Raw genomic sequence first — 144,179 nt, forward strand, 5'->3', positions numbered from 1 at the left:
TTTTATAGCTAGAGGAAACTTAGATAGTATCTAGCTTAAGCCTCTTTTTATACACCTGAGGAAACTGAGTTCCACAGTTTAATTTGCCAAGATCACACAGGAGGTTTAAGTGTATGCTGAGAGAGAATCTATAGGGCTAAATATTTGTGGAAAAGCTGCCTCTTAGCTTATACATTCAGTATTCTTTAGGATGTTTTTTATGTACTTCATAAAAAAAAGTCCTCATCCACTTTACTCTACTCAGAATTTTATTTCTGCTTGCACACTATTCAGTGGAACTAGACCCTGGGGAAACATTGCTATTATTCCTGGTTGAACTACTTTTTTTCTTCATACTCATGGCTTCCTACAATAACTTATTCACGTGACTAATTTGAGAAAGTTGCCACCCTCATGGTTGAGCTGAATAAGAGAGGTGTCCTGAAGAGACCACAGAGTGCTTTAGCAGCTGTTTTTTGATAGAACAACACAGACCTTACATGTTGCCACTGGGATAGTTAGTACTCTACGTGCCTGGAAAAAATTCCTTGAGATCATAAAAGCATTTGACAATAGATTTCAGAATTCTGTAACCATTTTCTATCACAGAGGCATTGTAAGTGATGAGAGAGAGCGATTGGGGGAGTAGCACTTCAACTTCATATCAAGGTAAATTGTTTCTGTACTTTTAGTGTATCAGGATCAAAATTAACACACAGAGGCGAACTTTAATTTGGTTGGGCTTTCTTCAGAGAGTACTCTTCGAAGAGAGTTTTCTTAATAGGAGAGAAATGCTTCTGGCTCTATTTCTATTTTTAAAATCTGTTGTTTTCCTCAAGTTCCACTTTGCAACAAACTTAGGAGAAAGAACATTATACTATCAATGGAGACTTGACTTGGTCATTATTTCACAGTGTGAGTTTGAGAAAGTTATTTAAGTTCTCTGGTCTTTCTTTTCTCAAATATAAAATTAAGGATTGATTTAGACCAGTGATTTTTGTCTATAACAGAATCCCTGGAAGTTGAAGGTAGATCATGTGTAATGTGGAAAATCATGTTCCACATTATAATTTTATTTTTGGAAAGCAAAAACAAAGCTATCTGCAGTTTTTACCCTATAATCAGTGAAAATAAAGTTCTTTATCAGTGGGTACATGAAGAGATAGACAGTTTTCCATATATCAGTGTTCTTAAGACACATCTCCCTAGAAAGATAGACATGGGTTACAGGGGTAGGGGAATAGGAATTTTTAAAAAATCAAATTAGATATCGAGGAAAAAAAACCAAGAAACACTGATATAGGTTATTGTTAAAGTTATCCCCGTTCTTTAATTCTAAGAAAATCACAGAAATCACAGAAATCACCTTCTAGTGTGCTATACCAAAGTTAAATTCATCCTAATGTTCCTTTTCTGTAAAAATCATAAAACTTGGGTTCTACTTTTGGTTCCTGAATGATCAATAAACAAAAGGCAAATAGTGTTATCTTTTCTCCAATGGAGCAAAAAAGGGTTACAAATTCAGCTCAAAACATGTCAAATGATGTAGAAGAGTGCCCGGTAAGAAGGTGAACTGCACAATATTTAGAATGGGAAATGAAAAAGGAAAGTTTATATTGTACTTATCATGCGAGAATATAAAAATCCTCTTTCACAGATTAAAACAAAAATATCTGAAAAAACGCTGAGAGTACAGAAGGATCTGAACAGTCTGAATTGCCCACAGACAGGAATGTTAAAAAATAAGTTGTTAGGCCTTTTAAAAAATATTCAATAATTTATTCAACCAATCTTCTATTAATTCTGTGTTACACTATGGTAAGAAGAAAAAAAAGGCCTGTATAAATTGCTTTTGGGAATTTGTTCAGTCTTTTTTTTTTTTTAATTACCTTTACTCTTTTTATTTTTTTAATTAATTAATTAATTATTTTTTTGGCTGTGTTAGGTCTTTGTTGCTGCGCACAAGCTTTCTCTAGCTGTGGTGAGCGGGGGCTACTCTTCGTTGCGGTGCTCAGGCTTCTCATTGCAGTGGCTTCTCTTGTTGCAGAGCACGGGCTCCAGGCGCACGGGCTTCAGTAGTTGCAGCACGCAGGCCTCAGTAGTTGCAGCACACGAGCTCAGTAGTTGCGGCACGTGGGATCTAGGGCACGCGGGCTCTAGGGCACGCGGGCTTAGTTGCCCCATGATGGCATGTGCGATCTTCCCGGACCAGGGATGGAACACATGTCCCCTGCATTCGCAGGCAAATTCTTAACCACTGTGCCACCAGGGAAGTCCCCAGTCTTTTTTTCAGGGCCCCAAATGGTCAATTATTTTTAATGTTCCATGGATGTTTCAATAATATGGATATTTTCTGTTGTGTACAAAGTTAATCATCTAGGGAATTCCCTGGCTGTCCAGTGGTTAGGACTCAACGCTTTCACTGCAGGGGCCTGGGTTCAATCCCTGGTTGGGGAACTAAGATCCCCGCAAGCCACTTGTGGCAACAAAAAAAAAAGAAAGAAAAGACAGAAAGAAAAAGAAAAGAAAACACACACAAATAAAGTTAATCATCTATGTCTGTCTACCTATCAATCCATCTATCATCCTCCAAGAAACCACATTACTTTTGGTCCTCATGCTCCTTAGTCTCCTCTGGTCTGTGGCCTGTGACAGCTCTCAGACTTTCCTTGTTTTTGATGACCTTGACAGTTTTAAAGAGTACTGGTATTTTGTATAATGTTCCTCAGTTTGGATTTGTCTGATGTTTTTCTAATAGAGTGGGGTTATGGGTCTTGGGGAGGAAGATCCCAGAGATGAAGTGCCATTTTCACCACTTCATATCCAGGGTACCTGCTATCAACATGATTGTCATTGATGATGTTAACCTTAGCCACCAGACCAACTAAGTATTTCACAGTCTTCTCCACTCTACTCTTTGGAAGCAAGTCCCCACGTGAAGCCCACACTCAGGTGTGGTGATAGAGGTTGTGGTGGTGAATTAAGCTCCACTTCCTTGATGGGGGAGTAGCTTTGTAAGTTATATACAATTCCTCTGTATAGAAGACTCTTCTCCCTCATTTCTGTATTTATTCAATCATTTATTTATGGATATTTACTTGGATACTTTGGGCTATATCCAGTACTATATCATTTAATTTGTTGTTCAGATCGTTGCTGCTTTGGCCATTGGGGAAATCTGCCCCTTTGACATAGCACCATCATTTGTGTTTTGCTTTAGCAATTTCTTACTTTCTTGTACTCTGACAAAGTGCCAGCCTCATCTTGTATATTCCCTACCCCAGTCCTAGAGCAGCCATTTCTCCAAGGAGCTCTGGTTCCTTTCATTATGATACATGATGGAGAAACCAAGATGTGGGTGCTGGGCGTGCTCATAGCTTTTGAGGTGTCATTTCTTCTAGGCCCTCTCAGTGGATAGGATATATGTGTATGTATTCTAGCACGTGCATACACACAAATCTGTAATTATTTCTGCCTGTCATCTCTATTACATTAAGCTAAACTTGAGTTTGTACTGATGTCTCTGACTCTATTTCTTTCTTTCTTTCTTTCTTTCTTCTTTCTTCCTTCCTTCCTTCCTTCCTTCCTTCCTTTCTTTCTTTCTTTCGTGTTGGGTCTTCGTTTCTGTGCGAGGGCTTTCTCCAGTTGCGGCAAGACGCACAGGCTCAGTAATTGTGGCTCACGGGCCTAGTTGCTCCGCGGCATGTGGGATCTTCCCAGACCAGGGCTCGAACCCGTGTCCCCTGCATTGGCAGGCAGATTCTCAACCACTGCGCCACCAGGGAAGACCCTCTTTTATTTTAATGTTTGCTTTCCAATAGTAGTAGTCATGTTCTTTTCAATCTCTCTCCCTTTCCTGAGCACTTACCCCAAGAAGCCCCAGATGGTAGTTAATATAATTACTCATGTGTTTAACAGGTGTTACCACCTTTTTGTTTTTGCAACATGCAGGTTTTAATTTATTTTTTAATTGAGGTATAATTGACATATAACATTATATTCATTTTTTTAATAGATCTTTATTGGAGTATAATTGCTTCACAATACTGTGTTAGTTTCTGTTGCACAAGAAAGCGAATCAGCCATATGCTCTAGAAAGAACTGATTTCATTTTCCCGGGAAACTTGAAATGTTACAGAAGAGAGAGATGACAACCAAATCCCCCAGTAAAAGGAAGGGTGGCACAGCTCATTGCCCTTCCCAGCAAACACTGAGAGAAAGAGGCAATGGGGACAGCAAACTAGTTGAAGTTCTACTTCTCAGTTATCCTTCCTCTTTCCTGGCAGAGCTCACTCTCCAGACTGGGGGCTTCCTCTTTACTTTAACGTGAGTCCGCATCATAAGGGGCATGTTTCAGGTTTCTCACTTTAAGGGCTCCTGGAAAATTGAAGTATCAGTTATATCTTTCTGATTCTAATTATGTTTCTTATATACTTAATTATATACTCAAGAGTTCCTCTTTTTTTCTCATTAGAAGCTAGTTTTCATTTCTTGGAAATCTTAAAATTTTACTGAAGTGTCTGAGCAGAAGAAGGGAGAACAAAATATATCTTGAACAGAGGGAACTTCACCATGAAACCCCAAACAGAGTTGGGGAAGTTGTTTTATTCTGGGATAAATGTTTCCTGACACTGTGAATTCAAGAGTATCTCAGCGAGGAGTATGGCATATAGCAAGTAGTCTGGAAAGTCATGAGTCTTGAAGACTTTTTCAAGTGCCTAAGCTACTGAATCCTGCTTCAAACACTATGATAGAGCCTTTTGCAAAGTTAATAAATATCCCTAATTTCTCAGGAAAACGGCTTGCGAAATCAGAGTCCTTCTGAGACAGGCTGGGACCTGGGACCTTTTGCTGCAGTGCTGCAGTGCTTGCACATGGACGCACCTCTCCTCCAGCAATAAAATACAAAGAAACTATATGGGACTGCATGCAGCCCAGCTGGGGCAAATTCTGGATCCAAAAGATACAAAGAGACCAAAAAACCCAACTACCACTTTTGAAGAGCCTGGAGCAAAAACAGGTTTGGGAGCAAAAGCCAGGTACTGTGCATACCCTCTGCACACAACACCACTTAAGGGGTGAGCAAAACACCTAAGCCACCCCTCTGGCCCGACTCCTGGACACACCCCTACCCTCACCGTGTATAAGGAACAAGCTTGCCCCCACTCAGGGAGCCAGCAAGCAAGGGAAACTGTTACTTGTTTTCACTCCCCCCCGGTGCAGCAGGGGCCCCAGTAAAGCCTTGCCTGAATTTCTTGTCTGGCCTCTGGTCAATTTTTGTTGATTGGGGTAGGCCAAGAACCCTGGCCTGTAACACTTCCTACTTTCATATTTCATCTCTTTCTATTCCTGGCTATACTGCCTGCTCTCCAGTCATACTGGTTTCAGCATTATTCCATGAGCACTTCTATACTTTCTTACTATGCTTGGAATGCTTTCCCCCCTTCCCTCATCAAAGTTCTGCACATTTATCATTTTCACTTAGATGTCATCTCTGACATGAAAATACTGCCTAATCTTGCCAGATAGAATAAATTACCCATAGTGTATGTGCTTGTCTACCCTATTAGCTAACATCTAATTCATCTGTGTATCTTTAAAGCCTATTGCCGAAAAGGCATTCAATAAATGTTTGTTGAACTAATTAACAAAAAATGAATATATCTACATAAAGTTGCTTCAGCGCTGCTTGGTGGACACCAGAGCTTGCCCCTAGGTAAATATTGAAAGTATTTAAAGGGAAAGATACACTGAAGTGGGAGCCAAGTCACCTAGCTTCTCTGATCCTAGCTCAACCAATATCTACATAGCCTTAGAAAAGTCGCTTCAACTTTCTGGGCCTATTTCTTTACACAATTAGAAGATTCCGCTGGATCAGTTATTCTCAGTCTGGCATGAGATCATAGCCTAAAATATTTTGGGTCAGACAAATCTTTGTGATCCTCTGATAAGAAGATTGCTAGTCCTATGAAATTCTACCTGTATGATTTCTGGAAAGCTTCTTATAGCTCAGTTACAACTTTTAAGTTTATTTCATCCACTGCCTTATATTCTATTACTTCCATTTATGTTTTACGTTATTTCTATGACATTTCTTCTATTCATACATGTAAATATGGTCCAGAAACTTAGCATCACATACTTTAATATTCCTATCTTTCCCATACATAGATAGCTTTAAAAAATCCTCTATTAGTTCAGTCTAAAATTTGTGCACTTAACTGAATTAACCAGCAGTTTATTCTGAGGACATCTCTTGTAGCTAAAAAAAAAAAAAAATACACTAGCACTTTTCAAAATGAAAACTCCACTTTACCTTTAGGGCTTGTGATGAGAAAAGTATATAATGCTGAATAAAATTTAAAAACCTGACCCACTAGTAGACCTAGAAGACAAGGAAAAACACGCTGAGTTTTTTCTTGGTAGATCCCCTAGGCTGAATTAGTCATTTGCTAGACATTCCTATAGTACTTTGTACATACCTTTTTAAAGGTACTTATCACATTCTGTAGAATGTATTTAGGTTTCTGCTTCTCCTACTACACTGGGAGTACATCAAAGAAAGGAAATGTATATTATTCATCCTTTTTTAAAAATTAATTTTTATTGGAGTGTAGTTGCTTTACAATGCTGTGTTAGTTTCTGCTGTACAGCAAAGTGAATCAGTTATACGTATACATATATCCACTCTTTTTCAGATTTCCTTCCCATTTAGGTGACCACAGAACATTGAGTAGAGTTCCCTGTGCTATACAGTAGGTTCTCATTAATTATCTATGTTATATATAGTAGTGTTATATTATTCATCCTTGGATCCTCAGCCTCTTTTGATTTAGAACTTAGCAGATACCTGATCAATGTTTGTTTGATGGACAAATAAGAAAGGTAGAATGTGAATTGAGCCTTGACTTGAGGGTTTCAGAAGGCAGAGAAGCAATAAAGAGTTTCACTCAGGGGAGTGATGTGATCAGAACTGCATATGGAGGATTACTCTGATTTAATTTTATTATATTAGAGACCATGGTTTTTTATTTTGAAACAATAGTTTGCAGGAGCTGGCTCATACCAGCTTGCAAGAGCCAACTGGTGGATCTTGAGGAATTTTGTAAGCCATTTGTTAAACACAGTTGTTATTTAAAATTAGGTTATATAAGGTTAAAATTAAAGATATTAAAAATAAAAGTAATACTCAAAACCCATCACTTCCAAATTATTTTATTATTGATATTTTATTATCACCTATGCTCTTGAGATTGTCTCTTGTATCTATATTATAGAAATACTAGTGTAATGATATACTATTGTGCTTCTCTTCCCAATTCTGCAATCAATGGTATAATGTTGGTAGCTTAAAATCAGCCACTGTGCAAATATTTACACTTTGAAAATGGGCAAGCACTACCAATCAAGGCTCCACCTCCCCCCCCCCACACACACCCCACCTTTGGAGAGTTGGTTGTTAGTCATTTACTAGCACACCATTGTTTAGAAGGCAAACTTGACCAAGGGGTAATGAAAAGTTTGGAAAATAGAGTTGAAGAAATCTGCAGACAGTAGGGAAAAAAAAGACATGAGAAGTGGAAGAGAAAAGATGAGAGAATTAGAATTATTTGGAGATTCTGATGTACAGATAACAGAAATGTGAGAAAGTAAGAACAGAGAAGACATGCGGATGGAGTGGAGCAGAGTATGTGTGTGTGGAGGGGAGAGATCTAATGAGTAATGCAAGGAAAAGAAAAAAAAGTTAAGTGAGAAATTTTCCAGAACTAAAGGGCAAGAATTTCTAAATTGAAAGGGCCCTTGAGAGTTTAACACAATGAATGAAAAGATGTATATCAAGGTATATCATTGGACATTTTCAGAACACCAAAGATAGAAGATAATCAAAGCTTCCAGAAATAAAATACAGTAATACACAAAGGACTATGGGTCATGTACAAAAGTAAGAATTTCATTAGACTTCTCAACAATAACTGTTGAGATAACTGGAAGCTAGAAGACAATTCATAGTTGTAAGGAAAAATGAATTCCAACCTAGAATTATATACCCAGACAAATTACCACTTCAATCAAGTGAGGAGGTCAAATAAAGATATTTTCAGACATGCAAGATCTCAAAATAAATTACCTCCTTTACACTCCTTCTCAGGAAGCTAGCAGAAGATGTGCTGCACCAAAACGAGGGAGAAAAACAAGACATGGGATCCAGTACACAGGGGACTCAGACAAAAAGGTAAGGAAAATTCCCAGGATGATGATGAAGGGAAAGCCCAGAACAACAGCTGTGCAATTGGCTTAGTGAGCAACAGTTAAGATTGGAATGGGGGGAAGATTACCGAGAAAAAACAAAATAGACGTATTTTACCTGATGAATGAATGGGGATTTACAGTTTGGGGAAAAATGAGTGAGATACGGCATGTAGAATGCTTAACAAAGAACTGAGACAGTGATTAACTCCAGGGACTAGACAGGAGATACAATCATAGTATATTACTCAGACCCACTGTGAGAAGTATTTTCAGTGCATAATAACGTAAATTAAAAATTGATTTAACCCACGGTGTGGAGAGGATGAGTGGGTGTGGAGAAAAGGGGACAGAGTTGGTGAGAGACCGGTAAAAGGATACCACATTGAACGGGAAACAGACTGCCCCCTCCATAAACAGAGGACATTTCCCTCAGAAACTGCTCAAGTCTTGGACCCCCTCAGTCTGAGAAAGGACATACAAACGGGGCCAGAAGGGAAAAATGGAGGGCTTGGTTGGAGCGGTTCTTTGGAGCAAGGCTGCGGGATTGTGGACCCCCTCTTCCCCCGAGGAAGGGACAGGGGTGCAACCCTCGACCCCGAACTCGGGGGCGGCCTTCGGGCCGAGTGGCCGGGAAACCCGGAGCCCCGGTGCCTGCCCCGCGCCGGCTGCGACCCGGGCCGCCTCCCGCGGGGAATCCGTGGCCTGGGAGGACAACGGCCTGCGGGCGGCAGGGGAGGGCTGGCGAGTTGGGCCCGGGCTGCGGCGCCGAGTAGCCGCAGGGACCGGACGGGAGCGGAGGGCGGCGCCCTGTCGGCGGGGCTGCGGCCGCGCTATCGACGGCCGGCAGGAACCCCCCGAGGGCCACCGCGGCCGGGCGGGGAGGCGCCCGCTCCGCTCCGCCTCGCTTCCAGCGCCCGCCTCCGTCGCCGCGCCCGCCGGGCCCTCCATCCCTGACTCTGATCCTTGTCCCCTGACCCCGGCCCTCGGCCCCCCACCCAGACCTATTTCGCCCGCTGACCCGGATCCTCGTCCCCCGGGCCAGGCCCTGGGCCTCCGACCCTGACCCTCTCCTGCGACCCCAGCCCTCGCCCCCGCCCGATTCTCGCTCACAGACACCGACCGCCGCCCGGAGCGCAGTCCGCAGCCCTCGAGGGGTCTGGGGTGAGCCCGGGCGGGGCCAGAGGAGGCTGACAGCTCAGCCCGCATCCCGGTCCGGGTCCCGATGGTGGTCCCTTGGCCCTGGCCAGCCTAGTTACCGCAGCGGAGGTGCTGGAGACTAAGTGAACGAAGAGAGGGGCCCCGATCGAATTTCCAAGCTGGGCGGGGTGGGTGACCCCGGGAACCAAGAGCGAGTAGAGGGAGTGGACGGTAGAGTGGCGTTTTGGTTACACCGTGGTTAAATCTGAGCAACACACGGGTCATGCGTTTATTTAGAAATCTGGCGGTAAACCAGTAGACAGAGCTGAAAAAGTTGCACGTGGTTGCACAGGCGCGTTAGAATAGGAGAGAGGGGACGTGTGGGGTAGGGGAAGGCTGTTTTCCTTTACATGTTTTAGAGTACTATTTGACTTTTAAAACTAGTTAGTTCAAAAAAAGAAAAAAGATAAAGAACCATTGGTGACCTTTAGTAAGCCTAGATTTCCCAGCAGACTCCCCCACTTACTAGCTGTGTGAACTTGGGCAAGTCACTTCACCTTCTGGAACCTTGGTTTGCTCATCTGTGAAATGAAGCTTCACCCACCCACAGAGTTTCAATAAGGATTAGTGTGACAGGTAGGCAAAAATGCTTTGTCAGATTCTGTGATGGGCACAAGCTAGTTGTTCAATGAACCTTATGAATGAAGTTATTTTAGAATGAATAAAGGGGTTTGTAGCCAAAAGCAGCCTCTCTGCCACAATACCTGTGTGCGGAAGGGCTGGAGTGGATGTGATCCAATTTGAATGTGGGTTTTTGAGCAGACCAAGGCTGTAAAGGAGAGAGCAATAATAGAGCTGCTTGTGTGAACAACTAGAGGTCTTTTTACATGTTAATTTGTACCTGGACAGCTCCCAGGTTGTGGAGGCTTGGGGTGAGAAGGGGAGAAAAGGGAGCTGGATTTTCGAAAAGCGACAGAATATGCCCTCTTTATTATGAGTACCTTATTAGCAAACAGATAACTTAAGGAGTGAAATTACTCACCTTACAAAAAGTATTCCTCACATGAAAAACGGAGCCTAAGTCCCTTAAGGCAGAATCTTCTCTGGTGTTTAAAAACAACAATGTGTAAAGTAAAAGTTGAGGTATTTCAAGCAATTGCTGTGAAGTCAATCAGAAGTTAAGATAAAGCACGTTTTTGTTTTAATATCCCAAATAACCCGAAAAAGATGATACAGTTGGAATTTGAACCAGAGTTTGATTCTGAAGCCTCTTCTTTCATTTTTCTTTTCTCTCTATTGAAATGTTTTATTTAAATAAAAGTGACAAAAATAATACACCTTTGTTATATTGCTCAACAATATAAGGTAGAAAGTCCCCATTCATCACTTCTCAGAGGTAACCAATGTGTGAATGGTTTGGTGGGCAATCCTCCTAATTTTTATTTTGCTCCTAACATGCACATACACACATTTAAAATGGATTATACAATAACTGGTGTTCTGCAACTTGCCTTTTTTTTATTTATTTATTTATTTATTTATTTATTTATGGCTGTGTTGGGTCTTCGTTTCTGTGCGAGGGCTTTCTCTAGTTGCGGCAAGCGGGGGCCACTCTTCATCACGGTGCGCGGGCTTCCCACTGCCGTGGCCTCTCTTGTTGCAGAGCACAGGCTCCAGATGCGCAGGCTCAGTAGTTGTGGCTCACGGGCCCAGTTGCTCCGCGGCATGTGGGATCCTCCCAGACCAGGGCTCGAACCTGTGTCCCCCGCATTGACAGGCAGATTCTCAACCACTGCGCCACCAGGGAAGCCCTGCAACTTGCCTTTTTTATTTTTATTTTTTATTTATTTATTTTTTAAAATAAATAAATTATTTATTTATTTATTTTTGGCTGCATTGGGTCTTCATCGCTGTGCTCAGGCTTTCTCTAGCGGTGCACAGGCTTCTCATTGCAGTGGCTTCTCTTGTTGCAGAGCACGGGCTCTAGGTGCGCGGGCTTCAGTAGTTGTGGCACGCGGGCTCAGTAGTTGTGGCTCGCGAGCTCTAGAGCACAGGCATAGTAGTTATGGTGCACGGGCTTAGTTGCTCCGCGGTATGTGGGATCTTCCCGGACCAGGGCTCGAACCCATGTCCCCTGCATTGGCAGGCAGATTCTTAACCACTGCACCACCAGGGAAGCCCAACTTGCCTTTTTTAGATTTAACAACGTGCCATAGGCCTATTTCCATCTCATTACATAACATCCTCCTCATTCTCTTTCATTGTTGCATAGTATGCCATTGTATGGACGTATTCTAATTCATTTAACTACTTCCCTGATAGACAATGTAGGATCTTTCCAATGTTTTGCTATTACAAACATTGCTTCAGTGACCCTGCTTATATGTATATGTTCGTGCGTTTTCGTTAGTGTTTCTGTAGGATAGATTTGTAGATGTCAGAATGGCTGGGCCTTAAGCATGCATGTTTAAAATGTTGGTAGATACTGCCAAAATGTACTCAAAGTAAAGCTGGTTGTCTTGACGGTTATGCCCCACTGCCCCTTGAGCAAAGTAGCAAATGCATTTTGAAATAGCTGGCTTCCTTGGGTAGTGTCAGGTGTGTGAACCCATGGGGGAGGGCTACTCATGGAGAAGGAAAAAGAGAAAGATTGTGACCAAGTCTTTGACGCAGAAAGCGCCTTTCTTTGGGTGCTTTGTGTGTACCCAAGCCAATGGTAGTCCCTGAAACGTAGCAAGGGAACTTGAGGTTTGTGGCTCTCTTGTGGTTCATAAATCCTCACTATTGAGAAGAATATGACCTTTGAATTTCTAGCAGTATGTGACTTTTCTGATAAAATAAATAAATAAAAGATTGTTAAAAGTGACCCTATAATAATCTATTGCTGTAAATCCAGAATTTCAAATCTGTTTAAAGCAAGGTACATTCACAGTGTAAGTGGATCCTGGCTTGCCACAGGAGGGTGACTTTAAGGGAAACCAAACGGCTCTGAAGAGAACATTCGTCCCTGTGCCTCCTAATAAAGGTTCAAAGCTCAAAGGGTCAATTGCCAAAGGCTCTGAAGAACATCTCAAGTGTATCATTTGGTAAAAAATACGAAAACGCAATACTCTCACTCTTTGACAGGTGACAGCAACTGTATGAACCAAGAATGGTATTTTAGTTAGGTTGAGGGTTGTAAATTACAGAGACAATCTCTTTAAGGCAACTCAAGCAATTGGGCATTATCGTAGTGACAGAGAGAGCGAGAAGGGGCCCAGAATTTCAAGAGTGCTGGATTCAAAACAGTTCAAATGGGACTTCAATTGCTGGAGTCTGTGGATCCTCATTCCAGGGTGCTCTTATTAATGTGATTCAGTGACTCTTTCTTAGGTACTGTGTTCCTTCCCCCATCCCCTTTTATTCTGTATACCTTTTCTGTATTTCATAGTTTCTACTTAATGCAGTTTCTGCTTCCTTACAACTTTGCCTTGCCAGGCTCCTCAAGCTCCTATCTTTAATTCTTGGATTCTCTTTTGTTTTAACTCACATGTTCCCATCACATAATTCTCTTTTTACTTCTTAATTCAGAATCCAGAGAGGGAGAGTTAAGTTAGTTCAGTTCATCTTTTCATGCCAGGGTACATTATAGGTTTTTGGCCAGCCAATGGATGGGTTGTTCTTGAGTCAGGAGCTTACTTGTGGTCTGAGCAGTAGTGGCAAATTGCCCAGGGTCAGGTGGTAAGAAAAAAGGAGCTGTGGGTAGATCAGTTTCCTGCAGGAAGGGTTTTGGGCATATTAAACTCTGCGAGTGACTCTTAGATAGTATGTGTTAGTACAGTTGTTTCTTTTCAGTGAATGTTTATTGAGTACCTAATGTTTTCCAGTGCTAGGTTTTAGGGACTTCAAAGATAAATAAAATATTTGTTCTCTTTGTCATGGAAGTCACAGTATTATAAAGGGTAGACGTAGATTAAAGAAAAAAAAGTTACAGCACAAACTAAGTAGTAAACTACACAAATATTCATTCATTTATTCAACAAAGAGGTAATGAGCACTTACTACGCGCCTAACCCTGGAGATTGAACAGCAAAAACTGTCAGCTCCATGGAGCTTCTGTTTCAGTGTAAGCTTGAGGAGACACAAATAATAAACACTACTGTAATATGTTGGATGGTGATCAGTGATATGGAGGGAAAAAAAGCAAGAAGGTAGAATTAAGGATTGTTGAGGATAGGAGCTGCAATTTTAAATATGAAAAGTTTCCCCAAGAGAGTGATATTTGAGAAAGATCTGAAGGAGGTGAAAGAATGAGCCAAGAATTTATCTGCATAAGAGAATTCCAGGCAGTGAGAATAGCCAGTGCAAAGGCCCTGCATTGCCCTGTGGAGGGATATCAAGGAAGCTAATGTATCTGCAGTAGAGGAAACTAGAGCGGGTGAGAAATAAGGTCAGAAAGGTAAGGGAGGGGCAGGGCACCAGATCGTAGGAAGTTTCTAGGCTTGTGAAAGAGTTTTAGTTTTTACTCTGAGTCAAGAAGCCACTGCAGAGCTTTGAGCAGAGGAGTGATGTGGTCCAACTTATATTCTAACAAAATAACGTTGGCTGTTCTTAAGAATAGACTCCTGTTAAGAACAGACTCAAGAGGGCCAGGAAGAAAGCAGGGAGACAAGAGTCGGAGACTTTAGCAATAATCCAGGTGAGGGATAATGGCGGTGTATGCTAGGATGATTGCAGTAGTAATGCTGGGGAGAGGTCATATTCTGGCTATATTTTGTAGAACAGAGAGGATTGCTGACGAATTAGATGTGGAGTCAGGGACAACTCCAAGGTTTGTGGTCTGAGAAACTAGAAGAATGGAATTGCCATTAACCAAGATGGAGAAGTTTACAGCAAGAGCAGATACTGTGGGAGAACATCAGTAGCTTGCTTTTGAATGTACTAATTTTGAAATGCCTGTAAGATGTGCAAGTGGAGATACTGAGTAGGCAGTTGGGTATACTGGCATGAGTCTGGAGTTCAGGGGACAGTTATGAACTGGTGTTAGAAATATGGAAGTCACATAGATCTATGCTGTCCAATGTGACAGCCACTAGCTACATGTGGCAATTTAAATTTAAATTAAATGATATTAAAAATTCAGTTTCTCAGTTGCTCTAGCCACATTTCACGTACTCAACAGCCACATGAGGCTTGAGGTTCTTGTATTGGACCGTGCAGATGTGGAACATTCCCATGATCACTGGAGTTCTATTGGACAGCACTGAAAGATGACATCTGATGTTATGGACCCGGATAAATTTCTTGTTTTATGGACCTAGAGAATTAGTGAGAACGGAGAAAAAGAGATTCAAAGACTGAACCCTTTAGTAGAATTCCCTGCGGTCTAGTGGTGAGGACTTGGCACTTTCACTGCTGGAGCCTGGGTTCAATCCCTGGTCAAGGAACTAAGATCCCGCAAGCCTCACGGTGCAGCCAAAAACAAAACAAAACAAAACAGGAAGACTGAGCCCTTTATATAAATGTATATACATAAGTACACAAATTGGTGGTGATGATAGGATGGTGGGGCATTAAGGGCAGGCTTCCTTTTTTTTTTTTCATGAACTAAATTTGCCAAGTGGATAAGGGGACAAAGACATCCCAGGCACAGGGAATAGTGGGTGTTAATAGAAGTATAAAACAGCACAGTATAGTTGGGGAACTATAAGAGAGCTGGCAGTTTTGGAGCAAGGCCATATTATTTTAGTATAGTTAAAAAACCACACATACACACAACACAACTCCAAAACTCTTCTTGGCTTAAACAGTTTGGGACTGAGCATGTGATGCTGAAGCTAATCAGTCCAGGTCTAATTGGAGGGCAGAAGGAGAAGGGGAAAAAGAATTTTCCTTGTCATTTGTAAACTGTGAAGGGGAATGGATGTAAGAATTAAATTTAGAGAAATGGATACTACCTTGCAATAGATACTACCTGTTTCTTTCAGCGATAAAAATTAAATGTGATATTAATTTTCCATCTTTGGAAGATTTGTTCCATAAAGACCTGAAAGTTACTTAGCAGGGACTGGGGTTTCTATCTGGATTGGGGGCAAACTGAAAAAAATTTGATGTAACTAATCAGCTATGGTTTTGATGAAATGTATTCATACACAAACAATCGCCAGGCCCCATCCTGGAAGCCAATCATTTCCGAACATGTTTTTTCAAGATGTTAGTTTGTTTTAATAGTAGGTTGTTATCCTCAGACTACCATATTCTTGGTTTTCTTTTTGTTTTTGTTTTTTTCGAGTTTGCAAAAAGCAATAACTTAAGCCACAGGGAAAAAAACCCACAAAAATGCTTTTCACAAATTAAAAGAAACTCTTTCCATTTACATGTGTTTTGAACTAGAAGAACCTAAAATTTTTAAAAAGGATTTCACTAGAATAAAAAAAAAAACTTTGAAAAGTAGAATCTATTAGACTCTCACGTTGTCATTCTAGGCTCCTGCAGTTAAAGACCATGTCATTATTTCCATTATACTTACCTCCTAATTTTCAGGGCTTATTAGCCCGGCTGTAAAAACTTGCTCCGGTTGAAATTTGGCAAGCTGACAAGGCTGCGTGCCAGAAGTAATTTACTATCCAGTGTGGTTCACAAAGTAAAAGAAGCTATATATGATAGAAAAAGAAATGAAAAGTTCCTGGTTCCAAATATTTTAATGTGTGTAATGTGTGTCACCTCAAACTTATCAGCTTTGTTGTTAGTAACGTGAGGTAACATGAAAGGTTTGAAAGGTACAGATGCTTTGCATTCACATCAGACTGAGGGATATGATGTTCTTAGGCATCAAAGACCAGACTCTTGTCTATCACTTCTGCTCTGACTTTGAAGTCTACCAGGGTTCTCTGTGCGGGAGAAGCAGGCAGGGGACTTTGAACAAGGTAGGGGGATGGGATTCCAGGTGTCTCTCCTCTCATTATCACTGAAAGTAGGTACTTCTCTTTACCTAATAATAATAACAATAATAATAATGAAAAAAAGAGAGGAACTTTTCTTTTTCTGCTGTTGTTGCTTTTTTTTTTTTTTTTTTGGCTGCACCACACAGCTTCTGGGATCTTAGTTTCCCAACCAGGGGTTGAACCCAGGCCCCAGCAGTGAAAGTGCCAAGTCCTAACCACTGGACTGCCAAGGAATTCCCTTTTCTGCTGGTTTTCTTTTCTTTTTTTTAAAATTTATTAATTTATTTATTTTTGGCTGCGTTGGGTCTTCGTTGCTGTGCGCCGGCTTTTCTATAGTTGCGGTGAGTGGGGGCTGTTCTTCGTTGCGGTGTGCAGGCTTCTCATTGCGGTGGCTTCTCTTGTTGTGGAGCATGGGCTCTAGGCGCGCAGGCTTCAGTAGTTGTGGTGCGCAGGCTCAGTAGTTGTGATGCACGGGCTTAGTTGCTCCGCGGCATGTGGGATCTTCCCGGACCAGGGCTCGAACCCGTGTCCCCTGTATTGGCAGGCGGATTCTTAGCCACTGCACCACCAGGGAAGCCCTTTTCTGCTGTTTTTAACCACTGAGCTGTTGGTGAACTTAATCTTCAGAGGTGACAATGAATACTCTAGGGAAGAGTTCAAGTTTACTTTGAAATTAACACTTAAATAATTTGAAGGCCATAATAGAAATTTTAACTTGATTTGCAAACATCTGGCTATTGTTCATCTGCCAGACTCCTTAAAAGATTGTCTTGGGACCCTAACTGAGACCCCTCTTTACTATTTTCCAAACTGTCTCGCGAGCGTTGCAATGGGGCCAAGTGTTTCTCTAACGTGGGGTGAGCAGGGTACATCTTTGTGGGATTAATCTTACTTGACAAGCTGGGAAAAAACCCACAATAATTTATATTCCAACAAATACTAATCTATTGTGGGCTAGAATGCAAAATTCAAATGAACTCTTTCAGAGAGGCAGAAGGCTTTGGTCTTTTGTGTTTCAGTATTTTGACCCTGCCACACTCCTAAAAATAATAGTTGAAGCTCTTGAGGAGAACAATATCCTCAAAGAGAGAGCTGGTCATTAATTTTTTCTTTTAAAGTATAATTTTCATAAAATGCACGAATCTTTTTTTAAATAATTTTTATAACTTAAAAATAATTAATTAATTAATTTTATTTTTGGCTGTGTTGGGTCCTTGTTGCTGCGGACGGGCTTTCTTTTAGTTGCGGCGAGCGGGGGCTACTCTTCGTTGCGGTGTGTGGGCTTCTCATTGCGGTGGCTTCTCTTGATGTGGAGCATGGGCTCTAGGTGCGCGGGCTTCAGTAGCTGTGGCACGTGGGCTTCAGTAGTTGTGGCTTGCAGGCTCTAGAGTGCAGGCTCAGTAGTTGTGACGCACGGGCTTAGCTGCTCCACAGCATGTGGGATCTTCCCGGACCAGGGCTCGAACCTGTATCCCCTGCATTGGCAGGCGGATTCTTAACCGCTGTACCACCAGGGAAGCCCCAAGTGCATGAATCTTAAGTGTATACCTCAATGGATGGATTTTTATATTCGTATACATTCATATAATGGCCACCTAGATCAGATATAGAAATTTCCAGCACCCAGAAGGCTCCCTTGTGCCCCCTACCAGTCCGTACCTGCTTACTAATCTGACATCTATGGTGAATTTTAAAGGTCAAATAAAGGACTAAAGATATGTCAAGCTTTCTGAGGTACACCTTAGAACTCCAGACTCAAGAGCACTTTTTCTCAGGCCCTTGGGTTCCTTACTTAGAAGGTGTGCTCAGCTAAGGATTCTGAGACCCAGTGGCCATTATGCAAACACAGTTTCTTCTGCTGTATTGGTCTTTCTCTATTAGGTGCTTTTTACCTCTTCAAGAGCTTCTTCTTGTGTTGATATTTTAAAATGTTTGTGATAGGAGTAGAAGAGTTAATATATAAGAAACTTAGAACAGTGCACATAGGAGCTGGGCACATAGTACGTCCTAAATAAGTGATAGCTATTATTATGAGATACAGAAGAGACACAAGAAGGCTTTGCCATTATCGTTATGATAATTCCTAGAGCAAGATAAACATAGACGCTAAATTTGAAAATAAGGGAGGAAAGTGTTTATAGTTGGGTTGACTTGATGTAGTTATCCATCAAATTTGCCTTGAAAGGAAAGATTACAATCTCTCAGAGCTTGCTGACTCCTTTGGACCTAAAGAACATTTAGTACATTTTCTTATTCTGTCATGATTTTACTAATTGAGCGCTTATTATATTTTAGGCATTGTTCTAAGCACCCAGGTATCAAAGTAGACAAAACAAACAAAAATCCCCTGCCCACATGGACCTTACTTTCTAGTGGCATTCCTGCTCTTACTGTTAACACAGGCCCCTGAAGACTTTCCTATTACAAAGAAATTCCATCTTTGTTTTACATCCACTTCCCTCTTGTCTTAGAGCTGAGGGAATCAAGAATCAAGCCAACCTTAGTCTAAATTCTGAGAACAGTGGAAAGGAAAGGCTCAAGGGTCAAGGGTGGAACTCTTGCTAAGCATATATTCCTCTTTAATAAATCACACGGAGGATCAAGGTGCTAATGCCAATGTTGAAGTAAACAGGTCTAGCAAGAACTCCCGCTTGGGTTTTTTAAATCATCTCAGAACTTAAAAAGAACTGAGCCATGTAGTTAATATTTTAGGTTTAGTAATTACACCAGCAATGTCGCTTTCAAGCTCGGTTGTCTGATGGTTCTCTTAGAAATGCTAAGTTGCTTGGGCAAAGGTTTAAGGAGGGTCTATATCTTATTGATTCTTCTTTGGGTAACTCCCAAACTTTTCAATACCAAGATTCCCTCTTCTAAAAAAAATACAGTTTCTGATACCCACCCAGGGCCATATTTTGAAAGATTGCGTCTACAAAGCCAGTATAGTTTTTTAAGTAATAAAAATGTCTCCCCATTTAAAAATTAACCAGCCGTCTAATTGGCACATGGAAAACCAGTATCACACTGGTTTACTAAATCTAGTTTAAAGCATAGTGTTTGGGACAGCCTGATCCATTTTAGCACCCCCTACAATTTTCATTACGCCTCATTGAAATGTTTACTATGATTTTACGATATCCTCTATCCTTTCCCTTTGGCTTGTTTGTATTTTTTTAAAAATATTTATTTATTTATTTAGTTGCGCTGGGTTTTTGTTGCAGCAGGCAGCCTCCTTAGTTGTGGTATGCAAATTCTTAGTTGCGGCACGCATGTGGGATCTAGTTCCCTGACCAGGGATGGAACCTAGGTCCCCTGCATTGGGAGCGCAGCGTCTTAACCACTGTGCCACCAGGGAGGTCCTGGTTTGGTTGTACTTTGGTTCTTGGTGTTGGAAAGCAGAAATAAAAGTAGACAATATCTTGCAGAAAATGCATTTCACGCCCCTTTCAGGTAACCCCTCTAGACCCGAGGTGATTTTCGCGATCCCAGATCCCGCGCACTGAGCCCCGCCCCCATCCTAGCCCCACCCCTCGACTCCCGTCCTCTCGAGTCCTCCATCGAAGGGGGGCGGTGCTCGCTGCAAACCCACAGTCAGCCGCCAGGGGGAGACAGCGGCGGCAAGAGCCAGAGGTCCCTGTCCAACGGCCAGGCGGCGGAAGCGGAAAAGGCGGGACCTGGGGCGCACGTTACGTCAGCACGTGCGAGCGTCAAGGCCGGGTCCCCGGAATAGAGAGTGGGCGCTTCCTGGGCGTGTTGGCTGTGAGGAGGTCGCTGTCGGGTTGTGGAGTTCGACCTCATGGCGGAGATAATTCAGGAACGCATAGAGGATCGACTCCCGGAATTGCAACAGCTGGAGCGCATTGGACTGTTCAGTCGTGCGGAGATTAAGTGAGAGAGCGGAGGAAGAGGAAGGGCTGGGGCGGGTAGAGGGGAGGCTGGGGCGTGTGTGTGGCGGGGGGGCAGGGATAGGGGGCACTTGGGTTGTGTTTATTTTTTCTAATGTTGTAGAAGCCCATTTCCAGATTCTGATGATGCCCAGAATTAATTTCTCATTCATTGCAAGGTGATCAGTCCATTTACCCCTCGAACATACTGACAGCTCTTCGTGGAGGAGGTTTTGAGGCTATAAAGGGGATAAAACCAGGATACCCGCCCGTCAGGAGCTAGCTGCCCTGACACAGTATGGTGGGGGAGACAGACAAGTGAAACATTTTGATCGCAGTGCAGCGTACTGTAAGTTGATTGTAGTAGAGTACTGCCCTAGAGATGTGAACAGAGAGCCGTGGGAGCCCGGGAGGAGTAGATAATTCTAACAAGACTTGAAGATGGGGATCATTTAATTCGATTTTATATTTTACCCCAGGGCTTAGCCAACAACTAGTATATAGTTGTTACTCATTAATTTGTATAATAGTTTTTAATGGTTTACTGTGACTATTTCTTCATTTTACAATGACTGCGAATGTAGTACTGTGGCTATGGGAACCTTAAAGTAAACATTTGTTTATGAAACGCAACATATTGTGGACTCTTTAATAAGAGTGGACTCTGTATTTAGTTCATTCCTTAGCTAAATACAGTGAGTCTTCTCCCATAAGCCCTTTGCAGTAGTGATATAGGTAGAGACAATCTAGGTGTTTTTTTTTTTTTAAATCTACCTGTTGAAAATTCAGAAATAAGAGGAATTTAGGAAAGAAATTTGATTATTATTAAAACCCAAGTGACTTGAATTTGGAGGAAAAGAGATCTCTACTAATACCACATATAAATAATGTAAAGTACTACTTAACATTATTTACTTTGCTGGTGGGAATGTCCGTGGTCCTGGCAATCAATTGAGGTGATTTTCATGAAAGTTTTAAGGTACATCTTCATGCCCTTAAGACCACAGAAGTCCTGAAACTAGTATATTGTAAATCAACTATACTTTCATAATAATAATAAAAAAGAACACAGAGGTAATTATGTAAGAGAATATGGGGACTTCCCTGGTGGTGCAGTGGTTAAGAATCCGCCTGCCAATTCAGGGGATACGGGTTCGAGCCCTGGTCCCGGAAGATCGCACATGCTGTGGAGCAACTAAGCTCGTGCGCCACAACTACTGAGCCTGCGCTCTAGAGTCTGTGAGCCACAACTACTGAAGCCCGCGTGCCTAGAGCCCATGCTCCACAACAAGAGAAGCCACTGCAGTGAGAAGCCCCCGCACAGCAAGGAAGAGTAGACCCCACTCGCCACAACCAGAGAAAGCCCACAGGCAGCAACAAAGACCCAGTGCAGCCAAAAATAAAAATAAATAAATTTATTTAAAAAAAAAGGAATATGTACTTGCTTGTGAAGGATAATTATTTGGGAATTATATATTTTGGCAAATAGATGTTTCAAATATATTAAAAATAAACTTTAAAAATTCCAAAGTTATTTATTTAACTTCTTGTTTCAAGTGTTACATTTTAAATGGCTTTCTCCTTAGGGCTATCATTAAAAAGGCTTCAGATCTAGAATACAGAATACAGCGAAGAACTCTTTTTAAGGAAGACTTTATCAATTATGTTCAAGTAAGTGAATAATTTTATTACCTTTTAATGCCCTCACAAATTTAAAATCAGTTATAGAATAGTGAGCTTGATGTCAGTTTTCTACAAAATTCTGGAACTGATGATTAGACAGGTAATTTTTGAACAGGAATAGAGGTAATTTGGTAATAGTGTTGCTCCACTAAGGCTTTGGTCCTTGGCAAACTGAACATTGTTTTCTTCTATAGGGTTAGTAGATCAGAGTCTGCCAAAGACCCAGTGTATCAGGATTTCAGCAAGAGGTTTGATCAATTATGTCTTGTGGGGAAACATAAAGGAAAGTGAGTTTGATGATAGCACATGGTTAGGAAGTTAACGCTTATGTGCCTGAGGTCTGTCGATTTAGAGAGAGGTGAGGTATGCTGCAAGATTCTTCAGTCCTGTAAATGAATGGAAGATTTGAGTGAAGATAAAATATACATGCTTGGGACTTCCCTGGTCGTCCAGTGGTTAAGAATCCGCCTACCAATGCAGGGGACACAGGTTCAATCCCTGGTCTGGGAAGATCCCACATGCCGCGGGGCAACTAAGCCCGTGTGCCACAACTACTGAGCCTGCACTCTAGAGCTTGCATGCCGCAACTAGAGAAAGCCCGCGCACAAGCAACGAAGACCCAACGCAGCACCCCCTGAAAAAAAAAAATTTACACACACACACACACACACACACACATGCTAGATCAGTTTTCAGTGGGGGAGAATAATGTGTTGGATGATAAAATCAGGATTCAGAAAGAATCCAATAATTAGATGTTATAAATCTTATACTTTGGGACTTCCCTGGTGGCGCAGTGGTTAAGAGTCCGCCTGCCAATGCAGGGGACACGGGTTCGAGCCCTGCTCCGGGAAGATCCCACATGCCGCGGAGCAACTAAGCCCGTGCTCCACAACTACTGAGCCTGCTCTCTAGAGCCCGTGTGCCACAACTACTGAAACCTGCGCACCTAGAGCCCGTGCTCCACAACAAGAGAAGCCACCGCAATGACAAGCCCACGCACCGCAACATAGAGTAGCCCCCGCTCTCTGCAACTAGAGAAAGCCCGCGTGCAGCAATGAAGACCCAACGCAGCCAATAAATAAATAAAATTAAAAACCAAATCAAATAAATCTTATACTTTAACACAAATAAACATTATAAAAGGTTCTAAGTTTAGCTTTTAAAAAAACCTACTGAATGAAAAATATATGAGACCTGGCTAAGAATCTTGTATTTGAAGGAGGTCCTAAGGCTCAGTAGATTGCTATATCAAAATAGATCAAGAAGTATATCATGTCAAAGCATATAATCTAAGTGATTACATGAACAGAAGTAGAGTGTTGGGTAAGTTAGCTGAGCAGAGGAGGTTGCAAACAGTAGGCACTCAGAAGACGTTAGTTTGAAAAAAAGTATTTTGCACTTGTCAGACTATGTCTGGAGCATTGTCAGCTCAGGATGACATTTTAAGAAGGACTTTGAGAGGTTGGTTAGAAGGCAGCCAGGACGTAAACCTTGTTCTGGGAGGAATCATTGAAGGAAATGGAGATGTTTAACCTTAGGGAGACTTAAGAAGTGGCAAATAATTTCACTCTTAATATATTTGAAGAGCTATGTGTGGATTAGGTTGATTTGTTTAGTTTTAGAGCACAAATTGAAATAAGTAGATATAAAAACTCACATACACGCCTCTCTTACATGTATACCCCCTCTGCCTGCACACAACCATATATACTTGCTATGAGACATAAGTGGCATTTTATATTGAGGTTCTGATTATCCACATTGAAAAAATAAAATTAGATCCCTTCCTCATGCAAAAATAAATTCCTATGGAATTGAGTAGCTAAATGTGGTGGGAAAACTAAATCTACAAAAAATTAAGAATGACTTCAGGTAGGGAGAAGTTTCTTTTTTTTCTAAATTGAAGTATAGTTGAATTACAATGTTGTGTTAGTTTCTGGTTGACAGCAAAGTGATTCAGCTATCCATATGTATACATATTTTTCATATTCTTTTCTATTATGGGCTATTTCAGGATACTGAATATAGTTCCCTGTGCTGTACAGTAGGATCTTGTTGTTTACCTATTTTATATATAGTAGTTTGTATCTGCTAATCCCAAACTCCTAATTTATCCCTCCCCCATCCTGTTTCCCTTTTGGTAACCTGAGTTTGTTTTCTATGTCTGTGGCTCTGTTTCTGTTTCATTAGTAAGTTCATTTGTGTCATATTTTAGATTCCACGTATAAGTGATATCATATGGTATTTGTCTTTCTCTTTCTGACTTACTTCACTTACTATGATAATCTCTAGGTCCATCCATGTTGCTGCAAATGGCATTATTTTATTCTTTTTTATGGCTGAGTAGTATTCCATTATGTATATATAGCACATCTTCTTTATCCATTCATCTGTTGATGGACATTTAGGTTGCTTCCATGTCTTGGTAAATAGTAAATAGTGCTACTAGGAACACTGGGGTGCATGTATCTTTTCGAATTATAGTTTTCTCTGGATGTATGCCCAGGAGTGAGATTGCTGGATCATATGGCAACTCTGTTTTTAGTTTTTTAAGGAAACTCTATACTGTTTTCCATAGTGGCTGTACCAGTTTACATTCTGGTAGGGAAAAGTTTCTTAAAATGAAGAAGACTGTGAAAGCACAAACCATGAAAGAGAAGATTGATTTGACTATGTTAAAGGTAAAAATTTCTGTGCAAAAAAGACATCATAAATAATGTAAAAAGATAAGCCACAAAATGAGAGAAAATATTTGAACATATATAGTTAGAATCTAGAATATGTAAAAAACTACAAATCAAGAAGAAATGACAAACAAGTGGAAAGAAAATGAAAACAACTGGAGAAATAGGTTCATGCAGTTCACAAAGGGGAAACATCAGTCATTGGTAAACTTTTGAAAAGATGTTAGCCTCGTTAGTAATCAGGTAAGTATCGATTAAAACCAGGGTGCAGTACTACTTTATACCCATCATATTAATAAACGTTTTAAAGACTGACAGTATCAGCATATGATTTGTCCCATCACTTTCAAGAGCAATTTGGCAATATCCCATGAAGTTGAAGATGCGTGTACTGTGTGACCCAGCAATTTCATTCATTCAGTCATACAGTATATATTGAGTACCTGTTATGTACATGGCACTGATGGGGTACAACAATAAATTAAGCAGACAGAAATCATGGCCTTGAGGAGCTTACATGTTAGTGGTAAAGTTCCTGGATATATCCACAGGAAGATGTGTGCAAGAATATTAATTACAGCTTTTTGTAATAGAAAAATTGGAAACAAATACGCATCCCAGGAGGAAGGATAGGTAAATTGCACGTTCGTATAATGAAATGCTATACAGCACTTAAAATGAATGGACTTAAATTCCACATGACAGCAGGGATATATCTGAAGTCATAATGTTCAGTAAAAATATGGAGTGATGGGTTCAGTATGATACCATTTGTATAAAGTTTAAAAGCATTCAAGACAGCATTATAATAAAGCTTGAAGTCATGCTTGTGAAAGATAAACAACTGAGTCAAGATCATCATTTCCTCTGGAGAGGGAGAAGAGTGGAATCAGACATGGGGGGCTTTGCCTTTATTTGAAATGTCTTATTTCTAAAAACGTTCTGAAGCAAATATAGTAAAATGTAGGCTTTGACGTAGCTGTGTGGTAGCTGCATGTGTGTTCTGTATGCTTCAAATATTTCGTAAGACAGTTTTAAAAGGAAGCATGCGGTCTTGTAAGGTTCTGTGCCTTCTGTCTCTAGTAGTCTTCAAGCTTAGAGAGGAATTATATAGTAGTGGTTTTTGGAGAGTCTTAGAGGTTCTCAGTGGTCCTTTGGAGGCGAGGGTAGGGAGAGCCAATTAGGTGCCCTGTTTCAGCTAGTACAACCCTGTTTATCTGCTTTATTTGCTTGTGTGTCAGCTAAAATTTTTGAATGGTTAGTTTCCTAAAAGTTTGAACACGTTGTTGTAGACTAGGAAGTTAGATTGATATTGTAAATCTTAGAAGTCTTAGAGTTTTAGTAACATGCTTTCTTTGTATCTAACATGTTTAGATGCATGCTAATGTATGTATTTTTGAGTTTTGCAGATGCAAGGTGAATTTTTAGTGAATGCTAGACATTTGCTGTAAATTAGGTTTCTTGATAGCAAATTATTTTGTTTTATGTTCTTGATTTTTATTTACTTTATGATTTTGACTAAATCTCCTCTATATAAAAGGTTATACTTTTTCTTGTTTTCTCTTTTTTTGTATGTTTTTCTTTCATAGTATGAAATCAATCTTTTGGAACTGATCCAACGAAGACGAGTTGTAAGTAGATGATTTTCTGGAAGTTGGAAAAAAATATAGAATTAAATAGTGTGACTGCAAAGCTAGAACTTGGGTTTGGGAAGTAGTTGGCATTGATAATTGTGTGGTGGTGTGCTCATAATGATAGTTGTAATTATTTGCTTTCTCTACCAGTACTGTTTAAAGATCAACTGGGAATGCTGCTTTGGATTAATGGGATTAAACTGAGGCTTTTTTTTTTTTAATGTACCTTTTTAGCGTATTGGGTATTCATTTAAGAAGGATGAGATTGAAAATTCTATTGTACACCGGGTACAAGGTGTCTTCCGACGTGCGTCAGCCAAGTGGAAAGTAAGTGTTCAGAGTGCCCTTAGCTGTAAGGGTTGTGAAGGTGTGTATTATACGTATTATGAATATGGATATTCAAATGTGTGGTTGTGGATTCTTATCTTGGGTATCTCAATACTTATTCTAATGATAACATCATGACTTGAAACCACTTATCAAACCGTTAAGAAAATTGATCGCATTACCTTAGAGTTAGTCTGTGAGGATGATGCTGAAAACAGTGGATTTGATTCATATTTAAGGATCAGAAACTTGTCTGGGATTTGGATTTGTCTCTAAATAAAGTACCCCGAGCTGGGGTACTTGGAGGTGGAAGATAAGGTTAGAGTAGGCGCAGCACCTCAGTAACTTTGTTTTCTTCAAGTTTGGTTCTGGGACCAGGATATATTATATGGGAAGTACTTTGGATTCTTGGGAATGACAAATTTTAGTTTGCTGCCTCTGATTGAGACCATTTCAGAAGTGCATTGAACAAATTGGATAGATGACAAATTTTGTCTTAGATCATAGTAGGTGGGAGTTGGGGGACGGAACAGGTTGTCATGGTTAAGAGATCTAAGGCTTGGGTAAGGAACAGCCTAATAGGCTGAGGGATGTGGCACATTGGATTTTCTGAAACCTGCCTCTGTTGCAAACAAAATTACTGAATGCAAAGGTGTATTGTATATAAAATTCAAATTCAGGCAACTTACTCCATTGCTTTTCTTGCAGGATGATGTTCAACTTTGGCTGTCTTATGTAGTCTTTTGTAAGAAGTGGGTGAGTATTGGGCAGCCCTATCTTGGTCCCTCTTTCCCGCTTTTGGTTAGTCTGCATTTTAAACCTCATTCTTGACTACTGAACTCCATGTTTTCTCCAAAGGTGTGTAAGGTTAACAAATGGGAAAAGAACCCAAGAAGGCTGAACCTCAGTGTAACAACATTTGCATATGTGAATGACTATATAAATGGCTTCCATATCAGCTGAAAAGAAAAGGGTCTTTATGCATATATGTTCAGTAAAGTTGAAAACATTTTTTAGATATTTAAAACGTTTATGTTAAGTGGTTTAGGTAGAAGAGAACCCTGAGTGAATCTGTATTTGTTTATATGTCCTTAGCAATAGCAGATGTCGCCTCATTGGGGTTCACAGTTGGTGAGGGTACAGTGCAGATCACTTAGAGTTTAATAGCAATGACTTTGCTGTGCAGGAAGTAGAATTTTTCTTCTTTTACAGGCTACCAAAGTTCAACTTAGCAAGGTATTCTCTGCCATGTTGGCCATTCATTCGAACAAGCCAGGTATGGTGAAATCCTTGTCAGTTCCTTTTCTACCTTTTTTGTAGACTCAAGCCATTTTGGAATTTATTTTGCTTGATAAACCTAAGAGAATTATTTTGAGAACTTGAGCATATGAACTTGGCCTCGGCAGTTTTTATTCCTGAATAGCTGCCTCTTAGTTCATCCCTGCTACTGTGAACTAGTTACTGTGCCAGGTATTGTATCTGTGAGCAAGAAGGACTGAGTTTCTTTCTAGCTGATGGTGAAAGAAACTCTTCAGTTCTTTGAGGGGAATTCTGTTTGGAGGCAGTCAAATCTGAGGATTTCAGAAACATAAAGGGGAAAATATTAATACAGATTTTACAAGAGCGATTAGCACAGAGTAGGTACTCAAGTTTTGTAAGAGAAAGACTTCTCTTGTGAACACTGTGTAAGCAGTACGATATTTTATAGTGAAGGTGCCTCAGTGTCTGTTCTGGAGTATTCGGTTTACAGCACACAAGACTCAAAATCGGCTACATTTGGCACCGGTTGATTCCGAAGGATACAACAAGACAACGTTATTACTGTCAGCCATTCGGAGGCTTGTCTTTGGTGGGAGGGCATGAGAGCACGGGAGTGGGCAGAGGAGCCACACTGGCGTAGAGAACCCCTGGATGGGTGCAGCTTCCAGGTATTATATCTGCGAACTCTGCTCAGTTTCAGGAGTCACATGCTCAAGAAAACCCAGAGCAGTGGCTCTCTACCATTCATAGCCCTCCTCGTCCAGACACAGTTACAAACCGTGGGTCATTTTTACCAAAAGCACTCTTGCCTGGTAATAGGTGATCTTTTTTTTTTTTTAAACATCTTATTGGAGTATAATTGTTTTATAATGGTGTGTTAGTTTCTGCTGTATAACAAAGTGAATCAGTTATACATATACATATATCTCCATATCTCCTCCCTCTTGCGTCTCCCTCCCACCCTCCCTATCCCACCCCTCTAGGTGGTCACAAAACACCGATCTCCCTGATCTCCCTGTGCTATGCGGCTGCTTCCCACTAGCTAGCTATTTTACATTTAGTAGTGTATTATGTGTCCATGCCACTCTCTCACTTTGTCCCAGCTTACCCTTCTCCCTCCCCGTGTCCTCAGGTCCATTCTCTGTGTCTGGTAATCGCTGATCTTTATGAAGTTTCTAGGGAGATAGCTAGAATGTTACCTCAAGGTTAATTTCTTATGTAGAAGGACAAAGGTTTTTTGTTTGTTTGTTTGAAGACTTTATTCCCAGTAGGTACAATAAAAAATTTACTTTAATAATTGAGTCATTTGAAAAAAACGATCAACTACTTTAAATACAGAGAAAAGAACAAAATAATTTATTTCACTGACTCTAAGATGTACAATTTTTTCCAGCGTTTTAAGACATTAAAAATTTGTATGTAAAAAAAAAAAAAAAAAATTTGTATGTGAGTTAATGATGATGTTGACCTTAGATCTGATGGAATAGAGTAACGGGCACATAAGTATGCACAGATGTTAACATTTACAGATTTGGTTTAGAACACTCCAAATTTTAGATAAAGCAACAATACTTTACAGATAACCATTAGAAATTCCCTATCTCCATCCTCTTCCTCTTTTGGTAAGATTTTAAAAAAAAGATCTTTGGGTATCAAAATTGGAGCATTGGTCTTTTCATACCTGACTTGATTACTTTATTGAAATGAAGTCTGATGTTTTTCACTTACAGCCTTGTGGATTATGGCGGCCAAATGGGAAATGGAAGATCGCTTGTCTTCAGAAAGTGCAAGACAACTATTTCTTCGGGCTCTGCGCTTTCATCCAGAGTGCCCAAAACTTTATCAAGAGGTGAGTGTGTGTGAACATAAGATGAGAGAGTCATGTCTTAGTTTGGTCCTCTGGAGACGTATATACTTTATTAAGTTAAAAAGGCTTCGATTTATGGAGACTAGGAATAAGTAGGGGAGCTGCTGGGGAAAGGGGGTCACAAGGGTATTTCTTGGCCAGTAGTAGGTGTTGACTTTGCTCATCTTCCAGGTGTTTAGTGAGAGATTGGAACTCCTACCTGTCCATTACCATGGGGAGGGATAGGGAACTGGACCCTACCTTTCTTTACTTGAGGGTCAGGGTTCAGCCATCTTTATATCTTTGTATGTATGTATGTATGTATTCATTCATTCATTTATTCCTCTCCCCTTCTCCTGCTCTCCCCTCCCATCCCCTTCCTGCTTCTTTTGGCTTCCCTTGCTGTTTTTCCCACTTTCTTCTCATTCTCTTCATCTAGTTTTCTTGAGATAGATATTTCCTTCCCCTCCTGGTGGACTTACTCCCTCTTAGAGGGGTGCACTAGAACAATGAATGATAGCCAGACTTAATTTTTTAAAAAACCAGCAAATGCTAGAAAAGGCATATTATCACATATAATAATATGCAATATTACATATGCAATATTACATATGCAATAATTTATTATTACATGGTACATATTATATATTAAATATTATTACATATTACATAATAATTTTACATCATGTAATATTGTACATATTATTTATATTAATATGTAATATTATGTATGTGATATGTAATAATATATAATGTGTACTATGTAATAATATGTAATATTACACATGTAATATTACATATTATGTAATATTACATACCATGTAATATTACACAGTCCATATGTAATATTACAGACTACATATGTAATATTACATATTATGTAATATTACATATGTAATATTACATATCATGTAATATTACATATTACATATACAATATGTAATAATATGTAATACGAATAATGACATATTATTCAATAACATATTATTGAAACTGCACCCTTTTCTGAGGTGTTTGTCAGAATAAGGGAGAAACTACTGTTGAGCTGTCAAAGGAAAATTAAGCCCTATGTGATGAGGGGGACCCTCATTAAGACCCCTATGTGTGATGGGTCTTAAAGCTAATAGGTTTTGTAGCTGTCTCAACTGTATTTTGGTTTTGTAGTAATTTAACGTTTTATATTATAGTCTTGTGTCCTTTCTCTTCATATTCTGTTAGACAGTTCTTTGTGGCCTTTATTATTTTTACTGAGAAACTATTATAAGAATCAGTCGTCCCTGCTATTAGAGTGCTATTGTATGGTGTTATTGTTTATGTTTTTTGGAGGCTTTCACAATTGCCTAGACTTGTATTTTCCAAAATGGAAATAGAGTTTTTGCTTATTCTTATCAAAAGTAAATAGAATTTATTTATTATAAATGGTTCAGAGAAAGCAGTTTTATGAAAAAAGTAACAGAAAAAGTACTCATAATTTTACCTCCCATACTTTTATGCATATTACAGATATTTAAAACAGGCTTTATTCTGAAAAGTGGGATTCTACTACACATTTTTGTGTTCTATATTTTTACCTAATACATCACGAATATAGTCCCATGTTAGTATATATTAATTTATATTAGTGGTATTCGAACTTTTTGGTCTTAGGACCCCTTTACAATCTTAAATTACCGAAATCCCCAAGGATCTTTTATTATATGGGTTATCTGTTAATTTTTATTTGAAAACTAAATATTTAATTGAAATTTAATTTAATTGAAAATTAAAACCAAGAAATCTAAAAATATTCACTTAAAAATAATAAACCCTGGGGCTTCCCTGGTGGTGCAGTGGTTGAGAATCTGCCTGCCAATGCAGGGGACACGGGTTCGAGCCCTGGTCTGGGAAGATCCCACATGCCGCGGAGCAACTAGGCCCGTGGGCCACAATTACTGAGCCTGCGCGTCTGGAGCCTGTGCTCTGCAACAAGAGAGGCCACGATAGTGAGAGGCCCACGCACTGTGATGAAGAGTGGCCCCCACTTGCCTCAATTAGAGAAAGCCCTCGCATGGAAATGAAGACCCAACACAGCCATAAATAAAATAAATAAAATAAAATAAAAAATAAAAATAAAAATAAAAATAAACCCATTACATGTCAATATAGGTTACTTATTTTTAAATGAAGAAAACTCTTCTAAAACAAAGTTTAAAGAGAAGAATGGCCTTATTTTACATATTTGCTAATCTCCTGAATATCTGACTGAATAGAAGACAGCTATATTCTCGTCTCTACTTTTGCATTCAGTGTGGGTGATAGCACCCATCATATAGCCTCTGAAAAACCTTAAACTCTTGACAGAATAAGAGTGAAAAAGGCAAATAACATGTTATATTATTATGAAAATAGTTTTAACCTTGTAGACCTCCTGAAAGGGTTTTGGGAATCTCCAGGTATCTCCAAGTCACATTTTGAGATATACATTATCTGTTCTGATAGTTGCATTTGTTAAAAAAAATAAAGATTGTTTTTTATTTTATACTCTAAAAGTAATATGTACTTTGTAGAAAATCTTGGGGAAAAAAGTCAGAAAAGCACAGAAAAGGAAAAAGTATGACTGAGGACAAATACTATTAACATTTCTTCATAGGCTTTTTTCCTGTGCACATTTTTCACATAATGGTAATTGTGTTATATGCAAAATTTTATAGCCAGCTTTAAAAACAAAGTAGAATATCTCTAGAATTGTGGTGCACCATTACTAAATTATTGTAACTATTTTATGGCTGCATCACCAGTCTGCTTCTTTTATAATATGTTTCACTTTCCCTACTTTTAGACACTTAGATTGTCTGCATTATTTGCTCTTATACCCTTGTGTATGAAACTTCTAGGTATTTAGGATTATTTCCCTATCGATTTCTGGAAGCAGAATTTTTGGGTTAATGAGTATAAACATTGTTTTAAAACTTGTCATTTTAATATGTCTTGTAACATAGAATTCAAAGTATTAAAAATTCTGGACAAATCCAACTTTGTATTATGTGTTAACCATATGTTTGTATAGAAACATTCGGGAGAGGGAATTCCCTGGTCGTCACAGTGGGGGCCCGGCTTCGATCCCTGGTCGGGGAACTAAGATCCTGCAAGACGTGTGGCGTGGCCAAAAAAAAAAAAAAAAAAAAAAAAAAATCCATGCCTTGTCAATGTCAGCTAGTTTCATAACAAGATAGATTATAACACTCCCTCCACACTTCCCCAGATCTGATATTTATGAGTAAAAAGAGGCAGGTTATATATTTCTAATTAAAAATTTATCTCCAAAGGTTTTCAGTTCATTATTTCCCTTCTGTGTTAGTATTTTAGGATGGAGCTGATGCATGCTGAGAAATTGAGGAAGGAAAAGCAAGAGTTTGAAAAAGCCAAGATGGATGTGGTAAGATCCTAATGTATTGTCACTTGTTAACAAGATATAGTGTTTTGAACCTGCTTAGGAGTAACAGAAAATCTTTAGGAGCACTGTTCGTGACTTGCCGATCTGCCCGTGGCTGGCGGGTTCCATTCCAGTGCCACAGCAGTTCCAGCACCACGCAACTGACTGCCTCGTGGCTCTTGGTTTCAGGTCTTGGAGACAAAGTGGGAATAAAGAAGAAAATCTTTAGAATGTATTTTTCTTTCCAACTTAATATTTTGAAACTTTTAAATGTCTTGCATTGATTTAATTAAAATGGGCTTAGTAATGAAAATGGAATTTTGTGCTTTAAAAATAGACATTTGGACTAATTGGAGTGGTCCTTGAAATTATTACTGATGGAATGGCCAAATACTGTTCTTTATGATCTCATTAAATGATATGTTAATGGGTCGAAGGAGCTCAAGAAAGGTTGTGAAACGTGTGATTCCTAGCCTCTTTCTTTTCCATTTTATGTAATTTTTTACGTGACAGAGTAAGTTTAAAGAAACAAGTTTGAGAATGTTAGAGCTGAAAAAGGAACTTCACTGTCACCTGTTATTGTGATTACCAGCTCTGAACTTTTTTATCCAAATAAAATCTTACACAGAAGGGTAAACATGGCATGTAAAACCTGACCTATTCTGGTCTAGGTAGAGAGTGAGGCCTTAAGCCGTGTAATCTTGCTACAACTCCAGGAGCCTGAGAATACAGTTGGAAGATCAGTGATCTTATTCAAGCTGTACATTTTACAAGTGAGGGAACTGGCCCAGAGAAGAGATGTGATTTGCCAGAGGTCATGTGGCACAGGTAGTCTAGGATTGTTAATTTTCCTTCTAGCGCTATTTCTGCTTACTGGCATTACCTTTTCAGATGTTTAATATCATACTCTTTAGGGGAATCTCGAGTATGCTGAAGAAATCCTTATGGGCGAGTTGGCAAGGATCATCTATAAAAATTCTGTAAACATAATTAAAAGTAGGTATCCTTTGAAAATTTATTTATGGTGGGAAAGTGAAACATTCAATTTATAATGAGGAACCTTTAGCCTATTTTGAAAATTTCTGTTAGAATGTGTATAAAACTCTGATTGTAGGAAATAGTGTCCTGATTCTTTCAGAAAAGGCTTATTTCCCCTTAGATTATAACTGAACATTTCAGTAAGTTTTTGAGTACTTAAATCATGTGGGGAGTTGAAAAGAATAAATGATTTAGTACATTCTTTTGTGTCCTAAAGATGCTTAGAATAAAGTCCTTAATGAATACTCAAATATTAATAATGACTTTGCTTGTATCGTGGGACCATGGGTGATTTTTTTGTTTTATCTTACTTCCCACTTTATAAAAAAACCAAAACTAACTCCAGTACTTTAAGAAAGTGCTTCTTTAGAGTCTTACTCCCCTCCCCCGCTTTTTAAATTTTAGGTGCAGAATTTCATGTGTCACTGCTTTCAATTGCACAGCTATTCGACTTTGCCAAAGATCTGCAAAGAGAAATTTATGATGAGTAAGTAAAATAGTGGAAAAGTGAATATGTCTGTTTTGATCTTGTGGTAAGGGTTTGAAGTTGGATATTTAGAAGGGGGGAAAGAAGATACCATACAAAATCCTTGGAAGAAAGCTGTTTTAGGACTATTGTATAGTATTTTATGTATACATACAAAATGTATTTTTGGAGAAGTTGTTTGACTCACTGGCTTCCCTTGGGAAATAGTTTGCCTTTGTTCAATAAGAAATATGTTCTATAGCTTATATAAAAATCTATATTCCTGCTTTCCTGGCATGTCTTTTGTCCTTAAGATGAGAGTTGTACTCATGAATGTTTATAGTTGAGTGCTGCAGGTAATCAGACATTATTCTTTTTTTAAATATATTTATTTAATTTATTTATTTTTAACTGCATTGGGTCTTCGTTGCTGCATGCGGGCTTTCTCTAGTTGTGGCGAGCAGGGGCTACTCTTCATTGCGGTGCACGGGCTTCTCATTGCAGTGGCTTCTCTTGTTGCAGAGCACGGGCTCTAGGCGCGTGGGCTTCAGTAATTGTGGCACGTGGGCTCAGTAGTTGTGGCCTGTGGGCTCTAGAGCACAGGCTCAGTAGTTGTGGTGCACGGGCTTAGTTGCTCCGTGGCATGTGGGATCTTCCCAGACCAGGGCTCGAACCCGTGTCCCCTGCATTGGGAGGCGGATTCTTAACCACTGCGCCACCAGGGAAGCCCCAGACATTATTCTTTTAATGTCTGGTTATATGGTTGAAGAAATATTTGCAGCCTACCTTGTGGGTACTTCACCCTTAATAGGACTCTTACTTTCATAGGAGATAAGAGAGAACTTGGATCAGTTTGCTCTGTGGATACCTTTAGGGTTTTGGTACATGATTAGGCTCCTTCTATTAGAGAAAATCAGGAGTCTAGATATGGTAAGGTTTTCTTGGGCTCGAGAACCAGGTATCTTGTCACACATACCTGCTGGTTTGACTTTGAGAGCTAACCTACAAGTTAACATTTGTGAATGATGTCTGAAACAATCTGAAACTAACAAGTGTGTGACAGCTCTGATCTATTGACAACATTTACATAGTGAGGGTGAAGACATCTGGGGAGCCTGTTGGGAAATGACTCTTTTGGTGCTGGAATTGTTAAAGGGGTGTACTGGGTACATTTTGAGAGCATTGGGACTGTCTCTCTGTTTGATGTTCTGAGTCAGTCTTGTCTCTCTGTTTGATGTTCTGAGTTAGTCTTATGTCCTAGGTTGATGTCAGTATTTTTCAGCCTTCAGGCTCTGCATACAGACGACCCCCTCACTTGGGATTATGTGGCCCGGCGAGAATTAGAGACCGAGTCACAGCCAGGAGAAGAGCCGCCCACAGCGAAACAAACCAAAGCGGCAGAGGTGGGCCGCCGGGAGGAGAGGTGCTGCGCTGTGTATGAAGAGGCGGTGAAGACGCTGCGTACAGGTGAGCTTCTCCAGGCCCTGTGTGCTGAGGAGTAACGGTGTTCCTGCACAGGAACCTGAAGCTCCGTTCCCATGGCCAGAATCCATTTCTGGAACCTCTCTGTGGTAGTTTACAGTGTGCCTGGCTTTCCAACTTGTTCTTTCTCTTTTATGACCTTCCTCGATAGCTGTGGCATTTGTTCATTTATTTGGGGAAATAAATGATACTTAGGATGTGATCATTCAGAAGGTTGTTTCATTATCATTACTTAATTATCTTCTGTTATAGATTTACTTTATAATTTTGTAATATTGGAAAATAAAGGTAAAGGGTGCATGACATGGATAAGGCTTTTAATTTTTGTATTTATGTCACTACTCAGTTGTTGGCCCTCAGTATTTGAGATGTTTGATAGGCTGTAATCAGAATAACTTATATTTTTCACCAGACTAGTTTAAACTCTTCCTCAGAGGAGTTTTCCCTTCAAAGAAAAGATGTACGATGACTGTTAAACTAAAAGAATTGCTGGTCTGATCAACATAATCTCTCTGATTTTTCCAGAGGCCATGTGCAAGTGTTACATCAACTTTTGCATGGAAAGGTTTGCTAAGAAGACAAGCAGTCGGCTCCTCAGAGAGAAGGTATTGACTTTGTTACGTGGTTACAGTGGCTGACTAGAAAGTGTCTTCTGAAAGAAGAACATAGGCACAGGTTTTTGGGGTCTGAGACAGCTTCCAAGAACTTGTTGCATAACCACTCTTTGTCCTGTGAGTGACCTGTCATTCTGAAGGTCTGAGTCTGCTTTGCCCTAGTTCTGGCCACCAGGTAAGGAGGTCCTCTCTTACTGGGCTGTGCTTGGTGCCACTGCCTAGATCATTTAATCATAAGTGAAACCACCTCTGTCCGTTCTTTAAATTCTCAGAAAGGTGTAAAACTGCTTTCGTTCCTGTCAGAGGCCAAAGACCCCTGCTGGGAGTTTTGTGATGAACTGAGAGATATTTTTCTGATTTCAGAGGCTGGAAAGAACCATGGTTGCATTCAGGAAGGCACATGATCTCAAACTTCTACCAGAATTCCAGTACAAGCAGTGGGTAAGGACCTGGACACATTCAGTGTCAATTACATGTACTTAATTCTGGTTGGTTCAGGCTGGTGTCATGTGTTTTAATATATATAGTTTTATGACTAAGCACATTTGAAAGATTGGCATGGTAGATGCAGAGAGTGTTTATTATTTGGCTGTCAGTATTTAGTGTGTGCCAGAAATGAAATCTGTACCAGTAGAGGGAGGAATATTGCAATATATAGTGGAAAGCACTCAGAACAGAGTCACAACTGGGTGTATTTTGTTTGTCCATCCATTCATGTTTTCCTGAACCTATGCTTGTCTCAGATTAACCGTTGGTACAATAAAGACAAATTAGATGTGTTCAGTGTTTTAGAAGCTGACATTCTAGTAAGAGGCATATTAACCCATCCTTATACTCTGAAGTGGGTAAGGATTATTACATAGAGACCAGAATAATGTAGTGTGGGAATACACAGGTCTAGACTGGGTTTTGCGACTTAATAGGTAGGTGATGGGCAAACCACTTAACCCTTCTGAGTTGGTTTACTTGATTTTAGAATAATGATAGTGATCCTTGTTTTTGCCACCTCACAAAGTTGTTGAGAGCATGCCATGAGATGGTGAATGTGTTAATGTATTTAAATACTTTCTTAGTGGAAAAAAAAGGACAAAAATCTTTATATTTATTGAATGCCTTTTATTTGTATAACTCTTAACCTCTTTTGATTTATATAATTTACACAATTTTTATGTAATTGCAATTAATTTCTTGCTATTTTGTATTGTGTGGTACTGTTTTTACATTAACATTTTTTCTATGCTTTTTACATAGATCGACATAAACTATTGATATATATATTAGTAGCGTATTGTATTGTACCACGACTGGGTACCCTTCTTCCATTATGGAATCTATCTGTGAAAAATCCCAGGCCTGGATGAGTTCAGCCGCTCTGTTGGAGCTACTGAATGCTGCTGGCAGGACAGTCCGTCCCACCCTGTAAATTCAGCTGGGCGTGGCTTGGAGTGCCTTGGCAGTCCTGCTGTCTTTCCATTATTAGTTTCTTTTGGCATTCTGAACTTGGATTTCCTTTCGGATCCAAGCTTTCTAGCATCTTCAGCTTCTTGCACATGCTGGTGGGAGAGTCTTCTCTTTTCCTGGGGATCTCTGCTTTCACCTAACGCCTGTTCTTCCTTAAGTCTTAGCATAGATGGGGCTTCCTTTCTGGGAGTCCTTTCTCATCACTGTCAAAGACTCTGTTGGGTGCTTCTGCTTTGTACTCTGTAGTATATGATTCTTTTTCTGTGATGGTACGTATCAGACTCTCTGCTACTAAATTGGAGGCGCTGTGGGCAGTAGGGAACGCACCTGACCTCCTCATTATTGAATCTAGACTGTATAGCGTGCAGTTAACATGCTTGCTGAATGAATGGATTATATACTGCCATTTACTTGCTTTTTCACAATTTTGTAGAATTGGATTGGTTTTAGGTTTTTCTTTCCCTGTTACAGTACTGTGGACGGAAGCATTTTTAAACAGATATTTCCTCCTGTTCATTTATTTGTTGGGTCATATTTGTTAAAGTAAAATTCCCAAGTTTGTGGCATGAACAGTCTCATGACTCTTTTCAGAAAAATAGGTACCCATTATTTAGTTTATAGTGTGCCCAACTCTGTTTGAATGAATAAACTTGTTTCTTTACCATCCCACAAATACTGGTGGTGGATGTGGGTTTTATTATAGTGAACTATTTTATTAAAAATATAACTTTCAACCTAAATTATTTAGGCCCTCTGCTTTTCACCTATGTTTTTTTGATAGCCCTTGGGGATAGGAGCAGGGAATGGAGGAGAAATTCCAAGTTTTTTACTTTGTGCCTGTTTGGCCGCCATGGTGAAAGGTTTAGTAGAAAGGCTGTTGTATCTATTGCCTCGCATGAGGTCTTTATTTGTCCCCATTTCTGTAGATAATGTAGCTCTCAGTAGATACTTTTCCAATGACCCTTTGTCTTATCCAGAGCGAGTTGTTGCTGCGCCATGACTTCCTTACGGAAGCTCTGGAGGTGGCAGGAGCCGGGATGGAATTGTTCCCAGGCTCCGTGATGATGTGGCAGGTGAAACTGCAGGTGCTGATTGCCTCAAAGAGCCCTGACGTAGCCATGCTTTTTGAAGAAGCCTTTGAGCACCTGAAACCCCAGGTCTGTGAGTTGTGTCTTTTGTATTTCATTCTGTTTGGGAAACCTTTTAAGACTGCAGCCAAAGCTCATTTGGAGTAGACTTGTCTAAGGAAAGCTGGCCCCAGAGTGCATTTGTGGTGATGGTTCAGGGATCATGGGTGGAAGAATTACTTCCATTTACCAGCCTATTTCTAATTCATTATTTGAAAGTCGACTAAATTATGTAAACTTTTCTATTCCTGTTTATGTATCTTATAAGTGAGAAATACTAATAGAATATTATTTCTAAACTTTAAAGTTTAAAAGACTAAACCTTAAAGCTTTGCAGTGAATTTTTTATACTAGTAGGAAAAAGATATTCCAGGAGTTAAAATAGGGGGAAAAATATCATAGTTATTTTACCGCTCATTTGTATGTGCTGCTGGGACATGAGCAAAGGCTAGATAGTTCAGCCTAGATTAGTTAGCACTTGTGTTGTGGTCCTACACAGCAGAGACGTGACCTGGGTAGCTTGGGTCTGACTAGTTTTGGGTTGTTAAGTGCTTAACTTACTGATAATTGATGATAATAACTTTAGGCAGTATTCCCCAAAAGGGGGGAAGTAGAATTAACAGGAGAGTATTGCTTTGGGCAACTGGGTCCGAAGGCTGTCTGTGTTCTGGTGTACCATTCCTGCCAAGCACTGAGAGTTCTGTACAGTGGGGCAGACTGGGAATGACTCTGTATTGCATATATTGATTATCTCAGGAGGAACCTGTCTTTATAATGACTAGTTTTCACAGCATAGTGCTAAGATGTCATTTTCTAACTTTTTTTTTTTTTTTAACTTGTGAGCAGATTTGTCTGCCATTGTGGATTTCTTGGGCAGAGTGGAGTGAAGGTGCCAAAAGCCAAGAAGACACTGAAGCAATCTTTAAGGTACAGGCCCCCTGTTGTAAGTCTTGTGTGTGGGGAATGAGCAGATAGCCCTGCTAGTTGGCTAGCTTTCAAAGGGTTATTTCTAAAGCAGGTGCTCCTTTTAAAGCACTGTTCATTGCATGGCCTGGGATGGTTTTGGGAAAATTTGTTTTGATATGTAGACATTTCCTCATGTAGCTTGTTTCTCTTTTCTTTTAAATTTTAGAAAGCTGTCTTAGCTGTCACGGGTGGCGACTCAGTCACTCTGAAGGATAAGTACCTGGATTGGGCTTATCGAAGTGGTGGCTACAAAAAGGCCAGAGCTGTGTTTAAAAGGTACTCGCAGACATGCATGGCTGTTATGAGTCTCTCAACCCCATTCTCAGCCCCTCGTACCCAGATTATATGAATCACAAATAGATGGAGGAATAAATCCAAGAGCTGTTTAGTTCATGCCCATTGTGGAAAGTTTAAAAAAAAGAGAGAGAAGTAACTAATAATTCATTGTAATCCTATCATCAAGAGAAAAACCGTCTTAGTGTATCATTTTAAAATTTGTTTTTCACATGTCTGAGATTATGCTATAATCGCACGTGGTGTACCACTTTTATTGATGAACATTAGACTGGCCTTTTTCCTACGAGTTACAATTCTTCTTAAATAACATTTATTAAAAACAGCTATATGATATACCACCCTGTGGACGTGCCATGATTTATTTGGCCACAGTAACTGCTTTGAGGAACCTTTGTGCACAAATTTTATTTGTCCATATTGGAAATTATTTTCTTAGAATATATTCTTAGAAATGGAGTTCTTGGTCTCCTTCAAAAAGACCCTGAGATGAAGGAGAGGGAACTTAAAACCCTGAGAGTGAGAAAGAAGAGAACAGGAAGAGAACTGGGTAGGTGTTTGGTGGTGGTGAAGAGTAAAGGCACTGGAGATTGAAAATGGTGAGTGACTGGTGGCCAGGTCCAGTCGCCATGCTGAACTGCAGCCAGGACTTTATCCAACTACGTGTGGCGGAGGCACTGGCGCAGGTGTTTATATTCATGCCATGTAAGAGGCTTTCTTCACTGTGGAAGATAACGGTTCCCCCTATTCCTTTTTAGTTTACAGGAAAGCCGTCCATTTTCAGTTGATTTTTTCAGGAAGATGATCCAGTTTGAAAAGGAGCAAGTAAGTGTCCTGTCTATGCATTTTTTGTCTGGGAAAATGGATTAGTGCTAACTAATCTATGGCAGCATTTTGTTATTTAAAAAGCTCTCGTTATAATACAGTATAATTTTTGGTCCCTTCCTCCAACCCCTTTTTCATAGATGTGGTTTTAGGAATGGTGATCAAGCAAAGCATAAAAGGTACATGTCTGGAAACTAGACAACTCAGATGTCACCTCTTACAGGAAGTCCTCCCTGCCAGGCTGTGTGAGATGCTGCTTTTCTGCCTCCAGTGCCCTGTTTGTCTCTTGTTTTGGGTTGTGAGGTAGAGAGTAGGCACTTGTAACTGTTTCTGGTGTTTTTAACTGAACTTGTAAATGAGAAAAAATACAGGAAAGTGTCAGTTAAAAAAAATTATACATGAAAGTCCAAATACATCTGTAATCCCCTTGCAATAACACAACCGATCATATTTATTTTTATTTTTGTTGTTTTCTTTAATCCTTATTTACATACATATGCACAGTTTTGTGATGTTTTATTTCTGACTACGTGACATGTGGAGGTTCTCACTTTTTTTTCCTTAACATCATTTTGTAAACACATTCCTGTGTTTTTACCTGGCATCATTTTTAATGGTTGTTGTATTATTCTTAAACCTGTAGTTTTCTTAACCATTCTATTACGTTTAGGTTGTTTCTAGATTTTTGATATTGAAAACAGCGCTGCAAGCATTTTGCTTATGTAGTTTTTTTTTTTCCTTCTCTTTTGAGGACTGGAGATACTGGCTTTTTTTTTATATATAAGTTTATTTATTTATTAATTATTTATTTTGGCTTCATTGGGTCTTCGTTGCTGTGCGCGGGCTTTCTCTAGTTGCAGTGAGCGGGGGCTACTCTTCATTGCGGTGTGTGGGCTTCTCATTGCGGTGGCTTCTCTTGTTGCAGAGCACGGGCTCTAGGCACGTGGGCTTCAGTAATTGTGGCACGCGAGCTCATTAGTTGTGACTCACGGGCTCTAGAGCGCAGGCTCAGTAGTTGTGGCGCACGGGCTTAGTTGCTCTGTGGCATGTGGGATCTTCCGGGACCAGGGCTCCAACCCGTCTCCCCTGCACTGGCAGGTGGATTCTTAAACACTAGACCACCAGAGAAGTCCCTATACTGGCTTTTTAAATGGTTCTGTACATATTGCCAGATAGTTCTCTAAAAGTTATACTTATTTATAGTGATAATCACCATATATATATCTATATATCAGTATATGTGTTTCCTCCATACCTTCTCCAAGTGTTCAGTTTCGCCTTCTCTCTTTTATTTTGGTATTTTGATTGGTGTTTATTTTTTTATTATTTTACTTTTTTTATTTGCCACACTGTGTGGCATGCAGAACTTCCCCGACCAGGGATTGAACCCATGCCCCCTGCAGTGGGAGCGTGGAGTCTTAACCACTGGACCACCAGTGAAGTCCAGGGATTGGTGTTTATTTTTATTTGAAAAATTGACAATTAAAAATTAATTGAAAAATTAACAATGAGGTTGAACTCTTATTTTCATAGGTTTGACCATTGTGTGGGTCAGTGATCTGTTCTTGTCTTACAGTATAAGACTTAGTCTAGCATAATAATTCATAGCCAGGCTTTGGATTAATAACACAATGGTTATGTGCCTTGGGCAGGTCACTTAATTCTAAGCTTCGACATCCTTATCTGTAAAGGAGGTCAGAATACCTGTTTCAGGGGTGTGAGGGTTACAAGGCCAAATGGGAGACTGGATGGAAAGGACTTTGCACAGTTCCATGCACACTATGAGCCCTTCGCAAAGTGTGATTCTGTTTTTCTTGCCTATGTAAGATGTGAGGTTAAACTGGCTTTTTATAAAAATAGTACAGTCTCAGCGAAGAGAAATTAGAATGAGGAAATAGTTATTTGACTACACAAAAAGATTTTTAAACTGAAGATGTTAATTAATCTGCTTTGAAAATGAAACAAGGAGAATACGTTTAAATGGAAGTAGAGGTGAAGAATTAACATTCATTGATTGTAAAGTTAGCACTGTCTACTCTGCTTGGTGCGTAATTCATCAGCATTTTAATTGAATCCTTGTAGTTGTCCTAAGAGATATTACTGTCCTCATTTTATGGGTGAGGAAACTTTAAGGTCTGTCTGATGGGTTCAAAAAACTTCCTGAAGTTCATATAAGTAGTATTTATATATATTTTGCCTTGATATAATAAGTTTTAAGGTGGGTATGGCTAACGTGTGCCAGAGCCCAGATATTCAAAGGAAGAAATCCCTTGCCATAGGGAATAGAACCTTCCCCATTTATTTATTTAAATCCTGCTCCTCCCTCAGGGCTTTCACATATATTTTCCTGTGGAGGTGCCCATGTTCCCCCAGGTGAGAATTAATTAGGCTTTTTCCATGCCACCAGAACAAAGTGCTTTTATCACTGGCGTTTACTTACTCTGCCATGTAGTGTCTTTGACTTTTCTCTGGATAAGTTCAGAGTCAGGCTGTGTTCATTTAAACCTATCTCTCCTCCCCTTCAAATGCCTAATAGTTGATATCGGCTTAACAATATGTGTGAAAAGAATTTGTGACATTATAAATTAGGCTTTTGAGGCAAGATTGTCTGATTATTTTTGTTAGGAATCCTGCAAGATAGCGAACTTAAGAGAATATTATGAGAGAGCTTTGAGAGAATTTGGATCTGTAGATTCTGGTAAGTAAACTTCAGTTATAGACACATGGGTCCGTTTGCATGTGTGGTCTGTAACCTATGATGGTTAGAAGAGTGGTTCTTAACTGCTTTGGGGTCATGGGCCTCTTTGCGGATATAACTTGGCATCCTTCCCCTGCCTCCTCCCTCACTCAGTGCATAAATGCTGGCAGACATAATTTTGCTTATAATTTCAAGTTCACAAGCCCAGGTATCCATGGGTCTTCTGTTAAGAACTCTGGACTAGAAGGAGATTCGTTTGGTTTGGTTTTCTTGAAAAATGTGATATTTGTAAGGAAAAGGTTAATAATGTAGGTCAGAACAAAATGGGGTGGAAATTACAGCAGAAGGGTAGTGGGATACTAATTGACGAAGATTGTAATGGGCTGTTGCCACATTGTCTGTGTCTAATTTATAGGACTTGTAAAACATACTTCTCGGTATAGGTAAGTCATGTAAAGTCTGTTTACTTGTGAACTCAAAAACTGACATGTAGAGTTGTTAAACTCAGATTTAAAACAATACATTAGCTTTTTCAAGGTTTCAGCAGACCTTCTTCTGGTGAAATGAATGAATATGGCATTTTTACTAACCCAAGCAAGTTTTATTAAGCAAGCTGACAGGGTCCTAATGAACTCATTGAGGTCTGTTTCACCTTGAAAGAGACTCAGTAAAATCCTCCCTCTACAATATTTAGTATTTTTGAGTTTATGAAATATATAGACTGTCATGATTTTTTTTTTTTTTTAAAGTGAAAGCGGGTTTCTTGAGAGATACACATTCTATAGTAGAATGTGGGCTGTGTCAGAAGGTGAGAGCACTAGACTGTCACGATCCAAGTGAAGATTTCTACTTTAAAAAAAAAAAAAGTCTTTGAAATACCATAGTGTAAAGAAGCTGAGAGAGGTATTGTTTTACATAGGGTTCTAGGAAAATAACAGCAAGAAGTTAAGTTTCTTAGAAATCTTGCATTGAATTGATATTAAATAATTAAGTTTATGTAATAAAGCCTTGTCAGTTACCTAATTGTATGTTTACAGTAATTTTTTGGGTTCCCTTTAAAGATCTTTGGATGGATTACATCAAAGAAGAATTGAACCACCCCCTTGGTAGACCTGAGCACTGCGGACAGATCTACTGGCGAGCCATGAAAATGTTGCAGGGAGAGTCAGCAGAGCTGTTTGTAGCTAAACATGCTGTGCACCAGGCCGGCCAGTTGTGAAAAGAGGAAGAACACAGCCAACTTTGTGAAATAGTATTGTAAGCCCTCTGCGTAGTTTTGTATTATGCATTCATCTGCAGTTTGCTGAGATGGCAGACGAGATGGTGTCTGATTTTGAGACATGCTTTTATTTTGTTAATGCGTTAATCTTTAATTCCAGAAAAGAGAACTGCTGTTTAGTGGCCAGAGGCCAATTGTTGAGGCCAGACCTACCGTAGGTCCTAAATGTTTTCCAAAATACATGGAAATCATATCACTGATCTTCTTTTATTACCACCGGTCAAACTTGAGTATCTCTAATCTAGACCCAGGGGTCAGTTAAAATAGAGAGGAAAGTACAGTTCTGTTTGTTTATTCTCTCTTTATTATAAAAATATATGTGATATGCATTTGTTGTAGAAAATATGGGTGGAATAGAATAATGTGGAAAAGAAAATAAAAGCATCCTGTAATTTTGTCATCTGGACTAAAATCACTAATTTGATTTCCTTTATTAGAATTGGATTTATACTGTTAGATCATTTACTCATTCATTCATTCATTGAGTGCCCGTCATAGGCAGGAAAGAAGAGAAGCTTTTTGGGATGGAGGTGAGGTTTGGAGGAACAGAGCTGGATGTCCTGAGTTGGTTGAAGCAGCAGAGAAGGATGCTGGGTATTGGGGGAAAAGTTGTCCTTTAAGAAGATTTAAGCGATTATAAAAGCGTGTTCTATCTCTGGGACCCATCTGCAAAGAAATGTTTACATTGGGGAGGCCCAGCAACAAAAGGAGGGTAGGGGTAGGGAGTAACTTAGAAAGAGAAGGGCTTCAGAGGCGAGGATGGAGGATGGCTTGGAGTAGAGAAGGGCGTTCTGGGAGCAGGGGAGACAGTTGTTTGAATTGTACATCCTGTAACTTAACATTATGATGCTGTCACTGGGAGAAGTATTCAGTGCAGTTTTACTTACTATTATGTTTCACTTAATATTATGTTATTTTTCCATGTCATTAAATAGCCTTAAAAAGATATAATGAATTCAGAACATTCCATTGTATAGATGAGGCATGACTTATTTTACTAATCCCCTATGGTTGGACCTTGTCATTTCTAATTTTTTCTTGTAAGTACTGTTGGTGAAGATTCTTGTAAATCTTTGTTAACATCCCTGGTTATTTCTTTAGGAGACTGACATCTGACAGTAGAAGTACTGTATTAAGGGATATAACTGTTTTAAAGAATATTGATAAGTATTGCCAATTTGCAATGTATGAAAATACTTTGAAGCACTGTGGGCATTATATTTCTTATTTTTACCATTTTAATAGGTGAAAAGTGATATATCCTTGTTTTAATGTGCATTTCTTTGATATCAGTGCAGTTAATGCATTTTTCCTGGCTCTCATGTCTTTTCATGTTTGACTATTTTTTGACCTTTTTTTTTTTACTAATTTATAAGAGTTTTTTATGTACTAAGAATAGTCATCTTTAGTTCATCTCTTCTTTTTTGCAAATTATTTGCCCCCAGCTTTTTTTTTGTGGTGTTTTTTGAGGTCCAGAGGTTTTGTATGTATGATTTCTATTGTTGAAAACCCTGCCTCTGGCTGAGGACAACTCAGTATTTTTTCCCCCATGCAGTTAACTAAATTTTCCACAACACTGTTTGTAGCCATTTTTGTCTCTGCTGATTTGTAATACTACCTTTATTATATATTAAATTGCTATGAATATTAGAGTCTATTTTAGGGCATCTTTATTATGAACTTTTGTACCCAAAATGGTGTTTGTGTGTCATTTGTTTTAAAATAAGAAAAATCTCCTCTTTCTCCACTCCGTTAAGTCCCAGGAAGTTCAACATTTAAATCCTTAAAGGGCTTTTTTATTTTAGGAAAGAGATACATGTTGCACATAAGAGATGAGAGTAAAGAGGGTGGTGGGTGATTCCTTGAAGCAGCAGTCCCCAGCCTCTTCGGCACCAGGGACCGGTTTTGTGGAAGACAGTTCTTCCACGGACGGGGGCGGGGGTGGTGGTTTCGGGATGATTCAAGCGCATTACATTTATTGTGCACTTTATTATTATTACATTGTAATATATAATGAAATAATTATACAACTCACCATAATGCCGAATCAGTGGGATCCCTGAGCTTGTTTTCCTACAACTAGATGGTCCCATCAGGGGGTGATGGGAGACAGTGACACGCGAAGTGTGTGGCTTCTGTCCAGTCTACTCCGTAAGATGCAGCTTGTCACTTGCCACTCACTGATAGGGTTTTGATATGAGCCTGCAAGCAACTGATTTATTATGGTCTCTGTGCAGTCAAACCTCTCTGCTGATGATAATCGTATTTGCAGCCGCTACCTAGCGCTAGCATCACCGCCTCCGCTCCACCTCAGATCATCAGGCATTAGATTCTCATGAGGAGCGCACAACCTAGATCCCTCACATGCACAGTTCACAGTAGGTTCCTATGAGAATCTAATGCCGCTGCTGATCTGACAGGAGGTGGAGCTCAGGTGGTAATGCGAGCAATGGGGAGCGGCTGTAAACACAGGTGAAGCTTCGCTCGCTGGCCCGCTGCTCACCTCCTGCTGTGTGGCCTGGTTCCTAACAGGCCACGGACTGATACTGGTCCGTGGCCCGGGGGTTGGGGACCTCTGCCTTAAAGCAAGGCTATGAAGGTGGGTCACCCTGGGGTCATCACACCCTGTACCCGGTTCTCACCATTGCAGGTAATGAAAATGCATGTAGCCAGTTGACCCAGAGCTGCACTGTTAGGGTGGCTTCCAGCCATGTGTGGGAACTTAAATGTATTGAAATTAGATAATTCAGTTTCTTGTTTACACTGGCCACATTTTCAAGTGTTCAACCAGCCGCATGGTTACCATACTGAACATCACAGATAACAGAACTTTAATTTCCACCATCAAATAAGGTTATATTGGACACTTGACCTAGATCCAGTGAGATTTGGGGAAACTAAGTCATGGGTCAGAACAGAACACACATTGATTGGTCACATTCTCTTCCTTGTAGGAAAGTCTACATAGAGAAAAAAATGTATGAACTGTTAGGCTAAATTTTTTCAAATGTGTATGTATAAACAACACTCTTTGAGGGAGATGAAGGAATAGGCTGATGTCTCAGATTGTCATAAGGTGGCCTGGTGAGCAAGGACTCCCAGCTTCCAGCTTTTCTGCTATTTAAAGGTTAACATGATTATCACACCTTGAGCAGATTTGTTATTGGAGTTCAGACAGTGGCAGGGAAGGGCAGGGAAAGCTGTCTTTAGAGTTTGGTTTATCCCCAGCCCAGGCACTGCCTAACCTCTGCTGGTCTCGTCGCCCAGGTGAGACTGTACCGGCCCAGCACAGAATGTTTACGGTTACTATGACCAATTGTCATAGCCTATAGGGTGTCTGGAACGTTTGAAGAGTTTGTTTTGATCATCCAATCTGGTTACTAATGGGTTAATTTTAAGAACTGACATTAACTCAAGGTGGGGAATCACTGGACTCCTGAGTTGTCTCATCCATTTGTGGGTGAGTTATAGTCTAATTCTAGACCGAGTTCTAGAGAAACCTGTTTAGAGAAAAGAGTGAAATGGGGTTAGAGCTACAGTTGCATGAAAAGTTTTGAGAGCTGAGTTTTATACACTGTCAGGTAGGCGCGGGTAATCAACGATTCTAACAGTTTTTGAAGCGGAAGCATGCGCAGTGTGGTGGGGTAGGGATAACACTTGGCATTCCAGACCGAGCTAGTCGTCTAGCCCTGGGATCTGCATCGTCAGGAGCTACAAAAATCAGATTCCGGGACCGGTAGGCAGGGACGGGGGCTTTCGCAGTCGGGCGCGCTCCGCCCCGTGCTCCGTCCCGCCCCTTGCCCCGGCCCCGGCTTCCTCGTGACCCCCGCGCCCCGCCCCCTGGCCGAGAGCACCCCCGGCTGATTGGCCCTCCGCGGCGTATCCTCCGGCTGGCAGCCAGGCCGGCGTGTCACGTGGCCGAGCGGCGTCCTGGGCGCCGAGCTGCGGGCCGTTGGGCATGGACTCTCGGACCGCCGGGGCCCCGGCGCTGGGGGCGGCGAAGCCGCCGCCGGGTCTGCCGCTGCTGAGCACGCGGGAGGCGCCCCCCGGCCCGGGGGTGAGCGCGGCGCGGGGCCTGGGCGCGGCTACCACCTGCGGCCCGGGGCGGGAAGTTGCGGGGCTCGCGGGGCGGGCTGGGCGGGGGCCGCGGGGAGCCGGGGAAGCGCCTCGGACCCGCCTTCTGCAGCCCCGCCGTTTGGGCGCGCGCCCGAGCTGGAAACGGCCGGGCTGTGGGGCGCGGCACCCCGAGGACGTGGGTGGGCGCGCCGGGCCGGGAGGGCTGGCTGTCGGCCGCAGGGCGCCTGTGCGTCCTTGCTAAATGGGGGGTGATGCTGCTGACCCAGAGCTGGAGCCGCTACTGGGGGGGCCTGGGCTGGGGCCAGGTGAGGGCAGCGAGGAGAGCGACTTTCCCTGAAGGGTCCGTGTGCCTTGGTGGGGATGCTCAGCTAAGCCTCAGCACCAGATGATGCCTCATGCGCTCTCGCCTTTTCTCTTCACTGAAACCAAAAGGCCGCGTTTGACGCAGGGTTTCCAGAAACTTGTTTTCATTTGCGCGCCAGACAGCTCCTGGCTTTTCAGAGACCGCTATTACAGTCATCTGCCCTTGTTTACAGTCAGCAATCCGTGTTAGAGGGTGAGCTCCTTGAGGGTAGGAACCCTCTGTTTAGTGCTGTAAACCCGGCGCCTAGCATCGTGCCTGGCACCGTAGACACACATATTAATTGGATGGAGGAATGGAATGCTTGTCTAAGCATCAAAGATATCATATCTTAACCAAAATATGAAAAATGTAGTGATAAGCTTATAAGGAAAAATACTTTGGGGTGCAGGTAGGATGAAACTAATTTTGTCAGAACAGAGCAGGAAGGTTTGTGCGCTTTCTCTGCAAGACGAGACGATGGTGGTCCTGGCAAAGGCGTGGGGATGAAGAAATGCGGGGCAAATGGCTGGGAGCTTGGGTCCCGGAGCTGGGAGAGAGAAGTATGCTGCACAGGTGGATGGAGCGTGAGGGGGAGGTGTGGATGCCACGGCGAATTTTGTGCTCCAGCAGTGGAGGCCTGTTGAGTTTTTCATCAGAGGAGTCATTAAGCGTGTAAGGCTGCGCAAGATGGGTGAGTGGGAAGGCAGTTAGGGAGCTCTTGCGGTGGAAGAGATGAGAGGTCCCACTACTGGTCGGCAGGAGTGACCAGGAGTTGTCGCTGACTACAGGAGATGGCATTGACTCATTGAATCCAGGTAGGGCTAGATCATGAACTAATTGGGGCAGGTGCCAAACGCAGTTTAGATGTAGGGGCAAAGAAGGTGGATTTCAATTCAACAGATGTTATGTTCCTGCTGTGTGCTAGGTGTTTTCATAAATGTTACCTCATTATAAATCTCCTGCAAGGTCAGAACAGTCATCCCCAATTTCCAGAGAAGGAAACCCAGGTGTGGTGGCTGAAGTGATGTGTCCAGGGTACACACTGAATGAATGGGATTGAAATCAGGTCTTCTCATGCAGGCTGTGAACATTTCTCATCCCACTTAGAAAGAGGTCTTAACAGGTGATAGGATTTCAGGAACTTTTGAGTGATGGGAGCAGAGAAGCATATGGGTGGCTATGGGAGAAGACGATTTCCCTTTAACAACTAAAGCTCTGTTGTCCCCATGTGTCAGTCAGGAGACAGAGAATTTGATAAAGGAGCTGTTAACTAGACAAAAAGTTAAGTAACTGAAAAGCTAAAAACAGGGAGGTAGCCCCTGCGGGGAAACAGCGATCAGCCCTAGGGCTGACGGAACAAAGGGGTGAGGTTGGAATGACTGAAATGTACAAGCTCAGAGGAGAGGCTTTGCAGGGAGCTGAAATTCCAACCTCTGAGGAGGGGGTACTGTCCCGGCTAGTGCTAGAGTCTCCGAGCTTGGAGGAGGGGTCCTGTGGGCCCCGAGACTGAGGCCGCTCTAGAGAGGGCTTGAGAGGAGGCTGGCTCTGCACGTGCTGGCAAACTGTACACTGGATTCAGTGGCCACTCTAGGAAGACAGGCGATCCTGCTGGCAGGGGTGGTGCTGACAGGAAGAGGAAGCAGCAAGGCCCAGTCGAACAGGGCACAGCAGAGATGTGGGTGGCAGAGTCCCTGCCCCAGCCTCACAAAGGAGGGTGTATGGAAGCGTGGGTGTGGGGCTGAAATACTGGCCGTACCCGAGATATCCAAGTCCTGGGTAATTGTTTCTTCTTCCCGCAGGCTGCCTTTGCCCCAGCTGGCCGCTCCGGTCAGGAGAGAGAGACTGAGAAGGCCACGGATCGACTAGGCAAGTAGGCAGCAGAGCCTGGGGTGGGTGTTGGGAGAGACCAAGGAGGTCTGTATTGTGAAAGCTTATCATCCGCCAGAGGCCCTTTGCCTCAGTGGCATTTAAACTACCTGAAAACATAAACTGTGCCTGCCTTCTCATGTGAAAGAAAAGAGCTGGTAATTAACGGCCTTACTTAAGGCAAAACATCTTATTGAAAGTAAATGATCAACCCTACTTCTAAAACTGGAAACAGAACAACAATTTTTAAATAAGCGCTCCGGTGGCTGAGGAACTCTGCACACTTGTTACTGCTGCCCTCTTAGTAAGTCTGCCAAAAATCTCCCGAGTGCACGACTGGGCCCCCTCTGGTCTGCCAGTTATTTTTTAAGACCTTCTTCCTTTTGTTGACTTCTTAGCCAGTGGAGCACAGAGCTTCCCTCATGATAGTCCTGCCCATGGTGAGGGCACCCATTGTGAAGAGGAAGGCTTTGCTGTGGATGACGAGGATTCTGATGGGGAACCGAGTCCCTGGGAGCTGTCAGAAGGGGTGTCCGGCTGTCCACGCAGGGAACAGGCTGCTGATCTTTTTAACGAGGACTGGGACTTGGAGTTGAAAGCAGATCAAGGGAATCCGTATGGTAGGTGTGGGGTTTTTGGGGTCCTAGGCCAGGCTTCTGAGACCCTCCTAAATGTTAACCCCTCAACAGTTTGGAAGAGGGACCCACATCCATGAGCTTAGCCTGATAGCTCTCATAGGTCTGAAATTTCTGTGACAGCTCCTGTTTCATATGGGGGGGAAAAAAGTGCCAGTTTTGCATTTTATTATATAATGTATTGGTCAGTTTTAACATTGAAACAATGTTACCATCTCCAAATATCTTAGTGGGAATCGAGCGGCTGCAGACAGAAGTGCTCTGTTCACCAGTTGCTTCCTCTGCGCTGCTAGGAACCGGTGTCTGAGAAGCAGGACTGTGGGTGGCGTCAGAGTGAAGGTGCTTGGGATTCTCCACCAAAGGAGGACTGTGTGTGTGTGTGTGTGTCTGTCTTTGTCTGTGTGTCTGTGTCTGTGTGCGCGTGCGTGCATGTGTTTAAGCAAAGACAGTGCAAGTGTCTGTCCCCTAGACATTGTTGGCTCTCTCTTTTCACTCTCCCTCCTTCCTTTAATTTGTCTTTTAAAACTGCCTGCAGATGCTGACGACATCCAGGGTTGCCTTTCTCAAGAGGTCAGACCCTGGGTATGCTGTGCCCCGCAAGGAGACATGATCTATGACCCCAGTTGGCACCATCCACCTCCACTGATACCCCATTATTCCAAGATGGTCTTTGAAACGGGACAGTTTGATGATGCCGAAGACTGAGGGCATAGCTTTTGCCTGGTGAGTGGGTGGGCCCTCTGGGTCAACGTCTCCTTTCTTTGAGGTGAGATGTCATATCTGAGGAAACATTCCCAGTGATCCCCGAGTCGGGCACACAGACTGGTGTTAAATAAGGTCCTCTGTCCCCCAGTTCTGTTGATGTTGTTGTTTTTAATGAGCTCCTCCTTGGAATGTGTGAGTGTTTATGTCTGTGTCGGGAAGGAATGGTGTTCTTTATAAATAAAAGTAGAAAAAAAAACCAGCATGCTTTTGCCTACTTTTTTAACCCCCTTTTTCATTAGATACTTATGAGCAAAGCCTCACTCCTTCATTTAAAGCCCCTCACTTACATTTTCAGGATTGATGTTGTCTGAGATGAAACTACTCTGTGAAAGAAAACGATACTTTAGTTTTTGCCTCTGTAGATCTGGCCCTATTGACCAGAGATTGGAACCCAAGAGACACTGGTGACTTTGCGGCTGACTGCTATTCCTGTTGATGGAAAATTGACCATTTACTTAGTTAACAAGGACTTTCTGTAGGCTGGAAAATGAAATGGCAAATTAATTAAACCAGCAGTTGTATAGCCCTCAGTTGGCATGAAAGGATTTTACACTCTACTTTCCATTTAACCTTTTAATCCTTATAGTTACTTACATGTCACTTAAATTTTTTTTTTAACCTCATTTGGGAGATGAGGAAAAGAAGGCTCAAAATGTTTTGACCTCTCCCAGATCACACAGCCAGGAAACGGCAGAAATGTGACCTGAACCCTCACATGACTCTGAAGTCTGTTCCCATGGTTGCCCGTGTGTGTGTGTGTGTGTGTGTGTGTGTGTGTGTGTGTGTGTGTGAGCCTGGAGGTGGGACCTGGGGGCCACACCTCGGCAGGTCTGTGACACACCAGACCATGTCACCGTTGCCTCTTGGGCAGGCTAGGGATTGCTTCTTACCTCCCTGCCTCTGTATTGAAGCTGAATCAAGAAAAAGTTTCAGACCTGAAATCCACGGCAGTTAAATGAACAATTAACCATTTAAGCTATTTTTCAGAGACCCCATAAAATGTGTGAATAAGGCAGCACCTTATGAGGGAGGGCAATAGCTTTGGCTGTGAGGAGCCCTCATGGCCAAGGTTGTCCTAGGGAGAAAAAATGGTCCCTTCCACTGTCCTTGCTGGAGAGACAGTCGTAGACCACATCCCCACACCACTCTTGCTTTACTCCTCCCAGTGCCATGGCTGATTAGACCATGAGTGTGTCTGACGTGAAAAGAGGAACTTGAGAAATTGAGCTAAGAAACACTGAGGGCTTGAGGAGCATGGCAGAGCTGCCAAATAGAAAGGTGGTGTTATGGACAGGTTACGTCGGCCCATGTGCAATTATGAGGCAGCTGAAACTGAGTAAAAGCAGAAGTCACGAGGTGGGGAGATTACACGTATGTCAGAGGGAGGGACAGAAGAAAGAATAAGGAAAGTACACACGCATGAGTATCTGAGCAAAGAAAATTTACAAGCTGCCGCTGCTGGGATCCATGGAATGGTTGTGAATTTAGACTCTCCTGCTTTTCAAAAGTTACTCTTTGCAGTTCCTCCCGGTTCTTTCCAGCAATATTCTCTTAGAGTTAAAGACATTAGAATGGCTTTCACACCCAAAAGTTGTGTGTGTCAGGAGAACAAGAAAAGGGGGGAGGGGCTAGTCAATTGTTCTGATTTAGGTATCATTCTGGTGCCCCTCCTAGGATGGATCAAACAGAGAAGGATGGAGATGGGTAACTCCCCAGGCTGTGAACACTGGTTCACAGCCTGGGGAGTTAAGTGGGGTGAAGGGGGGGTGAAGTTCAAGTAAGAAAAAGAAAGTAGGGGCGTGGAAAAATACTAATGATATAATAAGTGAAAATATAGACTATAAAACCACTCTGATTATACTGGAAACATGAAAAAATGGCATATGTAAGTGATAAGGATTAATATGGACAAATGGAAACAATTTGATTAGACGGTGGAGGTGTTGGCAGTTTGCTTTTATATTTTTGTTATTTTAATATAGATTTTGCAATGAGGTATTTAAAGACAAGTTGTTATCCTAAAACAGAGTTGCCTCCTCTGCCTAGCCTTCCCCATTCTCTCTGACAAATATCCCAACACTTGGCTCCCTCTGCTGCAATCACCGGCTTACGGGTCCACCTCCCTCCTTAGGGTGAGTGCTCTTTGAAGGCAGGACCACATCTTACTCCTCAGCACCCCTGTTTCATAGCATGGAGCCCAGCATGAAAACATTCAGTAAATACTGGCTCAAATTCAGTCTTCTTCAGTAATGGTGCAGTATTTGCCCAGGCTGTGTTTAGGGTTGACTGACAACATCCCTTTCAACAAGCTGGTGATGAAAGAACAAGGTAGGGACTTCCCTGGAGGTCCAGTGGTTATGACTTCGTGCGTCCATTGCAGGGGGCACAGTTTTGATCCCTGGTTGGGGCACTAAGATCCCGCATGCCGCACAGCATGGCCAAAAAATAAAATAATTACCTCAGAAGGAGCCCATTCATTGCTGGCTGGTGCTACTTGTTGGAAAAGTCTCTCTTGTATGGAGTTGGAGTCTACCCATTTGGTGGTCGTGGTCTGCTCTGTGGTCCTGACACTCTTTCCAATGTAGGAAATGAGCACTCTTATCCTCTCTCTGGCTTTTCCTTTTCTAGGCCGTTGTAAACATGTGTCTGGAATCAATCGGGGCCGGGGGTGGGGGGAAGGAGGTGGAAGGGGAAGGGAGAGGGGACTGTTTTGGGGATTTTTGAGGTTTTGGCAGGCGTTGCAGCGTTGAGAGAGGTTGAGCTTGTTCAGCGAGGGCTTGTGGAATAGAGGAGGGCCAAGGACAGCGCCCTGGGGAGCGTTAGCGATTACAGGGTAAACGGAAGAATCGGATCCCAAGGGCAGGCTGTGGCAGAGGAGGAGGAAAACCAGGTGAGTGTAGGCACCACTCAAGCCAAATCTAAGGAGAAGAGAGTTTTAAGGAAGAGGGAGCGACCATCTCTTCTAGAGAGAGGCAAAGTAAGATGCAGGCTGAAAAGGTATTTTGGGATGTGGGAATCAGAAAGTGCTCAGAGAATGTATTGACTTGGGGCAGGGATGGGGACAGGGCATTGCAGGCTAACACATTTTGGGGGACGCACCTGAGCCTTTGGTGCTACTGTTTCTCTTGGCTGGGGGGGCAATGGTGACATCCGGCCAACTTCTCTCAGAATGCACAAGCCAGGCTGGAAGAGGCAGCCATGGGACAGAAAAGGAGGGACCAGGGAGAGGGACAGAAGTGGGCAGAGGCTGCTGGAGAAATAGAGGCACGAAGGGACTGTTCGGAGGGACAGAAGAGAAACTCTTATTCTGGCGTTTCTTTCAGACAACATCATTTACCAGGAAAGAAACCACAGCTGACCACTTTAAAAATCTTGGGTGATGGAAAAGAGAGGAAAAACGTTATTTATCGTGTGGCTGGATGACATTTCAGATACACCCTCATTTCTCTCCTGCCCTCTCTCCGTGCAAGCAGGCTCATTGCCTTAGTGGAGGCATGTGACAGAGTCGAAACAGCCAAGAAATTTTTTTAGTTTTGGTTTTACAAAAAGGGATTTTTAAATTAAAAAAAATTTTTTTTTGGTAAAGAGGCAAGGGAGTTTGGGGCCAACAGACTATGAATCTTGTAGACATTTGGGAAGAAAGAATTTTCCCCAGGCCAAAAAAAAAAAAAAAAAAAAATTCCCTGGGCTATGAGAAGGAAGATGGAGAGAAGAGAGAGAGAGATCTGGAGACGCTAAGAGCAGATGGAATGATGAGCCCTGCTTCTTGGTGTGTCCCTGGGGAGTTAGGTCCCCAGAGACTGATAGATGTTGGTTCTTTTAGGCAGTCAGGACCATCTGGCAAAAGGTGCCCAGGCCTTGAGCATGCAGAGAACCTGATGGACCCAGAGGGGCCGTGGGACAAAGAGGACCTGTGAAGATGGATATTGGATGACGTCATGCACTGCTTGAGGAAGTGAGAACCCCAGAAGGCCCAGATGGAAGCTCGGTGTCGGAAATTGGGATGGTCAGAGAGACGACAGTTTTGCTTCTTGAACCCCCAAGATGCAGGAGATGCAGAGTTAACAGAAGCCTAGATGAGAACGACTTACTGCTGGAGGCAGGGGACCAGACCATCAGGTAGGTAGAGAATGGCATATTGAAAGTATCATCATGGGTTGATTCATATCAGAGTGCTGATAATTTTTTCTTCGTTTTTATTTTCTATCTGGATGAAAAACTTACCATTTTTGTACTGTGGCAGAACAAACAGAATTGTGCCGTTCACAGTTGGTATAAGTGGTTTTGTGTATTATTATTTTTTTAAGTTACAAATGCATTGGAAGTTTCCTGGGTACTCTTTTTTAAAAATTTTATTTATTTTTATTTTTGGCTGCGTTGGGTCTTTGTTGCTGCGCACGGGCTTTAGCTGCGGCGAGCGGGGGCTGCTCTTCGTTGCAGTGCGCAGGCTTCTCATTAAGGTGGCTTCTCTTGTTGTGGAGCACGGGCTCTAGGTGCGCAGACTTCAGTAGTTGTGGCACACGGGCTCAGTAGCTGTGGCGCACGGGCTTACTTGCTCCCCGGCATGTGGGACCTTCCCGGACCAGGGCTCGAACCCGTGTCCCCAGCGTTGGCAGGCGGATTCTTAACAACTGCGCCACCAGGGAAGTCCCAGTTTTGTGTATTTTTGATGGCTCTGGTGTGTTTCTGTCTGTTATAGCTTTCTTCCCTTTGGGAAGGTCTGGGGGAATGTACCCTTTCACCCCACCCCTAAATTAGTTTGGTGCTGTTTATAGTGGGGACAGTTTGGTCATCCTGAGACCCCAGGGCGGGGATGGTAGATGGTGCTTCCCCTGGCTTTCTCTCAGATGCCTGGGTGGCTGGGTGGGTTGACTGTGAAGGCTGCAGGGACCACTCTCTTTATACACAGAAGCAGCTGGCTGGACTCTGCAAGGCGCCAGTGCCCTGAGGAAATCGGAGACTGTCTTCCAGGGGGACGGAAGCACACTCGCTGGCTAAGTAAATATCTTGGCGCTGCACTGCCCTTGGTTTTCCGGAATTTGCATTCTTGGGCCCAGCTTTTCACAGGATGGTTGGCATATGGAGAAAGAGGAAAAAAACACAAAAAACACAAAAAACAACCCAATACTCTGGCTGTAGCCCATCTGGATTCTGCCTCCCAGTTCTCCCAGAGCAGATTCCCCACCCAAATAGCAGAATGCTGGATCTGGAGCACTCTGTGTGAGCGTGCACACGTGTGTGTGAGTGTGGCAGGCCCAGGAGAAGTTGGAGGGTGTAACAGGAGGCCAAGCAGCACGGCTGGCTCCCACTTTGTTGACTTAGCGAGTCTGGCTGCAAAGCCAAGGCCTTTGGAAAGAACGGCCCCCCAGCTTCCGGCAGTTTCTGTTGAGCTGGTTCCAGGACTGAGCTAGATCCTGCAGGTGCTGATGGGCAGGAGGAGAGTTCAGTTGGGTTCCAGGGCACCAAGGTTTGGAGAGTTCCACCAGGATTTGTGCTTGCTGCGGGCCTGGGGAAAAAAACACAGCCACAGTTTCAGAAGGAGATATTTCTCTCCGTCTTACAGGATTCTCCGGTCCTCCCCTTTGAGTCAGAGAGAGAAATTTCCCCAGGAGGCAGGCTCCCACTCTCTGACCATTGCAAGGTACAGTTGGCTTTCCTTTTTTACTTTTTCTTCCACCCACCCTCCCCTTTTCTGGTGAGGTGATTTTGATTTCAAAAGCCATTTCCTCTGACAGCTTCTCATTAGCTGTTGAACAAATGTGGCAGATATAAGTCAGAGCCATGTGTTTGGCAACTCAAGGCAGGCGCCTGAATTTCTCCTGGCTGCCGCCTGTAGCGTTATTCCATCCCTCCAGCAGGTGGCAGTAAAGACCCATCGCCGCTCTGTCTCCTGCGTGACCCACGGGGAGGGAAGAGTGAGGGGCCCTGGAGGAGATGCTGAGCTTGCTCGGGGTTACCTTCCTGTCAGTGGGCTTCCTACTGGTTGGCAAGCTCACCTGTGGGTTCATGGCAGGATCTACTCCTGATTTTATAGATGGGTTTTCTCAGAAAAAGTTACTGTGAAATTTAGGGTAAGAGTCATCATTATCCCCCTCTCCCCTACCCCAGCACCTACCCCAGAGTCTGGCATATAGTAAATGCTTAATATATGCTTGCTGTGTAGATATATTTTTTTTTAAGAGAGTAGATCTTTTTATTTTTAATTAATTTATTTATTTTATTTATCTTTGGCTTCGTTGGGTCTTTGTTGCTGCGCGCGGGCTTTCTCTAGTTGCGGCGAGCAGGGGCTACTCTTCATTGCAGTGCGCGGGCTTCTCATTGCAGTGGCTTCTCATTGCGGAGCACGGGCTCTAGGCGCACGGGCTTCGGTAGGTGTGCCACGCAGGCTCAGTAGTTGTGGCTCGCAGGCTCTAGAGTGCAGGCTCAGTAGTTGTGGCACACGGGCTTAGTTGCTCCGCAGCATGTGGGATCTTCCCAGACCAGGGCTCGAACCCGTGTCCCCTGCATTGGCAGGCGGGTTCTTAACCACTGCGCCACCAGGGAAGCCCTGCTGTGTAGATTTTATCTTTAGTTGTCAATTTATTTCTGAACACCTGCTATATACTATGTACTCAGGATGGACCTGGTTTCTGCTTTCAGGGAGCTCAGAGTCTAGGGGGAAGTTGATGGCACATAAATGGACCCTTATGTTAGCACAGGAGAACTACAAAAGCCCAGGGTATGGTGGGAACCCAGAAGAAGGGGTGGGAGGTCAAGGAGACCCCTCAAAGCAGACAGCCTAGAAGCTGAGTCCTGGAGGACTTGGCCAGGAAGTGGGATGGGTGATCGCCCAGGCAGAGGGAGCTGTGTGTGCAAAGGCCCCCAGGTGTGAGAGGTCTTGTGTGTTTGGGGACATGGTGAGGGATGGTCAGGTAAGCAAGAGTCCTTGGAAGCTATGCCAAGGGGCTTGCAGGGGTCTTAGCAGGAACGTGTCCTGGGCAGATTTTCACTTTCGGAAGAACTTTCTAGTTCCTGGTGGAGACTGGTGGGAGGAGGCTGAGACTCAAGCCAGGGAGGTCAGTCGGGGCTGTAATCTAGTAAGAGAGGATGGGGACCTAAACTAGGGTGATAGCTGTGGAGATGGAGGGGAACGAACAGATTGGGACTATTTATAGAAGTGGGGACAGATTGGCTGTAAGGGTAGAGCGAGAGACAGGAAAGAGTCTGGGATGAGCTTGAGGTCCGTCCTGGCTTGGGCAACCAGGTGGATGAAACAGTCTCTTATGAGTGAATGATCTTTAGATTCATAAGACCTTTCACAGCCAGTATTTTAAGAGGAAGGTGCTCCCTGTTCCAGATGTTCAACTTTGCTCTCAGGGTTTGGAGGACTCCCCGGGGCTGTGTAGCCCTCCACCTTGAACTTCACCTGTGAAGCTCACACGTCCAGGGCACCCTCTGTCTTTCCTATGCTTGGAGAGCAGATGCTCAGGAGATGGAACCTTCTTGCACATGGTGTGTGGGGTGGATACTCTGATTGCCTCCCTTACATCCATTGCCCTCCTCTTGATGATCACCCCTTCCTCGTGTCTCTCATGGACCATGGGGAAAGCTAACCCCACCCCTGGACGTAGGGGTGGGGTATGGGGGTCAGGTCTAAGTTGACCTGTATATCTCATCTTCTGTATGAGTCTCCTAGGTCTGCTTAACAAATAACCATGAACTTGGTGGCTTAAGACAACAGAAACTTATTTTCTCACAGTTCTGGAGTCCAGAAGTTCAAAATCAAGTTATCGGCAGGGCTGTGCCCCCACTAGAGGCTCTAGGGGAGATTCTGTTCCTTAATCCCTTCAGCTTCCGGTGGCTGCCGGAATCCTTGGCTTGTAGCTGCTCAGCCCAGGCACTGCCTCCCCTTCACAAGCCTCTCCTATTCTCTTCTGTCTCTTGTAAGGATACTTGTCATCGGATTTAGGGCCTACCTGGGTTATCCAGGATGATGTCATCACAAGATCCTTAACTTAATTGCATCTACAAAGACCATTTTTCCCAATAAGGTCACATTCACAGGTCCAGGGGTTAGGAGGGAGACATATCTTTTGGGGGGCTGCCATTCAACCCACTACAGCCTCTGTGGGTGGCAAGACAATGAAATTGGGACCATGATGACATCATTGAGCCCGTATGGACCAACTCCGGAAGCCTGCCTGCTTCAGGACTATCAGTTATGCAATTCAATAAATCCTCCTTACTGCTTTGACATGACTTTCCCCCGTCGCTTGCTGCTGAATGCCTCCCGACTGATAATATGTGCCCATTTGGAGTCCTGCATGCAGGCAGTTGGGTGTGGGGAGAGATCACAGCAATTGGAATTCTCCTCTACTGGGCTCTATTGTTGACACTCTGTGTGACCTTGGGCAGACCACAGGCTCCCTGACCATCGGTTTGAATGCATAAATGGGGCCCTTGTCCCTGCAAAAGGCTCTTCAAAATGGAAGCCACTGTGGTTTCTGTTGTTATGGCCTCTGCATTCCAAGAAAGACGTAATAGAACTGGAAAGGGGCCAAACAATGGAGTGATGAAGGGCTTTTTACCATCAGGGCAAGCTCCACAGTGAGAATTCTCCAGCCGGGAAAGATGGAGGCTGAGGAGGGGACAGAACTAAAGTCCTTTATATGATAAGGCATATCCACAAGGCGGAACAGACTTGTTCCTCAAATCCCAGAGTCCTTAGAAGTCTAGAGGGGTACTCCTGAAACTTTGAGAAGTTGTTTCAGGGCAAATGATAGGAAGCGCTCTTTTCAACGGTGGAAAGGTTGACTGGAGGCATGTGGGCAGCGCGGTGTCCTGCACACGGCATCGGGGAGACCTGGGTTCCACTCCTGGCCCCAGTGGTGTGACGGTGAGCAATCCTCTTTTCTCCCTGAGTCTCAGAGTGCTCGCTGGTAAATTGAGGGGCAATAAACCTGGCAGTAAGCCAGGAGTGAACTTCTACAGACTCACCACTGCGCTCCCCACCCCCCAGCGTTGACACCCCTGAGATCAGCTTCCTGCTTGTTACTAGTTTCTATCATGGGCTCACTGCAGAACCCCTGTGCATGCATGAGATCTTCTCTCCTCTCCCTTACTCAGAACCACTTAAGCAATTCTCTCCTACCTTTCCTACGTCATCTATTTCGCCCTCCTTACCACTATCATTTCTCCCATCTGAAAACAACCCTCCCGTAATCCCACTTTTCTCTCTAGCTCCGGCCCACTTTCTCAGCCCTACTCTGCAGCAAAACACCTTGCAAGAATTGTCTGTACTTGTCTCTTTTGCTCAATGAATCTTTACAAAATGAACACACTCATGTAACTACCATCTAGGTTTTCGAAAAAAAAGGAATATTATCAATACCTCAGAAGCCCTGTCTTCCTCCCAATCACTTACCCCTCTCTACACCCCAAAATAACAACCATCCCGACTTATAACACCATAGATGAGTTTTACCTTTTTCATCTTATTGCATAAAATACTTAAATTTATCATCTTAAACATTTCAAAGCATACAATTCAGTGGCATTTAGTACACTCACAGTGTTGTGCAACCATCCCCGTGACCTAATTTCAGAACATTTTCATCACTTCAAAAGGAAACCCCACACCTATTAGCAGTCACTCCCCATCCCCCATTCTCCTCAGCCCCTGGCAACCACGAATCTGCTTTATGTCTCTATGGACTTGCCAATTCTGGACATGTCATATAAATGGAATCACACGATATATGGCCTTTTGTGTCTGGTGTCTCTCACTTAGCAAAATGTTTTCAAGGTTCATCCATGTTGTAGCATGTGTCAGTACTTCATTCCTTCTTTACGGCTGAATAACATTCTGTTGTATTTCTACACCACATTTCTGTATCCTTTCATCAGTTGATGGCCATTTGGGTTGTTTCCACCTTTTGGCGATCATGAATAGTGCTGCTTATGAACATTCATGTACAGATTTTTGTTTGAACACCAATTTTGTCTGTTTTCAAACTTTAACATTGGGCACATGATTCATATTCTTTTTTAAAAAATTAATTAATTATTTTAAATTGAAGTATAGTTTATTTACAATGTTTCAGGTATATAGCAAAGTGATCCAGTTATATATATGTATTCTTTTTCAGATTCTTTTCCATTACAAGTTATTACAGGATACTGAATATAGTTCCCTGTGCTATACAGTAGGTCCTTGTTGTTCATCTGTTTTATATATAGTAGTGTGTATCTGTTAATCCCAAACTCCTACTTTGTCCCTTCCCCCCCTTTTCCTCTTTGGTAACCATTTGTTTGTTTTCTATGCCTGTGAGTCTATTTCTGTTTTATAAATAAGTTCATTTGTATCATTTTTTTTAGATTCCACATATAAGTGATATCATATGATATTTGTCTTTCTCTGTCTGGCTTACTTCACTTAGCTGCAAATGGCATTATTTCATTCTTTTTTTATGGCTGAGTAATATTCCGTTGTACATGTATACCACATTTTCTTTATCCATTCATCTGTCGATGGACATTTAGGTTGCTTCCATGTCTTGGCTATTGTACATAGTGCTGCTATGAATATTGGGATGCATGTATCTTTTCAAATCAGAGTTTTCGTTTTTTCCAGATAGATGCCCAGGAGTGGGTTTGCTGGATCAGATTCATCTTCTTTTTCTGTCTGACTTCGTACTTTGTGAAGATTATACTCTCTAATAAGAGATTCATCCACATTACTGCATAGCAGTAGCTCGCTCATTCACATTGCTCGATAAAATGTCATTATGTGAATATATCAATTTTATCTAAGCTATTGTTGATGGGTCATGTCCAGTTCTGGGTTATTACAAAGAATGCTGTTATGAACGTTCTTGTTCATGTCTTTTGGTGAACACAGGTAGAGATTTGCTTTCAGACATATACCTAGGAGTGGAATCACTGGATCATAGATGCTGCCAAAGGGTTTTCCAAGGTTGTTGCAATTTTCACTCCCCCAGAAATATGTGAAAGTTTTACTTGCTCCACATCTTCACTAACACGTGACATTTCCACCCGAATGTTTAATAGATATCTCAAACCCAGTAAGCCCCAAACTTAACTCTTATGTTCTCCTATAAACCTGTTCCCTCTTTAGTCGATGGCAACTTTGTCCTTCCAGTTGCTCAGGCCAGAAACCTGGGAGTCACCACGATCTTCCCTTTTTTTGATACCTGACATCCAACACATCCAAAATATGACCTCATCCTTTATCCTGCTGCCATCCTTGCTGGAGCCATCGTTTCTCACCTAGATTCCTGGAATGTCTTCCTATTTGGTGTTCCAGCTTCCATTCCACATATGAGCACAGCAGCTGCCAGGGTGATCTTTTTAAAAAAAATTGTGGTAAAATATGCATAACATAAAATTTACCATTTTAACGGGTATGGTTCAGTGGCGTTAAGTACATTCATGTTGTTGTGCTACCATCGCCACAGGGTGATCCTTGTGTGCATAAGGTAGACCATGTTAATCCTCTGCTCAAACTCCTGCAATGGACCCACACTCCGGAGGAAGAGTCCAAGGTCTTACGACAGCACGCCAGGCCTTGGCCAACCTGGTCTCCTGTTATTCCTGTGATTTCATCTCCTTCTACTTCTCCTTGGCTCTCTCTACCCCAGCCCCTTGGGCCTTCTCGTGTTCCTGGAACAAGCCTGGCATGAGTCTGCCTTAGGGCCTTTGAGTTGGCGATCACCTCTGCCTGCCCGGAATACTCTGTCCCAGAGAGTCTTACGGCTCACTCTCTTGCCTCCCCCACCCCCCCAGAGTCTTGCTCAATCAGCTTGAGGATTTTTGCCCACTATCTCTGAATTTAAATATAAGAGCTGGGACTTCCCTGGCGGTCCAGTGGTTAAGACTCGGCACTTCCAGTGCAGGGGGCACGGGTTCAATCTCTGGTCGGGGAACTAAGATCCCGCATAATGTGCGGTGCAGCCAAAAAAAAAAAAAAAAAAGAATTTATCTTTAAAAAATATATATAAGAGCTGGCTTGTGGTTAAAGAATTCTCACGGTAAAGGTTTTTTGTTTGTTTGTTTTCCTTCCCACCTGCTTCCAGTGTTTAACATGGGCAATTTTCCTTGCTCCTCTGGGGGGAAAAGGAGTTTATTTCTCGCCCACTCTTGTACTGAATATGGGGCCCAGCCTTATGGGAAGCTCTCCATTTAATTCTTCACCTTGACCGGGCTGGGGTTTGTCTCCTTGTCCACGCACTCTGTGAGGCCTTGAAAACCAGTGCTCAAGATCATGTGGGTTTGACACAGGTCCTCAGGGAGAAAGCCAGCTTCTACATTCTCTCCGGTTTCCTGCTTTCCCTTCCTCTTTGGCCTCTGACTATTCTTAACCCTTTATGCCAGCTCACTTGGTGCCTTTAAAGGACTGAAAATGTTTTGTCCAGCCTTTTGACTGTTTCAGCAGGAAGTAGTTTGGGGTGTCTAGTCGGCTCTGTGGCCAGAATCAGAAGTCCGTTCAACGTCAGCTTTAGGGAGACAGCACATTGTAGGAGAAAAGACTGGGGTTCAGGAATCCTTGGTCCTGCCTTCAAACTAGCTGTGATTTTAGACCAGTCACATCACACGGACCCCCTGGGCCTCAGCTTCTCACCTGATAAAATAAGGGCTTAGGGGCGGATGGCCTCAAAGATTCTGTGATTCCACGTTAACTGACAGACCATCTCTGTTTTGATGGAGTTCATGACTGTGAGGGGAGAAAGCTCCCAGTTCAGGTGGCCTTTCTGTGTGCTCTCAATGATCTGCCAGGCCCTGGGTCTGGTTTGGGAGAGGAGATGACAAATGTGGAATGCCAGTGGTAAGAAATATGAGATGAAGGGCAATTTATCAATTCCCCAGAGACTGGGGGAGGGGCAGGGAGGAGGGAAGAGACTGACATTGCACATGGGAAAAGGGCCACGGATGCTGGGTGGGTAGTGGAGACAAGAGTATGGACATGGTGAGTCTGTGGGTGAGGATCTGCCCTTGTGCTGGTAACTTGGGTCCCCAAAAGAAGGTCCTGAAGACAGAGGCTTAGGGCTTGGCCAACAACCCCCCTTCCCTTTTTCTCCTTCCCAATCAATACATTGTTTAGTCTGGAGAGTTTTTTGGACTTCTATTAAATGAAACCACACCGTATATATTATATTGTGATTTCCCTTATTTGTTTAACATTGTGTTTATGGGATTCACTCATGAAGTTATAGCATATTTATTTTTATGGCTATGTAGTATTCCCTTGTATGAATAGAGAATATATATATATATATTTTTTAATTTTTTAATTAAAGTATAGTTGATTTACAAAGTGTTACTTTCTGCTGTACAGCAAAGTGACTCAGTTATGCACATATATACATTCTTTTTTGTATTCTTTTCCATTATGGTTTATCCCAGGATATTGAATATTGTTCCCTGTGCTATAGAGTAGGGCCTTGTTGTTTATCCATCCTATATGTAATAGTTTGCATCTACTAACCCCAAACTCCCAGTCCCTCCCTCCCCCACCCACCTCCCCCTTGGCAACCACAAGTCTGTTCCTGAATAGAGAATATATATATTTTAACCCATTCTCATGTCCACGGGTGTTTGGGCTGTTTGCAGCTTTTGTTTTTATGAGCAGTGCTGCTGTGAACATCCTGGGGCCCATGTGGTGGAAGAGATTCTCCAGGTGCATTATGACGAGTAGAACTGCCTGTTCATAGAGTGTGTGTGTACTGGGTAATGCCAAACTATCTTCCAAATACTTGGGTCCACTACTCCTCCCAGCAGTCTGTGAGTGTTCCTAACACTCCGTAGCCTCAGAGCTCTCCTCGGTGCTGGTCTGTCCACTCAGCTGTGTCCACATCTCAGAGGCCCCTTGGTCTCACTTGGCCTCTGGCCTGAGTCCCTCTGGTTTGGTCCCCCCCTCCCGCCACCCCCAGGCTGACCTGAACTTCCTGTTTCCCAGAGAGTTGGAGCCCTGGCTCATATTGTTGGCTCAGCCTCTGGGTCCAGACATAGGGCTTCAGCCTTGTCCTGGGCCCTCTGGCTCCTGGGGGTCAAGGAGGCTAGACATCACTTTCTCTTGCCAAGCCAGGTGGCCCTGGAATTTTCCAGCATGGAGGAGGCGGTGTTGTCTCCCCATACCTCCCAGAACCAGGAGTCCTTAAAGACAGCTCTAAGGGCTTTTCTTGAGGCCTTTGGGCAGATTAGCACCAGCCCTGTCAGCGCCGGCAGGAGGACGTGACATGTGTGCTGGCCGCAGGCCAGGCCACACGGATGTCTGTGCACAGTGCCAGCTCAACCAGCCGGGGGCCTCAGGTGTGCAGTGCGTGCAGAGCCGGCCCTGCCCAGCGGGGGAGCCCCGGGAGCCCACCTCCTCCTGTTGCATTCACCTTCCTGCCAGGTGCTTCCTTTCTGACAGTGGCTGCACCAGGGATGGCGCCCTGCATCCTGGGCTCGGAGGGTTTGGGTTTTTCCTTGTTGTGGGAAGGCACGACAGTGTCATGGTTCCCAACACAGGCCAACTTGGGTTAGAATCCCGGTTCTGGGACTTCCCTGGCGGTCCCGTGATTAAGACTCTGTGCTTCCACTGCAGGGGGCGTGGGTTCGATCCTTGGTTGGGGTACTAAGATCCCATATGTCCTGCAGCGCTGCCAAAAAATATATTAAAAAAAAAAAAAAAAGAATCCCGATTCTACCTCTTACCAGCTGTACTGGTGACCTAACCTCCCTCAGCCACTGTTTCCTCATTTGTAAAATGAGGACACCATCTACATCTACAGTGTTATTAAATGAGAGAATGTGTGTAAAGCATTAGTACTCTCCCTGGCACACCCTGGACCCTGAGAGCTGTTTTGGGTAGTTATTGTGACAATATAATGGTGGAAAGAACTGGGTTTAAAGCTAGAAGGACGTGGGTTTGAATCCTGATGCTGTCACCTCTTGCTTGTGTCATTTAGCCGGTCTGAGCCTCAGTTTTCCCCATCTGCAAAATGGTATATAATAAGAATTTCTACTTCACTGAAGTCATTGAACTAAAATGTGTAAAGAGCTTGGAAGAAAGTAGTTGCTTAATAAATATCAGTGACCGTTATTATTACATGAGAGGAAGGACTTTTATTTTCAGTTAAGGGAAATAGAGACACGATAACATAGAGAGTCATTATTTCCTGTGGAACAGCCCAGACTTCAAATTTTTACGTATTTGAAAATATATTATTAAAAATACATTATAAACATTTTGGAAAAGAGAAAAGGAGAAAAATATCAAGAATTCCCCCAAGGTCCCACCACCTGAACATAAGCACTGTGACCATGTTGGTGTAAAACTCTTCTGGGATTTTTCCACACGTATTTTATGAAGCAGTTGTAATAGTAGGATATACACTTTTCTGTATTCTTTTTCCTTCACTTAAACGCTGTATCATAAACATTTCCCCATGTTGCTACATGTTATTCATAATTGTAATTTTTTATGATTGCATACCATTCTTAATTAAGACCTTTATGTGTAAACTTCTCCGGTATTTCAGGTTTTTTCCTTAAGATTCCAGAAGTCAAATTACTGGGTCACAGGGCATAAACACTCTTTATAGCTTCAGATTCATGTAGCCAAGTTGCTTTCCAAAAAGGTGGTATCAATTTGAATGCAGTCATGTCTGAAAAAGCTCATCCAACTGCATATCCATTGGTACTGGGTATTATAAATACAGTTTTCTTGAGACTGATTTATGAACTAGGTCTTGTCTTTATCGGCAGCAAGCAGTTGCCAAGCCCAAAAAAGTGAAAAGGAGTTAGTAAGCCACAGCAAACTTCATTAATGCAGAATCATGGAGTTGAAAAGTTAATACCTCTTGTCTCACCTGATTTTACCTTGTGCATTTAGACTATAAAGATGGATGGATACTATATTTTAATTTAACAGAGTTTTTTAAAGTTTATTTTCTTCTGTTCTAAGAGTAAAATGTGATTATTAAACACATTTTGGAAACGACAGAAAAAGTTGAAAGATGACTCACTCTTAGTTTCAAGGGTAACATTTTAGTACATTTCCTTATTTTCTTCTAAACATTTTTCTCTTTTCACATAACTGAATATACTCTATGAATAATTTTAATTTCTTTTTTTGCTTGTTATAATATAGACATTTATTTATATAACTGTAAACATATATAGACATCCTTTTTTAGCCTATGTATTGTATTATTTTTATTGTCTTTTTTTTTTGAAAAGGAAACACATACTCATGATTTTAAAAAATTCGAATAGGGCAGGGTGTACAATAAAAAGTCTCTTTCCCACCCTTGACCTCAGTCATCCTCTCCAGAGGAACCATTGTCATAATTTTCTTGTGTATCCAGAGAAATTCTATGCATATTCAAACATAAATGGGCTTTTCTACACAAATAATAGAGTGCCAGACATACTAGTTTGCACCTTGCTTTCTTGTCTGTTTCACTTAATGTATCTTGGAAGTCATCCCACAAAAGCACATATGATTTTGACATGGTCTTTTTAATGGCTGATAAAATATATTTCATGGATGTACCGTAATATATTATCCAGTCTGCTACTGAAGACTATTCCTTTCTTTGGTTCCTATAGACAGTGTTTCAAGCAACAGTGCTGCCCTTCATGCACGTGTCAGTAACGTCTGTAGGATAAATTTGTAGCAGTGAAATTTTGCTAGGGCAGCTGATGCATTTTAAAATGTACACCCGTTAAATTTTGATAGACACCATCAGATTGCCTTCTATAGGACTTGTACCCAATTAAACTCTACCCAATAACATATAAAAGTTCCTGTTTCGGGGCTTCCCTGGTGGCACAGTGATTAAGAATCCGCCTGCCAATGCAGGGGACACGGGTTTGAGCCCTGGTCCGGGAAGATCCCACATGCCGCGGAGCATCTAAGCTCGTGCGCCACAACTACTGAGCCTGCGCTCTAGAGCCCGCGAACAACAACTACTGAGCCTTCGTGCCGCAACTAGTGAAGTGTGCACGCCTAGAGCCTGTCTGTGCTCCGCAACAAGAGAAGCCACCGCAATGAGAGGCCCGCGCACCGCAACTAGGAGTAGCCCCCGCTCACCACAACTAGAGAAAGCCTGCACGCAGCAAGGAAGACCCAACACAGCCAAAAAAAAAAAAAAAAAAAAAAAATTCCTGTTTCCGGGCTTCCCTGGTGGCGCAGTGGTTGAGAGTCTGCCTGCCAATGCAGGGGACACGGGTTCGAGCCCTGGTCTGGGAAGATCCCACATGCCGCAGAGCAGCTGGGCCCGTAAGCCACAGTTACTGAGCCTGCGCGTCTGGAGCCTGTGCTCCGCAACAAGTGAGGCCGCGGTGGTGAGAGGCCCGTGCACCGCGATGAAGAGTGGCCCCCGCTTGCCACAACTAGAGAAAGCCCTCACACAGAAACGAGGACTCAACACAGCCATAAATAAATAAATAAAATAAAATTAAAAGAATCCGCCTGCCAATGCAGGGGACATGGAGTAGAGCAACTAAGCCCGTGAGCCACAACTACTGAGCCTGCGCTCTGGAGCCCACGAGCCACAACTACTGAAGCCCGCGTGCCACAACTACTGCAGCCCACACGCCAGAGCCTGTGCTCCGCAACAAGAGAGGCCACCGCAATGAGAAGCCTGCGCACTGCAACGAAGAGTAGCCCCCGCTCGCCGCAACTAGAGAAAGCCAGTGCGCACAGCAACAAAGACCCAACGCAGCCAAAAAATAAATAAAATAAATAAGTTAAAAAAAAAAAAAAGTTCCTGTTTCTCCATACCATCACCAGCACAGAGTGTTAACAATGTCTTTGATCTTTGACAAACTGGAAGGTAAAAATTCCACGTTTAGCATAATTTTTTTTTCATGAGAAAGGCTGAATAATCTTTTTTTTATGAATTTATTTTTTTTATTTATTTTTATTTTTGGCTGCGTTGGGTCTTTGTTGCTGCACGCGGGCTTTCTCTAGTTGTGGCGAGCAGGGGCTACTCTTTGTTGCGGTGTGCGGGCTTCTTATTGCCGTGGCTTCTCTTGTTATGGAGCACGGGCTCTAGGCTCGTGGGCTTCAGTAGTTGTGGCATGTGGGCTCAGTAGTTGTGGCTCACGGGCTCTAGAGTGCAGGCTCAGTAGTTGTGGCGCATGGGCTCAGTTGCTCCACAGTATGCACGATCCTCCCAGACTAGGGATTGAACCCGTGTCCCCTGCATTGGCAGGTGGATTCTTAACCACTGCGCCACCAGGGGAGCCCTGAATAATCTTTCAAAGCCACTTATATTTTGTTTTCTGTGAACTGACTAGACTTCGCTTTTAATTACTGAGAAATATCCCAGGGGGAGGATTTACCATAATGTATCTAACAGTTACTTTATGTTTTTTCTAAACTTTCACTGTTATAAATAATAAGCATAGTGAACATCTTTTTTGTATAAAGCGTCTTCAGCACTTTGTATTGTTTTCTTGGAGTGGATTCTTGAAAATGAAATTTGTGGGTCAAAGGGTATTGGCATTTTAGAGACAGGATTGCCAAATTGCTCTTGGAAAGGCTTATACTAGTTTACAGTCCCACCAACAATGTACACGTGTGCCCAATTCACTTTTCCATTGCCAGCATTGGCTTGTCGTATTTAAAGGATCCCCCAGGACGCAGCTTCTGCAGACTTACTTTGTGCTCTAAACCAGTGTTAGCCTAACCTTTAGAGCCAGCAGACTTTCCTTCTTTGCATCACAAACCCCAATACTTCCTGTCCAACCGAGGCTCAGCTTGTTCTGGGAGGACTCACAGTTTCGCATCAGAGACGTCAGTGTCTATTTTCCTTTCTCTGTAAAACCCCACTGCCAAGTTTGTACAAATCACTGTTAGTAGAAAAACATTCCCATTGTTCCAAGAAGAGCTCAAATGCTCCTCTCCTGGATTACCAAGCAGAATAGGTTACCTATGGCCCCGGAGATGTGGGGCAGCACAGCATGCCGGGCTCTTTTTTGGGGGGCGGTGCCATCCGATTCATTCCTGCTGGGATGTGGCAAAGTCAGTGAGCGTGACACTGGGGAAGGTGCCCTGTGTGCTGGGTTCCATCAGCGCAGGTGTTACCTGGAAGAGGAGACATTTGTTTTTATCTGCTCAATACCTCTTTCCTCTTCTGATAATAGGGGCTTCTCTTGCTCTTGCAAACTACTGTATCATGACCTAGCCCTGGCCTAGTGGAATCTCCTTTCCTCTTGGCCAGAGTGACCGACTCAGGAGCAAACACTTGACCCAAGAAAGGCCAGTCACATTCCTTCCTGGAATTTGACCTTTGGGTGCTGGGAGAACGAAGTGTGTTTGGTAAGCTGGGATGATGTAGGCTTAAGGCTGTGGTGGTCCTCTTCCCCTCCATGTGGAAAATTCTGTCTGCAATAGAAGTCTGGGAATGTGGAGCTAAGGAAAGACCCACAGAGATGAGGCAGGAAACGTGGAAAGAGACTGTCTTCATGCCGGCTATTTGAGTGCTTGTCTGAAATGGATGACTCAGCCTTTGTCATCAGAAAGATTTATATTAAAACAAAAGTGGAATACTATTTTTACCTTTCAGTCTGTCAAAGATCAAAGACATGGTTAAGACTGTGCTGATGATGGTATGGGGAAACAGGTTCTTTTATATGTGTTTGGGTAGAGTTTAATCTGGTACAAGTCCTATAGAAGACCATCTGATGGTGTCTATCAAAATTTAAAGTGTACATTTTAAAACGCATCAGCTGCCCTAGCAAAATTTCACGGCTAGGAATAGATCCTACCGATATTACTGACACATGTGCATGAAGGGCACTTACAATGCAAAAGTCTAATTCACCTGGAGAGGTCAGAGAACTTGCACCTTTGAGGTGAGTGCAGGGAGTTCTGGAAAGAGGGAGCCAAGGGTTGGTACTAGAGGAAAATACCAGGCATCAGATTCAAACATTTCAGATGTTTGAGATGATAGTCAGGAGGGGGCAAGGTAGGGATTGGTGGCTGGGAATATGAGAAGCAAGTCATTGTATATATGTGGTACATATATACAATGAATATTACTCAGCCATTAAAAAGAATGAAATAATGCCATTTGCAGCAACATGGATAACCCTGGAGATTGTCATACTAAGTGAAATAAGTCAGACAGAGAAAGACAAATATCATATGATATTGCTTTTATGCGGAATCTAAAAAAAAGATACAAATGAACTTATTTACAAAGCAGAAACAGACTCACAGACTTAGAGAACAAACTTATGGTTACCAGGAGGGAAGGGTGCGGGGGAGGGATTTATTGGGAGTTTGGGATTGACATGTACACACTGCTATATTTAAAGTAGATAACCAACAAGAACCTACTGTAAAAAAGAAAAATTAAAAATAAAAAAAACTATAGATGAGGAAAAGGCCATTAAAATAAATAAAAATGGATGCAGAAGAGTATTAGAGTCTAACTGTTTTGGACTGGGAGCAAGGATGTACTCATATTTTTTAACATGATATAGATGGAGAAAAGTCTTATGTAAACTCTAATCTATACTCGTAAAACCATACTCTGAAAATCATATTCATTAATAAGTGCTGTAATTGAAGAGGGTGTTTGCCAATCAGAAGCACATAAAAAGGAGAACAGGTTGGATCATTAAAGAGATTCAAAATGCTTTACATGTAAAATAACTGATATGATTGGAGCTATTTAGAAAAGATCAAGAAAGCAATTACAACTGTTTTAAAAGTTCTTTAGTAACTGTGATGTGCAGTAGGGATGCTTGTCAATTTCTGAGGAAAAAGTGGATTAAACTAGGACCAAAGAATGAATGTGAAAAAAAAAAAAAGAAGCAAGTCAGGAAGTACAAAGTCAAAGATAAGAGAGTCGATTGCATCATCTGGGCACAAGATGATCTTGAGCTACGCTGACAGTGGACATGGTGAGGAAGAAAGCAAGAATTGCAAAGGTAAGAGTTGACAGGGGACTTCCTTGGTGGCACAGTGGTTAAGAATCCGCCTGCCAATGCAGGGGACATGGGTTTGAGCCCTGGTCCGGGAAGATCCCACATGCCGCGGAGCAACTAAGCCCGTGTGCCACAACTACTGAGCCTGCGCTCTAGAGCCCGAGAGCCACAACTACTGAGCCTGCGTGCCACAACTACTGAAGCCCGCGTGCCTAGAGCCTGTGCTTCACAACGAGAGAAGCCACCACAAGGAGAAGCCCGCGCACAGCAACGAAGAGTAGCCCCAGCTCGCCACAACTAGAGAAAGCACAGCAATGAAGACCCAACACAACCAAAAATAAATAAATAAATTTATTTAAAAAAAAAAAAAGAGTTGACAGGATTTGGTGACTGGCTGGCTAACTGTATTACAATAGTCTGCTTGTGCTGTTATAACAAAATACCACAGACTCGGTAGCTTAAACAACAGAAATGTATCTCCTCATAGCTCTGGAGGCTGGGAGTCCAAGATCAAGGTGTAGGTGGTATTAGCTTCTGATGAGGCCTCTCTCCCCAGCTTGTAGATGGTGCCTTCCTGCTCTGTGCTCACATGGCCTTTTCTTTGTTTGTGTGCACAGGGAGCACTCTGGTGTTCTTCCCCTTCTTATAAGGTCAGCAGTCCTATAGGATCAGGGCCCCACCCTCATGACCTCATCTAACCTTAATTACCTCTTTAAAGGCCCTATCTCCAAATACAGTTACATTGGGGGTTAGGGCTTCAACATACAAATTTTAGGCGGGGGAACACAGTTCACTCCATAACACTAACCGAGTAGAAATAAGATTTTGGGATAGGATGATTCACTTAATTTGTTTGGGCATATTTTTTCTGGGGCTTTAAAAAGAAATTTGTAATCATAGGTATGTGTGAATGTAAAAATTCTGGTCCTTTCACTTATCCTTTTAAACATTTCCTTGAATTGCTATGTAGTGTTCATAACTATCATTTTTAGAGGCTACGTTGCATTCCTGGTAGTACCCTAGTATTATTCCTGGTCTTAATCTTAACTAGTTTCCCTTTTCCAGCTAAACAGCTGCAAGCCCTATCCATCCTTTCTTTGCCAAGCTCATTGTAACCATTCCTTTCTCCCTATCTAATGGCCAACACCCACCATAAGGCCATGTCATTGTGTGCCATGGGCTTCCTCACTGGTCCACTGGTCATCTTGTCATTGGTTGTGTCTACTGCATTCACCCAACACAGAGGAGACAAATGAATCTTAAGGCTGTTTGTCACTCCTCTACCTTACCATTAACTGGAAGATAAAGTCCAAACTCCTTTAACTAGGCATTAGAAGTCCTCCACAATCCAATATTAAGCTAACTTGGTTACTACTCACCCACGCTGTTTCTGTGTGTTTCTTTTCTAGAGTCTGATAGACCCCTCACTGTACTTCCAACATGCCCCATCACTCCCAGGTCATTAACTTTGCTTCATTTAGATGTCCTTCTTGATCATCTAGTTTTATCCAAGTTGAGTTATCAAGACACATCTATGTGCATATTTGGCTTTCCCAGTAGACCATGACTCACTTCTATAACTTTGGCACTGGCTTATGGCCCAATCTGTAGACCCAGGTTTCTCCAGATTCACCCAAATTTCTCCAGATTCAAATCCTAGCTCTGTCATGTACAAATTTTATGACCCTGGATAAGTCACTTAACATCAAGCCTCCGTTTCCTCATCCTGTAAAATTGGGAAAATACTAGTACCCCATTCATCTGACTGTTGTGTATAACATGTATTGTACATGGTTATATGTAAAAGTCACCTCACCAGGTCCCGGGACATAAGTGCTTAATAAATCTTAGCTATTTTGATGATGATGACCACGATTAGCACTCTGGAAATATTTGTTGAATGAATTTCAGCTTCGCTCATGCACAGACAGAAAGGAGCAATGGCTTTTCTGTCTCCTTTTTGTGATCCCCAGCCTCGTCTCTAGAACCTCCTGCAACAAACGCCCGTCTTCCAGCCCTGACTCAACATAGCCCCAGAGTGAGAGGCTTTGAATGCTTGTTTCCCTCTTGGCAGCTTGAGTAGGTTTGCCCTGAAGGTCCACTAGCTTCCTTCCAGGAACCAGTTTCATGGAGTTTGATTGACGTTTCCAAACAGGACAGATATCCTGACTCACCTGGGCTGGCGCCCGCTGAGACAGTCTGCGGAAACCAGAAATGGGTTCCTTACCCACAGCCAGGACCACCACAATACCTCTTATCAGGCCTGCCCCTAATGTCAGAGGATCCCATGACAAGAAGGCAAAAGGAGGCCCACATACCATCTGTCCAAATATTTAAAAGTTGTGAATCAGGCTAACAAAGTGCTAAATGTATTCCATCCTTCTACCTTGACAAATGCACCTTCTTAATGGCAAGATCAAAAAATACATATGTGTAAATGTATATAAAAATACGTGTACAGCTATGTAATTCCTGTTACTGAAATTGGCAATGTAGTAAATATGACCGAATTTAATCATAATTGTTTCTGTCTGGATACCCTGTAGATGGGCCAGCGATGTTTGAATGAATATAATAAAAATATTTAAAAATTAAAATAGTTTTTATATGTTTCCAAAGAGTTAATTTTGAGCATTTTAGAAGAAAAGTATATTAAAATTAAAAAGTACCCATGAACCTCCCCATTTATTTAGATCTTTAATGTTTTTCAAAAGAATTTTATAATTTTCTCCATAAAGCACTTACATAGTTTTTGTTAGATTTATTCATTTCAGTTTATATTTTTGGCATGATTATCTTTTTAATAATTACTTTTTTATTTGTTACTGATTGTAGAAATTCATTGACTTTTGTATATTAATTTCTTATTCAGCCAACTTGCTGAAATCTTATTAAAACGAATAATTTCTCTATAGATTTTTGTGTTTTCCATGTAGCGATAATATATATGAATATTGAATGTTTGATTTATTGTTTTCCAATCCTTATACCTTTAGCTCTCTTCCTCCAATACAGTGCTGAATGAAAATGTTAGCCGACATTCTTTTCTTGGCCTCAAAGGGAAAACATTCAATGTTTCACATTAAATAGGATTTTTGTTGCCAATTTTCTGTAGATACTCTTTAGGGGTTGAGGAAATTCTACTAGATTTCTAAGGATTTTTAAAATATTTTTTTCATGAATGAATATTTAAATTTATCAAAAATTTTCCATTTACTGAGATGATCATATCATTTTTCTCCTTTAAATCTTTGAATTATATGAATTGGTCTTCTAACATTAAAACAATCTTGGATTCCTGCAATAAGCTGAACTTGGTCAAGATTGTTTTATACATTGCTGGAATTGTTTGCTAATTTTTTAAGAAGAGTTTTGTGTCTATGTTTGTCAGTGAAATTGTCTCATAATTTTTCTTTCGTGCACTGTTCATATCAGTTTTGGTATTAATTTTAATATAAAATAAATTGGGGAGTGTTTCTTCCTTTACTGTAATTTTAAAGAGTTAATATTGGAGTTTAAATATTGGAGTTATTTGTTCCTTGAATGATAGAAGTTACTAATAAAACCGTCTGGACCTGGCGTTTTCTTTGTGGTGAGATTTTAAACTACTGATTCAATTTCTTTCTTTCTTCTTTTTTTTTTTTTTTTCACTGTCTTTGTGGGTTTTTTTTTTTTTAAACATCTTTATTGAAGTATAATTGCTTTACAATGGTGTGTTAGTTTCTGCTTTATAACAAAGTGAATCAGTTATACATATACATATGTTCCCATATCTCTTCCCTCTTGCATCTCCCTCCCTCCCACCCTCCCTATCCCACCCCTCTAGGTGGTCACAAAGCACCGAGCTGATCTCCCTGTGCTATGCGGCTGCTTCCCACTAGCTATCTGTTTTACATTTGGTAGTGTATATATGTCCATGACACTCTCTCACCCTGTCACATCTCACCCCTCCCCCTCCCCATATCCTCAAGTCCATTCTCTAGTAGGTCTGTGTCTTTATTCTCTAATATTTATTATTTATTTATTTTAGCTGCGCCAGGTCTTAGTTGCGGCATGCGGGATCTTTTAGTTGCAGCATGCAGACTTCTTAGTTGCAGCATGCAGACTTCTTAGTTGCGGCATGCGTGCTTCTTAGTTGCAGCATGCATGCAGGATCTAGTTCCCCGACCAGGGATTGAACCCGGGCCCCCTGCATTGGGAGCACAGGATCTTACCCACTGGACCACCAGGGAAGTCCCTAATTCAATTTCTTTAATGGTTATAGGATTATTCAGATTTTAAATTTCTTCTTGAGTCAGCTTATTTTTCTAGGAATTTGTCCATATGTTTCTGTTTTCAAACTTACTGGCATAAAATTGTATATAATATTCTCCATCTTTTCAATCTATGTGGCACCTGCAGTTATATGCCATTTTTCATTCCTAATATTATGCCTTCTGTTATTTTTTTCTTGATCAATTTTGACAGAGGTTTGTTAGTGTTATTAATCTTTTAAAATAACATAATTTTGGGACTTCCCTGGTGGTCCAGTGGTTAAGACTTTGTGCTTCCAATGCAAGGGGAGCAGGTTCAATCCCTGGCTGGGGAACTAAGATCCCACATGCCACGCAACTAAGATCCCATATCCCATATGCCACACAGTGTGGCCAAGAAAAAAGGAAAAAAAAACCCCATAGTTTTGGTTTTGTTGATCCTTCTGTGTATGTTTATTTTATATTTCATTATTCTCTTCTCTTATTTATATAATTTCCTTTCTTCCAACTTTCTTTGGGTTTGTTCTACTATTAGTTTCTCTATTTTTAAAAACTTATTATGTAAAAAAAACATATAAAAGTATACATTTCCTACTAGCACAGTAATGCTTTAGGTAAACTCTATAAGTTTTAACATGTAGTAGTGTTGTTATTGTAGAATTCTAAGTATTTTTAAAATTTCCACTGATATATTATTTAACCCATGACATTAAAAAATATGCCTCTTAATTTCCAAACACGTTTATTCCCCCTAGTTTTCTGTTTGTAATTGAGTTCAAATTTAATTGTACTGTTGTCAGAAAAAGTGGTCTACAGGATATCAAACTTTTGAAATTTGTTAAGACCTGAATATAATTAAATTTCTTAAATGTTCCATGTATTTCTGAAAAAATGTATACTCTAAAATAGTTGGGGGGACTTCCCTGGTGGCGCAGTGGTTAAGAATCTGCCTGCCAATGCAGGGGACACAGGTTCGATCCCTGGTCCAGGAAGATCCCACATGCCGTGGAGAAACTAAGCCGGTGCGCCACTACTGAAGCCCGCGCACCTAGAGCCCGTGCTCTGCAACAAGAGATGCCACCTTAATGAGAAGGCCGCGCACGACAACGAAGAGTAGACCCCACTTGCTGTAATTAGAGAAAGCCCGCACACAGCAACAAAGACCCTATGCAGCCAAAAGAATAATAATAAAAATAAAATAAAATAGTTGGGTCCAGTGGTATACATAACTTTAAAAAGTTAAACACCTTATAGATAAGAAAACTTCCAAACTGTTTTCTAGAGAGTTTGTACCATTTTACATTCTGACTGGCCTTGCATGTGAGTTCCAGTAGCTCCACATCCTTGCCGACATTTGGGATACTCAGTCTTCTTAATTTTAGCCATTCTAGTGGTGTATAGTGGGATCTAATTGTGGTTTTAGTTTGAGTTTCCCTGACGACCAATGATGTTGAGCATCTTTTCATCTTTTCATGTGTTTATTTGCCATCTGTATATCTTCTTTGATGAGGTGTCTATTCAAATCTTTTGCTGTTTTCTAACTCAATTGTTTGTTTTATTGAATTATGAGTTCTTTATATATTCTGAGTTTAAGTTCTATATATTATTATGTATAATATATTCTTCATAATATATTTAATATAGTCTAGACACAGAACTTTAAAGAACTTCATCAAATGTATTTGTTGCAAATATTTTCTCCCAGTCTTACTTCCACTATAGCCATGTGACTTGTTCTCATCAATGACATGTGAGTGGAAGTGATGTGTGATGCTTGTGGGTCAACTTTTAAGAAGCAATGAAACTTTTCCACTTTTTTGTTTTCTTTCCACTTGCCATAAAGAGGCCCCAGGGGATGGTAGGGCCACAAGATGGAAGGAGCTTGGGTTCCTGTGTTACCACATGGAGAAAAGCTGCTGTCCACCAGGAACACTGAGATTAACTGCGGTGAGAAATAAATTCCTACCATATTAAGCCACTGACATTCTGGAGTTCATCTATTATAGCAACTAGTGTTTCTCTGACTAATACCTGCCTGCCTTGATTGAATTGGAGACTAAAAGTGAATTTCTAATCAGAATGATATATGTGCCTCCTCTTCAACAGATTTTTGTGTCAAGACCGTCTGAAGCTATTTCCAAAATCAGATCTTCTAGCCAGGTCAATTTATTTGTTATGGAATGATTGCTAATGTGGTTTGACGAACTACTTAAGTGAACCTTTTATTAAGTCTTTCCAGTGTTTCTTTACAATGTTAAAATAATTTTGGTGAGTTCTTCACTTGAGTTCACAAACAGGTCCACAGTGGAAAGGTTTTCAGTATTGGTTGGTTGGTTGGTTGGGTCAATGAAGTTGCTTCTGGGGCTTTAGGAGGGCTGTGTCTGATATGGCCTCCATTTAGCGAGGGCTCCATGCCAAGCACTTTGCATGGTTTCTCTTTCAGGCCTCATAACACCCTCAGGAGGTAGGAAGTATGACTCCTATTTTAAAGACAAGGAAATTGAGGCTCAGATGAAAGTAAGTCACTTGCTTAAGGCTGCACTGAGACTCGAACATGGGTGTGTCCAGCCCCAGACTTGCATTCTGTTGTCCTGGTGGGAATCAAACTGAACAGGAGGCCATAGATCCACCTCATTTTTCCCAGAACACCCTGTCCTGGGCTCCCTGCAGAGGGTCTCAGCCATCAGCCAGATTGTCCTCATGTCCAGAGCCTGGGGCTACCTCAACAACCAGTTCCTTTTTCATTTTGCACTTCAACCTGCAACAGAGCCACAGGGATGTTATAGACCCTCAGCAGGGGGAGAACCTATGTGTGCTCGGGTACATGTGCGCATGCATGTACATGTGTGCCAATGACCTGTGGAATCATAGACAGCCATTAGCCTTCTCTCTCGCTACTCTCCTTCCCCTCTGCCACCATCCCAGCTCTTCACATCCACTGGAGAATGGGTGCTTCCTACTCTGGGGGAAGCATGGCTGAGCATCCCAAGAGAAATCATAGTGTCTATCTTGCTCTGGGCATTGCCAAGGAGGTTTCTGGAAATATGACTCCTATTTTAAAGCTAAGGAAATTGAGGCTCAGATGAAGGAGATTTCTGGAAGTCACTTTTGGGACTTGTCCAAACACTATGGTTACAACTAGGTCTAAAAATAAAATCCTGTAAAGAAGAAAAGAAATGGGATTATGAGTTTTTTCTTTAGTTTCAAATTTTTCTGTGATGTGGTTTTATTTTTATAATTAAAAGTGATGAAAAATGCAATGAATTGCACAAGCTGTGTGTTGCTTCTCCATGTGAGAAACACCTGCAGGCAGCTCAGCTTTGCTCCCTGCCTGTGTTTAAGTAGTAACACTGCATTGACAAGGAGGTTTTAGAAATTCTTTTTTATTGTGGTAAAATCTATGGAACATAAAATTTACCACTGTAACATTTTTAAGTGTACAGTTCAGTGACATTAAGTAACATTCATACTGTTGTGCGACCATCACCACCATCCATTTCCAAAACTTTTTCACCATCCCAAACTGAAGCTCTGTACCCATTTATCGCTAACTCCCCATTCCCTCCTCCTTCCAGCCCTTGGTAACCTCTATTCTACTTTTGGTCCCTATGAACTTGACTATTCTAGGTACTTCATATAAGTGAAATCATATAGTATTTGTCCTTTTGTATCTGGCTTATTTCACTTAGCGTGATGTCTTCAAGGTTCATCTGTGTTACGGTGTATATTGGAATTTCCTTCTTTTTTTCAGCTAGCTTGAATAACATTCCATAGTATGTATATACCACATTTTGCTTACCCATTCATCTGTCAATGGCCATTTGGGTCGTTTCTACCTTTTGGCTATTGTGAATAATGCTGCTGTATGGGTGTATACACATGGGTGTATAAATACATGTTTGAGTCTCTACTTTGAATTCTTAGGCATGTATACCTAGAAGTGCAATTGCTGTCAAGGAGGCTTTTATTTTTTAAAATTTATTTATTTATTTATGCTTGCATTGGGTCTTCGTTGCTGCGCGAGGGCTTTTTTCTAGGCTTACATGGCATGCGGGATCTTCCCGGACCAGGGATCGAACCCATGACCGTTGTATTAGCAGGTGGATTCTTAACCACTGCGCCACCAGGGAAGCCCCTCGAGGAGGTTTTTAGAACTCATTTTTAGGACTTTCCCAGGAAAATATTTTGGATTTCCTCAGCTATGGCCACTCCTTGACCTTTGAATGTGGATTTTTAGAAATTTCTAGCAGTTTTGGGAGGCTTAAACATCGATTTAAAAATGCTTTATTAAAGCAAAGCTGAGAAGTAAGGACACGTGTCTGCCTTTCCTGGTGAAGGCTGAGAGGGGGTAAGGGCCTGCCCAGAGTCAGAGTAGTAGTCACAGGGCCAGGGTTCAAGCTCAGATCTGTCTGAGCTCAAAGCTATGCTTGGTCTATTACCATGTTCTCCTATTTGAAAGCAATTTGTTGGGCTGTCAAATTGGGGGATGCCATTTTGGATCAAAAAGGTATGATATGGAGACTAATTTTAAAATGTTCATTATATTTTCCAATCAAAAAGAAAAATAAATGATCAAGGTCTAAAATTTGGAACATAGAGAAAAGCAGAAAGAAAACAGTTACCCGTGGCTCTGCCACTGACTGTCAATTGTATCTCTCTGTACAACGTTTAATTGCATTTTCCCCACAGTTCAGCTGGGCACGGTGTTTACTTGATCACGCCAGGCCGAGAAAAGACAAGCATTTAATAACCTTAAAGAAGCTGAGCCTTTCATTTATAAAGGCTTGCGTTGTCAGGAGATGGGAGGGGGCGTGGCAGCTGCCGAGAAGCAGTGCTTGGATCTCCCTACGAGAAAGAACTTGTGAAGTTCTTTCAGCTGCGAAGAATGCGCTTAGCTGATCGCCTCCAGCTGCAGCACTTAAGCCAGCTTCGCTCTTCCCTGGCGGCTCCCAAGCCAAAGACTGAGTGTGGTGGAGACACCGGCACCCACCATTCCTGCCCGTTGGGAGACCCCTCTAATGGGCAACTTTGCTTCACTCCCCACTGGGTTGCCCAAGACTTTGCATGATCTGCACTGTGGTCTGAGATGTTCCCAGCCCTATTTTTCTTCCTCTTGCATTTCTTTTCACGGGATAGGATCTGCATGGCCCTCTGAAGGCTTTCCCTGCCCAGTCCTACCTCCTCAGCCTTTATCTTTCATAGTTATGGCCCTCCACCAAATCTTTCACTCCTAACTCCAGCTCTGCATCTAAGTCCAGCATCTGCTTCCTCCACGACCCATATCGACATAGGTGGTGACGACAAGTTCTATGCATGTTTATGAGCTTTTAGTCATTCTACATCAAAGCCAAGCATAGGATTTCTACCTCAAGTAATCTTCGACATACCACCAACTTCGGACTTCACACAACACTTGAAAGTGTAAGAATTGAGTTTACGACAGGATGACCACCATGTGCCCAGAGCCCCTGAGTCCGAGCTCAGTGGGCTGGGAGCCACGATCCTGGGAGCCTTAGATGGAACCTGAGGCAGGGCAAAGAAGGGGCCTGAGCAGGGGAGCAGGGCGGGCGAGGATTAGGGGTGGTGGTGGAGGTGGTGGTGGTGGTATATAGGGCTCTGGCCCTGGGGGCGGTGCTTCTCGGGTCGGGAGAGGGGTGGGGCTTAGGGAGGAGCCTGTGAAGGTGGAGGGGCGGGGCCTGGGTGGAGGAGGAGCCTGAGGAGGGGTTTGGGTGGAACATCTGAGCTGGAGGTGGGTCCAGGGATTGAGTTTGTCTAATAAGGAGGCGGAGCCTTTAGAGAGCAGGGCCTCAGGAATTCTAGGGCTATTGAACCTGGGTGGAAGGTTGGGAAGGTGACCCTGAAAGACAAGGGTGTGGAGTTATGGTTGGGGCACCCACGTTGGGGTGGGGAGATAAAAAAGAATTGAGTTTTCTGAGTATTTTCCTCAATTAAATCTTATGTCTTAATATTTCAAGAAGCACAAAATGGTGGAAGAGTCTGTAAGAACTCTGAGAAACCATAGAGGAAAGACTAATGAAAGACGGGAGACGAAAGAGAAAGCAACATGGAAAGCACATCCTATAGTAACAAAGATGGACAGATAACACTGAAAAAAGAAGGGGATGATTGGAAACAAGACGACTGCTTTCTAGAAGTCCTGGCGGTTAGTAATCAATAAAGTCTGATGAATGTGGAAAAACAGAACACAGTAAAAATGTGTTACAGCTGAGTGTCTTGCAGTGCAAGTGAGTGTGAATTAAGTGCTAAACACATAAAATAAATATATGAAAGTAGTTGTATCTGTTGTAACTCACGCCACTACAGGAACTTTTAAGAGTTGCTAATAAAATAATAATGCATTTTATTTATCTGACTGTTTGGAAACACGACAGACCGTTTCCAGGTGGCCATGCAGCTTGCCTCCCATGGTCAGGAAGGCCAGTCCAGAGCTGGAGTCACACCTTTCTTTTTCATGTGCCTGGTGAACAGCTCTTGCAATAAACCGTGTCTCAGGCTGATGGAAGCATGTTTGTCCTGACTGCGTGTCTGAGGTCTTGCCTGTGAAACCTGCAGCTGCCCGCTAAAAGGCAGGGGCTCTGTCCTGTTCCTGTCGTGAGTGCCCGGGGCTTGCGTCTAGGGCCTTAGGGACCACAGCCCTGGACCTTCTCCTCCCTGGTCCGTTTACTTCCCTGACACAAAAAAATCCCACTCACACTCCCTCCTCCTCCCACACCCCAATTCGCCCAAGAACTGCATCTTTGCTTAGCTTGGGGGTTCTCAACCTGGCTGCCGCATTCACTGACGCCCAGGTTGCATGCCTGACCACTGAACTCAGAACCTCTGGGGCTGGGGCCAGGTGGCAGCATTTTTAAAGCTCCCCAGGTGATAACAATGTGTGGCCAAGGTTAAGAATCACTGGCTTAGCTAAACCCGTTTCCCTGATGGAAGAAGCCAGGAAGGGTACCCTTGCTACAACTTTGCCCCAGGCCCATTCACCGGCCACATCACTGCCCTTGGGGGCAGAGCCGGGTCACCCTCATCTTGCCCTATTCTTCAGTACCTGCCATAGTTCTTCACATGGAGCAGATGCACACAGCCTTGTCCTCAATGAAATAAAATTGAATTTCTTATGGAAGACACTTAGATTTAGTCCTCCCCACATTCCCACCCAAACCCTCAAATGAGCCAGACAGATGCATGGAATGTGGGGTAAAAAACCCAGGATCAAGATCTGTCTTTGATAGCAAATGGCCATGTAACCCTAATCATGTTCCTAATCCATGAGGCTGAGAGTTTCCCCCTGAAAGTGAGTATAACTTTTGCTCACTGATGCTCTTTTATTGGGGCCCTGGCATTGAGCTAAGACTTGACATGCATCATTTCCAATCCTCTCAATCACCCCGTAGGGTGTTACCTTTTTACTTGCAGGAAAATAGACTCAACAAGCTAAACAAACTTGTTCGGGTCCCACAGCTAGTTATAGGAATCTGGATCTGTTCTTGGTGATTAAGGGTGTGGGCTTTGGAATTAGACTAGGTTCAAATCCCCGCTCCACCTCTTGCTAGCTGGCAGTCTTGGGTGGGTATTTAACTTCTCCAATCTTCAGTTTGAATTATAACCCTATGAACTCTCTGTCCTACTCCCCAGAGTCTCTTTGGGGCAGACTCCAGCTGGGTGGTAGTAGGGGGTCAGGAGAACAGTGAAGTAGAGGGCTGCTGCAGCTGCCCAGTCCCAAACTGGGGAGTGAACTTCTACCCTTTTCCAGTCTGGAGTTTTCTCCAGGCAGAGATGCCAGGGCGGAACACGTGAGGCCATTTGGATGAGCACACACACAATTGATTAGTCACACAGACTTTGATCAACCTCAGTGGCAGAAGCAACAGGTACGGGCTGGACCCACATGTTCCCTTGAGTGTGTAGTTCAAGTTAATCCTTTATCATGCGCGACTCAGATGATATCTCTCTTGACCGCAACTTATGGCACAAACTCCTCTCAATTTCCTCCCAGAACTTTCCTTAGGGTAGAGCCAGCTGGACTCTATGTAGCCCCGTCTGGGATGACTGTTTACTTTCTTCATACGTGGCTTTTCTCATTAGAACATCATGCCCGTAAGAGTGGGGGCGTGTTGCCAGGGGTACTGGATCTATGCCATTTTAGCCTGATCCTATTTGGTTACACTTCCCCTGTGTTCCAGACTCTTCTAGGCCCCTCGCTTTTGTGGTCCCCCAAAGCATAAACGGGCTGACGTTTCTCTCTCCTTATTTTCTCTGTTTCTCCACAGGTTCTTCTGGATCTTTTCCCTGACTTCACTGACTTCACTTTCTATTTCTGTTGACTGATACCCTCTTCCTCCTCCAGTATAAATTACTCCCTCTGAGCAATGCACTCACCCATCACCCACCTCACCGTTTATTGTGAGGATTAATTGAGATAACGTGTGTAAGCACCAGGCACATTGCAAATACTTATGCAAATTAGCTATAATTATGTAAATAACAGTCATCCTGTGTGGTATGAGCACTGATAGCAGGAAGTACAAAGTACACTAAAAAATGCTCAATAAACTGAGAAATGTTAAACAGTGACTGGTGACAACTACTGTGTGTCTGGGAGTCCAGCATCCCCACCTAATACCTTTACTTACTTATGCACTAAACGTTTATTGAGATCAGTGGTGGCCATTTGTCATATTCACTGCTGCCCAGTGGTTTTTTTTTTTTTTTTTTTAGTTAACTTAAAAAATTTTTTAAAACTGTGGCAAAATACATATAAAATTTACCATCTTAACCTTTTTTTTTTTTTTTTGGCCACACCACGCAGGGATCTTAGTTCCCCGACCAGGGATCAAACTGGTGCCCCTTGCAGTGGAAGCACGGAGTCTTAACCACTAGACCACCAGGGAAGTCCCCATCTTAACCATTTTTAAGTGTACAGCTCAGTGGCATTAAGTACATTCACATTGTTGTACAACCACCACCACTATCCATCCACAGAACTCTTTTCATCTTGTAGGGCCCAATGCCTTTTGAACTGTCTTTGTGTGTCTGGGGAAACTCCTCTTCTGTCTTCCAAGTGGGGAAGTCAGAACCCACATTCCCACATGCCCTGGGACTGGGATGCAGGCCTGTGACCAGGCTCCACCAATCAGACGCGTCCTTGCAGACCTTTTGCTTCAGGTGGGATCCACAGGAAGAAACAGGCTTGGGTGAAGCCGCCATGTTTGCTGGTGTGGGCGGCAGCAGAGGTGCCCAGCTTTTGGTGGTGGCAGCTGCTGTGGTGGTGGTTCCCAGGGGTAGCGAGGTCAAGTTCCTGATGCAGAAGTGAAAACAGTGCTGGCTGCGGTAGTGGTTGCAGCAGGACTGGTTCTTGTCTCTTAGAGTTTGGCACGCGCGGTAGTTTCCTTATCGGGCCATGGTTTGGGGTGTTACTTCTCGATGTTTTGTCTCAAGCCTACTCCTGAATAAATTTTCTTTTTTTGTTTAGCCAGCTGGACAGTAGAACCATGCCAGTCCCTTTCATCAGAAGGACTGCAGAGAACAGTGAAACCAGGGTTGCCCGAACCCTCTTGCTTTTGGATGCTGTTGGCAGAGCTGCCTTGATCTTGGACTTCCTTCAGATGAACTGGTCAGGCCCCAGCTTTTTCGTTGTCTCTCCTTGACTTCAGTCCAGGCAGGGATGGCTCTGGGATGCAGTAGTTCCTCGTGATTGCTGCAGTACCTGGGAGAGAAATCGTTTTCAGAAACTGGTCACTGCCGGGAAAGGGAGGCCCTGGTGGTCTGGCCCTGCCTGGGGGTTTGCTGTTGGTGATTTTTCTTCTTCATCCACAGAATGTTTTACCTGGACACGGGCTTACCACGAACTACTCCCTGTTATATTTTTCTGCTTGTTTTTCCACACTGTTTCTCTGGAAGGCAAATTCTGTTGAGAGGCATATTTGAGGATGGGAGGGACCACCTCTTTCTGTGCGGAAGTACAGAGAAAAACATCATCCGAGATTGCCCACAGTTGCCCTGTGCCCCTCGATGGTCTGATACCCTTGTGCCTCAGTTTTCCTCTCTGCAGGATTGGGCTTGGCTTCCCAGGTCCTCCACTGTGTGATTACTGAGGCCCTTCTCTGTGCCAGGATCATTCTGGAGACAAAAAGACAAGTAAGAGGTCTGGCTCTCAGGAGCTCGCAGCCCAGCAGAAGTGAGCAAACAGGTCCAGGCCACAGCCAGTAGCTACTGAGAGAGATCACTTTATCATTTAGCATTGATATTATTGTCACTTTAGCTGCATCTTGCTGGTCTCCTCTCTGAGTATTTTCTGTCACCCTCTAGGGGGGTGATTCCATGTTCTGTCCTGGTTGTCACTTGCTACCCCGGCCATCCTGGACAAGTTACAGGTCAGAGGGCATGTCACAGAGCCTGGCAATCCTCTGCCCAGCTTTTTTTTGTCCTATACTCCTGCAGATTCACGGAGGAGGAGAAGTTTCTTCTCCTTTTAGGTGGACACTGGCAGCCCTCGTCTTTCTTTTATGTTGCAGGATGACTTCTTCCAGGGATGAGTGATGGGGGGGAAATCCATTCCTGCTAGGGGAACAACTCCACTCCTTGCTTGGTGTGTTTCTGCACTGAGCACAACACGACTATACCTCCAAACCCAATGAGTCAGCCCCAGCCCCAGTGGCCTTGGTCTTGAATGACATCATGAGGGGGACATTAACAATCCAGCCCAGGTTCTTTTTACAGTCTCTTCTCTAGTTCTCAGTGAAGACTAGGCCTCAGTTTCTCATCTTCTGTGAGTGTTGCCTGCATAAAACCGTACAGCTTCCTAAGGATAAAAAATGGTTTCATTGCCCAGGACGGTCACATCCATGGCTAGTGCAAGAAGCTTTTCTCTCCTGGTCTGCAGGGTACCACTCTGCTTACACAGATTACTTTTCCCTGCATCTCATGGATTCGTTTGGTTCCCTGGCATCACGGCTGTCTCCACCATCTCCATAGCTACGGGAGTGTTTGCTTTATGTCTTCACGACTGTGAAACACAGAGTGGATTTGTCCTCAGATAAAAGGCTGTCTTCTCTAGAGGCGAATTCAACTCTGGTAAAATTGAGACTTGCTTGAAGCTTTGAAAATATAGGCTCCCTCCTACTCTCAACTTCTGCCTTTCCTATTGAAATTTCAAGGATCTTGGGACTTTTAGCCAGCATTTAATCTCAGAGTATCCTGTGTTTTCCCTCAGTTATAGGTTGAATTGTCTTCCCCAAGATTCAGATGTTGACGTCCCAACTCCAAATAAACTCAGAATGTGACTGCATTTGGAGACAGGGTCTTTAAAGAGGTGATTAGGTTAAATGAGATCATATGGGTGGGCCCTACCTCCACATGATTGTTGTCCTTATAAGAAGAGGCGATCAGGACACAGACACACACAGAAGGAAGAGTATGTGAAGACACAGGGAGAAGATCGCCATCTACAAGCCAAGGAGTGAGGCTTCAGAAGGAAGCAACCCTGCCAACACCTTGATCTTGGACTTCCAGCCTCCACAGCTGTAAGAAAACAAATTTCTGTTGCTTAAGCCACCCAGTCTGTGGTGCTTTGTTATGGCAGCCTGAGCAGACTAATACACCCTCCCCCTGAGCAGTCTTTGCAAGAAGCCACCCTTCTTTTAATACAGAGCACACACTCCTCTGCACGTGGGTCGTGAGGACTGGTTTGGAGAGTCTAGATGGGAGAACACCATGTCTGTACCATTTCTCTGTGTGCAAGGGCATCTTCATGAAGTGCGTTTCTTGCTTCAGGAGGGGCGTGGAAGGGCAGTGAGGACAGAAGGGGACACCATTCTAGCCGGCCACTCTGGCTATGGATGAGGCAGGGATATTTGTCTCTTTCATGTCTGCAAGGCAGGCCACCAAATCAGACACTTTAAAGCTACACTGTCCAGCCATATGTGGCTATCAGGCACCTGAAATGTGGTTTGTCTGAATTGGGATGTGCTGTAAGTATAAAATACATAGACTTAGTTGAAAAAAATTGCAAAAAATCTTATTAATAATTAATATTAATAATTTTTACATAGATTACATATTGAAGTATATTTTGGATAGATTGAGTTAAATATATCTATAAAGTTAATGTCACCTGTTTTCTTTTTACTTTTTAAAGTGGTTACTAGAAAATTTAAGGTTACTTAGGTGGCTTGTTTTGTATTTCTAGTGTACAATGCTGCTATTAAGAGGGCCTGGGCCCTGCCACCCATCTAGTACCCAGCTCTCCTGTGTTTTAATAAGCCATCACAACATATTTAGGGCATAGAGTAAAGATGAGACTTGGCCCCGGCCCTTGAGGGGAATCTAAGTCTCCAGCCCCTGTTGCAGGAATACCCTGGTGAATGCCCAGCTTGTCTCTCATCCTCACTGAATGACGACCTCTAAGCCCTGACCATTATACTTTTGTCCTTTTGTGTTGCCGTGATCATTAGCTACTTTCAGACCTCTGACCCCTGCCCCATGGCTGGTTAGTGCTCTTACCTCTCTCTCCCTTGGCTCAGGAATTTCAAGAATAGACTTTTTATTTTTTATTTTTTTAGTTGAAGCATAGTTGATTTACAATGTTGTGTTAATTACTGCTGTACAGCAAAGTGACTCAGTTATACATATATATACATTCTTTTTCATATTCTTTTCCCTCACAGTTTATCACAGGATATTGAATATAGTTCCCTGTGCTATACAGTAGGACCTTGTTTATCCATTCTATATATACCAGTTTGCATCTGCTAATCCCAAACTCCCCAGCCATCCCTCTCCCTCCCCCTCCCCCTTGGCAACCACCAGTCTATTCTCTATGTCCGTGATTCTGTTTCTGTTTCATAGATAGATTCATTTGTGTCATAGTTTAGATTCCACGTATAAGTGATATCATATGGTATTTGTCTTTCTCCTTCTGACTGACTTCACTTAGTATGATAATCTGTAGTTGCATCCATGTTGCTGCAAATGGCATTATTTCATTCTTTTTAATGGCTGAGTAGTTTTCCATTGTATATTTGTACCACATCTTCTTTATCCATTCATCTGTCAGTGGACATTTAGGTAGTTTCCATGTCTTGGCTATTGTGAATAGTGCTACTATGAACATAGGGGTGCGTGTATCTTTTTGAATTATAGTCTTGTCTGGATATATGCCCAGGAGTGGGATTGCTGGATCATATGGTAGTGCTATTTTTAGTTTTCTGAGGAACCTCCATACTGTTTTCCACAGTGACTGCACCAACTTACATTCCTACCAACAGTATAGGAGGCAAGAACAGACTTTTTTTTTAAAAAATTATTTTTTATTTATTTATTTTTATTTTTGGCTGTGTTGGGTCTTCGTTGCTGCTCACGGGCTTTTCTCTACTTGCAGCGAGCGGGGGCTTCTCTTGTTGCAGAGCACGGGCTCTAGGCATGCGGGCTCAGCAGTTGTGGCTCACGGGCTCCAGAGCGCAGGCTCAGAAGTTGTGGCGCACGGGCTTAGTTGCTCCGCGGCATGTGGGATCTTCCCGGACCAGGGCTCGAACCCATGTCCCCTGCACTGGCAGGCGGATTCTTAACTACTGCGCCGCCAGGGAAGTCCAAGAGCAGACTTCTGATTCCTTCTCCCCAGGCTCTCCTGAGCCCAGGGCTGCCCCACATACTCATGGCCCCCCTCACCCCGGCCACCTCCACTAGACTTCACCCAGGACTGACCCTGGGAGTCTGGACACAGGTCACCTGGTGTTCATTGAGTTCTTGTTCAGAGCACATGACATTGGCCTCAGCCCTTGGGATCAGGAGAGAAGACCAGGAAAAAAGAAGTCCCCTTCTTTGAAGAAACTGTGGCCGATTTTGAACTCATCCCACAGACAAACCAATGCAGGGTACCGCCTCCCCAACTAGACCCTGTTTGGCCACCTCCTGACCTTACATATGAAGTTCTGCCAAACTGTTGTTCAACACAGATAACAGCTTTTATGCGATACATTTCTGAGGCCCAGGGGAAATGTTGTAAATACTGGGAATGTGTGAATTGATGAAATCGAATTAATTAAGAAATATAAATCAAGAAAATGTGGAAATAACAGACAAAGGGAGGCCAGACTCTTTTGGTGGCCACTCTGGGTAGCCATGGAGATGAGGGAGGCCTGGCGTCCCTTCAGACTCCTGTCTGTGACTTTCCAACTCCCAGACACTCTGCTCTGAGGCTCTGTGTCATGCTGTCTCATCTCTAGACCCTCCTAAACATGCCTTCCTGTTCCTGCCTTTATACCTTTGCTCACACTGTTCCCCCCTCCCGGAATGCCTTGCCATCCCATGTCTGCTCGTTCAGATATACAAGTCCTCCCTTTCAGTCTAAGTTCAAATATTACTTCTCCTTGAAGCATTTCCTGATTAGTAGCCAGAAATGATATGTCCTTTTTGGGGACAGCTTGTTTCTGATCACCTAGTGTCCCTTCCCTTTGGCTTTACATCATGGTTTTTGCTTTCCACGTCTCTTCCTAGACTGGGGGGCTCCTGGGGACAGGACTGTGCTTTAGCCCTCTCTCTGTCACCTGTAGGGTCAAGCACACTGTCTGGCCCTGGTGCCTGCATTTTCATTTTAAATAGTTACCTCTGTGATAGCAATTCCTGCTCTGTTATATGTGTATGTGTCTTTCTGCCCTGATAAACTATAGGTCTCCATTGAGTGTCTACCAGGTACAAGCTACTGGGGTTGCAAATAAACCAGCCACAGTCTCAGTCCTTCAGGAGAGCTCGGACTAGAGGTACAGACAAGTAATGGCCAACATTGTTGTAAATGGGCTGGCAGATGTGCGTCTAGGGATGGGGGTGGAACAAAGGGCAGAGGTCAATTCTACTCTTCAGCAGAATTAGCTCAGAGCAGGTCTTGAAGAGTAAGGAGAGTTGTGTGAGGGTTGGATTCTTGGGGCAGGAACTGGAGATGGCCTGCAGGGTGAGGCGGACCACTCCATGTAGTTGGAGAAAAGATGGGGGCATGTATCTTATCACCTTGTATCCCAATCCTTGCTGTGGAGCAGACAGGTAGAAAAGGTTGATGGACTCGTGGTCTGACCAACTGAATGAATGAACTCAGAGCTCTCTGTAGGTGGGGAAATACACTGACTCATTTATCTCTTTGTTAATTTGAGATGAGGTCTTGGGGTTCACAATACCTTGCCTCGAATTTTCCACATATGCCTGGTCCTAGAATCACCTGGGTTGCTTGTTATACATGAAGTTCTTGGGTCCCTCTCCTAAAGATGCATGTTCAGTGGGTCCGGTGTGGGATCCAGAATCTCTGTTTCACAAGTATTCTAGGAAATCCTTACGATCGGGCAAGTTTGGGAGACTGCTACTAGTAAGAGTGACCTGGGTGCTTATTAAAAGTGTTTCCTCCTGGAACCCACCCAGACTTCACGTAGAATCTTCAGGGCAGGATCTGGTTTGTTTAGCAAGCCCCAGATGAGTCTCACTCTCACACACATTGGGGGATGCACTGCTTTAGCCCAGTGGGTCAACCCTGGCAGCTTAATAGAATCACCTGGGAGCTTTTCAAAGGTCTGGGGCAGGGCCCCCTACCTGTTCTTCTTGAAAGCTCTCAGGATAATTCTGGTAGGTACTTTGAATGTACCTACCAGGTACATTGAATGGAGAGCTGCTATGAGGACCTCTGATTATGGCCCTCTGGCACCTAGTAGGTATGTCAGCCCAGGTGGGATTCTCAGCATCCCTCACGTCACCTCTTGTGGGTCAGTGTTTCGCACATCTAACTGTGCCTTAGTCACCTGGGGGCGGAGGGTGTTTAAACTTCCGACACCCAAACCAAGTCCAATTAAATCAGAAGCCACCTGGGGGAGGAGGGGCGTGGAGAAGCTGGGCCTGGTTATTTTAAAAAGTCTTCCTAGATGTTTCTAATAGCAGGGGTGGGGCCCCTGGAGCACGTGTGGATGGTAAGCCGAGCAGTGCCGATGCATTCGGAGCTGAAGCAGTCGTAAACCTCCAGCGATGTGTGGAAGAGCGGCCTTTCTCACAGCCTCAGCCCTGAGAGTCAGGATTTAGCGCACCTGCCCAGTTCAGTAAACCTGTGTTTCTGCTTTTAAAAACGGCTGCGTGAGCCCTCCTTGCCAGAGGCTCTCCCTGGACCATCATTGCATTATTTATTCAGTATTTTCATAACTGATCCGTCAGCCCAACTGTAAAAGTGCCAAGGAGAAAACTTCGTTTCTAATGATTACGCATCCCTTTGGCTTTGTTACCATAATTTCTGGGGGAGCAACGATTACTTTGCGTCTGGCTGATCTGCCTCTGAGTGCAGCGTCCTTCCGGTTGGTTTAGAGGGGCCATCCTTCTCTGGGACCGTCGCCTACTGCGTGCTGAAGTCCGGCCTCTGCCCGGGATTTAGGACCTCAGGCGGAATGTCTGGTTGAGGAATTTGCTCATCCGTGCATTCTGTGAATCTCTGTCGAGCACCTTCTGTGTGCTGGGCCCCATGCTGGGGGCTAGAGATACGTGTGACAAGTGCCTCTTTGGAGAGATGTACAAAAGCTAAAGAACTGAGAAGTGAGCGGTTAGTTCTGGAGTGTGTGTGTGTTGGCCTGGGAAACCTTATCCAAGGAGGTGACATTTGCCCTGGGTTTTGAAGAATAAATAGGAGTCTTGCTGAAAAGGTTGCATAACCTTAGGGCAGGCGTCAACCTGGCCAGATGATTAGAATCATCAGGGGAATCCCAGGCTACACTCCAGACCGTCGAATAAGAACCTCTGGGGGTGAGACCCAGGCATCAGTAATTTTTAAAGCTCCCCAGGTGATTTCAAAATGCAGCCAAGGTTGGAAACCATGCATTAAGGGGATGGAGGTGGAGGCCACCTAGAAATTAAAAAAAAAATTAACATAGCCTTGAAGTTAACCTTCCAAAGGTGGTCAGTTCATAAACTTCTCTCCAGCCCTTCCCAAGTGTTCCAGAGAAATGAAAGGATGGGGGCTTTGGAGGCAGACAGACGATGTGCTGACTACTATAACATAGCTGGGTGGCTGACCGTTCATTTATTCATGGAGTTGATAATTCGACAGTTATTTATTGAGTGCCTGCTTTGTGCTAGGTGCTGGGAAGCCAGCAGTGAATAAGATCAAGTTCTTGCTCTTGAGAAAGTAATTTCCTAGTGGGGAAGATGGACAGACACGTTTCTAATGCAGTGTTAGGAGTACGGACAGTAAGCTAGGGGAGCCTCCACGAGGGGTACCTAGTGCAGTCTCATGGGGTTAAGGAGAGTTTTCCTTAAGGAAATGGCCTTAAGGAGATATTGGAAAGAATTGGTCAGGCAAAAGGGAGGAGGGAAGAGATGGAGGCATAGGCTGAGGAAACTGCATGTACAAGAAGCCAGAGGCAAGAGTAAATACAGTACATTCAGGGGATTTGCAAGTATTCAGTCTGGCTGGAGTATGAAATGTGACGTGGGAGAGAGCTAAGAGAGAAGCTGAAAAAACAGGCAGGGGCCAGATCATAAGAGGCCTTATTAACTGAATTTTGGAGTCTGTCCTTTATCCTGATGGCAATGGGCAGCTACTGAAGGGTTTGCCTATGAGATGTATTTATGTGTGCCGTGTGATTAGACTGCAGGAGGGTTATAGGAATCTTGTGAGAGATGACCGTGGTATGAGCTCTGGTGGTGCCAGTGAGGATGGAGAGAAGCTGAGCCAGAGGATGTTTAGATCTCTGGAGTTTTCTCTCTGGACAGCTCTCTCCTCTCTGGTCCTCTGTCCCATGAAATCTAGCTGCCTTGGTCTCCTCAACTCAGGGAGGTGGCCTGGCTCTCCTTGGGTCGCCCTCCCTGCACAGCAGCCTGAAAACTACTCAGGGATCACTGTCCTTTGTTAAAGACGTCCAGTGTCTTGAAAACTTTTATTTTTGTCAGTTTTTTGGTTGCTTCAGGCGAGAGGTATAGTATATCCAGTCTCTATCAGGCCATCTTGGCTGGAAGCAAAAGTCCTTCAGTTTTATTTTTCTGTCCAAGAATTATTTAAGAAAGAGTTTTAAAATTTCTGTACGACAGGATCCCTTTGTTTTCTGTTGTTCCCTTTTATTTACTTACTATTATTATTAATATTATTTTGTGACTGGAAAATGTTTTCTATTCTATTTCTACATTTTGAGATTTAAAAAGATAGAATCTAAGGCCTAATATCTGGTCAACTTTTGTGATTTGAATTGCAAAAAGACATCCTTGAGTTTTAGAGTATTAGATGTACTTTTATTATGTTATGTTAGTTGGGTCTTCTCAGTTCTTACCTTTTATCCACTTGATCTGTCACGGACCGAGAGAGGTCATCTAAATTTAACCACCAATTCATTTCTATATTTTTCTTTGTGTTTCCATGAGCTTTTGATTCATATTCATGATGCTTTGTTATTTGGTGTATAAATCTCTTTTGTGACCACACCCTTTATCATTTTAAAATACCCTTCTTTATTTCATTTACTTATTTGTTTTGCCCCGAATCCAACTTGTTAGATATTATGATCTTGATTTCTACTTTCTTTTTTTTGACATATGCCTAATTATCATTACTTTCTTGTCATTTTCAGTTTAACCATGGTCTCTAATTTTGATCATCATGATTCATTTTCAGATATTAAGAAGCCCGATCTGGTGGGTGGTGCCCCTTCCATCCCCTTTGCATTTCTAGCCCTATATTTTCCCTATTTCAATGAACACCCTCACATTTCTAGTCTTCAGCTAATATAGGATGATGGGGGGTGATGGTTCCTGCATTGGTTTTGGCATCTTTTAGTGAATTTTGCATGACTATATTTTGCATTGTGCCTCCCTTCCTCCCTTCCTCTCTTTCTCTCTCTTCCCTCCTTCCTTCCTTCCTTCCTACCTTTCTTTCTTTCTTTCCTTCCTTCCTTCCTTCCTTTCTTTCTTAATTGAAGTATAGTTGATGTGAAGTATTACATAAGTTTCAGGTGTACAACATAGTGATTCACAATTTTAAAGGTTATACTCCATCTATAGTTATTATAAAAATATTGGCTATGTTCCCTGTGCTGTACAATATTTCCTTGTAGCTTATTTAATTTATACATAGTACTTTTAACCTCTTAATCACCTACCCCTGTCTTGTCTCTCCCCCTTCCCTCTCCCCACTGGTAACCACTAGTTTGTTCTCTATATACGTGAGTCTGCTTCTTTTTTTATTATATTCACTAGTTTTATTTTTTAGCTTCCACATATAAGTGATATCTTACAGTATTTGTCTTTCTCTGTCTGACTTATGTCACTGAGCATAATACCCTCCAAGTCCATCCATGTTCATTCTTTTTAGAGCTGAATAGTATTCCATTGTGAATATATACCACATTTTCTTTATCCCTTTGTCTGTTGATGGACACTTAGGTTGCTTCCATAGCTTGGCAATTGTAACTAATGCTGCTATGATCATTGGATATGGTGAATTCCCTGGTGGTCCAGTGGTTAGGGCTCCATGCTTCCACTGCATGGGGCACAGTTCAACCTTTGGTCAGGGAGCTAAAATCCCACATGCTGCATGGTGCGGCCAAAACAAAAACACAACATTGGGTGCATGTATCTTTTTGAATTAGTGTTTTTGTTTTTTTCAGGTATGTACCTAGGAGTGGAATTGCTGGATCATATGGTAACTCTATTTTTAGTTTTTTGAGAAACCTCCATACTGTGTTTCACAATGGCTGCACCAATTTACATTCCCATCAACAGTATGTGAGGGTTCCCTTTTCTGCACATCCCCACCAACATTTGTTATTTGTGGTCTTTTTGATGCTAGACATTCTGACTGGTGTGAGGTGATACCTCATTGTGGTTTTAATTTGCATTTCTCTGATGATTAATGATGTTGAGCACCTTTCCATGTGCCTGTTGGCCATCTGTATGTCTTCTTTGGACATAAAATGTGTTCCTTAAAATGTGAGGATGTATGTTATCTGTCACTTTCTGCTTTTAGTCTTTAACTGAAAAATTGAGACTACAGGAAAGTTCCATCCAACTTCCTATTATAGCTGTAGAGCCAAGCGAATTGGTGCTTCCAGATCTGTCCAAGGCAGGAGGAGATGAGATACTAATAGTTAGTACTGGTCATTTGTACAGAAATAACCCAGGAATGTAGGAAAAAACAGAGTAATTTAACATAACAAGTGCCGATCACGTACCTGATGTGTGTCAGACACTGTCATGAGTGCTGTGAGGATGCACCGATGAAAGACATGGTCCTGTCCTCGGGGCAAGGAAACATGCACATACAGGACCAGCCATCATACAATGTTGGTTTTGGTGTGTGCAAGTGGCTAAGAGCAAATGAAACACAATGGGGACCAGGGAAGGGAGGAATGACTAGGATGGAGGGTGGGGTTGGGCAGGGTGGTGGTTCAGGTTACGAATGGCAGATGTGGCTGACTGTCCGTGAGAAATGTGTGCTCCCCATCCCACAGGGTAAAGCCCAGGGATGACATTTCCTCCTTGCATCCCAAGTGGCCACACCATTGCTCTTGCCGATAAAACGTGAAGCACTTCCAGTCTGGAGCCTTTAAGGATGAGTGTGGCTTGTCTACTTGCTCCTTTCTTGGCTGGAAGAAGAGGATGCTGAAGGAGAACTACCAGACAGCAGGAGCCTGGGTTCCTGAAATCATCCCAAGGAGTAAAGGCACCTGCCAATGAAGAATACCTACCTCGGTCTGTTACTTGAGGGGAAAGTAAACTTCTATTACGGTAAGGCACTGACAGTTTGGGATTGTTTAGAGTTAGAATTACCCTAATTAATACGGAAGATTTAGTGGAGGAAGTAGCATTTGAATTGGGCATTAAATAGCATGTAGGATTTGACACTGAATCTGCCAGTGCCTTGATCTTGGACTTCGCAGCCTCCAGAGCTATGAGAAATAAATTTCTGTTGTTTAAGTCATACAATCTATGGTATTTTTGTTATAGCAGACTGAATGGACTGAGTACTTTTTAACCCTATTCTGCAGATAGAGAAACTGAGGCTCAGCCCACAATTTAGGTCAAAGTAGTTCATTGGATGTTTCCTGGGAAAATGTGGCTTCGATTCATGGTTCAGGAAAAAAAAAATTGTATTTGGATTTTCATTTCAGGGTTCAGAGAATCAACTTGGTTCTTTCTCGTTTGGGGTTCAAAATTTAGTTTGAATCCTTGGCCCTAGGGGTCTCTGGTTCTTCGTAAGTATTTATTTATTTATTTATTTTTGGCTGCGTTGGGTCTTCGTTGCTGCGTGTGGGCTTTCTCTAGTTGCGGCGAGCGGGGGCTACTCTTCGTTGCGGTGCGCGGGCCTCTCATCGCAGTGGCTTCTTTTGTTGCAGAGCACGGGCTCTAGGCACGCGGGCTTCAGTAGTTGTGGTGTGCGGGCTCAGTAGTTGTGGCTCGTGGGTTCTAGAGCGCAGGCTCGGTAGTTGTGGTGCACGGGCTTAGTTGCTCTGCAGCATGTGGGATCTTCCTGGACCAGGGCTCGAACCCATGTCCCCTGCATTGGCAGGAGGATTCTTAACCACTCCGCCACCAGGGAAGCCCCTGCATAAGTATTTAAATAAGTTAAAAGCCGTAAAATTGATGTGACGGACATACTTGGGCATCCAGAGGTGGTGAGCTTTTTCTCTGGCCTGTGGTTCTGGGTGGGTGGTGACTGGTGTCCACCAAGATGGATGATGGCCGTGGGATGTGAAAACTGAGTAATGACTGATATTAAAGTGGGTATGGGTAAACAGAAATGAATTCTGCTTGGACTCATTTTTATCAGGCAGGTTCCCGGGCAGGGTGATGGTCTGCAGACTGGGCCCCAGTTGGTGCTGGGTGCCAACAGCTGTGTCTTCTCTGCTCTTCCCAGTCCCAGGGCGAGGGCTGTGCCAAGAGACGCTCCTTGGTCAGTCCCACCTAGGCACCTCCAAAGGTCTGACTCAGAAAGTGGGGAGAAATGCCAGAGGCGGAGCCAGGCACAGGCCCGGGCAAAAACGTGTGAGGCTGAGTGTTTATAACAGTGAGAAACTGGCAATGACCCAAATGCTCAATGGTCAGAGGGGAGAGGGAGGGTGAAAGCATTCCAGCACCTATTCTGTGCCTCGTTGTGTGGAATCACAAGGCTACTGATCTCTAATTTATGGATGAAAAACATAGTTGGGGGTAGCGGTGGGGCCTCTCCAAAAGGAGATCAAGCCTTCTTGTCTAGGGCAGCTTTGGCTAGAACACATCTCCAAAAGGGCTTGCCCTGCTTTCCTTCACGTGCCAGGCCTGTGCTGAGAAATTTACAGGGTATTTTATTTAATCTTCAACAACCTCTAGAGAAGTAGATATAACACCCCCATTTTTGGAGAAACTCAGGCTTTTTTTTTTTAAGGAGACACTGAGGTTCAAAGATAAGAAATGATTTTCTTAATGTCACATGTGTGAAGTGGCAGAGCCAGAATTTAAACTGAAATTTTGTAAAACTCCAAACCCTGGGCTCTGGCACCAGACTATATGGGTTCAGATCCCAGCTCCTCCACTTACTAGTTGTGTGTACCTAGGGAATTTCCTGAATCTCTTTCATCTTGGTAAAATGGGGGTGATAAAAATTCTTGCCTTTCTGGGCTGTTAGGAGGACCAAAGGCGTTAAGACAAGCATAACACGGTGTGCTGGGCACTCTCAATAAAAGTCGGCTATTGTTATTTTTATCATTATTATTGCTACCACTTCTCTAAGACACTTACATGGCTCTAGGGATAATCTTTACATTGATGGGAACAGACCAGGATTGAATGCTTCCTTGTCTTAGAAGCCTTGGGCCAATGTGGTAACAACAGCCTTTGCACATTCCAAACATGGAGAAGTATCTAGAATAAAACTCCCAAACAGGACAGTGGAGACTCTGTTTATCCAGGCCAATGTTGACTTGGGGATCAGTGCAAACGCGAGATGAGGGTGCTTGCTGATGAGGCGATTGGGTCACATGGGTCTCGTGTCATCTCTGAAAGAAATGAAAGGGAAGTTGGACTTGACCTGGTGGGTCTTGAGAAAGAGCTCTGCTTGTGGTTTAAAATTGTGTCTCATTTTCATTTGTCCATTGCTTTGTGCTCTTTATGGCTGGTTTGATGAGGTCCTACTGAGAGGCGGGGGAATGAACTGGAGGTTTGAGCCCTGCGTCCTTTCTCCTCCATTTCTCTAATGCTTCAGAATAATAACCCATTTCATGTAATAGTGGGTTCAGATGGCAGATTACAGACTCAGATATTGTAGAGGGACCAATCAGTGTGTCCACGGCTTGACCCTGGTAGAAGGCTAGAACCCTGATTGCAAAGACTTGAGCCTTCCAACTCAGTCAGGGGGTCCCCGCCTCCTCCCAACTCCTCTAAAATTTCCCTGGTGACAGGAAATCAGGATCTGTGTAGACACTCAGCTTGCACCAATGTCCAGTTTTCCTCCCCTCTGGGCACTCAGAAGACTATACATCAGTTGCGCAGGGCCACGTGGTTCTGGCCAATGGGCTGTGAGAGGAAAGGACACGTGTCCCTTCTGGGCTGAGGCATCCAAGAGCAGGTGCATGGCAACTGAGGAGACTGTGTTACCCGTGGAGCAGCTCCAGCAGAGAGCAGCCTCCTTCCGCCTGGTCCCCAGTGCCTGAATGGGGCAGAGCCCTGCCACTCCCCAGTCCTCATGGGACAGGAACGTGAGTGAGAAAGAAACTGGTGTTGTGTGAAGCCACTGAGATTTTGGAGATGTTTCCATAGCCTAACCCAGCCCACTTAACCAATCCGGGGTCCCTCCCCTGGAGGACAACCTAAGGTGTTCCGGCTGTACCTGGCCCAAGGATGCCTCTGCAAGGTGTGGCAAGAATCGGACGCAGTGTGCCTTTTGCTAGGCCCATGCCTCTGGGTTTCTGCTTTGTGCCTCCACTGTGTCATACCTGGTGTTTGTCCTTGCCCTCTGCTCACTAGGGAAACAATAACATTACATTTCTTTGTTTTTTCCTTTTTCAAAATTATTATTATTATTTTTTGGCCACGTTGCGCGGCATGCAGGATCTTAGCGCAGCATGTGGGATCCCCAACCAGTGATCAAACCTGTGCCCCTCACAGTGGAAGCGTGGAGTCTTAACCACTGGACCACCAGGGAAGTCCCTAAAAATTAATTTTCTGTTTTTATCAAGGTTACCCAAGGTAACATGGGTAGCTGGTTAAAAAATTAAAGCAGGCAGGATCATACCCTGCGCCTGAATCCAACTCTCTAGAGTCAACCTTCGTAAACTCTTTAAGTCTTCCTTTTGGCATTTTCTACCATATTTCTAAATAATCTGTCTATAATGCTATTTCTTCCCCCCATCCCAGTTTTACTGTGATATAATGACATACATCACTGTGTAAGTTCAAGGTGTACACCATAATGGTTTGACTTAGATATATTATGAAATATATACTCAATTACATTTTTTTCTATATTATCTACTGACCTCCTACTAAAAAAGATTTTGCTCTCTTTCCCCAACCTGGCAACTCCTCCTGAAACCACTTCTGCTCTCTTTATTCTCCTAACATAGTTATACTGTGATTTTTGGTTGAACCAATATCTGGTGTTTGCCTTACTGTGACTATGTAAATATTGTCCATGGCTGAGTCACAAGAGGTGCAATGATTACATCTTATTTCTTATACAGTATAGTAGAAACAATGTTATGTGTTCACCCCTGTTTTCTATTCCCGAGAACACAGGAGATTACATTTCCCAGCCTCCTTTGCATTCAGCTGGGACCATGTGACTATGTTCTGGCCAATGGAAATGCAAGGGGAAGTGATACAGCCCTTTCAGCCCCAGGCAGTCCAAGACCTTTTTCACACTCCAGGCAGCCTGAGTGAAGGGCACTGAAATGGTAGAGTTGCAAGAGGGAAGGAGGCTGGGTTCCTGAGTCACCACCTGGAGGAGAGCCACCAACCAGCATCAGCCTGTGATGTGGATGAGATATAGATTTTTCTGTCGTAAGCCACTGAGATTTTAAGATGGGTCTGTTATGGCAGCTACCGTTAATACCTAATACTTTCAGCCATTTTCTTTTTTATTTTTATTGTTCTCCAGTTTGCTTAGGATCCTTTTAATCATCCTGATTCATTCCCAGACTCTCCCACAGAATTACAAACCTCCTCTCAGTAAGGTCAAACCCCCAGGCTCTTCAATTGTGCCTTTCCCCCCCCCCACCCCAACTAACCCTTGTGCCTAGTTGATGGGACTTCAGGCTTTTCTCTGCCTGACAGGGAGGCAGGAGGCTGGTTGGAAGGGGAAATAGGTTATATTTAAGGAGAGGTGGTCTCACTTAATGGTTAAGAGCTCAAAGTTTTCAAATTTAGTAGTTCTTTGACTTTGGGCAATTTTCTTTTTTTTTTAAAATTTATTAAATTTATTTATTTTTGGCTGAGTTGGGTCTTCGTTGCTGTGTGCAGGCTTTCTCTAGTTGTGGTGAGTGGGGGCTACTCTTTCGTTGTGGTGCGTGGGCTTTTCATTGCGGTGGCTTCTCTTGTTGCAGAGCACGGGCTCTAGGCACGCAGTCTCAGTAGTTGTGGCACGTGGGCTCAGTAGTTGTGACTCATGGACTCTAGAGCGCAGGCTCAGTAGTTGTGGAGCATGGGCTTAGTTGCTCCACGGCATGTGGAATCTTCCTGGACCAGGGCTCGAACCCATGTCCCCTGCATTGGCAGGCAGATTCTTAACCACTGAGCCACCAGGGATGTCATGGGCAATTTTCTTAACTTTTCTGAGAATTAGCATCCTCATCTGAAAAAATAGGGATAATAGTAACCTCAACGTCATAGGACTGTTGTGAGGATTAAATGTGATATTCTTGTAAAGTGCTCTCAGCAGAATTTCTGGCATATTGCATGTGCTGATAAATGCTAGTTATTGTTATAATTAAGATGAAAAAGCTCTGGGGAATGACTGCACTCCCCAAGCGTCAGGGAATATAACCTGAGAGTGAGTTTTCTGCCTTGCTTCTGACTATAGGTAGCTGTTCCCCAACTCTAGAGACCATCAGAAGAAGGACCAACTTGGGGAGGTGTGTCCCAAGGTGTGACAGCAGCCTCTCCAGGGATGGAGACCATGTGCCGGGAATCCTCCTTTGTGTCCTCAGCATGGGCTGAGCTGGCCTGAGCTGGGACTCCCTGAAGGTCCTTGGTTCCCCCACTTCAAGTGTTCCCTCCCTCCACCCTTGGATTACTGGGTGGTGCTGCTCAGTCTCCTTCCTTCCCTTTGATTGGAGATGCATGCCCATTAGCTTAATAGCAAATATTTATTGAGTATCTACTACATGCCAGGCACTGTGCTAGGCAATGGATCACAAGAGTTAACAAATAAAAAGACTTTGCCGTTAAAGAGTTTATAATTAAGTGGGAGAGGCAGATGGTGAAGAAATGAATGTATAATTATACACTGCAGGCCGGGCTGGAAAGGAAAACATCGAGTCCTGGGAGGGAATATCCAGGGTGACTTCGCCCTTGGGGCAGTGAACTCTCGCAGTCAGCAGGGAAACTCATGCAGGATCTAAGAGACCACAAGAAGGAGTTTGGATTTTATTTTAATTGGAAAGCAGAGGAGCCCTGACTTGTTTAGAGCAGGGAACTGACATGATCAGATTTGTGTTTTTTTGTTTTTTTTAAAAATATTTTTACTAATTTTTGGCCATGGTATTCTATTTATTTATTTATTTATATTTGTTTTTGGCTGTGTTGGGTCTTCGTTTCTGTGCGAGGGCTTTCTCTAGTTGCGGTGAGCGGGGGCCACTCTTCATCGCGGTGCGCGGGCCTCTCACTATCGTGGCCTCTCTTGTTGCGGAGCACAGGCTCCAGACGCGCAGGCTCAGTAATTGTGGCTCACGGGCCTAGTTGCTCCGCGGCATGTGGGATCTTCCCAGACCAGGGCTCGAACCTGTGTCCCCTGCATTAGCGGGCAGATTCTCAACCAGTGCACCACCAGGGAAGCCCCAGATTTGTGTTTTAAAGAGGTCACTTTATCAACCACTTGCTCTGTGCCTCAACTATCATGGGAAACCACGGTTGGAGGAGCAGAAAGGGGAAAGGAAGGACCACGAGGGAGGTTGAGACCTTAGTAATCTGACTGCGGTCGATTTCAGTTGCTGCATTTTTGGTCCCATCCTGGATAGTGGGTGTCACCATGGCAACCTAAGTGGACGAATGTTTCAGGCTTTAACAAATGTCGATGGTTGTCAAATGTCAACCATGCAGATCTGTGTCAACGCAATACAAATGTCTTCCCCACCAAACCTCTTCTCCCCACACACCCGGAGGCATTTCTGATTTTGAAGCTTAGTTGGTTTCTGTTCATTGGCGAACTGTTTTGTGAGGGCAAGCAATAATTAGGCCTTGAAACTCCTTTCCCGCCTAACGCCCAGATGAATGTTTGCATCAGACTAAACCAAACCCAACATGGTAGTGGATAAACAGAGCCGGAAGTGCAAGCCAAAGGCACTTTGGTGCTGGTTTTAGTGCTCTTTTATCAGAGGGGCGCAAAAATACTGTCAGTAAGAAACATCTTCCCACTCCACCTCCCAGGCACTGCAGCGTTCATGTTCCCTCCTTGGAGTTTCCATTATACCTTGAACATATCTGTATTATGGCTTTTATCACACTTCACTCATCTGTTGGTTCATTCACCACATATTAAACGTCCAGTGGTCAGGTATTGTGCCAGGTGCTGGGGACAGAGTGTTGAACAAGACAGGCCCCGTTTGCATGGACTTACATTGTAATCGGGGTAGATGGACAAAAGTCCAGTCGACAAAGTGCTGAGTAAGATCACTGCAGACATTATTAGGTTCTCAAACAATTAGAGGAGATTAGGCTTTAGTGGTTAGTAGTGAAGGACTCTTGCTATTTCTTGGATATTCTACCTTCATTCCCTCATCAGTGCCTTTCGACTTGCTGTTCCTTCTCTGGAAAGTTCTCCTGCACTTTCCCACAGCGGCTTCCTTTGGCTCATTTTGGTCTCAGCTCAAAAGTCACCTCCTCCGAGAGGGCCCCTCTGACCACCCTAACCAGAGTAGCCCTTATTTATGCCTCTCATTGTTTGTGACCTGCCTCAGCCCACGAGAAGTACAAGCTCTCCTGTGGACAGGTTCTTAGATTTGTGGGCTGTTGGTTTCAGCCACGGTTTGGTCGGGAAAACAGACGCTACTCTCTGGATTCCACGTGTGAAGGGTTTCAATCTGTGGAATTGGAGAATTCAATCTGTGGAACACAATTGTTGGGAGGCGGGTGGGAATTAAGATGGGGGGAGCCTTGGGTGGGGAGGGGGAAAGTGGGCGGTTCTCAAGAGCTCACCGGGAGGCCACTGTGAACTTTGAGAAATACTGGAACTGGTTGTCAGTGATTTCAGTCTGTTGCAATAAGGAAAGTCATTTTCAAGAGTCTGCCCAGAAGCTGCTGCGAATCTTAAAAAACTTCCAGGAAGCCTCTGCTTGCTAGCTCAGTTGCCTGCAAGTAGTAATTTGCAGGCACTTACCTGGAAGTTGCTGCAGACTTCACATCCATCACTTTGAATCCATCTCCATGACAGCCTCGAATCCAGAAACGTACACGGGAGGAGATTCTGGGAAATGTGGTTCTTGGCTTTCCCTTCGTAGAGCAGACTACAGAAGTGGGAGGCGATGATGCCAAGTTGAAAACACAATCCAACATGCCATTGTATCTCCAGTCTCTAGAACAGTACTTGACACATAGCGGGTGCTTTGGTGGGAGTTGAATGATTGACAGAATCATCCTCAGCTGGCTGACTCCAAAGCCCATGCAGTCCCATTCCAAAACCAGCTGAACAAGCTATGACCTTGACCCTGGAGCCCCGGCTGGAACTGCTGACCAATAAGTCCCAGACAGGGTCTGTGCCACACATATGCCCACAGAATTGTGCACATTAGGGACAGGAGCGGTGAGGGAGGCTGGAGAGCCCAGGGAGTTTATGAGAGGGGAGGCTGAAAAAAGGACCTCCAACCCTCTGTGATCAATCCTTCCTGGAGGTGGTGGCGTTGCGGAGTCACTAGATTGAGAGAGAAATACTGATGCCCCAGGGTAGCCATCCCTGACGGCAGAGGAGATGCGTAGCCCTTGGGGGCCTGGGCATTTGGCCATGAGTAACCCCTCTGATGTTAAAAGATATGGGAAGTCTCTTGTTTTACCTTTTAAATTAATGTGAATTTTGTGTGCTCTCCTATAATGTGTCTGATTGCTTTCGTATGAAAATAAGCCTATTCTCCCCCATTTTGGAGTCACACTGATGCTCCACGTGGTGTGTTGGATTTAGTAGGGGGTAGGGGTGGAAGCCGCAGGTGTACCAGGCCCCAGGACCAGCTACTGCGAGGCCTGGTGCAAAATGAAAATGTGGGGTCCCTTGTTCAAAAATTAGAATTTCAAGACTGTACCAGCAGAGCATTTTTATTTTAAACATTTTTTATTTCTTTAATGTTGTATCTATTTTGTTTATTTTTGGCTGCGTTGGGTCTTCGTTGCTGTGTGCGGGCTTTCTCTAGTTGCGGCGAGTGGGGGCTACTCCCCGTTGCGGTGCGCGGGCTTCTCATTGCGGTGGCTTCTCTTGTTGCGGAGCAGGGCTCTAGGTGTGTGGGCTCAGTAGTTGTGGCACACGGGCTTAGTTGCTCCGCAGCATGTGGGATCTTCACGGGCCAGGGCTTGAACTCGTGTCCCCTGCATTGGCAGGTGGATTCTTAACCACTGCGCCACCAGGGAAGCCCCCCAGCAGAGCATTAAACCAAGTGTGGGGCCCTTCTGAGCATGAGCCCTGTGGGACTGGTAACAAATGACCACAAACTAAGTGGCTTAAAACAATACAGTAGGGGACTTCCCTGGCGGTCCAGTGGTTAAGACTCCGTGCTTCCAATGCAGGGGGTGCGGGTTCGATCCATGCTGGGGAACTAAGATCCCACATGCCGTGAGGAGAGGCCAAAAAAAAAAAAAAAAAAAAAAAAAAAAAACAAATTAATTTTCTCCCAGTTCTGGAGGCCAGAAATCTGAAATGGGTCTCACTGGCTGAAATCAAGTTGTTGGCAGGACCACCCTTCCTCCTGAGGCTCTAGGGGAGGCTGGATTTCCTTGCCTCCTGCAACTTGTGAAGGCTGCCTGCGTGCCTTGGCTTGGGACCCCCTTCCTGACATCACTTCAACCTCTTGCTTCTGTTGTCACATCTCCTACTTCCTCTGTTGTCAAATCTTCGCCGCCCTCTTGTATGAAGATTGCATTAGGGTCCGTGCTGGATAATCCAGGATAATCTCAAAATTCTTAATCACATCTGCAAAGTCCCTTATGCCACAGAAGGTAACATTCACAGGTTCTGGGGATTAGGACCTGGTTAACTTTTGGGGCCATTCTTCTGCTGACCCTACTTGCCCTTGAAGTGGGCCCTGCCAGGCTCACAGCTGAATCCTCTGGTTTGAAAGAGGCAGCCTTTGAGGCTCAGAGCAGAAAGGCGAGTGGGACAGACGTGTGAAGGAGTCGGGGAAAGGCTGCCTTCTTCACCTGGATCCTCCATGCTGGCCTCAGTGGGAAGAGGCTGTGTCCAGTGCCCAGGGGCGACCAGAGATTCATGGCTTTTGTGTCGCCCCCTGATTAGAGTTGCCAGATTTAGCAAATAAAATTGCAGGATCCGCATCATGTGGGATCTTCCCACATCAGGGCTCAAACCCATGTCCCCTACATTGGCAGGCGGATTCTTAACCACTGCACCACCAGCGTATTTTACTTGGCTACCCTGTTCCTGATTCTTACAGCCACACCGTGTTGCCTTCCTCCAATGGCTGTGCTCAGTCTCAGCCTCCCGGGCTTTGGTGAGACCCCCATCGTTCTCCTCCTAGCGGGGTTTCAGGCGTGTGGCCAGAATAAGAGAAGCTGGGCCCGAGGGTTCACAGGCACGCAGAGGGTTGACAGGGAGAGAGCCTCAGGGTGGCTGGGGAGGAGGCCTGGGTTTGCTGATCTTAAGGAAAACAGCAGCACTTCCTTACCGGGAGGGCAGAGCATTTCCAAGGTGATTGCTAACTGCCCCCCACACCCCCACGAAGATGTTGTGTCCCAGCCCTGGAGGGCCATGGGCCTTGAGTCTGTGTGGCCCCCCGAGGGTCACAGGCAGCTCTTAAGTGCAGGATGCAGGGCTCATGGAATAAACACCACATTTCACTTCCTTTGCAAACATCGCACATCTGAGAAACTAATTTCCTTTTCTGAGACACGTCTTTCCCAGCTGTGCAGGCCCTTGGCAGGCTGGGGTCAGACGATAAAATAGAAGTGGTCGGGGCAGCAGGCTGGTGGAGTTAATGCCCCCCACGTATTGCAGTCAGAAGGTCCGTGTGCTCTGTGAGGATGTGGATCTGTCCAAGTTCACTTCCCTGAGACGGGCCACAGAGAAACAGACCATGTGGCTCTTGTTCTCCTATTGACAGTATTCCATAGAACCCAAGATCTGATGATGATTGTAAGAAGCATTGTTATTTTATGTACCGACAGCAAAAGAATGCTGCCAGCTATGTTATACTGTTAATTGAAACGTGCACCCCAATTTCAGAGTTGTGAAATTGTGAAAAGATGGGCATCTTAAGAAGCAATGAGATCGTATTAGGTTTACTGTCAGCTCCAAGCTAGTGGAATGGAGCCATGGAATAAATAATCATAACAATGACAATGATTTATTTATTAATTATTGATAATGTCTGTGTTTGAGCCATGCGGCATCACCCTTCTCCTTAACAGTTAAGAAAAACTGGTTCCCAGTCAAATGTGCGCATGGTGGGTCTATTGAAGCCCCCATCCTATGTCTGGGTTTCTCTTTGGGACCTCCTGCTTTGATTTCCTACATCCACCGAATTCTCCTCTGCCCCCCTCCCCCCCACCATGTAGATAATTTCCACTTTTTAAAAAGACTGTGGGGACTTCCCTGGTGGCACAGTGGTTAAGAATTCCCCTGTCAATGCAGGAGACACGGGTTTGATCCCTGGTCTGGGAAGATCCCACATGCCGTGGAGCAACTAAGCCCGTGTGCCACAACTACTGAGCCTGTGCATCTAGAGCCCGTGCTCCACAACAAGAGAAGCCACTGCAATGAGAAGCCCTCGCACCACAACGAAGAGTGGCCCCCACTCGCTGCAACTAGAGAAAGCCCGCGTGCAGCAAAGAAGACCCAACGCAGCCCAAAATAAATTAATTAAAAAAAAAAAGATTGTGATAAGATACACAGAAAATTTACCGTTCGAACCATTTTAAAGTGTACAGTTCAGTGGCATTTAGTACATTTCCACTGAATTCTTGCTCTTGCTACATCTTTCTTCCAGGTCGTGGTTTTTTTTCTCAGCCCTATGTGGAGTTTACAGAAGAACCTAGCATTTTCCTCTTGATTCTCCAGATCAGCCGCCAACACAGGCTGTGGGGTATTAGCAGATGATTACCGAAAACTTGAAGGAGTCTGAAGGGTTTTAGCCCGCCCAGCCCAGCCTTAATTCTAACGCTCTCTCTTCTTCCAGCCTCTGCGAGACATTGGCTGCCTCTTGGCCTCGAATCTGCCTCCCAAGGTATTTCCCAGCTTTCTCTCCTCCCCTCCATCTCAGGCTTTTCTGCCAGCTCCTTGCTGGGCTGCCAAACTCCTGACTTTATCACAAGGAGCCATTTTGCTCTCTCTTCTCCCTGACTTCCTTCCTACCATCCAGAGTTTTCACCTTTCACAGGTGTTCTCTATACAAAGACCGCCTGGCCCCAAGAGAGCTTATTTCCCCAGTCAGGGAGAAACCTGCCCAGCTGTCAGAGATTTGCCATCTCGCTGATTGCTTTAAATGCGGCCAGTCTGCTGTCTCTACCCCTTATAGAGCTCAGGCTCCGCCGCCGAGGGCAGACGCGTGCAAAGCCAAGTCCGTGTGGTAACTGTCATGCTCTGATAAGGGGGCACTCGGAGCCTTCTGGAGCGGAGAGGAGGGGGTCCTGACCCCGTGAAGGCCGCCGGCTGCTGCAGTATGTTATTGCCGAGTTCCCGTTTCTCCATCTGGTATTTGCTCCCAAAGTCCCTTTGGGAATCACAGTTCCTGCTCTCACTCCATTTGGTTGGGGGTAGGCTGACCCCATCCCCAGGCTCCAGGGATGGACACATGCCCCTGGGCTGTCCGGCCCTTTGGAACATTCCTGACAACAGTGACTTGTTCAGAGATAGGCGTGGGACCCAATCCAGGCCAGTGAAAGCAACCCTAGGCCTTGTCCTGGAACTACTGGGTCAGAGACACTCCCATGCTGCTGGGGCTGCTCACTGGTAAGCCAGGAGCCTGGAGATGCTGGTGGTCATCTGGTCACTACATGGAGCGAGGCTGCTGGAGAGTGAAGACAAGTCGGAGGAAACCAGCATTAAGAACAGGAGAGCGATGACTGGATACCAGGTAGGAAAGCCAAAAACGTCACTTTTCTGCATAATGAAGCTTGAGTTAGGCTTTTGTGGACCCTAAGAACCTTGATTAACAGTCCTGGAAGGCTGCAAAGCAGGGGGATGACGATTGCGTAGGGCTTTGAAGGATAAGTAGGAGTTTCTAGGCAGCAAAGGTGAGGAGCATGGTCTAGGCAGAGTGGGTAGCCCGTGTGCAGGTGAGAAGGTAGGGACTGGAGATGCGGGCGGCGGCTGGATGACGGAAAGCCTTAAGTGTCGTCCTCGGGGATATAGACGTGATCCCGGAGCTGGCTGCTGTGCTGGGGTTTTACTCCCACGAGCTTATGCTTCCCCACACTGCAGATGAAGGAACTGAGTCTAGGAGGTGCGAGGCAGAAAGTTTGCAGTTCAGTGACCCCACTGGGAGTGCCACACAGGTTACGAGGCTAAGCCCCTCCAGGGATGCAGAGAGGTTGGCTTTGGCACCCACGGGGCCAATAGGTGAGGTGATGAAGGGACAAGGAGCTGCTTTTGACCGGGTATGTACTCAGCCCCAGGCCCCCTTATGTGTCCTTCTAGCTTAGTTTTCTGAGACCATGGAGGGTGAGAGATTCCGGTGAGTAGGGATCGCCTGGGGGTTCTCACCCTGGTTGCACTTGAGAATCCCCCTGAGGGGTGGGGGGTTAAAACTACAGGTACTGGGCCAGCACAGACCTGACTGCTGGTATGTTTCAAAGCCTTTTTAGGTGATTTTAATGGACATCAGGGTTAAGGGCCATTGGCCTGGGGCAGTGGCTCTCAATCACGTGGTGAGATTAATTAAGGGAAATTTAAGAGAGTAGGGGAGAGAAAGAATACTCCCTGGGCTTCATTGATGGACTAGGCCTTGTGCTGGGCACTTGACAAGCAGTGTCTTGTTTAATCCTCCCTACAGCTTTGTGGTGATATGATCCCCATTTTACAGAGGTGCTCACTGAGGCTTGGAGAGGTGTAGCAAACCGCCAAGGCCATCGAACTAGTCTGCAGAGGGGCTGGGCTTTCAGCCCAGGCCTCTGTGACTCTGCACACACATGCTCCCTCCTGCCAGCTGCCTGGCATCCTGAGAGGTTGCCCGGTCCCTCTGGGCAGGCCCCACCTTGGCTGAAGCCATTATGGGGTGCTCTTCCATAAGGGAGGGTCCCAGTCCTTGTGAACCGGGAAACAAGAGGAGGAGGGGGTTGTGCTTGGAAGCTTGGCACCTACGTCCTCCGCTGCAATGCGGAGGGGCCTGGGCCAAGTCACTGCCTCTGTCGGGGCCACTGTATTAGTCAGGGTTTTCCAGAGGAACAGAAGCAACAGGGTGTGTGTGTGTAAAGTGATTTATTACAAGGAGTTGCCTTATGTAATTACGGAGGCTGACAAGTCCTAAGATCTGCAGGTGAGTCGGCGAGCTAGAGAACCCAGGAGAGCTGATGATATAGTTCCATTCTGAGCCTGAAGGCCAGAGAGCCAAGGGTGCTGTTTCCTGAGAAAGCCTGCGGGCCTGAGGCCAAACTGATGTCTCAATTTAAAAAAAAAAAATTTTTATTGGAGTATAGTTGATTTACAATGTTGTGTTAATTTCTTCTGTACAGCAAAGTGACTCATATATGTATGTTTTTTCATATTGTTTTCCATGATGGTTTATCACTGGATATTGAATACAGTTCTCTGTGCTATACGATAGGACCTTGTTGTTTATCCATCCTATATATAATAGTTTGCACCTGCTAATCCCAAACTCCCAACCTTTTTCTCCCCTACCCCATCTCCTCCCTTGGCAACCACAAGTCTGTTCTCTACATCTGAGTCTGTTTTTATTTTATAGATATGTTGATTTGTGTCATATTTTAGATTCCACGTGTTAAGTGATATTGTGTGGTATTTGTCTTTCTGACTTAGTATGATAATCTCTGGGTCCATCCATGTTGCTTCAAATGGCCTTATTTCATTGTGTTTTTTTTAATGGCTGAGTAATATTCCATTGAATATATATACACCACATCTTTATCCATTCATCTGTCTATGGACATTTAGGTTGCTTCCATGCCTTGGCTATTGTACATAGTGCTGCTATGAACATAGGCGTGCATGTATCTTTTCAAATTATATTTTGGGTATATGCCCAGGAGTGATATTGCTGGATCATATGGTAGTTCTATTTTTAGGTTTTCAAGGAACCCGCATACCGTTTTCCATAGTGGCTGCACCAATTTATATTCTCACCAGCAGAGTAGGAGGGCTCCCTTTCCTCCACACCCTCATGTTTCAGTTTGACTCCAAAAGCAAGAAAAAACCAGTGTCCCAGTTTGATGGCAGTCAGGCCGGAGGAATTCCTCCTTACTCACAGAGCAGCCGGCTTTTTGTTCTGTTAGGGCCTTCAGGTGGTTGCATGACGCCCACCCACATTAGGGAGGGCAATCTGCTTTGCCCAGTCCACAGATGCAAATGTTAATCTCATTCAGAAACGCCCTCACAGGAACATCCAGAATAACGTTTGACCAAAATCTGGGCACCCTGTAGCCCAGTCAAATCGACACCTAAAATTAACAATTAAAGTTACTTGGGGAAAAGTAGAGGGGTTGGTAAGCTGGCAGCAGGTCAGTGCCCAGGCTGAGGGGTGCGTGTGAGTCATTTAACCTCTCCCAGCCTGGTACACATGGTCCTGGGGGAGTCACATGAAGTTATTTTTCACAGCTGAAAGCCGTTTGAGCTTCTTGCCACGGCTGTTCTCACTGGTACTACTAACCAGCTTGCTACCCTGTGCTCCACTTGGACTGTTCTGTTGGGACCCAGGACAGGCGTGAAATGAGGCCCAGACAAAGCTGGCCAGTTGGGGAGATAAGTGATGGTCTCCGCTTGCTCCTGGCTTCCCTTCCTGGCTGAGTGTGGCTGGGAGACAGCGTGGGAGTTGGGGCTGGATCTGCCTTCAGAGCTTCCTGAACAGAGGAGGGTCTTGCCTTGCATGTGGGCTCTCACTCTGGCCAGGAACAATGAATGGACTGGGGCCCAGTGTATCCGAGGACTGGAGGACGCCTGTTCTGCCCTGGGGGAGGCCAGGTCCTGCCCGGAGGGTGACCTTTGCTGTGCGGGGTGGCTTGTGGGTAGGGGGGAATTAGGGACCCCTCTGGCTACTTCTGTATAGGGTGTCCTAACGTGCCCACCCCTGCCCTTAGATCCTGACTCCAGAACCTGCCATTTCTTGCTGTTTGCTGCTACCATCTTTCTGAAGCTTTTCTGCTCATCCATAAGCGACCCTTTGACATTCAAGCTTTCTAAGGAGAGAGCTCCTCTTGTCAACGCAGACCTGTGTGTCCTTTATGCTTGCTCCCACACGCTCACTGGGTTTGATGGTTTAGTTTCTTCGGTGCTGGGTCTGTGAGGATGAGAAAGGGGAGGAGTGGGTTGTGGGACCCACCCTCCAGATCAAAGGTGCTCCATGGGTGATGGAGAAGGACCCATAGGGGCTGAGCTGTGAAAGGCCTCAGGGTCCCTGCCAGGGGGCTGGCTGGTCTCTAGAGAGGCAGAGGGACCCTTAGAAGGGCCACATCCCTGGAAGTTGCTGCCTAGAGTGGGGGTAGGTGCAGAGGGAGCATGGGGGGCGGAGACAAGGAGGCCCATGGCGGAGGGGTTGTTATAACAATTCTAACACCATACACTTGATAGCATTCCTACACCTGCTGGGGATGCAAGCCGGAACCACGGGAGACGATATGCAGCCTCCTCCGGAGAGCAGCAGGTGTTACATCTTAAATGGCTTTCACATTTTCTTTTCTTTTCTTTTTTTTTTTTTTTGGCCGTGCGGCATGCGGGATCTTAGTTCCCGGACCAGGAATCAAACCCAGAGGCCCTTGGCAGTGAAAGCACCGAGTCCTAACCACTGGACCACCAGGGAATTCCTTTTCACATTAAAATATTAAAAGAAAAAGAAAAATGGTGGGAGGATTTCCCTGGTGGTCCAGTGGTTAACACTTGGCCTTCCAATGCAGGGGGTGCAGGTTCGATCCCTGGTCGGGGAGCTGGGATCCCACATGCCCCTTGGCCAAAAAACCAAACCATGAAACAGGAGCAGTATTGTGACGAATCCAATAAGGACTTTGGGAATGGTCCACATCAAAAAAAGATCTTTTTAAAAAAAAAGAAAAAAGGTGGGGCTTGACAGTACATAAAGGCAATATTTTGCAGAAGTATTGGTGTGCCTGGTGTCTGAGGAGGCGGGGCATGCACGGGGCAGTGGGCAGAGAAGGCAGCTGCTGTGGTTGGGAGATTGCTTACCTTGAGCAAATAAATTAATAAGTTGAGGCTGATGGGGGCCAAGTTTCTTACAGTTACGTGATTTGCAAACATGGAAAGGGGGATGTCTAGAAAGAACCCTGAGGTGTGACCTCACTGACATATGCATACTTATACACACATTAAAACCATGACTTTTATGTATGTATGTGCAGATTTATAGTTATATAAATATATATAGTTATAGGTGTTTGTACCTGTAAACGTACATGCATTTCTTAGTTTGTAGATGGCCTAGAAGCAATAACATGCTAATAGTCGTGGTGAACACACCAAGCTCCCAGATCTTAGTTTCTAATCACCATTCTCCACTAATATGAAACAGGGCTTCTTGGAGAAGTGGCTGCTTCTAGAGATGGAGCAGGGAAAGGACAAGGTGAGTCTGGAACATCTTGTGCCAGAAAGGAAGGAAGTGCTCAAAGAATGATGAGGACATAAAAAAAGGATATAGGGATCAGCTAGAAAGGGGGTCTTATTGATCAAATCTGGGCAATTTGAGCATCAACATTAATAATGATAGTACTGGATAAAACTTGTTGAATAAAATAGGAATCCATGAGGCCACAGTGATGTAGTTAAGTAAATGAACACATTAATAGGAGAGAAGGGTAAGCTCTTTCTTGCAAGAGATTGTCAATTAATGATGGAAATAGGAAAAATCCACATTAGGTAACCATCACGGTGATGGTTGATTCAGGCTGGACTTGTCAATGATACTAAGACTGGCAGGTGAATGTTTGAAGAACAGGATATGGATGTAATGCTGGAATGTATCTCCAGAAAATATTTACCAATTACAAAGGGAAAAATGGTGACTTTCTGGTAGATAAACCTGGCAGCCACCAACCTGAGCAAGTGATCAAAATGAACCTCACCAGGGCTCGGTAAGTTGACATCATGGGCCTCCTTAGATGAATGAAGCCTCATTTCTGTGCTATTCCTGCCAAGAATGAATGGCCTGAGTCTCATCACAAGGAAACAACAGTCAGCCTCAGGTCGGGGGTACCCTATAAAATGAAAGATCTACACTCTTTAAAAAACAGCTGTCAAAGAAAGACACGAAAGAAGGGGAAAGAGGGGAAATGTTACAGTCTGGAGGAGCCTGGAGAAACATGACAACTAAATGCAAGGTGTATTCCTAGATTGGATCCTGGACCAGAAAGGAAAAAGGAAAAAGAAACATTGGGACAGTTGATGAAACGTGAATGGGGTGCAGATTGAATGATGGTGCTGTGCCAATGTTGATTTCCCTATCGGGAAGGTTATGTTGCAGAGTGTTTTGTTTCTAGGAAATATATTCTGGAGTATTTAGCGGTACTGAGACATCCTATCTGCAGCTTGCCCTCAAATGTTTCAGAAAAAGACTAATGATTGTAGATATTGTGTGTGTGTATAAAGAAAGATTGTGTGCACACATGCGTGCAATAAAGCAAATGTGGAAAAACACTAACACTTGGGAAACCTGACTAAAAGGAATATGGCAGTTCTTTTTATTTGTCTTACAGCTTTTCTGTAAATCTGAAATTACTTCAAAATAAATTATTATTTAAAAGATAAACCCATTCATAGCCCAACCAATCCACAGGGAACTATATAAAGTTTTAGAGCATTTCTTCCTGGTTTCTGTGGACTTTTATGTAGTTAAAATCATGTTCTATATACAATTTTATATCCTACTGTATCATTTAACATGGTAACAAACATTTCCCAGTGTGTTTGTTATAAAGGCTCCATAAACATTGTTTTTAATGGCTACGTAATGCACCACTGAGAGGTTGCATCAAAAATTACCATTCTAACTATTGTTGGACAGTATTCAGGTTATTTCCTTTTTAAAAAATTATAAATCACACTGCAATGACTATCTTTGATAATAAAGCATTTTATGTTTGTCTTAGGGTAGACTTCTAGAGATGGAATTATGAAAGGATGTGAATATCTTACAACAATTGGTACCTGCTGCCGTGTTGCTTTTCAAAAGCACTGAGTAACGTAATAATTCCCAACAGCAGTGAGTGAATGCTAGTCCGCATACACCCTCACCAGCATTTTAAAATTCTTTATTCTTTTGTTATGTGGAGAGTGATGGCATTGTTTCACTATGTTTTCCTCTGATTTCTAGAGACATTGCAAATTATACTATCAGTTTGTTTTTCACTCATGTCACCATGCTTTTCTTTGGCTCTTCTAGACTGACCACTTCTCCAAGGACTGGGTCCAAGTGACCTTTGTATCTAAGGTAGAGCCCTCACTTCCTAGGATCGCTGGCCCCTGGTGCATGTCTGGCTCTTTCTGGAGCCTCGTGACCTCAAAGTTGCTCATGTGCCTGGCTCCTCCTCCTCAGGGACTGTTTGGGGAGCCGGGACTGTCTAGGTCAGCCCGTGCCCTTTCCCAATTAGTTCTTCTGGTTCCTTCCAGCTCCCAGGCCTGTGAGCAACTCTCACCCACTTTCATTTTATTAGACTTTTCCCCTCCTTTATCATTTTTGAAAAATAAAAATCGGATTATTGATTTTTTTCTCCCGATTATAAAAGCAATATAGAATCACTATAAAAGTTCAGATGTTATAGAAAAGTGTAAGAAGAGAAGACCAACCCCTCCACCGTCATATAACCCAGAGCTATCTGGCATTAATATTCGGAAGTTTTAAACAATTTTTTTCTATGTATGTAGGTATAGACTAATTTTTTGCAAAAATGAGCTCACTTTTTAACATTTAAAAAAAACCCTTTTAAGGTTTATTTTAAAAAGTTGGCAGTAGACCTCAGATTTACATATACAGTTTGCATTCAGTACTTTTTTGGGTAACACAAACCTGAACACGGCCAAGCATCTGTTAACTTTCGTGTTAAAAACAAATTTCTATTTGTAACGTGCAACATTCCTGAACCAGTGTAGAGACTTTGCTTGGAAATCGCATGTGCATGTGTGTGTTTAAGAAAACATAATTTAACAAGTGCTATCTTAAGCCTCGAAGACATGTTCTGAAAAAGTAAGAAAGTTGGGGGGAAAACTTCAGGTCATATCTAGTGCTTAAAACTTTTAGGGATCAGCCTCCAATTACCACTGTGCCGTGTTGATCAGCCTCCAATTACCACTGTGCCATGTTGATTACCAATCCATTCACCTAACTAAGCATTTGCATATGGCTTGAGCTATCCTTTTCGTTTGTAAAATTATTATTTTTACTGTAATTGTAGGTTTTGATTAATTTTAACATGGCAGCGTATTAACAAATCATTACTGATAACAGGCTTTTCGGTTTGCTCAAGATTATGAATTGTAAGTAAAATGAAACAGCATCTCCAGCTGACAGATGGATACCCAGGTCACACGATGTCTCTTAAAGTAAGCTTGTGACACTCCAACCAGGGAACTGTAGCAATGAGGAAACTGTTGACAAAGGACAACCAGGGAATATTTATCTCAGTACAGGCTGGAATCTGTACTTAAGAAAGTGGATGATTATATGTGAAGTAGTACAAATTGTAACCAGCAAGAATGTTTTCTCAGAGCTCCCAGTAGAATTAGTCAGTCAGATGAAAAGGAAAGTATGGAACAGCCTCGTTCATTTAGGAAATTGTCCTAACAGCCAGTGCAAAGGTAGTAACTTCTGACTGAGAGTTTATGGATCTTATAAGTCATTAACTTATAAATGCTTTTTTAAAAAAATTAATTTTATTTATTTACTTTTGGCTGTGTTGGGTCTTCGTTACTGTGTGCAGAGTTTCTCTCGTTGTGGCGAGCAGGGGCTATTCTTCGTCGTGGTGCGTGGGCTTTTCATTGTGGTGGCTTGTCTTGTTGTGGAGCACGGGCTCTAGGCACACAGGCTTCAGTAGTTGTGGCACGCGGGCTCAGTAGTTGTGGCTCGGGCTCTAGAGCGCAGGCTCAGTAGTTGTGGCGCACGGGCTTAGTTGCTCCGCGCATGTGGGATCTTCCCGGACCAGGGATCGAATCCGTGTCCCCTGCATTGGCAGGCGGATTCTTAACCACTGTGCCACCAGGGAAGTCCCATAAGTCATTAATAATGCACTTATAATGCTGACTTATAAAGGACATTGATGAGGATAAAAAGTTCTGTGTTAAGGCTTTAGATAGCTGGATCTCCAAAACCTAAGACCTGAAATCCAAATTAATGTTACAGTAAATAAACACATTAATTTTTGGCACATATGGAAGCTTGGGGTTTTAGAGAAATTCAGGTAATAATTTGAACAAGCTCTTCTGAAATTGAGAATTAAAAAAACCTGTAAATAAGGAAAATAACTTGAGAAAATAGACATATAGTATTTATTATATTTAATGCCCCAAATTTCAAAATCCCTGAAATAAGATATAATGTTTACCAAAAGGTATAGATTGATGGATGCTGGTGAAGTATAAAATACTCTCTAAAATGGGGATAGTTTTTTACCTCATTCCTTGTGTGAGAATACTTAATAATCTTTTCCTGAGTATGCTCCAGCAAGGCAGATAGCTACCATCTGAGGGCTGGTTTGTTTGTGGTAACTACAGGACCGCAGAGGCCAGTTCTATGAAGGATGAGCAGCCATATTTTAGAGTTAATTTCAGACAATCCGCTCAAACACGTATGAGAAAGATGTGCTTCTTTGATTTCCTGTCCCCTGCCTTTTCCAGTGTTTCTTTCTTGGCTGATTGTTGTCTTTTTGTTTTGTTTTGTTTTATAGCCTCCAAATGTCTTCTTACTGATTCCTTTTCACACTTGATTGGCACAAATGTGGGCCCAATCTGGGCTGTATCTTGCCTGTAGGACTACCTCTGCAGACGTCCTCGGTGTGGTCGTCCCCAGATTGCAGGGACAGTCTGATGGCCGCTGCCCCAGGTCACCAGAGGGACTTCGGCTCAGCTTGTGCTCAGCCATCCGGGTGGGCCAGTGGGACCACTGGTCTCATTTTGTAGCTTGGGTGCTTATGTGAGCTTTTTCCCCTGGAAGAATGTCTGGCTCCGTCCACTATTAGTGCAAAGTAATGGAAGCCAGGTTTGTTGGGTGCCAAGCATCCTGCTACGTGCCCCCAGGTGCAATATTTCAAGTTACTCCTGTGAGGTAGGTGCTATTATTATGATCCCCACCTTCCAGACTGAGAAATTGGGTCTCATAGAGGTTGATGTCCCCAGTGTTATATGTTAGTAAGTGTAGAGATGGGACTTGAGCCCAGGTCGGTCTGCACTCCCAGCCACTGAGCTAGGTGGCCTTTCCTTTGGGTGTGAGCCTTCTCAAGTTGCCTACACACCGTCTCACACGCACATGATCTCTCTCACACACAGACGCAGACACACACTCACACCGTCTCCTGTGCACATGCAGAGCATCTCTCCTTCACCCTCACCACCTGTTGCCACCCCTCCATTTGTTGGCCACCTGCCCAATCTCTCATTCACCCCCCTGTCTTTCTCTTTTATCCCGACACAATCTCTCTGCTGCCCCTACAATCTCTCTCTCTTACCCCCTCACATCTATTGCTCTCTTACTTTCCCACCCTCTCTCTCACCCCCTCTCACAATCCCTCTCACCCCAAATTTCTCTCTCACCCCCACGATATCTTTCTCCCTCTGCCCACAATATGTCTCTCTCTCCGGCCCCCCTCCCCGCAATCTTTCTCTCTCTTCTCTTTCACCCCTGCAATCTCTCTCACCCCTACAGTATCTCCCTCTGTCACTCCTTCTACACTCTCTCTCTCTCGCTCTCCTTCATACACATGCACCCCACCCACACTCCTATACCTGCCCCAGCACCTACAGAATCCATCTCTCTCTGTCGCGCACACAGTCTCACTCACACAGAGAGTCTTTTTTTTTTTTTTAAAACAACCTTTTCAGCTTTTAAAAAATTATTTATTTATTTATTTATTTTTTGGCTGTGTTGGGTCTTCATTTCTGTGCGAGGGCTTTCTCCAGTTGCGGCAAGCGGGGGCCACTCTTCATCGTGGTGCGCGGGCCTCTCGCTATCGCGGCCTCTCTTGTTGCGGAGCACAGGCTCCAGACGCGCAGGCTCAGTAGTTGTGGCTCACGGGCCCAGTTGCTCCGCGGCATGTGGGATCTTCCCAGACCAGGGCTCGAACCCGTGTCCCCTGAATTAGCAGGCAGATTCTCAACCACTGCGCCACCAGGGAAGCCCCACAGAGAGTCTTTTTATTACATTGGAATAATATTATATGTTTATGCTGTTTTGTGGCCTGCTTTTTTCACCAACTCACTTTAAGAAGGGCCAGGAAGGGAATTCCCAGGCGGCCCCAGTGGTGAGGACTCGGTGCTTTCACTGCCGGGGCCCTGGGTTTGATCCCTGGTCAGGGATCTAAGATCCCGCAAGCTGTGTGGTGCGGCAAAAAAAAAAAAAAAAAAAGATTTTGGGGACTTCCCTGGTGGTCCAGCGGTTAAGACTCTGAGCTTCCAATGCAGGGCGTACGGGTTCAACCTCTGGTCAGGGAACTAAGATCCCACATGCCGTGTGGTGTGGCCCAAAAATTTAAAAAAAAAAAGAAAAGAAAAGAAAAAAAAGAAGGGCCAAGAAGAACAAAACAGATTCTCTCCCATCCTGAGTACCTCTCAGCAGAGCCTCCAGGCCTCCTTTCCCCCAGTGGAGCCTGGAGCCCAAGTCACAGCGGAAAGATCTAGAGCACCGGCTCTGTGGTGACTCTGCAGGCCACAGGCTGGGCCTTGTGTGAGCCTGGATCTCGCTCCTGGGAGCCCCTGGAGAGGTGCTGGGGACTCCCACCCTGATGAAGCCTCAGATGGGGCAGAGATGCGGGAGCCCCAGTGGCCCCAGTGAACGGCTCTCCCCAGTCCCCTTCTCCACAGTTTCTTCATTCCATGGAAGGGATTCCAACCATGCGCTTCGTGGCTCTTTGTTTTTCCTTTCCCTGGAGTCAGTTTTCATCCAGTTATTATGGGAATGAAAATCATTATAGAAAATGAGAAAAGCAATGGGGGAAAAGCCCCAAAGCACCCATGCCCTACAACAGCTGCCAACCATTCATCTCCGATGGCTCCTTCCTAGACCACAGAGACACTGTACCATCATTTACTCACCCATTTCCCTATTGTTGGTATGTCATTAGTTCCATCATTCTATACCATGCTTTTTGTGCACAGATTTTAATGGCAATCTGGATTGTTTACTTACATATATTCTTAGAAGTGGAATTCTTAGAAGAGGATTCTTCTTAGAAGTAGAATTACTGGGTTAAGGGTTTTGAGACCTTCAACCAAATGCAATGTTTTGCTCTTGCATTTCAAAAGGACAAGCTTAATTTTTCAGAAGTGCAACTACTGGGCAAAACAAGAAAAGATTATACTTTGTGCTGTTTGTAATTTTTATAAGAGTGGACTATCATTTTGGAAAATCACAGCCTGAATGGTGATGTTGTTTATGGTATTTGAGTCACCAGCACATCTATACCTACCTGTGTTTGTCGCTGTTGATTCATGGTGTGATATACACATGTATACGCACACAAACACACACACACACACGCATGATAGGTAGATTTAGTTTGCTTGTATTTAGAATGTCAAATATTAGGTTGAATCATGTGAAATTCCATTTTCATAGATCAAAAACAGTTCCATATCAGTAATTTCACATGGTTCAGCTTAATATTAAATATCGTCCAACTTCTTAATCCAAACTTACTTCTTCTTAGCCTGTGTAAGCATCTCCCTACCTCATGCCCAAGCACTCACATGTTGAAATATTATTTTATTGCATTCCTTTTATTTTGCACTTAAATTGCAAGTCGAGTATTAAGTCTTTTCAGTTTGTGTGTAAATGGGTCATTTTTATCACCAAATTTCATTTAAGAAAGGCAAAGGAGGCATTAAAAATGTTTATGAAAAGGGAGTATTGGGTCTGATAGGGCTGAGAAATACCAGGTTTGGTGTTGGCCTTCTTAAAACAGGACCCATAACATTGTATTCTATACAAGTGTGCTGCTTGAGAGAATTTCAACATTGTAGTTACCATGTTATCTTATAATTGTCAGTCTCCCTACTGAGTTCCTTAAGGGTGTCTTAAAAACAGCAGAGGGAAACCAACATTAGAAGTGCCTGTCTACCATGTGCCCATGGTAAGAGACATCATTTCGTCTAATCCTCACAGCAACTCTGTGAGGAAGTAGGACTGGCCGTGGTTTACAGACAAGGAAACTGAGGTGTAGAGAGGTAAGGATTCTTGCCCATGATTACATGGTCAATAGCAGAGCAGGAATTTGGACTAAGTTCTATGGAATTCTAAGGCAGAGTTGCCAGATAAAATACAAGATGCTCAGATAAGTTTGAGTTTCAGATAAACAGTGACTCTGAATGTTATAAGTGTGCCCCAAACGTTGCATGGGACATGTTTATACTAAAATGGGACTTCTTGTTTCTCTAAGTTTCGAAATCAACTGATTGTTCTGCATTATTATTAAGTCTGGCAACCTTACTCTTTCCCCCTCTGTCACTTCCCTTGCTTTTCTTACTCAGAATGTTGCTCCCTAGATTTTTATTCCAAAAATGTCTTTCAGGCCCCAGTGTGAGTCACTGGAGAGGCAGCAAGAAGTTAACAGAGAGCCTTTCACGGGGATTGTGAGGCCCTGGGGCCTGGCCCTGATCGTGGGAAAGACACACCTTCTGGAACAGTTTTCTCATTTGTGAACTGGAGAGTTGAACTACACCATCTCAAGAGTCAGAGAATATTTACTGGGCTCTGACCGTGTGCCAGGCACTGTTCTGGGCCCTTGGGCTCCATCAAAAAACAAAACTGACAAAGTTCCCTGTCCTCAGAGAGCTAACATTCTAATGGGGGAGAGACAGACAATAAACAGGTAGTAATAATGCCAGCTACCCTTTTCTCAGGTAGCATTGGGTCAGGCCTGCTGCTGGGGACTTCACAAGCATAGGCTCCTCTGGTGTCCCTTTGTGCCCACCCCATCGGACATCCAGGGCAGGATGTGGTGCTGGCACACTGTGGTAGCCGGGGTGGGTCCAGGTTTTGTGAGGCTGGGGACTCTCTTTAAGAAAAGCATATAACATTACCAGACCCTTCCCAGGATCCTAGAAAGAGCCTGTGCAGGAGAGGCTGCGAAACTGAAGCTTCAATAGCGTCCCCATAAATACGGCCCTGGGCTCAGTTGGTGATTGTTGAACAAACAAACAACCTTGTAGCGTAGCTTCCCCTTTTATGACTGTGGATACTGAGGTTCAGAAAGGTGCAGGGACTTACTCAAGTTCATAGAGCCGGTAAGTGGCAGCGCTGGTGCTGATGTGGTTCAGTAGGGAGAGAACGTGGCAGTGGAAAGCTCCTTAGGCTTTGGATCATGAAAGGCCTGGATTTAAATTTGACCCTTGTGTGGACTTGCTGGGTAACTTTGCCCAAGTGTCTTAACCTCTCTGTGCCTTTTGTGTCCTCATCAGTAAAATGGAGAAAGCAATACTGCTCCTGTAGGGTAGCTGGAGATGATCAGTTAATGCTCATTCGGAGGAAGGATCATTCCCGGCTCGAGGGAAGGCCTGGGGCTCCTCTCGTGCTCCTGGGAGTGCTCCCGCCTGCCTTGGGACTTTGGAACCCACTCTTAGGACCAATGGGGGTGGGATTGGCGCAGGCAGCCAAGAAGCACATTTTTGGAATTACTCATCTATAGCCTCCTTCCTGGAGGGTTCAGCCTGACGGGTTCCTCTCCAGAAGCCCCTGTTGGTGTGGGCAGGAGGGGAAGCACAGGAAGGGCCAGAGGTTCCTGCCAATGCTGGCTGTGTCCAACCCGGATATTTAGAGAAAAGCTCAGGACAAATATCCATTACTGTTTCTTTGAGTCTCACACAGGAGGGGAACTGAAGGGACAAGGAAGGGGAAACTACCACTGGTGAGCCCCCTACCACGTGCCAGAGTTTTATGTACAATTTGCGACAGTTACCAAAAATTTATATATATATATATAAAATAACTTCTTGTGTGCACTGTGCTCAGTGTATTATCTGTATTAACTCATTTAAACCTTACAACAGTCCATTAAGGTAATAACTTACCCCCATTTTTTGGATGAGGAAAACTGAGGCATAGAGAAGTTAAGTAACTTATTCTAGTTCATACACCTAGGGAAACAGGATTTAAACCCAGGTGGTTTGGCTCCACAGTTCACGTGGGGATGGCCCGTATAAAGCAAGTACTACATGCCCCTTTGACAGATGAGAAAACTGAGGCTTGCCTGAGGACAAGCCTAGATCACACCATAAGTAGCAGAGTTGGATTTCAAACCCAGGGCTATCGGACTCCAGAGCCCATGCATTTTCTATTCCACCAAGGTGTCTGCCAGGCCAGGGCAGAGTTTGAACCTGTATCCCTCTGCTCTTGTGGGATGTCTGGGATTCATTTCCTGAGATGCTCAAGGTTAAATTCTGGTCTCACCTTGACCCTAGCCCAAACCTCCTTCACGCTAGCTTGTTGCAGCTCCCAATTTCAGTAGAAATCAGGCCCGGTAATGTCAGAGGTAGAATGTCGCTCGCTCTGTGTTAAGATTCTGAGGGTGGGAAGTAAGACGGGGAGTGGTCCCTCAGCCTCCAGCTGTCCTAATTGTCGGGGGCTGTGTCCCCTTTGCTGCCATCTCTGTTCAGTCCAGAGGAGGTGCTCGGTGATGTGAAGTGAATGAGCGATGGGGACCAGGCCTTCCCAATGCTTCCTGCCTGAGACAGTGTTTGCATGGCTGGTGCCCTGGAGGACACAGACCTGGGTTGGAGTCCCCGTCTACCACCGTGTGGCTTGGTGACACCGCACAAGGCACTCTCTGAACCTCAGTTTAATAACAATTCCTACTTGAAAGGGTCGTTTTGAGAATTAAATGAAATGGCACATGTGAAGAGCCCACCCAGCACCAGGCTTGGCATCTTATAGATCCTTAATACATATTCCCCCTCCCCTGCCCAGGGCCTGAGGGGCTCTCCTTTCTTGCCCTATCTGCCCCTTTTTCTTAAAAAAATTGTCGTAAAATATATATAACTATATGTAAGTTTGATAAACTTACCATTTTAACAACTTTAAAATATACAATTCAGTGTCATTGAGTACCTTCACTTGGTTGGGCGACCATCAACACCATCCATCGCCAGAACATTTTCCATCATCTCAAACCGAAACTCTGGACCCATTAAACAGTATTTTCCCATTCCCCTCTCCCCTCAGCCCTTGGTAATCTCTATTCTTCTTTCTGTCTCCATGAATTTGCCTGTTCTAGGTACCTCGTAAATGGAGTTATACAATATTTATCCTTTTGTGTCTGGCTTATTTCACTTAGTATCATGTCTTCCAAGTTATCTGTGTTGTAGTGTGTGTCAGAATTTCCTTCCTTTTTAAAGCTGAATAATATTCTGTTGTATGTTTATGCCACATTTTGTTTATCATTCATCTGTCGACGGACCCTTGGGTTGCTTCCACCTTTTGACTCTTGTGAATAATGCTGCAGTGGACAGGGGTGAACAAGTCTCCGTTTTAATCCCTGCTTTCAATTCTTTTCGATATGTACCCAGAAGTAGGATTGCCGGACCATATGGTAATTCTATGTTTAATTTTTTTGATGCCTCTCCCTTCTTTATTTTCTTTTCTCTTGTTAATCTTTTATTTTTTAATTGAAGTACAGTTAATTTACAATGTTGTGTTAGTTTCAAGTGTACAGCAAACTGATTCAGTTACACACACATGCACACACACACATTCTTTTTCAGATCCTTTTCCATTATACTTTATTACAAGATATTGAATATAGTTCCCTGTGCTACACAGTAGGACCTTGTTGTTTATTTTATATGTAGTAGTGTGCATCTGTTATCCCAAACTCCTAATTTATCCCTCCCTCACTCCCTTCCCCCTTTGGTAAACATAAGTTTGTTTTCTATGTCTGTGAGTCTTTCTGTTTCGTAAATATAGTTCACTTGTATCATTTTTGTTTTAGATTCCACATATAAGTGATGTCATTTGATACTTTCTCTGTCTGGCTTCACTTAGTATGATGATCTCTAGGTCCATCCACGTTGCTGCAAATGGCGTTCTTTCGTTCTTTTTTATGGCTGAGTAATATTCCATTGTATTCCACATCTTCTTTATCCATTCATCTATCGACGGACATTTGGGTTGCTTCCATGTCTTTGATGCCCCTCCCTTCTTAAACATTCTCTCTCCCTCTCCCCTTCTCCTACCTAGCTCTTACCATTTGACCTTCATCCTGGGAAGTCCTCTTGGTGTGTTATTTCTTTTTGACCTGGTTTGGCTTTGGTAAGGGGCAACTTGGGAAGCTTTGAGATACTACTAGTGACCGAGCCTGGCCTCCCTCTCTCTAGACCCCTCCTTGCCAGAGCTGGTCAGCTACTCTATGACCTGGAACCCAGCTGGTTGGGACTGGTAAGCCAGTGGCTCTCAGAGTAGCCACACAGGCCCCAGAGAGGCCCCTCTCTGAGAGTGGGGGAAGCAGGACTTTTCGTCTGACTACGCGTGCTTATTGCTGTGACTCAGGACAGGCTGTGGACCTCAGGGCATCTCTGAGCAGAGCCGCTCAAACCTGACAAGGTCACCCAGCAGCTTCCTCCTCTACCTACAAGTTAGACTCAAAGGTGATTCTTCCATGAGACAGACTGGTGTCTGGGAAGAAACTCGGCCTTGGGAGTCAGAGACCTCACGCTGAATCCCTACTCTGTCTCTTCCTTGTGTCACCCCTTAGCAAGCTACTCAAACTCCCTGAGCCTCGGTTTCCACATCTCTCAAATGGGAATAACAATAGTCCCTACCTTAGTGGGCTGTTGTGCACATTATGCACGTGCAGCTCTCGGCCCCATGGAAGGGCTACGGTTACCCTCCTTGGTGACGGCTCAGAAAGCTGGCAGGGACTGCTGCAGGCCAAAGACCCCTGCCCGAGTCCTGTTCACTGCTCTCCATCTCTGCTCCTCTCATCCTATGTCCGGTCTTTCCAGCTCTGAAATGGCTCTTCAAGTTATTTTAACAAGGAATAAAATATCTTCTGGGAAATCAGCAGAAGGATGGCCTTTGGAACACTCTCTGCATTGCGTCTGTGCTCTCAGGCTTGACCCAAGAATAACAGCTACTCTATGCCAGCTTGACGGGCCTCTCTGGGCCTCTGGAAGGTCCTCCTGCCACTCTTCAGGTGTTTTCCAGCTCCTGATGCTTGCTCAAGCCTGGCGTGCGTGTGTGTGTGTGTGTGTCTCTGTGTAGGGGCAGAGCCTTGCCCATCTATCAGGTTTTTTTTTTCTTTTAAGCCTCCCTGTTGATCCATGAGGGAGGCACAGATCTCTCTCGGAAGGTATTTTAAATGTAATGAATCTACTGAAAAAGATTGAGGGCGGGGGTGGTGACTGGAGGAGGGTTAACAGTCCAGATAGACCCGCTCTTGTGTCTCAGACTTGAGCATGCGCACACACCACCTGGGGAATCTGATTCAGGAGGTCTGGGGTGAGGCCTGAGATTGTCTATTTCTGACCAGTGGTACCAATGTGGCTGGTCTGGGGTCCATTCCGTGAGCAGCTGTGCTAGACCTGCTTGTTCTTCTAAGTTCTGTGGCCCCTGCGGTTTTCCACAGGCCGCTTGCCTCTGCTTTGTGCCCAGTCTCACACCACACCCTGGGCTCTTTTTCCCGAATTTCAGTCCTTCCTCTCAACCTTTTCCTCATGCTATGCGGCCTGATTTAGGTTTCTGTAGCAACTACTCCCAAAGCCTGCCGCTGGCCCTCAGCTGGGTTTCCAAACTCAATTACTTTCTGAGAAATAAGCCTTTTTCATTTAATGATAATAAGAGCAATATTCACCCGTTACAGGAATCTTGGAAATTACTGAAAAATGTATGGGAGCAAATGAAAAGTTATCCAGAATCCTGTAGCCCTAAGAGAATTATTGATGAGTTTTTTTTTTTTTTTAACCATCTTTAAAATTTACAATGTTGTGTTAGTTTCAGGTATACAGCACAGGGATTCAGTTATATATCTTTTTTTTTTTTTTTAGAATTGCCATTACATGATGCTATCTTTTTTTTTTTAATTTAATTTAATTAATTTATTTTTGTCTGTGTTGGGTCTTCGTTTCTGTGCGAGGGCTTTCTCTACTTGCAGCAAGCGGGGGTCACTCTTCATTGCGGTGCGCGGGCCTTGCACTATCGCGGCCTCCCTTGTTGCGGAGCACAGGCTCCAGATGCGCAGGCTCAGTAGTTGTGGCACACGGGCTTAGTTGCTCTGCGGCATGTGGGATCTTCCCAGACCAGGGCTCGAACCCGTGTCCCCTGAATTAGCAGGCAGATTCTCAACCACTGCGCCACCAGGGAAGCCCCTATATATCTATTCTTTTTCAGATTCTTTTCCATTATAGATTATTATAAGATATTGACTAGTATATTTCCCTGTGCTGTATATTGGTGAGGTTTTGATTCACACCTTTCACTCCCCTTTTTTTCTTGTGCATCTCTATATGTTAAAACTTAATTGAAATAATACAAAAGAAACAAATACGGACATTGCTATAGGCTGCTTTCCTGTTTTATGACTGGTTCTTTGAAAACATACAAAAATGACTCAATATCCCATAGATACTGATAATTGCTATTGTTTGTTGAGTCCTTAAGATGTGAGGCCATGGGGTAAACACCTGCTCGTTGTCTCAGTTAAATAATCCATCATTTGCTTAACTGGTCTTCTGTATAAATAATACTGTGATGAACATCTCTGTGCATACATTTTAATCTAGCTTTCTGATTATTTCTTTAGATCTGGAGTTGGCAAACTTTTGGTAAAGGGCCAGGTAATAACTATTTTAGGTTTGGTGAGCCATGTAGTCTCTGCCGTAACTACTCAACTCTCCGTTGTAGCACAAAAGCAACCATAAACTCTATAAACAAATGAGTGTGGATGTGTTCCAATACAATTTTATTTACAAAAACAGGTGGCTGGTTGGATGTGGTCCACAGGCCATAGTTTGCCAACCTTGCTTTATTTATTTATTTATTTTTGGCTGTGTTGGGTCTTCGTTTCTGTGCGAGGGCTTTCTCTAGTTGTGGCAAGCGGGGGCCACTCTTCATCGCGGTGCACGGGCCTCTCACTATCACGGCCAACCTTGCTTTAGACTAGAATCAGTCAAGGATGCACAAATTTTTTTTTTAATAAAAGGCAGAAAATGGATTTAGTTGTACCCAGTACAGTTTCTGTCACTGCTGTTTCTTCTCCCCTCCCCCTCCCTGCTATTTTCTTTTCCTCCTTCTTCTCCCTCTTCCTTTTTTCTTTTTCCTCATTCTCCTTCCAACCTCTTAAGAATGTAAAAACCATTCTTAGCTTGTAGACCATACAAAAGCAGGCCTTTTTTGACCCCTGGACTAGATAAATGGATGTCGAATTCCTGATTTGGCAAGTATGAATGTTGAACAATCTCTTGATGAATGTGGCCTGGTTGCTTTCCAGAATGGTGGCAGTTCCAATCTAAACACCCCCATTGGCCGAGCAGGAAACTGTCCATCCTATTCTACCCTCGCTGCATCGAGAAATTTTTTACTCAATCTTTGCTAATTCAGTAGATGAGAATATCTCCTAATTCACACTTGCTTTGATTACTAACAGGTTGAGCATTTTTCCTCTGAATTATTCATTTGTATTTCCCATTCTGTAAATTTGGTTTTTTTGGTGGTCTTTGTCTTTTTATTTGGGATCTTATTGTTTTTCTTTATAATTTTTGCACGACTTCTCGACAAAGAGAGGATTTGAAGCGTTGTCCTGTTTGCTGCAATGATTTTCCCCATTGTTTTCCTTTGCCTTTTCATTCTATTATTATCTTGATGGCTAGAAGTGCTTAATTTTTATTTATCTTTTCCTTTGTGAGTTCCATTTCCTCTTTGAAACTTTCTCTTTTGGTTTTCTGAATGTCAGCTATCCCACTTTGCCCTCAGCCTCCTGATATCCCATAAACAGTTCAGGAATTCTGTGGAGAAATGTGTAAATTATAAATGCTTTCAGCTGAGTCTTACAGAAAATCTGATAAACAGTGGTTTAAGCCAGTGGTTCTCAAACTTTAGCACACATCAGAATCACCGGGGGACTTGGTAAAACTGATTGCAGGGCCCGCCTATAGAATTTCAGGTTCTTATAGGTCTGGGGTGGGGCCTGAGAATGTGCATTTCTAACACATTCCCATATGGTGCTGATGCTGCTGGCCTGGGGCCCACTTTGAGAACCACTGGCTTAAACAATTGAGAGATTCAGTTACCTCGTAGAACAAAGAGTCCAGAAGAGTGTGGTCCCAGGGCTGGTTTAACAGCTCAGTGATGTCAGGTTCTAGGCCATGGCTTTACTTTCTATTGGTCTTTTCCTCAGGATTGCAAGATGGCTGCCATAGCTCCAGGCATTTCATATTTTAAATTTATTTATTTTATTTTTGCCTGTGTTGGGTCTTCGTTTCTGTGCGAGGGCTTTCTCTAGTTGTGGCGAGCGGGGACCACTCTTCGTCGCGGTGCGCAGGCCTCTCACTGTCGCGACCTCTCTTGTTGTGGAGCACAAGCTCCAGACGGGCAGGCTCAGTAGTTGTGGCTCACGGACCTAGTTGCTCTGTGGCATGTGGGATCTTCCCAGACCAGGGCTCGAACCCGTGTCCCCTGCATTGGCAGGCGGACTCTCAACCACTGCGCCACCAGGGAAGCCCAGGCATTTCATATTTAACACCAGCATTCCAATCAGGAAGAAGGGGGAACATGGGAAAAAACTTTCCTTTTGACAATGTTTGGCACATTGCCACTTTGGCCAAAGCTTGTAGGCAAACATCTAGTAAGAAGAGAAGGTAGATTTGGGGTAGGAGATAGTCTCTGTCTTAAGTGCTTCCCTGCATTGGGTGGAAAAGTGCATAGTTCAGGCCCTTGGACCCTCAGCTGCAGGCCCAGTGAACTGTACTCTGTCTGGGTGTCTTTAGGGACCCAGAGTCAGGTCAGCTTGGCCTCCAAACTGGTTCTGATCCTGGCTTCACTGAAGTCATTGGACTTCTGCCTTGTTTCTGATACAGAGGCTGAACTGGCCCCTTGTTCTGGTATTTGGATGCTTTCTTGCCTGAATTCTTTGCTAAATAATTGGCCTGGCTCTCTCTAAGTTGGGAACCCTGCTTGCTTCTGCTGGTTCTTCTCCTAGTCAGGAGTCCTAGCCCCAAATTCCAATCTGGTACTGTGGAGCCTTACTGCCTTTTGACAGGTCTCCCAAGTACCACCTGCCCGGATTCCTTGAAACACCCCACAGCCCGACTGTCAAAGCTCCTGAGAACAGGGGACCTAAGCCTCCGAAGGCTTGCACGGATCGACTGGCTGCTACATTTTGCCTGTTGATCCAACTTTCTCTTATTGTCTATAGCTGGTGTTTGAATTATTCCCAACCTTTCTTGGAGGCCAGGGCTGGCTCCACCAGCACCACTGAGAGTAGAAACTGGGAGCAGGAAGTTCCTACATCAGACAATAGGAAATACCAAAAGCTCAGGGGAGTGGGCTAAGGCAGTATCTGTAAGAAAATGCCAAGGTCCTGATGGAGGGGAGAATGAGGTAATCCTAACTCCAGAGGAGTCAAAGATGGCTTTTCTATTAGGACCCAAACTGGTTTAAACAAGATAACTAATTGGGAAGTCCAGGGGTAAGGCTGGCTTCAAGCATGGCTCATTGCTTGGGTTCAAATGGTATCACTAGAATCCAGTTATTCCCATCTTACAGTCTGGTTTCTTCTGGGTTAATTTCTTTCTTCAACTGGCTCTGCCCTCGTGTCACAAGATGGCTGCCAACAGCTCTGGGGGCTACATCTTTCCCATTTTCTTTCCAGAGGAGAAAGAGAAAATCAAAAGTCCCAGAACTGAGCTTTGTTAGCCCTGATTGGCCTGATATGGGTCACTGTCCTTCCCTGAAAGCAACCACTAGGGTCAGGGAAATGTGATGTATGGATTAATTAAGGGTTGAGTCACAGGATTCAACCCTAGATTTGAGGGTAGAGTCAATCCCACCCAAACCACATGGCTGAAAATGGGGCAAGAGTGCCCTCAAAGGATATTCAGGGGCACTGAAGTGGGAGAAGGTGGGAGTGGATGTGGAGAGGCAACCTACAGATTTTCATTCTAATTGGAGGTTGAACTTGGTGGGGGTCACAGCTGAAGACTTAAGGTGATGCCAGGGTCTTAAAGCATGCAAGGATTAAGAGATGGAGAGGAAGAGGTGCTTGATTGACCTCCAGGGATGGGGTGTGTGACGGGGTCAGGCTGCTTAAAGGGCCAGGAACAGGTGGGCACCTGGCTGTGGTCCTCTCCTCTCCTGTGTCTGCTCCAGTTTAGTCTGTAGGTCCAGTTCCAGGTCAGCAAGTTCCACATCTCAGCACCTCCCAGGCTGCCCATCCTGTTGCAGTTAACTCTTCCAGGCCTGGGTTGAGATTGACTTCTTCCTACTCAAAGAACACATGATTCAATCAAACAGTATGCTTATTCTTTTGGCAATAAAAATGCCGTGTAGAACATTCATTGCCATTCCGGACAATGCCTCCTTCAAAAGCCCTTTGGGTTTACTGCCCTCGTTATTCTCTGTAACTCAAATATAATTTGTCAGCCCCATGTGATATATTTCAGCTTGAGTGTAGTCCCAGAGAAAAAGTTTGTGGCCACAGATGCGTTTGAATGTTTTCTATCATCAGAAGACAAAACTAATATAAAGCTAGTATTTTGTCCACATGGGGCCAAATCGAGTATCCGAGTTACAAATCGGTGTTCCGTCAGGTGCCTGCTGATACGTACTCTCTCTGCTACCTTCATGGTCTTCGTCCCTTTTTTGTCCCTAATTATCATAGTCACCACTGTGTTTAGTCTTGGGAGCCTCCTAAATCCTTTTGGAATCAATCAGAGAAAATTCAAGGGAAGTAAATAAATAACATGTGATTTGTTTTCCCTTATGTATTGGTTTTCTCAGCAGGGAAGGGGAAAATGTATAATTCAGACATAAACTTCGTCTGATTGAGATCAAATGAGGTTCTCTTATTTGTTCTTTTTTCTCTTTGCTTCTGCTTCTGCCTTCCTCCTCCCTCCCTCCCCTCCTTCCATTGTGAGAGAGAGTGTGATCCTTTTACTGAGGGGTAGGAGAAATGTTGGGAGCTCAGAAGTGGCTGGTGGAACATGCCTGCTTCTCAACTTCCTCTGGGGTGGAAATTCATTTAAAACTTGCAGTTTCCAAAGTGGCTGCCAAAGCCACAGCATTGGGGTGGGGGGTGGGGCACTGAGAGTCTCAAAGGACAGGCTGGAGCCAGGTAGTGGGGGTGGGGAGTGGACACGCCTTGCAGAGACCATCTTTTGAAAACATCCCCAAGGTGTAACAGAGAGTATCCATCTGAACTGATAAGAGTCCAGACCCCCGACTGCAGCCTTGAGTGGGTCTCAACTTCCATCCTGCCACTGTCTCTACTAAAACCCAGAAGTTTCCGATTTCCTTCTTTACTAAACCCAACCTCCTCTTCCTGACTTGTAAAACTCTCCATAACCTGGGTGCATCCTTCATCTCTATCACCACCTAACCCGACTCTTTGCTTTAGCTCTCTTACCTCCCAAGACACACACAGTTTACATCATTGGGTTTGAGCAGAAGATCTGAACTTGAGTTCTCAGTCTACTTCTTACTGCCCTAGGATCTTGGGCAAGTCATGTGACCACTCTGCACCTTGGGTTCTCTTTAGGAAATGGAACCAGTGGATATTTACTGAGTCCGGGAAGCTCTGCATCCATTTCCACCCATACTATCTCTTTGGTAGCCATACCCTAATTTTCCTCTGGAAACATCTCTGCCCCACTTTTAGTCCATGAACCTCTGGGTGGAGTTAGTTCTGCTCCCTGTGTCAGGAGTAGAACCCATGATCCAGTGCAAAGCTGAGCAGTGTATCCCAAGTTTCCATGCCACCTCATTACCTCATGGGTGGGCAGGCAACCTAAGCTGGTCCAACCAGAGTGAATCGCAGGACTCTTGCCAGGACACAGACACTTGCTCTTTTCGTCTGAATTTGAATCTGGAAGGATGTGGCTGCAGCAGCCTGAGCTTGAGAATCAAACCTGAAAAGGAGCTACCCTGAAGGGTAGAGCTGAGCTGGGGGGGAAAGAAACCTGGTCCCAGTTAGTGCTGGAGGACTGTTTTCCCATCTGGAATGGCCACTGCTTGGCTTTCTCCTCCCCTCTCTCTGTCCAAAGCCTTCCTTATGTTTCCTACCCCACTTCCTTTCTTCTTTTCTTCCCCCCACCTTCTTTTGATTTGCAAAGAAAATCATGGTAAAATACACAACATGAAATTTACCATCTTAACCATTTTTAAGTGCACAGTTAAGTAGTATTAAGTACATTCACATGGTTGTGCAACCAATTTCCAGAACTTTTTCATCTTGCAAATCTGAAACTCTGTACCCATTAAACAACTCCCCATTTCCCCAGCCCCCAGCCCCTGCCAGCCACCATTCCACTTTCTGTCTCTATGAGTTTGGCTCCTCTAGTATATACTACCCCATATAAGTGGAACCATACAATATTTGTCCTTTTATGTCTGGCTTATTTCATTTAATACAGTGTCTTCAAGTTTCATCCGTGTTGTAGTGTGTCAGAATTCTCTTCCTTTTTAAGGCTGAATAATATTCCCCTGAATGGATATACCACACTTTGTTTATCCATTCATCCGTCAATGGATATTCAAGTTGTTTCCATGTTTTAGCTATTGTGAATAATGCTGCTATGAACGTGGGTATACAAATATCTCTTCAAGACCCTGCTTTCAATTCTTTGGGCGTATACCCAGAAGTGGAATTGCTGCATCACATGGGGTTCCGGTTTTACTTTTTGGAAGAACTGTCATATTTCCCACAGTGGGTGAACCATTTTATTGATACATTCCCACCCACAATGCACAGGGTTCCAATTTCTCCACATCCTTATCAACACCCTTCCCAGACTTCTTAGCCAGCATGAAGTTGCCTCCCCTGGGACTCTGATCACTGATCCCTGAAGTCTTCATTTGTACCTACCACCCAGAACACCAGGGATGCTACACAATTCAACTCTAGGTTATCTGTGGGCCTCTGTGGTTTCTAGATTTTTTAGGTCTTTCTGAGCAGAGCAAGACCTTCCTTGAGGTTCGGTGTCTGTGAACCCCTGGTTTATGGGACTGTCTTTTGCAGAGATTTTGTTTTTCAAGCATCTAATTGTGTCTGGCACACAGAAGTCAGGTAGGGCCATGAAAACAGTGTGGGGATTCCAATCCCGGCACTGCCCTGGATAGCTGTGTGACCTTGGCAAGTCACCCATGTTCTCTCAGCTTCTGTTCTTCAGCTCTAACATGAGGCTGCATTACTTCCCACGCAGGCCGGTGTATTTATTGAAATAACTGGTGCAGAGGCGCTAAGGCTATGGGAGTTCCCTCACGTACCTTCCCAAAGCTGGTAGAGGCAAGTGTCACACAAGTGAGATACAGAGATCCTTGAGAGTCTGATACACTGGGTTTTGGAATATTTGGGGATAATTGGCATTCCTAGACAATTCCCAAGTTTGTTTCAGCCAATGGTACTGATCCAGGGGGGACCCAAGCTCCTAGTAAATGACTGAATAATTCAGCCAAGTTGTATCTTGACGTGACAATTGATATATCCAAATCCAACTCAAGTCCCACTGCAAATATCGCCTCCTCCAGGAAGCCCTCCTTAACCCCACAGCACTTGGACACATCTCCATGTTAGCTTGATTGGCTTATTTCCTTGATGGGAAGTGTCAGCCAGGATCCTCTTGTGCACTGAAGGTAGCACATACTAGATGCTTAGTAAGCGTTTGTTTCATGAATGAATGACTGAATGATTAAGTTTCGATCTAATACAGGGAGGCTAAAGAAACAACCTGGAATATTGTAGCAGAAGAGACACCCAGAAGGGAGCCTGGAGAGTCTACAGCAGACTCCCAGGATAATCGAAAGGCGCCCTGATTTCTCCATTCAAATTCCAGCACCCGAGATTACACAGCATAGCCAGTGGGCACGTGGGCTTGAATTTAGATGTGGGTTCAACTCCTGTCTCTTCCACCTACTAACTGAATGACTTTAAGCAAATTACTTAGCCTCACTGAGCCATCAGCGCGCAGCTCAGTTAGCTCTCATTATGCCTTTGCTCAAGCCCCCACCTTCCCCGCCTGGCCCTTTGGGGCCGGCCTCTTCTCCAGGCTGCCTGCCATTTACACATCTGAGAAATATGCAGGCCAATGGAAACACACATCCTCCAATCTGCCCGCTCCTCACACAGGGGATTAAAATCTGTCTCATCTTCCCAGTTTGGAATGCTGAGTATTTGGTCAAGGATTCAGCTCCCCCTTTTTATGGGGCTCTAAGAAAACCCAAATTAAACCCTGATTTGTTTTTAAAGATCAGAATCCTTAATTTTTCAGCATTTGGCTCATTTTCCTTACAGGCTTAGAAAGCAACATTAAACAGATTCTGTTTCTTAGCACACTCTGCTTTTTCTTTGCTGTATGTTAGAGGGGGTGGACAAAGCTCTCGAGAGATTTCCCGTAGTGCTTGCCGGGTGACCTTGGCCAAGCCTCCTTACTTCCCTGGCCTTCAGTTGTCATCTGTGGAATGAAGGGGGCTAAGCCCCAAGGCTTGTGCACTCCTTGAGGGATCACTTAAAACTCCTGTATTTCAGATGGAGGCTCAGAGAGGGGAGGGGACTTACCAAAGGGCACACAGCTATTTAACATGCAGAACCAGCTCAGGGGTTCTGGTTTCTAGGGGTTCTGGTTTCTCTACTTCCCTAGTAACTTCATTTTCTCTAAGAAAGAAATATGGGGCTGTCAACAACTTCTGCACAATTTCCAAGCGCCCTGCCTTTCTGGGTAGTGTTCAGTAGATTTCAGGATGTTGTTGGTGTTTTCAGGGCTATTCAAAACGAGGAAGGAAGAAAAACCCAGAAGTGGGGAAGTCAGGATGTGTTGGCGTGTTCTGTGCTTCATTATTAGATGTACCGAAAAGAAAATTGTTCAATTTAAACCAAAGTGATGTGAAAACCAGCAGCCATCATGATGTTTCCCCAGCTTCGGATAACTGCCCAATATAGTGACACACTTTTTCAGTTTGCCTTGGACTGAAGGGTTTCTGAGATGTGGGACTTTCAGTGCTAAAACCTGGAAAGTCCCAGGCAAACCAGGCTGACGTGGATGAATTGACCAGTCTACTGGCTGGCTAGTAGGCAAAGAGAAAGGCCTTCTAGTAGGGCACTTTGGCTGGTCTGAATAACGGGTCTGCCACTCCTATGCCATATGCAGCTTTGAGAGGGCCAAGCCCTCCAAGCCTCAGTGTTCTCATCTGATAGTTGGGTTTAAATGAGATAATTAATTTAAATTGCCTACTTCAGTAACTGGCACAGAGCAATCACCCACTGAATGTTAAGCCTCTTCCTTCTAGGTGGGGAAAAAAAAAAAGCTCAGTTTTATTTTCTTTTTTCTTGGTAATCATTGTGAGGTTTTTTTTTCCCCCCAGCTTTATTGAGGTATACTTGACGAATATAATCATAAGGTATTTAAAGTGTACATCAAAAAAAAATTAAGTGTACATCGTGGTGATATGATGTACGTATACGTTATGAAAGGATTCCCACCATTAATGAATACCTCCATCACCTCACATGTTTATCTTTTTTTTGTATGAGAAAGGCTTTTTCTTTTTTAAATTCCAAGCATGTGGAACAAGAGGTTACAGATGATGTGTTTGAGGACGGATTTTACAAAATCATGTAGTATTTTCTCCAGGGTTGAGTATATTTGGGTAAATCACCACATGTCTTGTTGAATTCTTGGGCCAAACAACCATATTGTCACTTCTTTCTCTTAAAATGTTTGGGAAAGTCATGGATCAGCTTTGGCGTGTGAGAGGGAGCAGTGGGGTCCGGCCCTAAGCAGCTTGGCTGGTACAGTGAACAGAGAATGGTAATTGGCATGAGACCTAGGGTAAAATCCCAGCTCTGCCCCATTTTGGCTGCCACGCTTGTCCTCATCTGTATCAGGTAAACGACCATCTGCACTTGGCGAGGTTTTCATGTGGCCTCTGTGAGAGCTGATGCGTGGTATCTCCTGGGAGCTTGTGAATATTTTAGTCCTGTCTGCTTGGGTTCCTGTCTTGGAGGCTCAGAGGGTCTCAGGGTCTTCCCTGTGCCATTCGAGGCTGGGTGAAAACAGGGTTTGGAGAACGTGTGTTGGCTGGGACGGGAAGCCAACTCTCATGGTAGAGAACGGATGACTTCCCCTCGGTCATCTGGAGATATAAGCCCAGACCTTTGGCTCCAGAGCCTCGGAACAACCAGGTCACTCTGTTGGCAGCTGGGTCCTGGATTTCAGTCCATCTAAATCAGTAAAGAAAAGGTCAGAGGCCCTGAAGATCAGGGTCAGCCACCCCACTGACCTCCCTGGCAGGTTGTCTCGGGACTGTTTCACATCTGAGAGCTCTTTATCTTCATTTCTTGCCAAGCCCGCAGCTGGGAGCCGCGGATGTCTGCAGGCTGTTTGGAGGGCCAGGGGTTGCCCCTCTGGCCTCTTCTCTTACCCTCCCTGCCAGCTTTGAGAGGCAGCAGGGTAGCTTAATAAATGGTTCTTCAGCAGCTGTGGCCCTATGAATGTAGCCATCCCAATATGGCTGGACACTTAGGTGGCTTCCGTTATAAGTAACATCGTGATGAACACTGAAAATGGGCCCAGGTAACCATTCAGGGAAGTTGGCAAAGAGCGAGGCCATGCTTGCTCTACAGATGAGATTTCCCAAGAAGGAAAGTTGAACAATTTAAAGAAAATTTGAAAACATTTTGAAGGAAGTCTTCCTAAAATATATCTCACCTTTCCCTGCCTTAGCCGACAGAGCATACTGATGAGACCCTTTCTTTTGCATGGGGATCAATATTAGAGCCCTCAGTTATTACCCTACAGCACTGTGATTGCTGGTGCCTTTGATATGAAAGGTACTTCTGGAGTCAGGGGCCGAGAAGCAAGCAAAATCTCCTAACTCCACGCAAGGTGTGGCGGGAGTGACAAACCCTACGTGCTTCAACACAAGATGGAAATAAACTTCAGCTCTGGCTCAGTGTCAGCAACCCCACACAGCCCAGAGAGGGACAGTCTGTGATGCTGGCATCTTCTCTAGTCATTTTGGTTGTTATATTTTCAGCTTAGTAAATGCGATTATTCTATTTGGTTCTTTTCCAAATCTGCCATGTCACTGTTTATAATGCCTAGTTTGGGGCCAATCTTTTCAAGTTTGCTTTTACCTCTTTGAACACAGCAGGCATAGTTATTTTACGGTCCTGTCTGATTAATGCCAGGATCCAGGCTCCCTGTTGGTTTGTATCTCTTGTCTATTTTTTCTACCGGTTTTCACTCATGGTGTCTTGTCTCCTGTGCACTTGATAATCTTTGCGTGAAGGATACGGGGTCGGAAGAAATTATTTGTAGAATGATGAATGATGGTCTTCCTCTTAAGAGGATTTTAAATTTCTTTGGCAGGTGCCTGGGGGCTCTAGAATCTGAGATGTACTTGATCTATGTTTGGGATTTGAGATTCCTGAGTTCCTCAAACGTCTTAAAGCAGGTGGTGGTCCTTGCAAGAGCAACTGGTCCACCCTTAGCTGGAGGATGTAGCCTTGTGGGATTTGTAAATTTTTCTGCTTTTTTTCTGTACTTTCCAAAATTCTACATACTAATTATAGACATTGTTTTAAATTAGAACAAATAATCATGCAAACAAAAATAATGAGAGAGGCCATTCAGTCTCGGAGTTTCTACATGGGAAAGTGCCCGATTCTAGAGGAGATCCCAGTTATCTGAGTGTCAGTAGATAGACATGGTGGATTAGCACTGGCCTGAAGAAGGCAAAGATGCTAAATGAATTCCATACCTACTTAAATCCAGAATAGAAACCACAGAGGTCTCAGCCCCCACTCCCACTTGGTGACCTCCAGTCTTCCACCAAATTACTTGTGTACAAGGCTTAAGTCTCCTCCCCTTTCCTCTCCACAAAGTCGCACAAGTAGCAGACATCACTGCTCAATCACAACACTTGATTTTGATCTTCCACGTGTTAGCAAAAACTTTAAATAGCCAGATAATATTGCAATACTTTGAATGGACTAGATTTTACTTGATTGGTCTCCTAATGCTGGATATTTAGGCTGTTTACATTTCCCCCTTATTACAAAATACTATAATGAACATCTTTGTGTCTAGCTCTTTGCCAGCATTTTGAATGATTTCTTTGGCGGTAGATTCCTAAGAATGGATCAGAAGATATGAACATTTGTCAGGTTTTTGATATATATTGCCAGATTACTTTCTAGAAAGTGTATTCCAATTAATACACCCACCAGGAGCAGAGAGAGCCTGCTATATTCCTTGCCACCACCAGATATATAATTAAAATAATTTGGGGGCTAATTTGGTAAAGGAAAAATGACAGCCTTTTGTTATTTAATTTGCATTTTGCACTATCTCTTTAATGCAATTCTCCTTTTGGTGAAACTACTTTTTATGCATGTAGCACCTCTTTGACAGACACAACCTTTAAAATGGGGGCAATTACACCAGTGTCTAAGATTTCTCATTTTAGCATTTATTGAAAAAATATGTACACTGCATACTGCGCTATGTCAATACACCTACTGAGTCCTTCACAGCACCTTTCTTGGGTACCAGCTGCGTTCTCTCTATGAGCAAGGGGTGAAGTCCCAAAGCAAGGAGGGTGCACTTGAAACCAGGAGGATGATATAATAAGTGGAAAAAGGCAGAATCAGAACAGTATAATATGATTCCATTATGTTTCTAAAAAGTCATATATAGGCATAAAACAATTTTTAAAAAATTTATTTGGCTGCGTTGGGTCTTCATTGCTGTGCGCAGGCTTTCTCTAGTTGCAGCAAGCAGGGGCTACTCTTGGTTGTGGTGCATGGGCTTCTCATTGCGGTGGCTTCTCTTGTTGCGGAGCATGGGCTCTAGGCTTGTGGGCTTCAGTAGTTGCAGCACACAGGCTCAGTAGTTGCGGCTCACGGGCTCTAGAGCGCAGGCTCAGTAGTTGTGGCACACGAGCTTAGTTGCTCTGAGGCATGTGGGATCTTCCCAGACCAGGGCTTGAACCCGTGTCCCCTGCATTGGCAGGTGGATTCTTAACCACTGTGCCACCAGGGAAGGCCCTAAAACAATTTTTATTGACGTATAGTTGATTTACAGTGTTTAAGGTGTACAGCAGTGATTCAGTTATACATACATACATATATATATTCTTTTTCAGACTCTTCCATTATAGGTTATTACCAGCTAATAAATACAGTTCACTGTGCTATACAGTAGGTCCTTGTTGTTTATCTATTTTATATATAGTAGTGTTTATCTGTTAATCCCCAATTCCTAATTTATCTCTCCCCCTCCCTTTCCCCTTTGGTAAACATTAGTTTGTTTTCTGTGTCTGTGAGTTTATTTCCGTTTTGTAAATAAGTTTATTTATATCATTTTTTTTAGATTCCACATATAAGTGATATCATATGTCTTTCTTTGTCTGACTTACTTCACTTAGTATGAATCTCTAGGTCCAGCCATGTTGCTGCAAATGGCATTATTTCATTCTTTTTTATGGCTGAGTAGTATTCCATTGGATGTGTGTACCACATCTTCTTTATCCATTCATCTGTTGATGGACATTTAGGTTGCTTCCCTGTGTTGGCTATTGTAAATAGTCCTGCTATGAACATTGGGGTGCAAGTCATATGTGCATTTTAAAAAGCATCTAGAAGGACATAACTCAAACCACTAACGGTGGTTTTCTATGTGGATTAGGATTTTGTGGGAATTTGACACTTTTATCATATAGATTTTGTAGTACTTGATTTTTTAAAATAATGAGCAATTGTTACTTTTATGATCAGATAAAATAATAAAGGTATTTCTATTTTTTAAAAAACTTGTTTTAGCAACTGGTTATGGATGAAAAAAATGCCATCCTGTCTTGATATCTCTGGGTCCCTCTTCTTCTCTCTCCCTTTGTAAATATATGTATAAATATAGAAAGATATTTGTATATATTTATATTTTAAATTTTAATATTTTATATGTAATATATGTTTATATATATTTTAAACCTAAGTCTAGAAAAAGAACCACTTGCGGCATTAATGCTTCTGCTCTATGTAGCTCACGGGGATGACAGTGGTATCTGTCACTACAACTTCCGCACAGGGCAGATCAGAGCTGTTGCGTATATCCAACTTGTGCCTGATTTTGAAACCAGTTTTTAGATGAGATCGAAAGAGAAAG

General features: G+C 43.6%; 2 protein-coding genes, 1 long non-coding RNA gene and 1 other non-coding gene across 5 annotated transcripts; all 4 read left to right on the forward strand.

Annotated features, from left to right (window-relative positions):
• Positions 1-20,000: 20,000 nt before the first annotated feature.
• UTP6 (UTP6 small subunit processome component) lies at positions 20,001-46,926 on the forward strand. 2 transcript variants are annotated; one of them, XM_059907692.1, is made up of 19 exons: positions 20,001-20,174; positions 21,757-21,841; positions 26,130-26,171; positions 26,409-26,501; positions 27,210-27,257; positions 27,714-27,777; positions 29,492-29,610; positions 32,945-33,022; positions 33,934-34,015; positions 34,463-34,544; positions 35,806-35,990; positions 36,531-36,610; positions 36,983-37,060; positions 39,058-39,237; positions 40,054-40,134; positions 40,340-40,449; positions 41,226-41,292; positions 43,918-43,990; positions 45,052-46,926. In XM_059907692.1, the coding sequence occupies exons 1-19, from the start codon at positions 20,083-20,085 to the stop codon at positions 45,207-45,209; spliced, it is 1,797 nt and encodes a 598-aa protein (XP_059763675.1). In that variant the 5' UTR covers positions 20,001-20,082; the 3' UTR covers positions 45,210-46,926. The 2 variants fall into 2 exon arrangements, with proteins under 2 accessions (XP_059763675.1, XP_059763676.1); XM_059907693.1 differs by lacking the exon at positions 43,918-43,990 and having other exon boundaries at positions 45,052-45,168.
• LOC132356261 (small nucleolar RNA SNORA54) lies at positions 33,101-33,223 on the forward strand. Its single transcript, XR_009499786.1, has one exon. It is a non-coding gene; the product is annotated as a small nucleolar RNA SNORA54 (small nucleolar RNA).
• Positions 46,927-49,190: 2,264 nt separating the features above from the next.
• COPRS (coordinator of PRMT5 and differentiation stimulator) lies at positions 49,191-53,154 on the forward strand. Its single transcript, XM_059907012.1, has 4 exons — positions 49,191-49,326; positions 51,489-51,559; positions 51,958-52,175; positions 52,726-53,154. Exons 1-4 carry the CDS (start codon positions 49,228-49,230, stop codon positions 52,893-52,895), a joined length of 558 nt encoding a protein of 185 aa, XP_059762995.1. The 5' UTR covers positions 49,191-49,227; the 3' UTR covers positions 52,896-53,154.
• Positions 53,155-56,783: 3,629 nt separating this feature from the next.
• On the forward strand, positions 56,784-80,219 carry LOC132355624 (uncharacterized). Its single transcript, XR_009499666.1, has 4 exons — positions 56,784-57,074; positions 57,865-57,953; positions 58,519-58,596; positions 79,980-80,219. It is a non-coding gene; the product is annotated as an uncharacterized LOC132355624 (long non-coding RNA).
• The last annotated feature ends 63,960 nt before the right edge of the window (positions 80,220-144,179 follow it).

This window comes from Balaenoptera ricei, chromosome 20 (genome assembly GCF_028023285.1).
Source record: "Balaenoptera ricei isolate mBalRic1 chromosome 20, mBalRic1.hap2, whole genome shotgun sequence".
Lineage (NCBI taxonomy): Eukaryota > Metazoa > Chordata > Mammalia > Artiodactyla > Balaenopteridae > Balaenoptera > Balaenoptera ricei.

Coding starts and splice junctions, on each gene's coding strand:
- UTP6 (XM_059907692.1), top strand. CDS start 20,083: ATGGCGGAGATAATTCAGGAACGCATAGAGGATCGACTCCCGGAATTG. Junction 29,611..32,944: donor GCCCAAAACTTTATCAAGAG/GTGAGTGTGTGT, acceptor CTTCTGTGTTAG/TATTTTAGGATGGAGCTGAT. Junction 34,545..35,805: donor CAAAGAGAAATTTATGATGA/GTAAGTAAAATA, acceptor AGTATTTTTCAG/CCTTCAGGCTCTGCATACAG.
- COPRS (XM_059907012.1), top strand. CDS start 49,228: ATGGACTCTCGGACCGCCGGGGCCCCGGCGCTGGGGGCGGCGAAGCCG. Junction 49,327..51,488: donor AGGCGCCCCCCGGCCCGGGG/GTGAGCGCGGCG, acceptor TTCTTCCCGCAG/GCTGCCTTTGCCCCAGCTGG. Junction 52,176..52,725: donor AGATCAAGGGAATCCGTATG/GTAGGTGTGGGG, acceptor AACTGCCTGCAG/ATGCTGACGACATCCAGGGT.